General features: G+C 41.1%; 2 protein-coding genes across 3 annotated transcripts; one reads left to right on the top strand and one right to left on the bottom strand.

The window, feature by feature from the left end:
- The first annotated feature begins 13,048 nt into the window (after nt 1-13,048).
- On the top strand, nt 13,049-113,844 carry EIF2AK4 (eukaryotic translation initiation factor 2 alpha kinase 4). The gene is made up of 39 exons (XM_059705048.1): nt 13,049-13,307; nt 24,017-24,129; nt 27,619-27,721; nt 34,395-34,547; nt 36,177-36,257; nt 37,584-37,732; nt 42,762-42,877; nt 48,106-48,263; nt 49,216-49,751; nt 53,339-53,445; nt 54,061-54,218; nt 57,966-58,378; nt 59,322-59,391; nt 63,081-63,164; nt 65,936-66,058; nt 68,148-68,252; nt 70,744-70,801; nt 71,005-71,084; nt 73,625-73,726; nt 75,041-75,094; nt 75,879-76,115; nt 77,475-77,550; nt 78,419-78,540; nt 81,003-81,052; nt 82,172-82,340; nt 84,265-84,381; nt 86,272-86,337; nt 89,066-89,236; nt 89,615-89,749; nt 92,776-92,883; nt 93,482-93,610; nt 95,410-95,496; nt 102,591-102,703; nt 107,659-107,717; nt 108,667-108,764; nt 110,509-110,577; nt 111,077-111,121; nt 112,511-112,629; nt 113,606-113,844. The coding sequence occupies exons 1-39, from the start codon at nt 13,164-13,166 to the stop codon at nt 113,661-113,663; spliced, it is 4,935 nt and encodes a 1,644-aa protein (XP_059561031.1). The 5' UTR covers nt 13,049-13,163; the 3' UTR covers nt 113,664-113,844.
- A 680-nt stretch (nt 113,845-114,524) lies between these two features.
- On the bottom strand, nt 114,525-118,393 carry SRP14 (signal recognition particle 14). 2 transcript variants are annotated; one of them, XM_059705062.1, is made up of 5 exons: nt 118,260-118,393; nt 118,052-118,124; nt 117,459-117,571; nt 115,357-115,452; nt 114,525-114,916 (listed from the first exon to the last, which is right to left on the bottom strand). In XM_059705062.1, exons 1-5 carry the CDS (start codon nt 118,281-118,283, stop codon nt 114,827-114,829), a joined length of 396 nt encoding a protein of 131 aa, XP_059561045.1. In that variant the 5' UTR covers nt 118,284-118,393; the 3' UTR covers nt 114,525-114,826. The 2 variants fall into 2 exon arrangements, with proteins under 2 accessions (XP_059561045.1, XP_059561055.1); XM_059705072.1 differs by having other exon boundaries at nt 115,420-115,452; nt 118,260-118,346.
- Between the last annotated feature and the right edge of the window lie 760 nt (nt 118,394-119,153).

The raw sequence follows: 119,153 nt of genomic DNA, 5'->3' as shown, positions 1-119,153 counted from the left end.
TATCCATTGAGGCAAACCAGTTAGGGCAATAAAATATATTTTTTTAAAAAGAAGCTAAGTGGGGAAAGGAACGTGTATAGTATCTCCAGGAAGGATCTGGGGAAAGAAAAGGAGAAATGAGACAGGAAAAAACGACTAAAGCTTTGCTTATCTGGGCTTTATGGAAGTCCCCGCTATGGGTTTCTTTTCTAATAAGTGAAAGGACGTGGTTGAGGGCTTTGTCATATTGACTGATAGGCCTAGGTCCCAGAATAATAATTAGTAAGAATTAAGATTATAGAGTTATTTCTTGGTTGCCTCGAGGCTGATCGTGCTACAACATGTCTTGAAAGGACAAAAATCCATCTTGTACGTCTTCGGATTCTCACAATACCTGCATATCATCCCCCTCCATGTAAACGGTTATTTTAAATATTTTGAAGACCAAGAAAGAGAAAGAGAGGGAAAATTACTGATTAATTGTGTTTTCAACAACAAAAAAAGTTAAAATTTGTTCTGGGAGTCCAGACATTTTAAAATCCCTGATGAAACCCCTTACACGATAACATTACAAAACAAAAAGGATAACAATAACTCCCCATCATCCGGCACATTCCTTTAGGAAGGCATGTGTGAGTGAGTTGTCTAGAACAGTTGCAAAAATACCTTTTACCCACCTTCACCTGCCACCCCTCTCCCTCCATTCAAAACTCTAAAAAGTATTTGGATAAAGGTGTAGGAAAGAGTATTTAATAAAGCAAGAAACCTCATTTTTTTTTAATTCTGAAAAGACCAGTAAATTCTCTACAGCCCCTAAATTAGTACTAGGGCAGTGATGGCGAACCTTTTGAGCTTGGCGTGTCAGCATTTTGAAAAACCCTAACTTAACTCTGGTGCCGTGTCACATACAGAAATTTTTTGATATTTGCAACCATAGTAAAACAAAGACATATTTTTGATATTTATTTTATATATTTAAATGCCATTTAACAAAGAAAAATCAACCAAAAAAAATGAGTTTGCGTGTCACCTGTGACACGCGTGTCATAGGTTCGCCATCACTGTATGGGTCTAGTTCAGCGGTTCTCAACCTGTGGGTCGCGACCCCTTTGGCAGTTGAATGACCCTTTCACGGGGGTCACCTAAGACCATCCTGCATATCAGATATTTACATTACAGTTCATAACAGTAGCAACATTACAGTTATGAAGAAGCAACGAAAATAATTTTATGGTTGGGTCACAACATGAGGAACTGTATTTAAAGGGCCAGAAGGTTGAGAACCACTGGTCTAGTTGAATCAAGAAATAACCTGATCAGCAGAGGTCACCATGAGTCTCAGACTTCCAGAAGGATCGCTTTGTGAAAATGTAGGACCAAGAACAGAATTTCTATGGCTGTGTGCTATATTTTTCTCTGGCTACAAGAAAATTTAAGCTTGATCTAAGAGATTGGACATGATCTAAATGTATGCTAAGTGCCTATAGTAGTGTTATTTATACTTGCCAGGTCATCATAAACTTAGGGGCCTAAAAAGTAGCAATCCTTTGCTTACCTCACAAATACGCATTTTGGAGAAGGCTCGATGGGACAGCTTATCTTTGCACCGCATGACATCAGCTGGGGCAGCTCAAAGTTGAGGCCAAGGTCTGGAACCTGAAAGCTTGTTCACTCACATGTCTGGAAATTGATGCTGGCGTGTTGTTGGGACTCGAGCTGGGACTGGCCTCTCTAGGTAGCTGCCTATCTTCCTCACAGCCTGGCAGCTACACTCCAAAAGTGAGTATTCCAAGAGAGACTCACAAGAGGACACGACAGAAGCTGCATTGACTTTTATGACTTAACCTCAGAACTCATATGACATCACTTCCACTAGATTGTATCTGTTGAAACAGTAAAAATCACACTTAAGGGGAGAGGACATAGATCATACCTCCCAAGGGAAGGATTGTCAGTCATATTGTAAAACGACCATGTGGGATGAGACACGTTGCAGTCATTTAAAGAAAATGTGTCAAAAGAAATCCTTCAAAAGGTCCCATTTCCGGTATATTTCTTCGGGAATTAAACCTGAAGAGATAAAAAACCACAAAAATGAATGACAGTTCATCTCAATTACTTATCATGTACAGGTGCTCCATGGATATGAGCTGGCCAATAGTAACACCTGACAGCAATCTGATATACAGCCATGGCTGAAGGCAGGTGATTAGGACCACCCGCCAACACGTTTATGTGCTCGCTAATTTTTATACAAACTTTCTGGAGATACACTTAAAGCCGATAATGGGAAATGGAGTAAAAAAATAATTAACCTCTATCTCAGATAATGTTATCAGTAACGTTCCTCTCCCATAATGAACAGTATAAGAAGGCATTCTCCCAATTTAAAAACACACTGTGTTCCCAGTTTTTAAGTTAGTTGTTCAGCACTCAGGATCCATTTCCCTGTAGAAATAATAAACATGGTAATAGCGTTCCCAGGCAAGATAGGGGCAAAAAGAGGGAATGAGAGGCTCTACAGATTAAGGACTCCCAGGGAAGTCCTACTTAGTCTGTACCTCTCCCTGGAGGCCTGCCCCCTTCAGTCTTTTTAAAGAGTTACTTCTCTTTTCCTCATAACAGTAGTTTACTCATTTAACACATGTCAATACCCTTGTACTGGGAAGGCAGGAATACAGTAGTGTGGACTAGAATAGATTCTCATAGCTTTCAACCACCACCTGCTCCTTAATAATATACCTACTGGGGTTTGCTTAGGAAGTTTCCTTCTCATAACCATGGGAAAATAGGTATAAGGTTAATTTTATGTGGCAACTTGACTGATCTATGGATTGCCCAAATATTGGGATAAAGGTGTAGGTATAGGTCTAACGTTATCCTGGGTTTGTCTATGAGAGTATTTCTGGATGAGATTAACATTTGAGTCTGTACACTGAGCAAAAAAGATTGCCCTTCTTAAAACCCTTAAGACAGGTGGTCGTCCAACATATGGAAGAAACCATAGTGCCCATCAATAGAAAAGTAGATAAAAAACTGGTACATTTATACAGTGGAATATTACTTGATTACAAAAAAAAACCAAAATCTTACCATTGTGGATGGACCTAGAGGTTATTATGCTAAGTGAATTTCACTTATATGTGGAATCTAAAGAACTAAACAAACAAATAAAATTGAAACACCCTAGCCAGTTTAGCTCAGTAGATAGAGTGTCAGCCTGCAGACTGAAGAGTCCTGGGTTCGATTCCAGTCTAGGGCACATGCCTGTGCTTTTGGCTCGATCCCCAGTAGGGGGCATTCAGGAGTCAGCCAATTAATGATTCTCTCTCATCATTGATGTTTCTCTCCCTCTACCTTCCTCTCTGAAATCAATAATAAAAAATATATATATATATTTTTTTAAAATTGAAACAGACATATAGATACAGAGAACAGACTGATGGTTGACAGAGGGGAGGGGAGGTGGGGCTGAGCGAAAAGGTTGAAGGGATTAAGAAGTACAAATTGGTCCCCAGTAGGGGGTATGCAGGAGGCAGCTGATAGATGTTTCTCTCTCATTGATGTTTCTAACTCTCTATCCCTCTCCCTTCCTCTCTGTAAAAAATCAATAAAATATATTTTTAAAAAAAGAAGTACAAATTGGTAGTTAGAAAAGAGTTATGGAGATGTACAGTACAGCATAGGGAATAGTCAATAATATTGCAATAACTGGTGCGAGGTGGGTATTTGAAATACTGGGGGGAAATCACTTTTGAAAGTATATGATTGTCTAACCCAGCCGTGGGCAAACTACGGCCCGCGGGCTGGATCCGGCCCGTTTGAAATGAATAAAACTGAAAAAAAAAAAAGACCGTACCCTTTTATGTAATGATGTTTACTTTGAATTTATATTAGTTCACACAAACACTCCATCCATGCTTTTGTTCCAGCCCTCCGGTCCAGTTTAAGAACCCATTGTGGCCCTCGAGTCAAAAAGTTTGCCCACCCCTGGCTCTAACCACTATACTAAAACTAAAAATATTGAAACTGTAATTGAAAAATAAAATTTAAAAATTAATAAACAATGGGTGGGCTTCATCTAATCAGTTGAAGATCTGATTAGAGCAAATGGACAATAGGAAATTTTTAAAAGCCTACTTCCTTCTCTATTTTTTTCTCTTTTGTACTCCAATGGTGTAGTGATAGGTCAGTGATGGCGAACCTTTTGAGCTTGGCGTGTCAGCATTTTGGAAAAAGCCTAACTTAACTCTGATGCCACATATAGAAATTTTTTTTATTTTTGCAACCATAGTAAAACAAAGATTTATATTTTTGATATTTTATTTTATATATTTAAATGCCATTTAACAAAGAAAAATCAACCAAAAAAATGAGTTCGTGTGTCACCTCTGACACGCATGTCATAGGTTCGCCATCACTGTGATAGATAAAATTTGTATATAGGTGCTAATTACAAGTCTTTACATACCTACGGAATGTAATAGGATCTGTGGAGAACCGATACAGGGTTAAGCCTCAGACTGACCTGTTGGCAAAGTCACAAACAAGTCCCAGCTTAGAGGGTACAGTCCTCTTAGCATAATTAGGTTTGACCTTATAACACTCCCTAGATCTTATCTGGGAAGCTAATGGGCTGAGGGAAGTGCAGGAAGTGTAACTATGGTCAAAATAAGTGAAACTCACAAGAACAGTGTAACTCTGGAAACCACTACCTTGTTTACCTCTGACTATAAAATAAAGGCTCAGCTTGCCTCCGGATCTTTCTCTGTGGCCTCAGCCAGGCACAGGAAGATCCACGGAGACTAAAGAGAGCTCGAGAGTTCTGAACGCTGTCTCGTGTAAAACATTCTTCGCCGACTCCGTCCACACCTATGGGAACCCCTGGACCGCTGGGGCTGGACCCCGGCAAGGATCCATTTCTGTTCAAAAGAATTCCCAGATGTCCACTTTCTTGGGCATTTATTGAAGAGCAGGAAGGGGGCTAGGTAGGGGGAAGAAGAGATGAAATAGGATTTAGGATAATTGCAAAGACCAAGCTGGTGGTGGGAAGTAAGGAGGAGCTTCTGGGTTTTATTCCCCTTCCTTCTTCCCTTTCTTCATTGAAGGTCTCCTCCCCCTCCCTCCTGTACCCCACACCACACTCTCATATGCCCCTGCATGGCCTCTCACTAAAGGTGGGGAAAAGAAAAATGTTGGAGAAATGGTAATGTTTTGAGTTGTTAAGCCCAAGCAGCAGCATGCTGATAAAAGAGGGGTCGTTATGGCCCCTGACTACCCATCTGGAATAAGTGATTCTATTTCCAAATGGCTGTTTCTAAGCCCATATAAAAGGCATAGATGGTGCTGATTATTATGTAGGCATTCCTAGTGTTCAACAATATCTCATTCTCCTTAAGGGCACACAGAAGATGATTTTTTTTAGCTGCCCTCACAAGTGGGCAGGGTCGTGCGACTATTAATGACTAATGATAGGTGAGTAGAACTGACAGATGATTTCTGGGCTATGTCAGTGATTCTCTAGTCTCTGCTGCCCTACCATTGCAATGATGGAAGGGGTCTTCTGTTGAACTAGCAGATCTGAAATACTGAAGCAGCGTATGTTTCTGAGCCACCATATTCAGGGTGAAGAGGGGGTCAGCACAGGCAGATGCTCTAGAGAGCCACCCTGACCCACAACAATTTTTTCTTATTGTATTGATTTAGAGAGAGAGAGGGAGGAAGGGAGGGAGAGAGAAAAGACAAACAAACATCGTTTTATTGTTCCACTTATATGTGGATTCATTAGTTGTTTTTTGTATGTGCCTTGACCGGAGATTGAACCTGCAACCTCGGCATATTGGAACAATGCTCTACCCAACTGAGCTACCTACAACAAATTTTGTATGAGCAAGAAATAAACCTTTATTGTACTTAAACAACCAAGATTTGTGGAGCCGCTCATTACCAGAATAACACAGCCTATCCTGGCAGATATAGCTCAGAAAGAAAGTGCAGACTTTATTTCTGAGGAATAGAAGCTGAGTCAGTACTTCAAAAAAAGCTCTCTGTACACTGATAATGGTAATAAGGATATCCTAGATCCTTGTAAGATAAAAATGATAGGTGATAATAGAGCCTCCGGGGAATCTTTGAATTAAGCTATTTGGGTTTTGTCATGTCCAAAAACATACTGGTTACTGGTAAGTTCATGGAGAGTATTCATGCTTAGTATAGGTGACAACCCATTTCTTTTTTCCTGGAAACCCAGATTGTCTCTTTACACAGGCAAACCTATCAGCTCCCTCAAGAAAACAATCTCGTATAGCAGGGCAAGGGGAACAGCGCAAGTGTTGGTGTCAGCTGGCCCTGGGTTTGAATGCCTGCTCTCCTATTTCCATTTGTTCCCCTGGGCAGTTATATGACCTGTCTAAGCTCAATTTCCTCTACCGAATAGGGGTTAAAATGCCTATTTTGTAAGGCTGTTTTAAAGACAATAAAATACCTAATTAATGAAAATCTCTAAAAGTTCTGGCACATTGTAGGAACTCAATTCCTATTTATTGATGCTTAAAACAAATATCAAAGGGGGTTAAAGTATCACGTTTCAGCATCTTATATAATTCTCTTTGTAGATTTAAATAAAATACTGCCTAACAAGCCTTATATTTTAAAAAATGGAAGAACCATTTTATTTGCAATTAGCAAAGGACAGAATGACTTTTGGGAAATTTTGCTTGAAGAGTTAGAAGTCCAGAATTTAGTATTTACATTATTGGGCTAAATATGTTCACTTTAGGGTTTTAAGTTTTTTGGTATATTAAATTACTATCAAAGCAATTATCTGTTCAAAAGTTACTAATACAGACCATCCCATATTACAAATTATCTGAATGTGTGGACTGTGAAATGATTTCCTACTGATATGAATCTATGAATATATCTCCTAATCCAGTTTCCCAATTTGTAATAGTCCTCACACCTATAGATTGCTATTAAATTCATCAAAATATCAGGGAGGTGGAAGGTTGAATAACCACATGGCCTCAATAGTTTCACACACACAGACACATACACATGCACATATACTAGTACACATAGTGATCATAAAGCAACCTGACTAGCTTTTTTAATAGTAAATATGCCAAAACTAGAACACCCATGAGTATTCACCTTTAAAGGAGTCACCTTAGGAAGCTGTTTAGCTGTTGAAAAATATCATGCTTTCACAACACACTTTTTGGAGCTCCTTTTTTATAGTTAACTTCAGAAACTGGCTCATCCTTTTCTATATCCCTGATCAAAACAAACATGTCCTTTAAGAGTAAATTTGATTATTTTTGAGAGAGCCAAAAGTTATCTGGGACCAATTCTTGTGAATTAAGTGACCAAGATAGTATCTTCTTTGATAAAAGATGAGATATGACTATAAAATAATGTGACTCATAGTTTGACTTGGAATAAAAGTATATACTTAACATTTCAGAATTTAAAGGGCAAGATTCATTTGGGTATTTAAATGTGTGAATTCATCCAAACATAAGGTGATGCAAAAGTCACTAGGTACTTTTTATTTCATACTTTCTTGAACATGAAGAGCTGTTCACTCCTACTTCTGGCTACCAGGCAATAGAAAACTGTAAGAACAAGTAACTTTACCTCCTAGAAGGAGAGGAGAAAGAGGGCAGGGCAGAAAATAGTATTCATAAAAGTGATGGCTAAGAAACTCTCATATTTGGCAAAAATCATAAGCCTATTCAAGAAGCTGAGCAAATCCTAGTAGGATAGAGTATAGAACTAAAGAAATCCACACCAAGACACATCATAGAGTTCTGGACACTAAGACAAAAAAAAATTTTTTTTTTAATTTTGAAATCAGCCAAAGAGAAATGCCACACCACAATGTGAATGACTGCAGATTTCTCACTGAAACCCTGTAGGCCAAAAGTGGCACAACATTTTTCAAGCACTGAAAGAAAGGACCTGCTTACCTATGCCCTGGCCTGTATGGCTCAGTAGGTCCTGTGCACTGAAAGATTGCTGGTTCAATTCCCAGGCAGGGCACAGGCCAGGGATTTGGATGTGCAGGAGGCAGCCAATCAATGCTCCATTCTCACACTGATGTTTCTCTCTCCCTCTTTCTTCCTTTCTAGAAATCAATTAAAAATATATTTTTTAAAAAAGACCTGCTGACCTAGAATTCTACATCAAATGAAAATATCCTTCAGGAATGAAGGAGGAAAGGATTGTGGTTTTGAAATTTAGTATCCAATAACCAAACAATGTGGGAGTTTTCTCTCAGGAAGTTGAGGGTAAAGAGCAAGACCAGGAGATATATTTTGGGAGAGCAGGGATGTCATGGAGAGGTAGAGACTCTTAGTTGGAGAACTACACTAATGGTTTAGAATAGACTTTGTAAAATAAGGAAATCTTGGGGTATCCTGACAAATTGTGAACCCCACTTATGCAATGACACTATAATCAGGCCAGATGCTCCAAGGGGTTAGAGTTTATCTCCCAGGAGCTGGTTAAGAACCAGTCTTTTGTTTGAAATGAACAGTTTGTATGTCCCAAGCCTGCTGACTTAACCTTTTATTTCACATAGGGCAACCAAATGCAATTATGGACCTTGTTTGGATCCTGATTTAAATAAACCATTGTAAAACAACAATCCATTTTCTTTTAATAGCTAATTAAGTTATAATTGACATTAATAAATTGCATATATTCATATTGTATAATTTGGTAAATCATCACCACCATCACGATAATGAACATATCCATCAAACTGAAGAGTTTCTTCTTGTCCCTCTGGAATCCCTCCCTCCAGCTCACCCCTATCCACCCTACCACAGGCAATCACTTATCTTCTGTTACTAAATTCATATTTTTTAGAATTTTATATAAATGAAGTATGTACTCTGCCTGGCTTATTTCACTCAGCAAAAATATTCTGAGATTCATCTATATTATTATTACACTAGAGGCCTGGTGCACAAAATTCGTGCACTTGGGGGGGTCCCTCAGCCCGGCCTGCGCCCACTTGCAGTTTAGGAGCCCCCAGGGGATGTTCGACTGACAGCTTAGGCCTGTTCCCCCCAGAGAGCCGGCCTAAGCCAACAGTTGGACACCCTTAGCACTGCTGCAGAGGCGGTAGAGACTCCTGCCACCAGCACTGCACTTGCTAGCCTTGAGCCCCACTTCTGGCTGAGCAACGCTCCTACTGTGGGAGCGCACTGACCACCTGGGGCAGCTCCTGCATTGAGCATCTGCCCCCTGGTGGTCAATGTGCATCATAGTGTCCAATGGTTCTGCCATTCAGTCAACTTGCATATTACCCTTTTATTATATAGGATAGGTAGTGTATTTCTTTTTATTGGTGAATAGTATCCCATTGTTTTGATATATGTCAACTTATTTTTACCTTAATTTGTCCATTACCTGTTGGTGAACATTTGTACTGTTTCCAGTTTTGGGATTAAACTTCTATGAACACTTATATACAAGTCTTTGTATGAATATATGATTTCATTTCTCTTGGTGATATCTAAGGATGGAATAGTTGTGTCATATGGTAGGCATATGTTTAACTTTTAAATTAAAATTGGCCCTAGCTGATTTGGCTCAGTGGATAGAGCGTCAGCCTGCGGACTGAAGGGTCCTGGGTTCAATTCTGGTCAAGGGCATGTACCTTGGTTGCGGGCACATCCCCAGTGGGGGATGTGCAGGAGGCAGCTGATCAATGTCTCTCTCCCACTGATGTTTCTAACTCTAACTCTCTATCCCTCTCCCTTCCTCTCTGTAAAAAATCAATAAAATATATTTTAAAAAATTACATGATAGACCTACATGAAAAACCTAAAACTATAAAACATCTAAAAGAAAACAAGGAAAAATCTTTGTGACCGTGGGTTAGGCAAAAATTCCTTGCCTAACAGAAAACATGACTCATAAAAGAAAAAATGATGAACTTTCTCAAAAGTAAGAACTATGCTCTTTGTAAAACACTGTTAAAAGAATGAAAAAACAAGCCTCAGACTCCTATATAATAAAAGCCTAATATGCTAATATGCTAAGTGTCTGTGGTCTGGTTGTCCGTTCAACCAATCAAAGTGTAATATGCTAATGATATGCTAAGGTTGCTCAACCGCTTGCTATGACGTGCACTGACCACCAGGGCGCAGACTCTCTGACTGGTAGGTTAGCTTGCTCCTGGGGTGCGGCTGATCAGGACTGAGCCAGATGGGCCGGCACGCCCTGGAGCCCTCCTGCGGTCCTTCCCCAGCTGGCCAACCTCCCGCATCCTTCCCCAGCCCCGATCATGCACTGGTGGGGCCTCTCAGCCTGGCCTATGCCCTCTTGCAATCTGGGACCCCTTGGTGGATGTTGGAGAGATGGTTTTGGCCCAATCCACAGGCCAGGCCAAGGGACCCCACCAGTGCACGAATTCGTACACCGGGCCTCTAGTATATAAATAATTATCCAAAGTCAATAAGAAAACAAGTTAATTTTTTAAATGGCAAAAGATTTGGACAGAAGATGTATGAATGGCAAATAAGCACATGAAAAAGATTCTTAGCATCATTATTATGGAAACATAAATTAAGACAATGAGATACTACTCCACATTTATTACAATGTTTAAACTTTAAAAGGCTGACAATACCAATTACTGGCAAGGATGTAGAGTAGCTAGAACTCTCATAAACTGGTGGGAATACAAAATGGTTCAACCACTTTGGAAAAACAGTTTATCAGTTTCTTTTGTTGTGCAATTTTGACTTTGAAATAATATCAAAGTTACAACAATCATCCAAAGAATTCTCATATATCCTTCACCTAAATTCTCCAATAGTTGATATTCTACATTTGACTTATAATCATCTCTATTTTCTGACTCATTTGGGAGCTAATTGCATATGTAATATGTATTACCTCTTAAGGCTGTAGTGGAAATCCTATCTAATAAAGAGGTAATATGCAAATTGACCATCACTCCAACACAAGATGGCCACCCCCATGTGGTCAAAGATGGCCACCACAAGATGGCCAGCAGGGGAGGGGAATTGTAGGCCATCAGGCCAGCAAGGGAGGACAGTTGGGGGGGACCAGGCCAGCAGGGGAAGGCAGTTAGGGGGAATCGGGCTGGCAGGGGAGCAGTTAGGCATCGATCAGGCTGGCAGGGGAGTGGTAGGGAGGTGATCAGGCTGGCAGGCAGAAGCGGTTAGGGGCAATCAGGCAGACAGGCAGGCAAGCGGTAGGGTGCCAACAGTCCTGGATTGTGAGAGGGATGTCCCAGATTGGAGTGGGTGCAGGCTGGGCTGAGGGACACACACACACACACACACACACACACACACACACACCCTGTGCATGAATTTCATGCATCAGGCCTCTATTTTTCTAATAAGAAAGACATTTTTCTAAAGGACCACGGTATAACCATTAAAGTTAGGAAATTAAAACTAATACATTACTGCCACCTAAGCCACAGATTTGTCCCTTCCTCTAATTTTGATGATTATTTGTATTATGCCCAGCATCCAGTATAGATTCTAATTTTAGACAATTGAAAATTTTTTACACAGATTGGGTATTAAATATTAAGTAATTGTTACATTTTTAAGCTTAAGGGTGGTATTATGTTTGTAAAAACTCTTTGCCTGTTAGAGATACATAATTAAGTATTTATAGAAAAAAATGATATAATGTTTGAGATTTTCTTTGAGATTCACTCCCAGGGAAGTGCAAGTGGGGAAAAGAAATGAAATAAGAGTAAAAAGATACCTAATTGTTAAAGCTGGGTAATGAATAGAGGGTTTATTATATTTCCTCTACTTTTATGTATTTTTAAATTTTTCCATAATTAGAGTTTTAATAAAAAGACCAATGAAGAAGTTGAAAGATTTAAAGGATTTAATATGATCATATGTGTGAGTTAGAAACATTACTCTGGCTGCAATAGGAAGAATGCTTAGAGTGGGGCAAGAAAGAAGACTGTTTTTCGAGCCGTTGAAGTCTACTAGGGAAGAGATGATGGAGGCCTGAACTAAGTTCGTGGCCGTGGGTGGAGTGAAGTGATGGTTTGAAGAAATGGTGACTATCTGAAAGCGAGAGTTGAGGAAAAGGGAATCCAGTATTACACTTAGTTGGCTTGAACTGATGTTTAGCAGGGGGTGCCATTTATCTACACACCATCACTGGGAAAAGAATAGGTCCACAGAGAGAAGAAGATGGTTTGAGGAGGCCTGGGGCCCAATTAGTTCATTTGTGTTATGCAGCCAAAACTGAGTGGGTAAATAACAGCAAGATACCCAAATAATCATTAATTAGCAAACAGAAAAGGGGTAAGCAAAGTAGACAGAGGAAATGTCGCTTAAACCTAACTTGAGGTAATGTTATTCTAAATCGACATGCAGCCTTATTAAGTGACTAAAGCTGAAGTACAACAGCAGTGTCTGGGTAGATAATTTTATAAACTCGAAAAAATATTATTGGAAGCAGAATATTACAGAAAGATCCCTAAGTTCACATTACTGGGCATGGAACATCATTCTTTTCATGGGACTGTAGTTCATGAAGATGCCTGAGTGGAAAGGCATTTTCAGTTGAAACCGCAACTGGGAGATCCTTAAAGGTGGAAATACAGGGACAGAGGACATACACAGGATGTTGTATCTATAGTTCAAAGTTTAGGGGGCACAAAACTGGGGAAGAGGGAGTAGTGGCCATGACTTTTACTCCCGGTAGACTTCTGGGAAAGTTCTAGGTGAGCCGGTGACATGAAAACCCATCGAAGACTTTCTTGCCACTACCCGAACCAGGGTAAATTCCAGCAGGCATTTCTGTTAAAGAAACTTATTTCGTGAAAGCCATACCACTTGGCTTTATCATTCCATTCTGATTGATGTGATCTGCCACGTTCCTGCAGACTCCTTTGCTCTGGTTCTCTCGCATTTTGTGGGCAGAGACTTCCGCGCGCTCCGTAGCCCAGCTCCTCAAGCGGAGGAACCTGCTCCGGGGGCGGCCCCGCCCCCGACACGGTGCCCCGCCCCCGACACGGTGCCCCGCCCATTGGCCGCACCGCCCGCCCACAACGTGGGGCCCTGCCCACAGGCCGCTCCACACAGCGGTTCCCCTGCCAGAAGCCCGCCCCTGCCCACCGCAGCCGCTGCGGGGCCGCCCTCTGTGGCCCCGGCGTTGCAATGGCTGGGGGTCGCGGGGCTCCCGGGCGCGGCCGGGAGGAGGCTCCGGACAGCTACCCGCAGCGACAGGACCACGAGCTGCAGGCCCTGGAGGCCATCTACGGCGCCGACTTCCAGGACCTGCGGCCGGATGCGTGCGGACCGGTAGGAACGTGGCTCGTCGATCCGGGCCGGCTTGCTGTGGCCCAGCCTCCATCCGTTCGGCCTCCCCGGGCCAGGCCGGGCCGGGAACTGCCGGAGCCGAGCCGCCCACCCGCTTCAGGATTGTGCAGTCCTTTCTTCCCTCCCAGATCCACTCACGCTCACTTTTCAGCGGCCCCGCGGGTCTTCCGAACCCCCACCTGGGCCGACTCTCCCACAGCCTTCTCTTCTCGTAGGCGCCTCTCTCTCCCCTAGGACTGCCTCTCATTCCCATCGACGCCCCGTAACATCCCTGCTTCCTTCCAATCTTGCCCCCTTCCCCCCCTGAAAGTCCTTGAGTTTGATAGAATCGTGCATTCCAAGGGGCCACTGCAACTTTGTTCTGGGACCGCGTTGGGGGCGCTTGCACAGACGGCACTGATGCCCTCCATCTAAATTCTCTTCACGCTTCCTTGTGTTCACGGCGGTGAAGAACTCGCCACCTGACTGCCCAGGCATGCTCACAGTGCTTTCCCGTATGGAGGAATTTTTCTGTGCCTTCCTCCAGGGCACTTACTAGTAGCTGTCGTGGAGGGGACGTGTGCTGAGTCTAAACCTTTTTAAATGACATTTAGTTTAAAAAATTATTTTCCTTTTTGTCTGGGAGTAAGTTAAGGCACATTATAAGCTGCTGATATACTGACCGTTTTCCGCCCCCATCCTTGAAGAGTTACTTACCCAACTATTAGGTCTCTGCATATTATCATTTAAAAGCTAGTTCTTGCTTCATCTGCTTTTAATATGTTTTTTTAAAAATTGATTTTAGAGAGAGAGGAAGGGAAAGAGAGAGAAACATCTGTGAGAAACATTGATTGCCTGCCTCCTACGGGCCCCCTACTGGGGATCCAGCTGCAAACCCAGGCCTGTGCCCTGACAGGGAGTCAACTAATGACCTTTCTGTACACTGGAGGATGCTCAACCAGCTGAGCCACAGGCCAGGGTCCTTCATCTGCCTTTAATTCTGACAGTTCACAGCATCTTTTCAACACAACCTTATCTACACATCCAGTATTTCCTCAACAAATAGGACCTTGATTCTGGGCATTGGGAATAGCCCTACACAAAAGACAAAAACCACTGCCCCAGGAAAGGGAACTTACTTCTGTAGAGCTTGATTACAAGTTACTTTTAACCTGAAATGTAAATAGTCCTCTTATACATGCATATAACAAAATAATAACATAACTTTCTGGTGATTTGGTAATTTCTCTGTTCCTAAACATTAAGGACCAGGAAGTAGGCCCAGTAAGCAGCCAAAAATAGGTGTCACACCCGGACTCACTCAAAGGCCCCAAGATTTCATTCAAAGTCAGTTTGTTTACTTTATAGAGTGGGCCCTTGACTTACAAGTGTCCCAACTAACGAGTTTTTCGAGATACAAGCCATCTCTCGGCTGATTTTTTGCTTTGAGTTGCGAGCTAAAATTCGGGTTAGGAGCCAGCTTCAGATACCCCACCGCTAGGTGGCGCAGCGAACGTCACAGTGAACGCCACAACATCAGCCCAGCATCACGTGTCTCACTCGTTCACTTTAAGATTTGACATACGTTACGAGCTCTGTCACGGAATGAATTAAACTCCTAAATCAAGGCCCCACTGTATATGCTTAATTATCTAGTCTTGTGGCTGCGGACGGGTGAATGGAGCTGATGTAAGTAGGGATACCAATCCCAGAAATTATAGCTTGCGTCCTATATAACAAGACAGAAGTCTAAACAAAACCAAACTATGAAAGTCAGAAGAATTCAAATGACGGTGTGTGACCCATAGTGCACAGGGCAAAGAGCCTCAACACTTTTATAGGCCCTACAGGCAAGTAATTGATGGTCATAAGGATGAACCAGAGTGTGTTATTCAGCAAGTGCTTACCACCTGCTGTTTGAAGTCTTCAGGGAAAGGTTATACGTCCACAATCTTTTATCCAAAACTCTTGAGGCCTGGCAGGTTTCACAGTCCAGAAGTGGTTGCATTTACGTGCATTTATACACATGCCATACCTTACCTAATACCTCCCTTGATGTGTGTTTGGAAGTTGGGGAGCGTCATCCAAAATCAAACAACTAAATGTGTAACCTGGATAAACAAAGACTATTAATAGCCTTGTGTCAGTTCAGCCCAAATTTGCTGCCAATAAATCCAGGTCAGAATTTATTGGCCTGAATAAACTTCAGGTTTTTAAAACTTATGAAGTTTTTAAAGCTTCCTTTTGGAGGATGTGTTATAATGTAGATTTCAGTTTAGTGGAATATGTATATCATTTATAAATAGCTAAACATTTTGGGAGTGAATGCTAAAAATTATTTTACATACTAAAAAAGTTTGGGCAGCCCTAGTTTAAAATATAATTTTCTCTAGAGTTATACACTTACTATTAATCTAGCAAGTTTGGCTAATTTTCCATGTCAGCAAAGGGTCTGCTCATTTTTAATTTGATAGCTCTTGCAAACATCCCTCTTCCAAAGTTTGCTTCTGTTTCAAGGCCTACCAGTAGTGTGTGAGAGTAGTTTTCCTACATTTTAATTTCTTAGTTATTAATTATCTAGGCTACCTTTGTTTGTGAGCAATGGATTTTTCTTTTTCTGTGAGCTGTTTGTTCATGTTCATTGGTTCATTTTTTTCCACTGTAGTGTATATTTTTTTATCCATGTGTCAGAGCTATTTATATGTTAATAAAATTAGCATTTTGGGTTATATATTACAATTTTTTTTTCAGAGAGGAAGGGAGAGGGAGGGAGAGATAGAAACATCAATGATGAGAGAATCAGCGATTGGCTGCCTCTTACACGCCCTATACTGGGGATCAAGCCTACAACCCAGGCATGTGCCCTGACTGGGAATCAAACTGGGACCTCTTGGTTCATAGGTTGTCGCTCAACCACTAAGCCACACAGGCCAGGCAATATATTGCAAATATTTTCCCTTAATTGACCGTGTGCATTTTGATATTTATGTAATTAATGCAATTTTAATAAAACCTTAATATTGTCCAAATGGACTGTTGGGGTTTTTTTTGTTTTATGGTCCCTGTAGATTGTTTCATTTCTAGAAAATATTTTTCTCTCCACTGTTACCAAAAGAATGAATTCTTTCAGGTTTTCTTTTTATGACTTTATTTTTAAACTTTTATCAAATAAATACAGAAATAGCTTTTAAAAAAAAGTTCTTAGCTCCATCTAAGTATGAATGTAGGCCACCTCCAACTAGCCAGTTATACTAATACCAGTTTTTTGTTTTTGTTTCTGTTTTTCAAATTTTTCTACTACTGTAGTTCCCCCTTATCTGAGGGGAATCCAAAATCCCCAGTGAATGCCTGAAACTGCGATACTACAAAACCCTGTATATACTATAATTTTCCCTCTAATAACTATGATAAAGTTTATTTTATAAATTAGGCACAGTAAGAGATTAACAGCAATAACTAATAATAAAATAGAACAGTTGTAACAGTATTCTGTAATAAAAGTTATGTGAATGTGGTCTTTCTCTGTGGAAATATCCATTGTACTGTACTCACCCTTCTTGTGATGATGTGAGATGATAAAATGCCTACCTGATGAAATGAAGTGTGATAAGATGAAGTGAGTGAGGTGAATGACATAGACATTGTGAGATAGTTTTAAGCTACATCTTATCAGAAGGAGAATCATCTGCTTGGGGAGATGCTGGGTCATCAAGCTCTGAAGATGTTATTAATTATTGAAGATCATTTTTCTTCTCAATTATTGGTTTGAGAGAGAGGAAGGATGAGAAACATCAATTTGTTGTCCCACTTATTTATGCACTCATTGATTGTTTCTTGTATGTGCCCTGATCAGGGACTGAAACCACAACCTTGGCGTATTCGGACACTGCTCTAACTAACTGAGCTACTTAGCCAGGGCAGTGAGAATCCTATTGATAGCAGAATTGGATCACTGTTGACCTCAACTAACTGAAATTGTGAAAATGTAACTACAGATAAGGGGGTATTGCCTGCTAATTTGAAATGCTACCTTCACATTATCTCGGACTGGTAGTTTCATAAGGACAGGATCTGTGTGTTTGTTCACACCTACATGCCAAGTGCCTGGTAAAAATGTCAGAATTCTTTATTGAATGAAATAATTTCCAAATGTATTTGCGTCTATTATTGACTCTCACTTCTATCCCATTAATCGATTTAAGCACTGCTAACATATTGCTTTAATTATTATAGATTTATAATAAGCCTTAGTATTTGGTGTGGTCACCATTTACTTTACAAAATTTTCCTAACTAGTTTCACTTTAGTTTTTCCATATAAACTTTGAAATCAACTTGCCTAGTTCAAAAAATTATTTTTACTGGAATGGTATTTAATTTGGGGAGGATTCAGATCCTGAATATTTTTGTCTTTTAATTTTTTTAAAATTTTAATTATGTTGGCAAACAATATTACATTAATTTTAGATGATTAGACATTTACATAACTTATGAAGTGATTACTCTGGTAAGTCTAATACCCATCTGACACTGCACATAGTTATTACAATATTATTGACCTATATTTGCTGTGATGTACTTTACATCCCCATGACTATTTTTATAACTGGCAATTTGTAAATCTTAACCCTGTACCCTTTTTCTAGATTCTGAGTATTTTAATGTTTGTAAATAAAATAGAGCTGTAGGTTATTAAACTTTTAAAAGGAATCTAACATTGTTTACCAGCTTCACAAATAGGTAGATGAGTGAACAGAAGGAGAATAAACTTGATGATTTTTACAAGATCAGTTACAGAAATTATTCATTTTCAGAAAAGGAGGAGAAAAATCAGTGAGTAAGGCATTTAACACAAAATCAGAGAAAGACAAATACCATATAATCTCTTTTATATATGAAATCTAAAACAAAGCTCATAGATTGAATGATTGGTGGTTGGAGGGTAGGTAAACTGTTGGGTTAAATAATTTGAATTTTAAAAAAACCATAAAATCTAGAAGAATGTTACCTAATTTCTATTTCCTAAGCTTTCACTGTCATTATTTTTGTGTGTTTTTTTGTTTGTTTTTAATATATTTTTATTGACTTTAGCCAGTGGTTCTCAACCTTCCTAATGCCTCGACCCTTTAATACAGTTCCGCATGTTGTGGTGACCCCCAATTTCATTGTTACAAATTGAACATAATTAAAGCATAGTGATTAATCACAAAACAATATGTAATTATATATGTGTTTTCCTATGGTCTTAGGCTACCCCTGTGAAAGGGTCGTTCGACCCCCAAAGGGGTCGCGACCCACAGGTGGAGAACCGCTGCTTTAGAGAGAGAGAGAGGAAAAGAGTTAGAAACTGCCTCCTGTATACCTCCTACTGGGGATTGAGCCCGAAACCCTGCTCAATGTAACCAGTGACCTCTTGGTGCATGGGTCGGTGCTCAACCACTGAGCCACCCCGGCTGGACCTTTTTTTTTTTTTTAACTAGGTGGTTTCACTTGCCTATTTTGGCATTACACTCATCATGTATAAACTGAACTTAACATCTTTGACAAGCACTTTACAAACTTTTATTTGACACAGTTGATTATTTTCTTATAAAATACTGTGTTTCTTGGAATAATGGAGCACCACACAGTCCTGATTTTTCCTCTTTATGTCTTTGGCTATCTCCTTTCGTCTCCTTTTTGATTATCCCCTTTAAAATGGTCATCTAATATTGGAACTCCTCAAAGCCTGCTCATTGAATAGGCTGCATGAAGAGCAAAGTGGGAATTCCACTTGTAATGATAGATTTAGAATAAACTTTGGAGGGCCTTGAATAGCAAGATAAGGATGTGGGGGCACCCAAGGCAATTCTTTTTTTTTTTTTAAGTAATCACTTTATTATTTATTTTTATTATTTTTTAATAATATACAAAGTAAATCTACTACCAGATTGTAGATACAAAATAATTAGCCATTTACATTCAATAAACATTAATATTTCAACAAGAATGATTTAAATATAATAATGTTACATGCAATATGCATTAATATTTCAACAAAAACTATTTTAAATACAATAATATTACCAAAACTGTACTAACATAGTATAATGTCACAAAGGTTGTAGGAAATATTAAAAGTCTGCAAATAACGGGATTACTTCTATTATATTCTAAAATATTTTTTTCCTCTGGCTCTATTTTTGTTCATCAGTTTATGTTCTTTATATTACACAAATGAGCGAGATCATGTGACATTTATCTTTCTCCAACTGGTTTACTTCGCTTAGCATAAATAGTCTCCAGTCTGGCTGGACCATTTTTGATTTTGATATCTTCACAAACTTAAAACCAAACTTGCACATGTTACTTTATTTCTAGATTTGTTATATTTTCACATAGACTAGTTTTTCCCGCACAGAAATGACAGAATGTGAGATCTGAAGCAGCTGAGAAACAACAGGCCATGTTGAGCCAAATCTTGCCCTAAAATTTAAGGAAGATATGATTAGCAGAATCCTAGGTAACAGTTTTAGGCCAAACATCTGAAAGTGGTTTGAATTGTGTAACTTTTAAAATATATATAATTGTGGTTTAAAGAAAACAACAAAACAAAAAACAAAAACCACAGATATAACATAAAATTTACCATCTTAACCATTTTTTTTAACACAACATTATTTAAAACATTTTTAAAATTTATTGATTTTTAGATTGAGAAAGATTTGTTGTTGTTCTACTTATTTATGTATTCATTGGTTGATTTTTTTCCCCTCACCTGAAGATATTTTAGAGAGAGGGAGAGAAACATTAATGTGAGAGAAACATTGATTGGTCGCCTCCCATATGCATCCCGACAGGGATGGAACTTTCAACCCTTTAGTGCACTGGATGACGCTCCAACCAACTGAGCCACATGGGTCAGGGCTCATTGATTGATTCTTGTATATTCTTTTACCAGGGATCAATCCCATAACCTTGGCATATCAGGATGATGCTGTAACCAATCAGCTGCCTCCTGTACACACGCTACTAGGGATCAAGCCCCCAATCCATGCATGTGCCCTTGACCGGAATCGAACCCGGGACCATTCAGTCCACAGGCTGACACTCTACTGAGCCAAACCAGCTAGGGCTCTTAACCTTTTTAAGAGTACATTTTAGTAGTGTTAAGTATACTTACATTGTGTGCAATGAAAAATTATGTTTGTATTTTTAATTGATTTCCCTTACTCTGCTGCTTATCTTGTAAACAAGTAAAGTTTAACCACGGGCTGTCATCAACCCTTATGCTTTAATCTTGAAACCAAAAAAATTGCTGCTGTGTGGAATGGCTGATAAAATTCTCAATTTTTCCTAGTCTTACCCTTTACTTCAGTACTTTTAACAGAAATAGGCACATTATTAATTAGCGAGTTGATTTTGTTGGGCTTGTGTTATAAAGTGCCTGAAGAAAGCACATTCATACTGAGCAGCAGGGATTATAACTGCGTTGGCTCCTCCAGGAGGTGTGCTAGTGTTTCTAATCCTTTGGGGGTAATTTAAGATCCTTGGGGTTTGTTTCTTGAATAGCTGTGGGTATTTTTTATGAATTCCAAATGAGCATTACCTCTCTTGTGTTTGAGGACTGAATTTACATTACTCTCTCACTTTTTATATGCTTGAGGATTTGTTGGGCTTTTTAATAACAGTTCTGGGGAGTACCAGCTTCATGATGCCATTAGGAAGTGAATTTACTCATATCTTATTGTAACATTATATGGCCTTCTCTCCATTACTACTTTTTATGCGGCTTGCATGTCACTTTCATTTTCAGTCTTCAAATTAATTTTTTTCCTCATGTAGGGTTTTGTATATTTTGGAGCTGATTCATCTACATTGTGTTTTCCTCTCCTTTAGTGATCTCAAAAAATTTTCGATTACCCCTTATTTTGTGTTTATTTGCTTGCTAATATTTCTGGATTATTTTCTTGTGCAGGTTAAGTCAAAGATTTTACCTGTACTGAATTTTGATGACTAGTTATCTTCTAAACCCATGAAGGAGGCCTTACCTCATCCTGCTCCCCAATACATCTTGGTTGTTAAACCATTTTTAATCAAGTTCTGTTCAGTCCCAGGAGTCCAGCTAATGCTTGGTATTCTAAACATGTTTCACATAAAAGCTTCTTCACACATTGGGGAGCCTCTCAGTTTGCTTAAGAAAAACCTGACAAATATTCTGTTACATCTAAAATCACTGTTCCCTCACTATTCCTCCACATCCCCTCCCGGAACCTATATTGGTTAGGATTAAGTTGAGTAACATATGACAGAAAACTACAAAGTTTGCTTTTCGCATGTAAAAGTCTGGAGTGTAGGGCTTTTTCTAAATTGATGTTTCACCATCCTTAATGTGCCCTTCATGGTCCAAAATGGCTATCGGAACTCCAACCATCACATATGCATGCCAGCCACCTGGAAAGAAAAAGGAATGAAGAAGTTGCTTGTGTTAGTTCTTTCATCTTATTGGCCAGAAATTAGCTCAGCAGCTACACTTAGCTGCAAAGAGGTCTGATAAAGTGTCCAGTAAAAAAAAATCTGGGCCCTAGCTGGTTTGGCTTGGTGGATAGAGCGTCGGCCTGTGGACTGAAGGGTCCCAGGTTCGATTCCAGTCAAGGGCATGTACCTTGGTTGCAGGCACATCCTCAGTAGGGGATGTGCAGGAGGCAGCTGATCAATGTTTCTCTCTCATAGATGTTTCTATCTCTCTCCCTTCCTCTCTGTAAAAAAATCAATAAAATATATTTTTAAAAATCTGGAGTTCTATTGCCAATGGATGATCACTGGTGTCCATTCAGTGCTATTACGAATCCCCACTTTGGGGTGCAGTGAAGAAGGAAACTTTATCACAGGACAGCTCAATTGTGATACAGCATGACTGAAAACAGCATGGCTGTGAGCAGCCCTGGGGCTAGGCGCTGCTCCAGCTAGACAGCTCTGCTGTGTTCCTTGATGAAGAGGTCTTCCCTGCTCTGTGCCGGTCTGCTCCACTGTGCTCGGGCAAGACATCTTCAGTGCTTTAGTTTTCAGTGGAAAAGGAAAGTGCACTCTCAGAGCCATAGGGGAGCTGGTTTATATAGTCAGAAGTCCCCACCCTGGCCTCTGATTGTCTGTCCTCATGCAAATGAGGACTCCAGATACTCACAGTTTGATTGGTCTGAAAGGCACTTTCCTGATTGGTCAGATTGGAGATGCTCTAATTGGTTGGTGAAGATGTTGCTGGGGTTATAGCTGTGCCGCCCAGGCGGCATGGGGCAAGCCTCAGTCCTATGGGTTAAAATAGAATTCCTGCAACTCCGTTATAAGGGCTGGCTCAGATGGCAGAAACAGTAGAGTCAGGCAGTTCAGTGCAGAGGCTGGAGGGTCAGTGCAGACTTCTCTGTGAAGTACTGTTTGTGTGAGAGGCCCTTGTGTAGAAATGGCTGCTAGCCTCTGTTTTTAAAAATTTGAGTTGTTACCCACCAGGTATCCTTCTGAATAGGGATCTTCTTTCTCAGGGTCCACAGAAATAAGGGGAGAATGAATGTTGGGGAACAATTAATAGTCTCTGCTTAGAAGTACCATAAAGCATTCCTGTTATTAAAAGAATTATCTTCAAAATGTGTAGGCAGGCCCCCAATAGGCCTCTGTTTGCTGAAGCCTTCTTGTTCAAGAGACTCTGGGCATTAAGCATAGGCCGCCCTGTACCATTTCCTAAGAAGGTTAGTTACATTCAGATGTACTGTTCACTTCTGACATTAAGATGAAAGAGGCTGTTAAACCAGACTTGTTGTCTTACATATGCAGATTCCCAGTCAGGGCACATGCCTGGGTTGTGGGCTCAATCCCTAGTAGGGGGCATGTAGGAAGTAGCTGATGGATGATTCGCTCTCACATTGATGTTTCTCTCTCACTTCCACTCCCTTCTACCACACTCTAAAAAAAAAAAGTCAATAAGAATCAATAAAAAGTCTTTAAAAAAGGATACAGAACCTACCTTGCAGAGTTGGCATAGTACCTGGACCACATGAATAGATGTTTCTTCTCTCAGCATCCCTTTTCTCATGATATAAAGATAATATAAACCATCTCAAATCTTTTTTTTTGAAAAAGTGTAATTAATACATAAAAGAACAATAGAGTATTTAGTTATTTGGTGAAAAGCAGTTGGATGGAAGCATAAACAATTTTTGAAGCGCTCTCAGATTTCCATGTCAAGGTTTTCACTTATTATTCTCAGTATTCAACTTGCAAGTGAAATATCCTCTGATCCCCACCTGTCTGAATATCTTCTTCTCCCCACTGTGTTCCATTTCTCTGTGGTATTTTCTTTATAGCACTCACCACTATTGGAAAGTATTCACTTGTCTTCTAGTTTGTATAAGGTAATTGTCTGCCTAAAGTTAATCCTGTACTCCCAGCCTTTAGGACAGCACCCAGACATACGCGCACTCAGTAACATCTGAATGAATGGAAGCTACATGGAACGTTTTGGTTCACTCTTTCGGTAACTTTGAAAAGGAAAATGCATTGTCTCTGGCACAGTTTTATTTTTAAACTATGCTTTAGGAAACTTTGACCAAACACTGTATCAGATATAATTACATGTAATATTTTAAAAGTAGACCTTTTAAACTAAGATGATCATTATCTTAATCATTGATTGGCTCTCTAGATTAAAAAATATATGTATATTTTTTTCTTTTTCTCTTTTAGGTCAAAGAGCCCCCTGAAATCAATTTAGTTCTGTACCCCCAGGGTCTGGCTGGTGAAGAAGCATATGTAAAAGTGGATTTGAGGGTTAAATGCCCACCGACCTACCCAGATGTGTGAGTACATTATAAATAGCTGTGATGTAATTTCAGTTCTCTGTTTTGACCACATAAAAACAGGTTGAAATAAACAGAATTTTCTCCTTCCTGCCACCGTTCCATCTAAAATTTCATTTTCTATCACTTGCATGTCATTAAAACTATATCAGCAATAGACATTTTCATAAGACCTATCTTGTGTTAAGTTTGCTTCTAGCTGTACAATAGCCACTATAGATATCAGTATTTGCTCCATGACCAATTGTTTGCTTCTTCTGATGTGTTAACTTTTGTTTGTCTAATTCTTCATAAACTGAGAAGAGGAACAATCTAGAAGAAAAGGATAAAGGCATGGTAGCTTGTGTACTTGGTTTTAAAGTATGGTCAGCATTGAGACTTGGAGTAGCCTTCTGGGCTGAATGGAACTTTATTCATAAAGGAAGATTTAGAATCTCCCTGCAAGGCATGTAGCCAGTGAGATAACCACAGAACTCCACATATTTCCAAATCACCTTGAGAACCACTGATACAGCAAATGTATTAGCAATCAGGACTCAAGTGTTCTTTTTCTCAAGTATCTTGTATATTTCATGTAATTTCCCCCAGACATTCCATATGGAAAGACAGATTGGCCTGGATGATGTTTTGTGGCTTGGTCTTACCGTGCAGGGACCACTGAAGAAAAGTGACAAAAGGAAGCACTGCCTTACACAGAGGGTGGTAAATCTATGGAATTTGTTATACTAAGAGATGATGGAGGATATGAAACTATAGATAGGTCAAGATGAACTCTTTGAAGTTAGTGACCCTCTTTTGCTCCCAACACTGCGCCCAGAGTAGATCAGTAGGTATGTAGAAAGTTAAATAATGAATTGATTAAAGAACAACTAAATTTATGAAAGCAAAATAAGACAGTGCCTCTCTAGGTTTTATTTTTCTGACACCAACTGCATGTCCAACAATTCAATTCAGTTCTGTTACAAACTATTCTTAGTTATAACAGACCCCAAGGGTTAAGGCTTAGTCGCACAAGACTTCAAAGGCCAGTTGCAAATACTAGTACTTCTGATCAGCTGGCTGTAAATTTGCAGGTTCCCACAACCCCCTCCTTGGGTTTAGTAATTTGCTAGAACAAGCTCACAGAACTCAGATAGACAGTTCACTTACTACTGAGTTTATTATAAAGGTTACAACTTAGGAACAGCCACATGGAAGAGATGCATAGGCAAGGAATGTAGGAGGGCATGGAGCTTCTCCATTCTCCTGACATTGACAGGTATCCCTGGGTGACCACAAGGTTACTCCTGGTTGAGAACTGCTGCCCTAGAGAACTATTCAGGTAATCTTGATGTGTACACTTGGTAAAAATATTACGCGATGATTTTTTAAACAACAACATGGAAATGCTTGTAAAAATTCTAATATCAGTTACATAAATTTATGTGGCTAAGGCATAAAGAGAACATTGGAAAGTTCTATTAAAATATAATTAGTATTGCTGCCCTGGCTGGTTTGGCTCAGTGGATAGAGCGTCAGCCTGCAGACTGAAGGGTCCCGGGTTCAATTCCAGTCAAGGGCACATGCCTGGGTTGTGGGCTCGATCCCCAGTGGGGGGCGTGCAGGAGGCAGCTGATCAATGATTCTCTCTCATCATAGATGTTTCTCTCTCTCACTCTCTCTCTCTCTCCCCCTTCCTCTCTGAAATCAATAAAAAAATATATAAAAATAATAAAAATAAATAAAATATAATTAGTATTGTAGATGAAGTTTTTATTATTCTTTTACTACTGCTATATAATGATTGCTTTATTTTTAAAAAAATAATTATGTAAGACTTGACTTGGGGGAACATTCATATCTTTTGAGATGATATGGGGCAGGAACTTCCCTTTTCTGCAAAATACCTTGATGCTATCTTTTGAGATGATATGGGGCAGGAACTTTCCTTTTTTGCGAAATACCTTGATGCCACTGTGAGAGAATCCCAAGTTAGACATGCACAGACTCAGGGCTATGTGGTACTTCTATTCTTTTTCTCATATATATAACTACTTTCAGATTCCCATCTATCCAAATAGGTAATGATTGTAGAATCTATTATAACTGAAGCATTGTGAGAACATCATAGATAATGAATAATAAAGGGTGTGCTAAGGTAAAACACCATGAATTACTCAGAAATGCTTGGTAGGAAGTACAGTCACCTTTTGTTCAGTAAAATCAAAGAAATCTTATTTAATTTCAATGAATTGTTATTGGATGTTTATTTGTTGGGAGGGCTGGCTGTGTACTTTCCTTGAGTAGACGGTGTTGAGTCTGAGTTGTGCTCTATATGGATGAAGAGGGGAGTGAAGTTGGCATCTTTGGAAGAGTGTGTAGGACTAGATTTATACTTGAGTGAGTGAGCATTTTCCCACCTTGTTTACAATTAGAGTGAGTGACTGGACCCGGCATGTTGTGGGATTACTAGATGGATCATTGTGGCTCCATGTAGTCTAGTTATTCTCATCCTGCTTTATGTGGAGCACAAAGACCAGAGCAAAGCACTTGGTGTCTGACAGGTGAGCTCTCAGAGCTGGAGTCATTGATGTTGGGGGCAAGCCAGGGTCAAGCATTATCAAACAGGGAGTGTGTAGTTCAGCTACTAGACTGGAATCACACACAGAGTGATTTTTTAAATATTTTTTTTATTGATTTCAGAGAGGAAGGGAAAGGGAGAGAGAGGTGGAAACATCAATGATGAGAGAGCATCATTGATCAGCTGTCTCCTGCAAGCCCCTTACTGGGGATCGCCTGCAACCCAGGCATGGGCCCTGACTGGGAATCAAACCATGACCTTCTGGTTCATAGGCCCATGCTCAACCACTGAACCATTCCGGTCGGGTGAGTGATTTTTTAAAAATATGTATTTTTATTGATTTCAGAGAGGAAGGGAGAGGAAGAGAGAGATGGAAACATTAATGATGAAAGAGAATCATTGATCAGCTGCCTCCTGTATGTCCCCTACTGGGGATTGAGCCTGCAACCTGGGCATGTACCCTTGACTGGAATCAAAACCAGGACCCTTCAGTCCGCAGGCTGATGCTCTATCTACTGAGCCAAACCAGCTAGGGCTAGAGTGATATATATATATTTAGAGTGATATTTTTAAAGGTGGTAAAAGAATAGTTGATGTGGAAAATTCTAATCAGATTGTAAAGCTGAAATCAGAGACAGAGGAGTTGGGGAGATACTGGGATCAAGCCCCAGTAAGTCTGATCATCTCACAGCTCACACTGACAGCTGGCCAGCACACTCGCTCCACATTACCTGCAGGTGAATTCATGATGAGCACTGTGTCAGCCGTGCTGCTGGGGTATAGTTGGAATCCTTTTGAGATGCAGAGAAATGTTGCTGGGAGTATAGAGAGAGGTTCACAAGTGAGCCCTGTATGAAATCCCCAAATATTAATGCAGACAGGCTGCACTTTTGAGTAACTCCTTTTTGTTTTGTTTTTTTCTTTCCCAGAGTCCCTGAAATAGAGTTAAAAAATGCCAAAGGTCTGTCCAATGAGAGTGTTAATTTATTAAAATCTCGCCTGGATGAAGTGGCCAAGAAGCATTGTGGAGAGGTAAGATTTGTTTAACTGGACTTATAAGAGGACAGTAAAAATCTCATCATGTTCACCAGTGTTTGCCTTTCTGCCTCTTCTGGGACTGAAAGATATTTCCATTGCACCTTAAATCCAATTTTGACTAGAATGTTTTGTTTCTTATTGATATCTACAAAGGAGAACATTGCTATTTGTATTTCTTTAATTTATAGTACTTATGAATTACAAATTGTAGAGTGTATATAGATGATATTATTGATATCTTTAAGAATCTTTCCAAAAGATGAACCTGGCCATATGAACCTGGCCATATTTTTTGCATCCTTTGGATCTGGTACCATGACTTGATCTTGATTTGAACCTTTATATTGGACAATATTTACAGGTAAGTGATTTCTGACTAAACTTTGCCACTTTTCCTTTTTCCATATCAGAATATCTAATTGTTCTCCTTGACAACAATTAGGGCCATGCTTTCATCCTTCATTGTCTCTTCTCTACCCGAGCATGGGGGTACACTTAGTTCAGTGCTAATTCTTTCTTAATCCTCTGCACATCAGGGTCTACCTGAGCTCATCCTTGGGCGATGCCACTCTCTCTGGAGGGCTAGACTAGGTGACTTCTTCCTTTTTTTAAAACATATTTTTATTGATTTCAGAGAGGAAAGGAGAGGGAGAGAGAGACAGAAACATCAATGATGATAGCTAATCATTGATTTGCTGCCTCCTGCATGCCCCACACTGGGGATCGAGTCTGCAACCCAGGCATATGCCCTGACCAGGAATCGAACCTCAACCTCCTGGTTCACTGGTTGATGCTCAACCACCAAGCCATGCTGGCCAGGCTAGGTGACTTCTTAATGTAGAGTATTACTGTGTGCTTCTTAGGTCAGACCAATTCCCTTTATGTATAATCCTCACGTACCCGTACAATCACAAGGCAGCTCCTATTTAACTATTCCATCCTGTGGAAACTGAGAAGCGGTAAGTTAGAACCAGCCCTACGGCTCTGTCTCTGTTTCTGTTTCAGAACTCTCAGAATATTCTAGACAGTCATTCTGCAACACAGTGAGTCACAGTGTGACCTGGGAGGTGCTTTTTGGCCATGAAATTGGTGCCCACTTGAGTTTCTGTTTCCACAAACTTAAGTCATCATTGAGATACAGACAGTGATTATAGAACAGCCCCGACAAAAAACTAGGCCTTGGGAATTACTCCAAAGTTCTTTCTATTGTAAGGGGACTCTAATGTCTAATTGAGAAATAATATGGAGTTCTGTTAAATTTAGCTACAGAATCCTCTGGTTTCTTGAATTCATGATTTAGGATTCTTTTGAAAAAATATTTGCTCTATTTTTTATAGCACAGTATTATCCTATATAATAAAAGGCTAATATGCAAATTGACCGAACAGCGAAATGACTGGTCGCTGTGACGTGCACTGACCACGCAGGTGGTCAGTGCGCTCCCACAGGGGAAGCACTGCTAGCCAGAAGCCGGGCTCACAGCTGGTGAGGGCAGTGGCAATGGCGAGAGCCTCTCCAGCTTCCACGGTAGTGCTAAGGATGTCCGACTGATGGCTTAGGCCCGCTCCCCATGGGACATCCCTCGAGGGCTCCCGGACTGTGAGAGGGCACAGGCTGGTCTGAGGGACCCCCACTGAGTGCACGAATTTCATGCACCGAGCCTCTAGTCTATATAATAAAAGCCTAAGCAATCATTATGGTGGAACAGCCAGAACAACCGGTCACTATGATGTGCACTGACTACCAGGGGGCAGATGCTCAATGCAGGAGCTGCCCCCTGGTAGTCAGTGTGCTCCCACAGGGGGAGCACCACTCAGCCAGAAGCCAGGCTCACGGCTGGTGAGCGCAGCGGCGGTGGTGGGAGCCTCTCCCGTCTCCGTGGCAACACTAAGGAGCAGTGAGCCGAGTGGTAAGAAGCAGCGAGCAGACGGGCAGTAATGAGCGAGGGGTTCCAGACTGCAAGAGGGCTCAGGCCAGGCTGAGAGACCTCCCCCGCTCAGTGCACGAATTTTGTGCACTGGGCCTCTAGTTAACAATAATCACTATGTTGTACATTAGATCCCCAGAAGTTATTCATCTTATAACTAGAACTTTGTACTCTTTGACCAATATCTCTCCTATTCCCGCACCCCCTGGTAACCACTATTCTAGTCTCTGTTTCTATGAATTTGGTGTTTTTATTTATTATTATTATTATTTGTTATTTGACTTTTTTTAGATTGCACATATAAACGCTATCCTACAATAGTTGTCTTTCATTGTCTGACTTATTTCACTTAGCATAATGCCCTCAAGGTCCAGCAAGATGTCCTTTCTCATGGCTGAATATTATATATTTATATTCCACATCTTTATTCATTCATCTGTTGACCGACACTTAGCTTGTTTTCATTTCATGGCTGTTATAAATAATGCACCAATAACATGGGAGTACCGATATCTCTTCAATATCCTGTTTACATTTCATTTGGATATATATCGTGAAGTGTGATTGCTGCATGATATGATAGTTCTAGTCCTAATTTTTTGAGGAACCTCCATACTGTTTTCCATAGTGGATGTACCAGTTTATTAGTACATTTTCCCATCAACAGTGCACAAGTGTTCCCTTTCTCCTCATCCTCAATAACACTTATTATCTGTCTTTTTTGATAATAGCCATTCTAATAGGTGAGGTGATATCTCATTGAGGTTTTGATTTGCATTTCCCTGGTAATTAGTGATGTTGAGCATCTTTCCATGTACCTGTTGGCCATTTGTGTGTCATCTTTGGAAAAATATCTGTTGAGTTCCTCTGCCCATTTTTAAATAAGATTGTTTGTGTTTTTGCTTTTGAGTTGTGTGGATTCATTATATTTTGGGGGGTTATTAACCCTTATCAGATCTGTGATTTGCAAATATTTTCTCCCATCTGTAGGTTGCCTTTTCATTTTATTGATGGTTTCTTTTGCTATGAAGAAACTTTTTAATTTAATATAGTCCCACATGTTTATTTTTGCTGCCCCTTTTTTTTTTTGCTTTATTTTAAATTACACTTTTTATTTTGAGATAATTATAGAGTCACATGCAGTTGTAAGAAATAATATTGAGCCGAAACCGGTTTGGCTCAGTGGATAGAGCGTCGGCCTGCGGACTGAAAGGTCCCAGGTTCGATTCTGGTCAAGGGCATGTACCTGGGTTGCGGGCACATCCCCAGTGGGAGATGTGCAGGAGGCAGCTGATCGATGTTTCTCTCTCATCGATGTTTCTATCTCTCTATCTCTCTCCCTTCCTCTCTATAAAAAAAATCAATAAAATATATTTTTTTTTAAAAAAAGAAATAATATTGACAGATCAGATAAACCCTTTCCTTAGTTTGTCCCTATGGTAATTTTTCGCAAAACTATGCATAGTATCATAGTCAGGATATTGGCATTGGTAGTCAGATAGTTTCATCACCACATGTTGCCCTTTTATAGCCACCCCCTTATCCCCACCTCCACCTTCTCCTGACACCTGACAACCACTAATCTGTTCTCCAGTTATATAATTTTTCTCACTTAAGGAAATTATATAAGTACAGTCATATAGTGTGTAACCTTGGGATTAGCTTTGTTTTAACTCAACACAATTCTCTGTAAATTCAACCAGATTGTTGCATGAATCAGTAATTCTTAATTTTTACTCCTGAGTAGTATTCTATGTATTTCATGGTACCACAATTTGTTTACCATCTACCAGGTGGAAGACATCTGGATTGTTTCCAGTTTTGAGCTACTAAAAAGTAACATGTTTTAAACATTCATGTACAGGGTTTTGTTTGTGTTTTTTGTTAATCCTCACCCAAGGATATTTTTTCCATTGGTTTTTAGAGAGAGTGGAAGGGAGGGAGGTAGGAGGGAGAGAGAGAGAGAGAGAGGTGAGAGAGACACATCGATTGGTTGTCTCCCGCACACACCCCAACTAGGGCTAGGGATCGAACCTGCAACCCAGGTACATGCCTTTGACCGGAAATCAAATCCAGGACCTTTCAGTGCTCAGGCTGACACTCAACCAACTGAGCCACACTAGCCAGGGCTCATGTACAGCCTTTGATGTGAACAGACGTTTTCATTTATCTGGAACAAATGCCTCAGAATGCATTTGTGGGTATATGGTAGATGTGTGTTCATTTTTTAAGAACCCGCCATACTTTTCCAGGTTGGCAGTACCACTTTACATTCCCCCCCAGCAATATGTGAGTGGTCCACATCCTTGTCAGCACTTGATGTCACTTTTTTATTTTAGCTGTTCTAATAGATGTTGTGATAATTAATGTTATATGTGAACTTGGCTAGGCCACAGTACCCAGATGTTTGACCATATGTTATTCTGTATGTTTCTATGTAGGTAATTTTTGGATGAGATAAACATTTAAATCTGTGGGACTTTGAGTTAAGCAGATTACCCTCCATAACGTGGGTGGGTCTCATCCAATCTTTAATAGAGGCTTTAATAGAAAAAGACTGGCCTTCCTAGAAGAGGAAATTTCCAGAAGATGGATGGCCTTTGGACTTGGCTGCAACATTAACTTTTTAGCCACTCTGCAGATTTTGGACTCACTAGGCTCTATAACTCTAGAATCACATGAACCAATACCTTAAAATAAATGTATCTCTCTCTCTCTCTCTCTCTCTCTCTCTCTCCCTCCCTCCCTCCCTCTTTCTCTACACACATACACACACACACACACATACACACACACACACCCTGTTGGTTCTGTTTCTCTGGAGAGCTCTGACTGATACGGATGTGTATTATGAGAATGAGAGTGGCTGTTGTAAATAAGGTCAGGAGAGGCCTCTGATAAGGTGACATTTGAGCAGAAGCTTGAGGGAAGCCAAACAATGAACCCTGTAAATATGGGGGAGGGACAATTGCCAGTTTTGAAAGTAGTTCTTGTTTTCATCTAGTATTATATATTTATCAGATTTGTTTGTATAGAAAATGCTTTTAAATTAAACAGATTGGCAGAAGAAAAACTCTCCACCACCTAGCTCCTGGCTCCTTTCTGGTACAGTAGTTTCTCTTTGATATAATAGAAACTACCGTCTTTTCCTAGCTTTTTGTTGTTGTTGTTTATTAAATATATTTTTTTATTGATTTCAGAGACAAAGGGAGGGAGATTGAAACATCAATGATGAGAGAGAATCATTGATTGGCTGCCTCCTGCACGCCCCCTACTGGGGATTGATCCCGTAACCCAGGCATGTGCCCTTGACTGGAATCAAACCCAGGACCCTTCGGTCCACAGGCCGATGCTCTATCCACTGAGCCAAACTGGCTAGGGCCCCAGCTTTTCTTAAAAGAGCTTTTTATTTTTTTACTTATTGATTTTAAAGAAAGAGCGTAATGGGGGGAGAGAGAGAAAGAGAGAGAGACAGAGAGACAGAGAGAGAGAGAGAAACATCTATTTGTTGTTCCTCTTATTTATGCATTAATTGGTTGATTCTTATATGTGCCCTAACTAAAGATTGAACCCACAACCTTGGCGTACCAGGACATGCTTTACCCAACTGAGCTATCCAGCCAGGGCAAAAAAGAGCTTTTCTGTAAAGAACTTGCCTCCTAAACTCTAGGCTAGTGTTTCTCAATTGTAAATCGAAGTATATCTAGTGAATGCCACAGCTTCTGGTATAATAAAAAATACACGAATTTCCCCTGCAACAGCTGTGGTTTCTTTGCATTTCATCCCTAAGTCAATAAACTTTATATCCTTGTGTACCATGACTTCTATTACTATTTACCACCATGTTAAGTCCCTTCAGAAAATGTTTGTTTGTTTTTAAGTCCCTTCAGAAAATGTTTTAAACATATAATTGAAATAAGAGTTATGAAGCTGCCTCATTGTATAATTGAAGGAAAAACATCTCAGTGTGTTGGTTGTCAGGTGCAGAAGGAGCTTGGCATCTTGACCTCTTTGGGGTTGGGGCAGTCAGTCAGCGTGGGGTCCCAGCCACCCTGTTCTATTGATTTACCAATCCCAGTATGATTTATGACTCCCAGGTGCAGGGGAAAGTGGCTTCCTGTGGTCACATGACTGTCTGAGAGGGAGGTCGCTTTTCTTCTGGCACTGTCTGAATGCTTCCCTAAGTGTAAATGAAGTGCTGTCTAGGTATTGATCAGCCTCCTACTGGCCCATTACCAGCAGGGAGATAATGAGGGCTTTAAATATCTGCTTCTAGACCCCCAATAGAATTATTTTCAGTATGCGGTGTGGGTAGATGAAAGCTGATGTTAGCAATGATTATTGTCTGTTTAGCTATCATATGTAGACAGGTTTTCTAGTTAGGAAGGTAGTTTTTTATTTTTATTCAGTCTTAAACATTTTATCAAATTATTTGTACAGAAAAATATTTTATCAGATTTATTAAACAAAAAATCCAATAAATGAAACAGGACTACAAAAGACAAGTGAAGCTTTTTATTCATCTAGTGATTTGTCTTGATAGCAACATGATGAGTCATGTAAAAGCCTTGTCCTGCTGTGATTGCCTCACGTCCTGAATTCAGAACGTGTCATATCAAAATGAATATCACTACTGTAAGTGGCTATCTGGTTGTCTGCATGTTTTTCTGTAATCTCTCCTTGGCACCCTGTCTTCCCATCATTTGACCATTTGTGATTGACATTCATCTCCCTGTTTAGGTGATGATATTTGAACTGGCTTACCATGTGCAATCATTTCTCAACGAACATAACAAGCCCCCTCCCAAGTCTTTTCATGAAGAAATGCTGGAAAGGCGGGCTCAGGAGGAGCAGCAGAGGCTGTTAGAGGCCAAGCGGAAAGAGGAGCAGGAGGTGAGATCTTTGTCATCACAGGTGGCCAGCCCCGACGACTGTGAGCTTCTATAGGTTGTGACTGTCTTCACCTACACACCTACATGTTAACACTGTCTCTTAGTGGGTCCCATTAATTTTGTTATTGCTTATCTTCTATTTAATTGTATATCCTCGTTACCATTTAGAATTTAAAGCTCCTTATTGTCATTGTTTTTAGGAAGGCACATTTTATTTATTTATTTTTATTATTTGTTAATGCTCATCTGAGGATATTTTTCCATTGATTTTTAGAAAGAGTGGAAGGGAGAGGGAGAGACAGAGAGAAACATTGATGTAAGAGAGACACATCAATTGGTTGCCTCCCGCATGCGCCCCAACCTACAAAGGGCCAGAGATGGAGCCTGCTACCAATGTATGTACCGTTGGCCAGGAATAGAACCTGCAACCCTTCAGTCTGAGGGCCAACACTCTAACCACTAACCAAAACCAGCCAGTGCTGGAAGGGAAGTTTTTATTAGAAGACTAGAAGCTTGGTGCATGAAATTTGTGCACGGGGCAGGGGGGGTGTCCCTCAGCCCGGCCTGCACCCTCTCTAATCCAGGATTCCTCTCGTAATTCAGAACCATTGGCTCCTAACCGCTCACCTGCCTGCCTGATGCCCCTAACTGCTCCCCTGCCACCCTGATGGCCCTAACTGCTCTCCCCTGCCAGCCTGATCCCCCTAACTGGTCTCCCCTCCTGGCCTGATCCCCCTAACTGCTTATCTGCTCTCCCTTCCTCACCACGCCCTTCGGACCCCCGGCGCAGGCGTGCTGAGAACTCTCCGCCATGGCCCTGCCCCCATCCTGATTGGTTGTTAGGTGATGGCGTCCCAGACTATTTGCATATTCTATTATTAGTATAGACAGTGAATATTTAGCTAACAATCTTGTTTTGGTGTACTGCTAAAACTGCTTGTTAGCTTGGGACATGTTTTCTCATTTTGTGTAATTGCTGTTACACTTTTCGTTGAGTGTCTTAATGGTTTTGATATTACAATCTTGAATTTTAGGGGACTGATAAAAACACATTATTTTTCCCTACCTAAATTTAGACCCAGTGGAGCAATAGATACATGAATTGATTGGATGGGAATCAACATATCGCTTTTAATACTGAGAAAGCTGATTGAAGAATGCAGCTGATAGTGTGTGGCTGTGGTGGTGGTGCCCGTGCCACCCTGGTCCCCGGCACTGAGAACAGCTCACCTCCTCCAAATCTGCCCTGGACCCCATGGCAGAGAGCAGCACACGTGCATGTTCTCCGCAGACAGGCAGACATCTCAGAAGAGGGGCTGAGTCACATGTGGGAGGACAGGAGAGTCCAACAGAGGTGCTGTAGCGAAAGTCTCTCTACATGGAACTTGAAGAATGGGGGCAGCTATCCCTCCCCCACAGTCTTCATACCTAGTTAAGTGGGAATACCTATTGCATAAGACTCTGATAAAACTGATGCAACTACAGTTTGAACTAGTTTCCATGTATTCAGGTCTCTTAGGAAGAAAGGGCTTGTGAATTTTATAAATTACAAGAGTTTTTATAATTTCAGAACTTTTATGTTGTAGAGGTTTCAAAGATTGGCCTTTGATGGCACTATGATCTCTTTCAGCAACGTGAAATCCTTCATGAGATTCAGAGAAGGAAAGAAGAGATCAAAGAAGAGAAAAAAAGGAAAGAAATGGCCAAGCAGGTACATTATCCAGTCTGCCATACTAAAATGGTTTACATTTTGCTAAACATAAAATCTTCTTATTGCTATTGATGATATTTCCCCCTCCTGCGTCATTTCAGTAGTAAAGCTCAAAATGAAGCACTAAAAGAATCACCAAACAGGAAGCAAAATTTAGAATTGTATATTATCTGTAAGTGACTTAGGCTTATGCACCTCTGGTAGTTTATTAGATGAGTCGAGGGAGAGATGATATTGAAGTTTTGATAATTAACTCAGACTGGAATTCTTCGTACTTGGAAAATAAAACAATTTGTTCTTACTGAGGAGTGCCTGGAAACCATAAGGCTCTACTTGAGATTTCGTTCAGTGATGGAAAAGAAGGATTTACAGAGCAGGTTTCAAAGCAGTGTGAAAAAGGATAAAGTCCTTTTTTCTATATTTTTCCTGTGTCCAGCTGAATAAAAATGCGTTACTCATTCCATTTCTAAAATGATGGCAGTTAACTAAAAGGAAGCTATGAGGCGTAGTGGGAGGAGGCACTGATGTATGAGAAGCAGCACCTGGCTTAAAGCTTTGGCTTTTTTACTGCCAAGTTCTGGGACCTTTAGGTGACACGTTCTGTGACTTACTATCCTTGTCCCTTAAAATGGGACTTATGATGTCCCCTTTCTGTCTCATGTAACTATTCCCACAGATACTAGTAAATATACTACCCTCTGAAAGTGCAAAGTTGTGTACAAATTGTAAGATGTTTCCACCAGGTCTCCTGCTTTATGTCTGATCTGCCTTCCCTTCTTCCACCTTGCTCTCTCTTTGAATGCTTTCCGTTCCTTTCCTCTTGTTCTTCTTTCTAACTTTTTATGCATATTCCAAGATTCTAACATTTCCATTTAAAACTGTAATCTGACCTTCAGTTCCTGAACCAGTACATATTTGGATATTAAATTGTTATCATTTTTATTTATTTTCCTTTTTATTTAACTTATTGGGGTAACACTGGATAACAAAATTATACAGGTCTCAGGTGCACAATTCCACAACACATCATCTGTACACTGTATTGTGTGTTCACCACCCCCAAGTCAAGTCTTAGTCCATCACCATTTATCCCCCCTGTACCCTCCTCCAGAACCACCCCACCCCAGCAATCACCACACTGTTGTCCCTATCCATGAGTGTTTTCTTGGACATTAAACTTTTAAAAGTTGAGTTCAACTTTATTATACTTGAAAGCATTTCGTTTAAATAAAATATGCGCTTTCTCCTGAATTCATAATTATACACCATGATTGTCTTCCATTTATGACCTATGTCTAAAGTAGGTTTACTTTTCTTTTTTTCTAGGAACGTTTGGAAATTGCTAGTTTTTCAAACCAAGATCATATCTCTAGGAAGGACCCAGGAGGACACAGAACAGCTGCTGTTCCACATGGAGGCTCTCCCGACTTTGTAGGAAACGGTAAACATCGGACCAACTCCTCTGGAAGATCTAGGTAAGTCCTTGAGATTTCTGATCGGAAGAATGAAAGATGTAGAAGGAATAAAACAACTTGTTGTGAAAGTTGATGAATTTTCAGATAGTTGTTTTAATAACTTTTTCAAAGCCTGTATGTCTTAATAGACTATTTGTTAGCCATATGAAACAAAATTTTCATTTGTTTTAACACTTCGTAAGTATTTTTAATTAAACTAGTTTTATTGCTCACTCACCTTCATAACTATCACACTTCACAATCTTGCCTCCAATGCAGTTTGATCTGACTTCCAATGATCTAACTAGTCAATAAATGACTTAAAATTTGTTCTTCCATCAGAATCATCATCCAGTCAAATTTCCCACTGTATTTGTTTTTGGTCTGTAACTGCTTAGGCCCCACCACGTATGTGGGAAATGCTCCAAATGGGCATGGTGTATGTAGAAGATTCTTTACCTGAGAATGGAGCCCCAGTTTGTTGCCAGGGCTCCCCTTCCTGTAGCTGCTGAGGACCCTGTCGTTGCAGGTGGGCTCCTGGGTTGTTCCCTGTCACCAGGGGTCATAGGAAAGATCTACCTCTTCCTCCACATCCTTTCCACTAAAAAATTGAGACTTCCCTAAATATTTGTTGTGACCCTCTGTGGATCAGAAAGAAATTTTAGTACAGAATCCATTTATGAGTGGGTAGGTGATCAAGTAGTGTAGGTATTATAATTCAGCTTCCTTATGTGTTTAAACTGTCTTTTGAGAATCTAAGCAGCACTGACAACCAACGTTTTTCTTCTATGGAAAGAAACATTTTATTTTATTTTTATTTTTTTAAAATATATTTTATTGATTTTTTTACAGAGAGGAAGGGAGAGGGATAGAGAGTTAGAAACACCGATGAGAGAGAAACATCAGTCAGCTGCCTCCTGCACACTCCCCAATGGGGATGTGCCCGCAACCAAGGTACATGCCCTTGACCAGAATCGAACCTGGGACCCTTCAGTCCGCAGGCTGACGCTCTATCCACTGAGCCAAACCAGTTAGGGCGAAAGAAACATTTTAGATACCAAATTAAAGACATATAAACTTCCAGGTTATAGTTTCTTTATAAGAAGGAAACGTTTCAGTTCTTTCCTTAATTACTGATTTAAAAAAAAAAAAAATCAGCTTAGAAATCATTTGGATATTAATGTTTAGTCACCTACTGTTAAGGTGAGCTGAATTTTCTCTTGAATACTGTTTCTGGTAACAATTTAATTTTAAGTTATAACTCCTTACACTAAATTAGATTATTTTTGCAACTGGGCTTTCAGTAGGCAACATAGTTTGAAGTTGACAGCATTTCACTAAGAAATACTCAACAAATTTCTGTTGTGTTAGAATCAGCAGTGAGTCGCACTCAGCATGGCTAGGGGTGAACCTGAGGGGAGGCAGTGAAGGATTAAAGAAGACAGACAAGAGAATATAGCTGGGTCTAGGTGGGACGCTGCTCTCGGATCGAGAGACCGTGCCACAGCCTGCAAGCCGAGTCTTTATGTTATAGCCAGATTCCACGAGGCAAAGTAAGGGCGTGGTCAAGATGTTTACAATATTCTCTGGGTTTCGAATCTACTCAATTACATGCACCTGAACTCTATCAAGCTTTGTTTTGGCAGCACTTGCTGCACCTCCCGCAACCTATATCACTTAGCCACCTGGGACCACAGGTTCGGACTATACCAGTGGTTCTCAACCTTGGCTGCACATTAGAATCACCTGGGAATCTTTTTAAAATCCTGATTTCTGGGTCTCATCCTCCGGAAATTCTGTTTCTTTGTTACTAATGTTGTGGCCCTACCTCATAACAAAGAAACAGAATTTCCAGAGGATGAGGCCCAGAAATCAGGATTTTAAAAAGATTCCCAGGTGATTCTAATGTGCAGCCAAGGTTGAGAACCACTGGACTATACAGTCAAGCTTACAACCATAGCCTTTGCTATAATTGTGCTTTGCCCTCCAAGCTGGGACTGGCACGTGGCCACGAGAGGACCGTGCCCTCTCATTAGTCCGAGGCTTGAACCTGTCCAAACGCTGTAGCTGCTCTCCGCACAGCAGAAAGAAATCAATGCTATGAATAAGTCTTTTTGGATATATAAAAACAGTTTTTTAAGTTTAAACATTTCCATTTTTGTGACTAACTATAAACAATGGGTCTAAGTTTAGATTTGCTTTTAAGATCAAAGATCATTTGCAAGTTTACTCAAGTGGGATGGGGAATTCTCCCTTTGACATAGGTAGGAAAACTTTTTTTGTTATGCTTGTAAGAGTGATATTTGTATGTCTTGGGTAGAAAAACATCCCATGAGCATCCAAGAAGGAACATGAAATAGTTTTCATCTAATGTTTGCCAAAATATTGCACATCCCTGCATGAAACTCTGTCACTGTGTTGACTACTGACTAGGAAAGAATGAGTCTTCAAGTGTAGTTCATGTGCTTCCTTGATAAAGAAATAAAAAGTCCTCGATATACCAAAGTACTTCATGATTTACTCTTGATGTTGTTCCTTCCTTGCTATTCATTGGTCTTTATGGATTAGAAAGTCAAAGGAAATAAGCATAGTGTTCCATTTTATTCTTTTATTTTTCTTCTCCTAAAAACCAAATACATACATATTTTTAGGTGAACACCAGAGACATCAGTGACATTGGTTTTCACCTCTTCATTCCTACTTTTTTTAACTCAGTGGGATTTACTTCTTATCCTTCAGAACTGTTCCAGCTGCCAGCCTGTCTTAGGTAGCATGTACCACATTTGCCTTTTTCTTGGCACTTTTACTTTTATTTTAATCATAATGATACATCTTTTCTTATTAGCACTCTTAGCCATCTCATTGTGTTGGTATTTAACTGTCATGATGGGGTGATTAGTATTCTAAAACACTCTAAAAAATAAAACCAAACATTTACACACTGTAAACTAAAGAACGTAAAGATGACCTAGACTAAAATGACTATTAGCACCATCGTTGGAGGAGGCAGAGCTGATGCAGAGGTGCTTCTAAATAATTTATGTTAATAAGTCTAATATATCATTTTAAATCTTTGCTTTTATTATTTTCTCCATAAACCAGTGTGCCCCTGGTTGCATGAGTAACTTTAGAAGTACAATGTATTAGTCATTCCCTGGTGTTAGAATATGTGGGCACATGAGACTCATGTCAAAATGGGTCTTATCAGCAGTGGGGTGGGGAAAGGGAAGATGTAGGATTGGAGGTGGAGAGACCAGTTAGTAATGGAGCATTACATGTGCCCAGGGGAACATTGGAGATGATCTCAACAGGGCAGGGGGAATGGAGAGTATGATACTTGGGGATCAGTTAGATGTAGGAGGTCTGGGAGCCCAAGGGGACTCATGCTTTTGACTCGAGACAGAATGGATGACTATGCCACAAACCAAAATAAAAGAACCCAGGGGAAAAGCCAGATTGAGAGTGGGTAAGAGGGAGGTGGCAGTTTTATTGACATTGCAGTAGCATCAAGAGTAAGTAGAGGGGCAGAAGTGGAGACAGCAAGTGTAGAAGTTTGAAAACAAAGAACAAGAGGACGTGGAGTTGGGAGAGATGTATAGCTGAGGGGAAGGAGCGAATCTAGAGGGGAGATTGAACATACAGGAGAGAGGGACAACCAATGGACCAAGATCCCAGAGAGGCTGTAGGAAATGGAACCGAGGACAGCATAGCTGGCCTTCCTCAGAGACTGGGAAAAAGAAAGAATGTACAGATTCCAACTAACTTTTTAGGTGGAACAATAGAAAGTGTGGGCTTTATTCCCCATTGCCTCGTGTTCTGTGTGAAAGTAGAAGTCAAGATCGTGCTTAGAGTGAGAGGGCTGCTTTATAGAGATTTGTCCAGATGCCTCATCAAAGCATTTCTTAAAAGTATCCAATCCTAACCATCAAGAGTGCTCTCCCTGGCCTCTTCCCTACTTCCCTCTCCCCAATTTATTTATTACTTTTGCATTATAATCTACCTTCCCCGCTGTTGCTTCCCACTCAGGAAAAAAAAAGTAGAATGGAGAAAGAGAGGAGGAGGATTTGGCTTTAAGTGTTTTAGAGACTTTATTAAAAGGAAATGGCAGAATATCTATCATTCAGTGGTTGGGAGCCCATTTGGAGAATGGGAATTTGAAGTGCTCCAAACCCCCCCCCCCCTTTTTTAGCTTTCCCCAGATGTTCATATGCATCTGGAATGAAGATATTGTGGGGTCAATGTGGTTGAGCTAAATCTCTGTAGAACTGCTGTGATGATGAAAATGTTTTATACCAGTGGTTCTCAACCTTCTGGCCCTTTCAATACAGTTCCTCATGTTGTGACCCAACCATAAAATTATTTTCCTTGCTACTTCATAACTGTAATGTTGCTACTGTTATGAATCGTAATGTAAATATCTGATATGCAGAATGGTCTTAGGCGACCCCTGTGAAAGGGTTGTTTGACCGCCAAAGGGGTCGCGACCCACAGGTTGAGAACCGCTGTTTTATACTAATGTTGGCCACTTTTGGCTACTAAGTACCTAAATGTGACTACTACAGTCGAAGAACTGAATTTTTTTAAAAAAGTTTTTATTGACTTTAGAGAGAGAGGGAGGGACAAGGAGAAAGAAACATCGGTTGACTGCCTCCTGCAGGCCCCCACTTGGTATCAAGCCTGCATCTGAGGCATGTGCCCTGACTAGGACTCAAACCAGCGACCTTTCAGTGCATGGGACAATGCTCAACCAACTGAGCCACACCAGCCAGGGCGAAGAACTGAATTTTTAATTTAATTTTAATTAGTTTAGATATCCACATGTGGCTAATGACTACCACATTGGACAGTGGAGATCTAGAGTTGGGGGTTTGTAGAGTTCATGAGGGAAAGACCTCAATGGGAAATGGGGGAGTTGAACAACTTTCCCATTAGCCCCTTAAGCTCAATTCCCAGTAGAAACAGATGTGAGACTATGAATAGTCTAGTAAACAGAAGAAAATGGAGGGGCAAGAAGTTGGAAAAAATAATCATGTCCAAATTTATTTTTAAGGCGAGAGCGGCAGTATTCTGTATGTAATAGTGAAGATTCTCCTGGCTCTTGTGAAATCCTGTATTTCTCTATGGGTAATACTGATCAGCTCATGGTGCACAAAGGAAAATGTATTGGTGAGTAAACTAGCTAAATTCATTTAACCTTTCTAACAACAAAAGTTAATCATGAAGAAATGAGGTAGAGTAGACACCACGGCCTCTAGACCGTACAGTCCAAGGAAGACTGGTGAGCTGATAGTCGGTCACTCTAGCTCCCATTCCTAATGACCACAATGAGAGGTCACTCAGGTTTCCCCTTCTGTAAGATAGCAATTAAAACCTAGGCTTTTGGAAATATTGTTAGCAGGGAGATAATTTAAATTTCATCATCATTATAACCACTTGAGCTTTAGAAACCAAAATGGTTGAAATATTATGAATTAATAGAATTTTGCATCATGTGCATTTGTTACTGATGAAATATATGTAACAAAATGAGTTCTGATGCCTGTAATCTTTTCTTTAAATAGTTTTTATTTTCAATTACAGTTGACGTACAATAGTATATTAGTTTCACTAATGCCTGTGATTTTTAATGACCAAATCCTATTTTCTTAAGTTGATATCCATCTACTTAGTTAGCATTTTCCCAGTACGCATGTTGTGCCTGACTAGGATAACCATTTTCTTTTTTTCCATTTTATTCTCTATGTATCTTATTTAGCAGTTTTGTCTATTGATGGCTATTTGGAGTGAAGTGGTTCAGCAATTTGTGATTTGAATTGTTTATGTTAAAATCAAGTTTTCATTATCTACTCCTTTGCCCTAAATGCCATCATCTTTTATCAGCCATCTATATATATAAAACCCTAAGCAACCAGTCGACTGTTTGACCAGTCACTATGATGTGCACTGACCACCAGGGGGCAGATGCTCAATGCAGGAGCTACCCAGGTTCAGGACTGGCCAGTGCAGCTCCTGCAGTGCTACCAAGCTGCAGCAGCAGGCTCAGCGGGCCAGGATGAGTGGGAGTGGTGCAGTGCCCAGCCGCCTGCCGCTTTGGTGCTGGGATCAGCCAAACTGGCAGTCCGACATCCCCTGAGGGGTCCCGGATTGCAAGGGGGCACAGGCCAGGCAAGGGACCCCACCGGTGTACGAATCTATACACCGGCCTCTAGTACTGATATAACCACTAAGTGGCGTAGGAATCACTTGTATAGAATTAATTTGACAATTTTTTTTCCAAATTATAAGATAAAGTTTATTTAGAAAGTTACAGAGGTAGTAGAAGTGAGCCAGCTATGCTGCATAAGTGCAGGAAACAAGTTACAGAGGCAGAAGAAGGGCCCTAAGAGCTTAGCAGAAAGGCAAATGTAAGGTGCCTGGGAGGAAGAAGTGGGTGTGGGTGTGCCCTCCCACCCTACCCCACCCCACCCCAGCCCCAGGGAGAACATGCCTAAGTTTAATGTTTAATTCCATGAATATGGTAGCCAAATTACCTAAATTGAGTTTGCTTTTTTCGGTGTCTTTTCCCTTCCTCTTTAAGGAGCTACAAATAAGCAGGGGAGCTGCCAGGAAGCAGGCAGCAGGTGGGAGGAGAAGAGACCAAGTATCTGAATGGTCTGTGAAATGGACACTTGACCTTGGCTGGGCTGGACAGAATTCTTTTCACACACAGAGCCTGCCCTGTTCAAAGTGGCCATTGGACAGGTTCAGGACCTTGGCAGAGATGATTGACTTTGGTCTTGAGACTGTCCTTGACTTCGGGCATTTCAGACTCATGAATTGGCAACATAAAACTCACTACTTTTAATCTGGGAGATCGGGAAGAGAAATCAATCTAACTACTTATTACCTTTACTTGGTTTCCTATTCTCGTGGATAGTTATTACACATATTCACCTTAGTTTATACCTTCATCAGAAGACATTTGCAATCTGAAAGTTTTTTATAAAACAATTGCATAAATTATTTTGTTTTCTCACAATGGGTCTAGTTTTTAAAGTATGTTTTAATTTTCTGTGAAATATTTTTATAAAAGATCAACTAATTAATATTTTGTTTTTGTTTAAAGCCATTAGAACTTCCTTATGGATAAAGCACAATAGAAACTGTCTGCATAAATGATGATCACTGTTAGCATATAATAGACTCAGTTTGAGTTCTTTCTGTGACATATTTTCCTTCAGCCTCATTACAGTGTGTTCTTTTGTCCTTTATGATCCCCATCATGCAAAAGTGACAGGGAGAGGCAACAATAAAAGTAGTAAAACAAAAAAGACCCAGCAATTGTGAAATACCTTATCCCAGTTAGGAAGAGGAATATTTAAGGCATCGTACTGCGTAATGCACACATGTAGTTAAGCTTTATGTAAATAACATCATAGTTTATCCCATCAATATATGATATCTGTGTCTCTAGTGTGTGTGTACTACTTAGATCCCACCTTGCACAGGTTGCTTCCTTTGGTTGACATCAGGGTTTTTTCTGCTTAGCCTAAGAATGTCAGGATTTGTTTATGACTAGCATAACAGATCATTTTAATTAAACCTTTTTAAATTGTCAGCATTTCTGTGAAGTGAAAACTGCTTCTCAGATTAAAAGTTTAGGTGAGCTAGTTCAGCCATATTTCTCAAAGTATTTTTGCTAAGGCCTCTATGTCCTACATATGCAGGTTTCTTCACTTTTCAGTTTTTAAATGGAAAAAAAAACACATTACAGTGGGGCCTTGACTTACGAGTTTAATTCGTTCTGTGACGGAGCTCGTAACTCAAATTGCTCGTATGTCAAATCAAAAAGTGAACGAGTGAGACATGTAATGCTGGGCTGATGTTGTGGCGTTCACTGTGACGTTCGCTGCGCCAACTAGCGGTGGGGTATCTGAAGCTGGCTCGTAACCCGAATTTTAGCTCGCAACTCAAAGCAAAATATCGGCTGAGAGATGGCTCGTATCTCGAAAAACTCGTTAGTCGGGACACTCGTAAGTCAAGGGCCCACTGTATTTCTTTGAAAAAAGTTTTTCATTTTGAAAACAGTGCAACATCACAGGAAAGTATCTATATGTATAAAAGCCCAAGCAACCGTTATGACTGGTTGCTATGATGCTCACTGAAAACCAGGGGCCAGATGCTCAACCCAGGAGCTGCCCCATGGTGGTCAGTGCACTTCCACAGCCAACCTCCCGCGGCTAGCCAACCTCCCCGGTCCCTCCCCTCAGACTGGGTGAGACGGCCCCAATTGGCCCCGATCACTGGCCAGGCCAACGGACCCCACCTGTGCACGAATTTGTGCACCGGGCCTCTAGTTATTTATATAATAAGAGAAACAGGCAGAATACTATATATCAGTGGTTCTCAATTGGGATTGACATTGTCCCCTGGGGAGCATTTGGTGATGTCTGGAGACATTTTGAGAGCTTGTTTGGAGGTTCTAGCAGGGGAGCGTAGCTACTCGTATACCCTTGACCGAAGACCGGTCCTCTCCTCGGGGGGGAAGGTCGTCCTCTTCGACCGAGCGCGCAGCTTCGGGAGGGACGCACATGGATCGGTGAGGGAGGAGGGGGACACCCGCCTAGCCAGCCAGATCAGCCGAATCAACCCTGGCGATCAATGGGGTGACAGATGTCACAGCCAGATCGCCCTCACATCCATGTCTGGAGACATTTTGGATGGTTAACACATTTCGTACCGCTCAGGAGTTTTCTTGTGTTTCGCGTGCCATCTGTTAAGGACCGCTCACAAGTGTTCTCGTTTTTCACGCCCATGGAAAAAGGAGCGAATCTAGATACTTATGTAAATTTTGTTTGGTCCCTCTTCATAGAGGAAAATGTTTTACGCAGTACCATACATTAAAAAAGTACTAGGAACTTTAATTGTTTAATTGTTTTTTGTAAATAAAAATGTTATAATTATTGAAAAACAACACCTAAAGTGCATTATGATGATTTAAATAACGTGCAGTTTGCCCAAAAACGTGCGGTCCCTAGCATATGTCTTAGAGATTTCTATGCGGTATGCAATGTGTTAAGACTAGGGTGGAGGTGCTATTGGCATCTGGTGGGTAGAGGTCAGGGATGCTGCTAACCAACATCTTCCAGTGCACAAGATAATCCTTCAACAGGGATTACCTGCTCCAAAATGTCAAGGGTAAAAAACCCTGCTATATATGCTATGATTTCATAAATTAGGGAGCGGGGAATGATAGAGGGAACTAGAAGAGAAATAAAACAGAATGGTGCCAGGCTAGCGTGGCTCAGTGGTTGAGCATCAACCTATGAACAGGAGGTCACAGTTCAATTACTGGTCAGGGCACATGCCTGGGTTACAAGCTCAATCCTCAGTCGGGAGCATGAAGGAGGCAGCCGATCAATTATCATTGATGTTTCTATCTCTCTCCCTCCCCCTTCCTCTCTGAAGTCAATAAAAATATATTTAAAACAAAAAATGATGGTATTGTGGGTGATGTTTTTTGTCATTTTTAATTTTTTTGCAATTTTCAATAATAATCTTTAATGAAAACATAGATTTTTATATACAGCAAAGGGAATAGAGCCATTGATATTATAATGCCTTTGCACAGTGGCAGATGGTTACTAGATGTGTCATGGTTATCACATCACAAAGTATACAAATATCAAGATCACCATGCTGTATACCTGAAATGAATACAATGTCACATGCCAACATACTTTAATTACAAAATTTAATGAAAATATACGTTTTTATAAGAAAAATGTTGGTGTTACAGAAATTGAGCACTCCAGGTACAAGTGAAAACCATATGCCTATCACTAAATAAATGTATATCTTTCTAGCTTCAAATTTAAACTGTCATTTTTGGTTCCTTCCCTCAAAACTTTTAGCTAGTGTGTATTTACTGAATGCATTCAGATTTTGTGTTTAGAAAAATCATTGTTTTTAGATTTCCAGATTACTAAAACTTGTTTACACTGTGCACACTGATGTACATTGATGAAGTAATCTGGTGGAGTGTTTCTATTTCCAAATTCCTTCTGTCACATTAGTTGGTATGTAGCTTTGTTCACTATCGCGCTGAGAGGTGTCATCAGAGGTGAACTGGTTATGAAAGTAACATTGTGAATCCTGGTTACTAGGAGAACACTCATCAGATACTAAGATCTCACTGTTGATTTTTGTCCCTTTATAGTAATTAGTATTTTGGGGCTCAAAGTACATTGATAAATATTAAAACTTAATTACAAAAGAGCATGCATTATATGAAATCATATTTTTTCTTAAGTAGCACATGGCATCCACTGGCAAATGAATGCCATGTATATTTTTTTTATCCCCACAGAAAGTGTACCAGTGAGTGTTAATTACATTTTTCTCTTAATGTGCAGCCTGTGATGAACAGCTGGGAAAACTAGTCTACAATGCTTTGGAAACAGCCACGGGCAGCTTCGCCATGTTGTATGAGTGGGTCCTTCAGTGGCAGAAAAAAATCGGTCCTTTCCTTACCAATCACGAAAAAGAGAAGATTGATAAGTGCAAAAAACAGGTAGGCCATCCAAGAGGGCTCACTGAGCAAAGGACCTAATTTCGAGCTTTAGGAGATGACAAAATAGCTGTGCATTTGATTGGCTCGTAAAGGTGATCAGAAGGATGTGAGATCAGTTTAACCAGAGGGATGGAGGGGGACCAGCACCTTCTTTACCAGTTTTCTCAGCTTCTTGCTTCCTCTTTCCGAACTTTCACAGCGTGACCCAAACTTTTGCAGCTGCTTTCTTAACCTCCTTTCTCAGCCTCTATTGTGGCATTAATAGCCATCTCTCAATAGTGCTACAAAGACATGCTTTTTGCAATCTTTTGAAATATTGCTTAAAAACTGAGTTCTAGGGGACTTGAGAAGTTTAGAGTAATTTATAACACTGAGTTTAAGAACATTTAATATTACATATTGCAGTGTTACATAATAAAAAGGTAACAAAACTGTAGGTTAAAGTCTTGTGTTTAGAAGGCATGTGTATTTCTGATAGAAGAAATTCTGGAAATAAATACCAAAATCATAACAGTTGTCTTTCAGTGGTAATCACATAGAGATAATTTGTTGTTGTTGTTGTTGTTATTTATGGGGCTTTTATTTTGTATTAGTACTTATTAAAATGTTGACAGTTAATCTTTATAATCAGAAAGGGTTTTTTCTGAAATTAATTATCTTGAAATTAATGTTTCCTTTTTCTGGTATCCTATTGCAAAAGAAATTTTAAAAGCTGCTCACTATTTCTATAGTATTTATATACTAGGTTTTGAGATCAAAGAAGTTGAGAATTAACTAAATTTTTTCCACTTTATGAACTAATAGGTTGACCATATGGTTTAGGGGAGGGTCAGTTTAGGGCATATTCCTTCTCTTATCCTTTCAAAGTTGTTTTCTATTAAATATTTCACTTTTGAAGTAAAACACCAGATACTGCAGATCAACCCAATATTACTCTTTTTTTCCTTATCAGATCCAAGGGGCAGAAACAGAATTCAACTCACTGGTAAAATTGAGCCATCCCAATGTAGTACGCTACTTCGCAATGAATATCCGAGAGCAAGACGACTCCATCGTGGTGCACATTTTGGTGGAGCACTTCAATGGGGTCTCCCTTGCTGCACACCTGAGCCACACAGGCCCCATCCCTGTGCCTCTGCTTCGCAAGTACGCAGCTCAGCTCTTGTCGGGCCTCGATTATTTGCACAGCAATTCCGTGGTGCACAAGGTTCTGGGTACCTCGAGTGTCTTGGTGGACGCAGAGGGCACTATCAAGATTACAGACTACAGCATTTCTAAGCGCCTCGCAGACATTTGCAAGGAGGATGTGTTTGAGCAAACTCGGGTTCGTTTTAGTGACAGTGCTCTGCCTTATAAAATGGGGAAGAAAGGGGATGTTTGGCACCTTGGCCTTTTGCTGCTCTCTCTCAGCCAAGGACAAGAATGTGGAGAGTACCCTGTGACCATCCCTCGTGACTTACCTGCTGACTTTCAGGATTTTCTAAAGAAGTGAGTATCATTGAGATTCTCTCTAATTGCACTTCACTGCTGTACTTTTATTGTGCTTAAATGCTAAACATCTAAGTGACGTGTATAAGCTGAAAAGTGAGCAGCAGAATTAGAGCTTATTCTTTGTTTTCTCAATTCTTTTCCAGCCACGTATGTTCTGCTTTCTTATGTTTATGATTCCCTTAACTCCCACATTTTCCTAAATTCACTTAGGCTTAATAATTGATTTTTAAACTGCTTTTTGGGGACTGCCTGCTCTAGGAAGTCTGGAAGGACGGCTACGGTGGATATGCCCCAGGTAATACAAATGGAAGCGCCTCTCTGTCTACCTTTGCTTCTGGTTCCTAAGGGATCAAAGGCAGGGCCTCCTATTTAGAAAACATCTTTAGGGGAGTAGTAATTCTGCCCCTTGTTCTTTTTTTTTTCTAAGAATTTTAAAAAGAAGAGAGAAGGGGAGAGAGAGAGAAATATCAGTGTCAGAGGGAAATCAGCTGCCTCCTGCACGCCCCCTACTGGGGATTGAGCCCATAATGTGAGCATGTGCCCTAACCGGAATCGAACTGGCAGTCTTTGTGTGCACAGGACAATGCCCAACCAACTGAGCACATCTTATTCTTCTTAACCATTCTTCTTCATTAGCAATGTCTCATTCAGCCAAGCCCTAGAGTGCAAATGACTTCCTTGTTCTAGCCAGAAGATTTTCGACATCTGTGACTTACAGGTGCACATTTAATTGCAGAGCCAAGTTTCATCTGCTTTAAGAGAATCCTTACTGAGAGGTTTTCCTCTGGCCTAGTCTTTGTGCAGGTCTTTTCACTCAGTGCTTTCTAGGTTAGCCCTGCCTCTGCTCTCAGTCCAAGCCAGACCTACGTTCTCTGTTGCTCTATTAAGTGAGAAATAAGGTCTCTTAAGTTTGGGTTTTTCTAGATACTCCTCTAGTCCCCCTTTCCAGCAAGTTGATCTGGACTGGGTTTCTTCTCTAACAATCTGTCTTATTTCTCACCTTATTTCTTTTTCCCAGCCATTCATTTTAATTCATTTCATTCAGTCCCTACATTTCATTTCTTTTCTTTTACCCTTAACATTTCTTCTTCTATTTCCATCTATCCCAACTGCCATCTGTCTGACCTAATCCATGTTGTTATTTCCTGTCACTAATGGAATACCTATTACAAAGTAAAGTAGCTACACTTATCTTTATTTTTTAAAATATATTTTTATTGATTTCAGAGAGGAAGGGAGAGGGAGAGAGAGAGAGAAGCATCAATGAAGAGAGAGAATCATTGATCGGCTGCCTCCTGCACACCCCCTATTGGGGATCAAGCCCACAACCCAGGCATGTGCCCTGACCAGTAATCGAACTGTAATCTCCTGGTTCATAGGTTGATGCTGAACCACTAAGCCACACCGGCTGGGCAACTGCACTTATCTTTAAATAAGATAGCTCCTATGTCCCATGAAATAGAAGTAGACATGATATACATACAGTTGTGAAAATGGGCCAACTTTGATTCTTATGCTGTGTTCTCTCCTTAAAGTATATTTTATGTGGTCAAAAGATAAGAGCAAATTGAAGAATAATATGTGCAGGATGATACCATTTTAGAAAATCAATATCCACAAAACATAACTATATGTTTTGTTTGGATGGTTGTCAAAGACTTTTTTCATTATCAGTAATGTTTTCATAGTATCTGCAAGGAGAAGGTATTCATGTTTTGCTAACAGAATTAAAAATTAATCCTAAATTTAGGGAGAAATATAGTATCATATCCAAATGCTTTTATTACCATCTTTTTTTTCCCCTTTCAATGTATTAAATTAAGGGTGCTTTACTTTTTAGTCCTGTGATATAAAAAATAAAATATTACCATTTATGATAGTTGCTGTCACCACAGGGATCGGGCCTAAACCGGCAGTTAGACATCCCCGAGGGGTCCCAGATTGGAGAGGATGTAGGCTGGGCTGAGGGACGCCCCCTTCCCAGTGCACGAATTTTGTGCACTGGGCCTCTAGTACTGTAATAAATGTTATGTGAATGTGGTCTCTCTCAAAATATCTTATTGTACTGTATGTACTTCTTGTGATGATGTGAGATGATACAATGCGTACATGATGAGATGGAGTGAGGTGGATAATGTAGGCATCGTGACATAGCTTAGGCTACTCTTGTGCTTGGGGCTTATTATAAAGTAAAATAAGTGTTACTTGAACATAAGCACAGTCAATCTGATAACCAAGATAAATACTAAGTGACAACAGGCAGGTAATGTATATGCTGGCTGAAGGGATGATCCACAGAGCAGAACAGTGAAAGATTTCATCGTGCTGCTCAGAATGGTATGCAATTTAAAATGGAAGAATTGTTCATTTCTGGAGTTTTCCATTTAATATTTTTCAGACCACAGTTAACTGTAGGTAACTGAAACCATGGCTAAGGAAGGACTACTGTACACTTTTTAAAAATTAAATTATTGGGGTGACATTGGTCAACATGAACATGTAGATTTCAGGTGTGGGTTTCTATGTTACAAGATTGCACCGTGTGCCCACCACCCAAAGTCAGATCTTCTCCTGTCACCTTATATTAGGACCCCCTTCCCCTCCACTCCCTTCCCTCTGGCAACCACCACATGCTGTTTGTGTTCATGAGTTTCAGTTTTATATCCCACATATAAGTGAAATCACATGGTTCTTAGCCTTTCCTGACTGACTTATTTCACTTAGCATCATGTTCTCAAGGTCCATCCATGTTGTTGCAAATGGTGCTATTCCCTCCTTTCTCGGGGCTGAGTAATATTCCATTGTGTATATGTACCATATCGTCTTTATTCAGTCCTCTACCGCAGGACACTTTGGTTGTTTCCATGTCTTGTGCACCATGAATAATGCTGCAGTGAACATAGGGGTGCATATATCTTTGTGAATGCATGATTTCCAGGTTTTCAGGTATATACCCAGGAGTGGGGCTGCTGGGTTGTATGGTAGCTCTATTCTTAATTTTTTGAGGAATCACCAGACTGCTTTCCATCGTGGTTCTACCAGTCTACATTCCTATCAGCAGTAAATGAGAGTTCCTTTTTCCCCCACAACCTCTCCAATACTTATTATTGCTTGTCTTGTTGATAATGACCATCTCACTGTAGTTTTGATTTGCATTTCCCTAATTTCCAGTGAGGTTGAACATCTTTTCATATATCTATTGGCTGTTCCTGTGTCTTCTTGGGAGAGGTGTATTTTCAGGTTCTCTGCCCGCCTTTTGATTGGATTGTTTGTTTGTTGTTGAGTTCTATGAGTTCTTTATATATTTTCGAAATTAAACCTTTGTCAGAGCTACTGTTTGCAAATATCATTTCCCATCTGGTTGGCTGTTGTATACTTTTTTTGATTCCCCATTTGTACCCAGCCTGGTGCTTAGCATGTAAATCCTGCAGGAATGTTTATTAATTTAAATTCCTCTGAGTTCATAAATAACATGAATTCTCTAATGTGTATCTTTAAAAGATAAACCCATAGATAAATGCCTTAGATTAACTAGTTTAGCATTTATTTTGTGTTGCTGAGATTCTTTCTCCTCTCCCACTGAGATGTGTTTGCCTGGATGACAAGGAAAGATGGAGTCCTCAGCAGCTGTTGAAACACAGCTTTATAAATCCTCAGCCAAAAAAGTCTTTACTGGAACAAAGTCCTGAAGGTGAGTCTTTTACCATTCTTTTTTTATACCCTGCTTGATATAAATTAGTTTGAAAGTATATATAAACCTAAAACTGGAAGGGACTACTACATGGATGATTTATTTTATCTGTTTTATGCTGAGCTATATACATAAATCCATTCATTTAATGTGTCCTGTGTGCCTGGAACTGTTTTTGCCATCCTGGCTTTTCCAGTCTCTACTGATGCAGTGACCATTGGTGTAGCCTCTTTCAGTGTTTGCTATCTCTTCTTGTCATGTTGCCCTTATTACCATGTAACTGGATTTCCCTGCTGCCACTTAAGTAGTATATTAAGGGATCTCAGTAGAGATTGGGATGGATTAGGAGACCTGGGTTTGGGTTCTAGCTCTGTCATCCAGTCATTTCTTTATTCTCTAAGTTACCTACACCTGTAAACTTGGCCTAATTATATATTTCTACCTACTTTAAAGAGGACAAGGTGAGGAAAGTATTAAACAGCCTTCCAAGTAAGAGGTACTTTTTCAAACTACTGGTCGGGGCCCCTTCTGCCAACGCTTGAATCGTTGTTGTATATTGCGCTCTTCCTGTATTTCTCATGCCTCATTTGCCTCTTGCCTTTTGTTTTATGTCAGATTTTGGAAGACAAGATTACATTGAGACTGTTATTCCTAGCAACCAGCTACCTGGTGCTGCATTCTTCAGTGAGACACAGAGGCAGTTTTCCCGCTATTTCAATGAGTTTGAAGAATTACAGCTTCTCGGCAAAGGAGCTTTTGGAGCTGTCATCAAGGTGTGATACAGGGTGGTCCCAGTCCCTTGTAGAGCTCCTGCTCTGTTCCATTTCTGCACTTACGGACTTGACTTCTATTCTGAGAGCGAGGAGGGAGGTGAATTCTACCATTTGAAACTATGATTATCTTCACCTTCATGGAGTTAAAGGCTTTATTTAAAGTTACACTGGACACATTAAGAACGCATCATTCTTCTTCCCTGGGTTGATGCAATGTTATTAATGTGAAAACCACATGATTGTAACTGCCCAAGTGGAGTCAAGACCTTTACACGAAGAACATTATTGTGTGCTTTGGTTTAGAAAGAAAATTATTCTCTTTTTCTCCCATTTGCTTTCAGGGTTGCTGTAGATAAAAGGGCTGCGAGGTTAGAACTAAGATGGAATTCCAACTGGGAAATGGCCCCAGATGGTTTTGATGGCTTTTATTTTCCAGCTCTTACTGAGATGGGAAATTAGTGATACGTTATTAAGGTATGCTATAGTTAGGTCTTCCCTTCTTTGGTCCAGTCTATGTGGGTGACTTTTATTATTATCTGTCCCTTGGGAGAGATTTCAGTTGTTTTTATGTAATGTAAGTATTTTTTTTTAGTTTAGGAGACCCAGATTAATATAGTATTATTAAATCCATATAAGATATATATCATCTTACACATAGAAAGTAGGGCATATGTCTATTTAGGATTCTGCACTGTTATTAGGAAACATTACTAGTATTACGGTGGGTAGTATTACGGTGGAAGGCCTTTTACACCAAAAAAAAATAATAATAATAATTGAATTTGTTTTTTGTGGTTATCAGGAACAGAAAGACCATCTTAAGCCAATTTTCCAAAAGGATGTTATAGTATGGGAAATTTTCAACTTTCTTCTTGAAATTAGGACATTACATTTAGGTGATTAAATAGATATACTGCGGACAGATATGCTGACAAGGTTATCATACTTAGCTTTAAGAAGAGTGAATGATTAAAGTATATATTATCCCTCTAGCACAAGCTGTAGGTTTTTAAGAAGTCCTTTAACTTCTTTATATTTTAGATTTTTGAATGCTAAACACCAGCCCAGCCATAGTGGCTTAGTGGTTGAGCATCGACCTATGAACCAGGAGGTCATGGTTTGATTCCTGGTTAGGGCACATGCCCGGGTTGTGGGCTTGACCCCCAGTGTGGGGTGTGCAGGATGATTCTCTCTCTCTCTCTTCCTCTCTGAAATCAATAAAATATATTTTAAAAAGCAAACATTCCTAATGGGCTTGGCTTGGTGGATACTGTTGAGCCACGGACTGAAGGGTCTCAGGTTCAATTCTGGTCAAAGGCATGTACCTTGGTTGCGGGCTCCATCCCTAGTAGGCGGCATGCAGGAGGCAGCTGATTGATGTTTCTCTCTCATCGATGTTTCTAACTCTTTATCCCTCTCCCTACCTCTCTGTAAAAATCAATAAAAATATTTTTTTAAAAAACAACCAACAAAATACAAAACTTCATCCTATATAATAAAAAGCTAATAGGCAAATCGACCGAATGGTGGAATGACCAGTTGCTATGACATGCACTGACCACCAAGGGGCAGATACTCAATGCAGGAGCTGCCCCCTGGTGGTCAGTGCACTCCCACAGGGGGAGCGCCACTCAGCCAGAAGCAGGGCTCACAGCTGGTGAGTGCAACGGCGGTGGTGGGAGCCTCTCCCACTTCTGTGGCAATGCTAAGGATGTCCCACCACTTAAGCCGTCAGTCAAACATCTCCTGAGGGCTCCCGGACTGAGAGGGTGCAGGCCTGGCTCAGCCTCCCCACCCGCCCCCCGCCAAGTGCACAGATTCCGTGCATCAGGCCTCTAGTTTCCTTATAAGTACTTAAAAATTATTAGTAAGCTTATATAACTAAAACATCATAGTAATTTAAACACCTAAGTTTTTCCTGTAGTTTCTCCCTATGAGAACCGAATAGCCCTTACACCCCCCTCTGTCTCCTGGTTAGGGCAGGACAGTCTGCTCAGTGGTCTGGCATTTCATTGGCAGTTGGACCCATTACTGTTCATGTACCTTTCTATTGAATAAGTGAATTCCTAGGAGTTTCCAGTATGGCAAGCACCACACCCCAGTGACTCACAATATATATGGTATGTACTGAGATAAGAGGTGGAAAGACAATGCTAAGACTTCCCACTGTCCTCAGACCCATATCTGTTTTACTTAAAAGCATCTGTTTACACACACACACACACACACACACACACACACACACACAGGATAATCTGAAACCTATGAACCAAACACGAGAATGATGTGCTGTGTTGTGGTTTTGTTTTTTGTTTTTTTGTAATCAACTGGCTTCTCCCTCAGCATAAGGATACCTGGAGACATGGCTTTGAAACTTTTACTTATATTTTGTTGTGTTGCTAATGATATTGTTCTAGTTTCAGTACCTACCAGTGGTAAATCTGCAGTCTTCCTAACAAAATCAATGGGCATTACTTGTGTTAATACCAACTGCTGTTACCTACTGAGCAGCTTTCTCTGTGCAGCCTTGATACAGGTGCTTTATCCACCTCATTTCATTTAATCTTTTTTTTTTTTTAATCATCACCCAAGGATATGTTTCCATTGATTTCAGAGAGAGAAGAAGGGAGAGAAAGAAAGAGAAAAACATCGATGTGAGAGAGAAATGTCAATAAGGTACCTCCTGAATGCTCCCTGACTGGGGATTGAATCAGAAACCTAGGTATGTGCCCTGACCAGGAATTGAACCTGCAACCTTTTGGTGTATGGGACAGTGCTCTAACTGATCAAGCCACCTGGCCACGGCTCATTTAATCTTATCTTTTCTTTTCTTTTCTTTTCTTTTCTTTTCTTTTCTTTTCTTTTCTTTTCTTTTCTTTTTTCCCTTTCTTTCTTTCTTTCTTTCTTTCTTTCTTTCTTTCTTTCTTTCTTTCTTTCTTTCTTTCTTTCTTTCTTTCTTTCTTTTCTTATTGATTTCTTAGAAAGAGGAAGGGAGAGGGATAAAGAGATAGAAACATCAATGAGAGAGGAACATCATCAATTGGCTGCCTCCCGCACACCCCTACTGGAGATGGGCCTGTGCCCTGACTGGGAGTGGAACCGGTGACCTCTTAGTTGCTGGGTGGACGCTCAACTGCTGAGCCACACAGGCCTGGCTCATTTAATCTTTATAGTCACCCTTTGAGGTAAAGAAAGTGATATAGATGCCATTTTATAGATGAGAAAATTAAGTCTCAAGGAAATTTATTATTTTAAATTCACAGCTTTATAAGTTGAGAGTTAGAATTTTCATTTAGGTCTGTTGAAATTTTTGGAGTTTAGTTTGTGTTTAGTGACTTTAAGAGTTAAAAAAAAAATCAGAGAAACTAAAGTCATCTTCTGAAGCCTTACATTGACTTTAGAAAATAATTATTTTCAAAACACGGTTAAGAAAGCAACAAGGTTCTACTTCGAAATTTAGCTAGCAGATGTGCTATTAGAAAAGTTATCTATACAGTTAATGGTTAAAATGGACATTGTTTTCCCCAAGGGCTCTTAGCAATTTAAATACATCTGGTTTAGGGTGCGATGTTTTCTAAGTCTTGGGCTGTCAAGACTTTTTCCAGCTTCAGAGTCCCAGACTGTAGCTGTTTGTTTTCGCTCAGAACTCCAGGTTCTCCTTTGGAGAGCTTGGGTGACTACAGATGCCAGTCTGCTTACGGTTCTGAGCGACTGATGGTCCCTGGTCCCCTTCGGTCCCCGCTGCAGGTGCAGAACAAGCTGGACGGCTGCTGCTACGCGGTGAAGCGCATCCCCATCAACCCGGCCAGCAGGCACTTCCGCAGGATCAAGGGCGAGGTGACGCTGCTGTCGCGCCTGCACCATGAGAACATCGTGCGCTACTACAACGCCTGGATCGAGAAGCACGAGCGGCTGGTGGGCCCGAGCACTTCGCCCGAGGACACAGACCCCGAGGCCCGGGACAGCCGAGCGGTGTCCAGGCCAGGGCTGGGCGGCAGTGGCGCGGCCGGCCCGGACAGTGTGGAGGCGGCCGCGCCGCCGCCCATCCTCACCAGCGCGGTGGAGTGGAGCACTTCGGCGGAGCGCTCAGCCGCAGGCCAGGGCTCCAGCAGCGACGAGGACGAGGACGAGCATGACGGTGTCTTCTCACAGTCCTTCTTGTAAGAGCGCCTAGTGCTGGCGGAGCACTGCCAGGGGCCGGGCTGCCCGGGGCACATCCAGTTTTATACCCGCAAGCCCATCGCAGGGAGGGGGGATTCCATTAGAAATCCAGCCCAGTTTACCATGCTAAAAAACAAAACAAGCAGGAGGTAGGGGGGTAAGAGATCAACTAAAGGACTTGTATGCATGCATATAAGCATAACCAATGGACATAAGACACTGGGGGATAGGGGAGGCTAGGGGACTGTCTAGGGCAGGGGGATAAAATGGACACATATGTAATACCCTTTGTAATACTTTAAGCAATAAAAAAAATGCAAAAAACAAAACAAAACAAAATATGAAACCCACTTTTACAGAGTAACCAAATGCAATCCAAAGGGCCTCCCCCCCACCCCCCATTATCTTCAAAAGATCTCCAAAACCCAAGCCAGGGAGAAAGGAAAAATAGAAGTTTCTTCCAATACCTCATCTTAATATATTTAATACACTTCTTTAAAAGGTCATTCTTTTAAATAAGGGCTTCCAACCCTGTGGAACATTGAAGAACTAATTTGGAGTCTTGATACAATGCCAACCGCGGCTCCAGGAAAGGTTACCAAACCAATAATTAAGATCCTAAACTCTACTCATCTCAGAAGCCAGTCATTTAATTTCATGACTTTACTTCATTGTGTCAAGTTGGATACAGTTTATCATAACTCTCAGCTATTAAATTTCTTTCAGGGAAATTACTCAGGCCAATTTTTATTTAAATTGAGTTCTGTGTTTCTTCATATATTAGGGGAGTACAAATCAGCATGCTATTGTGGACAGATTTATGCCTACAGGGTCATGGTATGGTATCTCTAGCTGCTGTGCTTGCTAATCATTAAGTTTTGATTTTCAAAATTATAATAGGGATTTTGGTTTCTTTAGTAGTTTTCTATTTTTCTTTTTAAGACCTGCTTCAGATTCTGAAAGTGATATCATCTTTGACAATGAAGATGAGAACAGTAAAAGCCAGAATCAGGTAGATGTATAAATAGAAATTATACCATTTTATTCATCATGGGGTGAGTATGTAAGAAAACTAATGTTTAATGTTACAAATCTCAGGTGAAATAACCTTAATCTGATATGCAAATATAGAAACCTTCAAGTTAAAGTACTATTTAAAATATATGCTACTCACATGTTTATTTATAGGACTTAATTTATCCACCTAATAAAACATGCCTGCTTTTAGAAAAGAGAAGTAAATTGATACCCTGTATTTTTTAAAAATAAAACCTTTTCCTTGAGGATTTTGGGAAACTTTATATAATTGGGGATGAGGATTGAATGTAAATTAATTGAATAACTAAACAGCCTAATTGTGGAGTTAAAGTAGGTCTCTTTCCCACATCAATTAATCTTAATTCTTTATTTTCATTATCCATCCCCTAGAACAGTGTTTTAACACTGAGCCATAACCTGTAGCAGGTTATGAAATCAGTTTCGAGAATCACAACCAGCTTTATTTTATTCTTAATGCTCTACAGAGGAGTATAGAATACCAAAATGTGTCATAATAATAAAGATAAAACTCTGTGGAATTTGTCTCTCATGAGTATGTGCACTTGGTGTGATATAAAATATATTTTTTTCTTTATAGGGATCATGGTCATAAAAATTTGAGAAACACTATGCTAGGCCTTAAACCCCACTCAATTATGTTTTTTTCCTCTGCCCAGGCCAGCAAAGCCCCTTGATGCTGGTACATGGAGTCCAGGATGAAGCTTTTTAACTACTAGGGCCATCAGGTGTTGATATAGAGAAGCGTTCTGCACCTGGGGGTTCAATACAATGATTTTATTACCAGAAATGAAAATATTATCATTAGTAATCACAAGAGGCATCTGTAGTAGGTAAAGCAAAATCTACATATAGATTCTGTTAGATAAGCAGGTAAATTGATTTGAAGGAGGTTTAAATGCATTAACCAGTATTTTTTATAAATACTTTCCTTTCTATTAAAATCACCCTTAAAATCATCCTCTTGATTTAAATTTATGAATTGTAAATTAATCAGAAATAGTAGTATAAATACTCTAAACTGCTAAAGCAAACATTCTTTGGTTTTAGCATTAGTTAATACATTTAATTATCATGATGTCACCAGATTTACACACCTGGCTTTGCTCCGTTAAGGGCACTATCCCACAGGCATTCTAATTAATGGGGAGAAGCCTCCAGGAGATTAACAATCTTCTATAGATAATCCCCTGAGTATATAAATGATTCAAGAGGAGGATGTGATTGTTTCCAGATCAGAATTATTTTTTCTTTGATAAAGGAAAAATGTTGAAAAGTGCTTCCACAAAGAAAGTGTAAGTCAGAAATTGTCAAGGCCTCAGTCCCAAATGGCAGATTTTTTTTTTAAATTAACTGAGGCCATTTTGAACTGGCATATCCTATCTAATAATAGACAAACATGGTAATTAACCATACCTCCACTACGCTTCCCATTGGCTAATTAGCAGGATATGCAAATTAACTGCCAACAAAGATGGCGGCCGGCAGCCACGCAGCTGAAGCGAACATGAGGCTTGCTTGCTCCAGTGATGGAGGAAGCCAAGCTTCCCCTCCTGCCGCAGCCCAGCTCTGAGCTCCGGATGTAACAATGTTGCAATTATAGAAGTTAAACAAACCCCAGATACCTGCTTTCAGCCGGCAGTGGTCTCAGAGCTTAGAGCGCCAGTGATGGCAGCAGAGTTTCAATTATAGAAGCTAAACAAACCCAGCTACCTGCTTTTAGCCAGCCGCGGCCTCAGAGGTGGAGCCGGGCCTCAGAGCTGGAGCTGGCTCTCAGCTCCAGTGACAGCTATAGAAGGTAAATAAATCCCAGAATAAAAAAAAAAAGAGGCTGGGAGCTTCAGTCGCCTGCCAGCCTGAAAATGGCCCTCAGCCCCTCACCCAGACTGGCGGCACCCCAGTGGGGACCCCCACCTTGAAGGGGGTGTGACCAGCTGCAAACAGCCATCAGCCCCTCATCCAGACTGGCCAGGCACCCCAGTGGGGACCCCCACCCTGAAGGGGGTGTGACCAGCTGCAAACAGCCATCAGCCCCTCACCCAGGCTGGCCAGGCACCCAAGTGGGACCTCCACCCTGATCCGGGACACCCTTCAGAGCAAACCAGCTGGCCCCCTCCCGTGCACCAGGCCTCTATCCTATATAGTAAAAGGGTAATATGCAAACTGACCCTAACAGCAGAACGACTGGGAATGACTGGTCATTATGACACACACTGACCACCAGGGGGCAGATGCTCAATGCAGGAGCTGCCCTCTGGTGGTCAGTGCACTCTCACAGGGGGCAGCTCTGCTCAGCCACAAGCCAGGCTGATGACTGTCAGTACAGCAGTGGTGGTGGGAGTCTCTCCTGCCTCCTCAGCAGCGCTAAGGATGTCTGACTGCAGCTTAGGTCTGCTCCCCACTGGCAAGTGGACATCCCCCGAGGGCTGCCGAGCTGCCAGAGGGATGTCTGATTGCCATCTTAGGCCCAATCCCCCGGGGAGCAGGCCTAAGCCAGCAAGTGGTCACCCCCGAGGGGTCCCAGACTGCGAAAGGGCACAGGCCGGGCTGAGGGACCCCCTACCCCCGAGTGCACAAAATTTTGTGCACCGGGCCTCTAGTCCTATATAATAAAAGGCTAATATGCAAATTGTCCCCTCGACCCAGGAGTTCGACCAGGGGATAGGGCACCCCACCCCAATCAGGGGTGGTGCTGTCCAGCCAACCACCCTGTGGTCCCACCCCACCAGCTGGTTCCACCCCCAGTTGGCCCTCCCACCCCAATCTGGGGCAGGGCTAGCTGGCCAACCTCCCGCATCCACTCCCCACCAGCTGTCCTGGCCCAGTTGGCCCCGATCAGGGCGGGCTGGCCGGACTCCACCCATGCATGCATTTGTGCACCGGGCCTCTAGTTTGGTTAATAAATGCAAGCAATTTGGAGCAGAGTAAAGACACACATGACAAAAGAAAAAGGTCAAATGCTGCCAAATGCTTTTTTCTATACCTGGTGGGGGAGTATTTAATTACATCTATTAGAAGAGAAAATAATTTTTTAAAAACAGGGACATGTGTTAGAAAGTTAGCTGAAGGAGACAAACAGACTAGCCATGTGGAAAGTAGTAGAGAGGATCAGTGTCTGTAAGTGGTACTGGAGGACCTGCTCTGCAGCAGTGTAGCCCAAAGGACAGTGTGTTTTGGGTCATATGATCCATTTAATTTGTTTTAGCTAAAGACAAATTTCTAATCTTCTGTTTCCAAAGGAAGGCATTCAGTCAAACAGAAGCCCTAAAATATTAGTCTGTACACATTCTGCTTTCCTTATCCAGAGAAAGATATAATGGTAAGAAAGAACTGACTTGACATGGAGTCTTTCTGTAGATCGCACACCTTTAATACCTACCTTTTTTTAATTTTCCCTATCAATTATTCTGTACAGTGACAGACCTGGAAACTATACAGCGGATTCAGATAATAGCAAAATTGTCTTTAGAATTCTGTAAGCAGCTAAAGGACAGTGATTGTGCTCTGCCCGATGACCTTCCCTCTAACTAAGGCAACGGGATGGCCAAGTATTTGGTGTGGGCAGGCACAAATGAGTTGATGATGATGATGACCTTGTTTAATTTTAGCCCCACTTTGAGTTCTCCTGTGCTCCTCTGGGTTTAGGATGAAGACTGCAATGGGAAGAACAGTTGCCATGAGAGTGAGTTATCAGTGACCACAGAAGCTGTGCACTACCTCTATATCCAGGTGAGGCTCTGGCGTGCAGCGTGGTGACCAGGAATTGCTGGTGGGTATGTTTCAGGAGACTAGAGCAAGACAATGGGCAGAGCAGGACCCACTGGCACTACCAGAGGTTAATTGGCCAGCGAGGACTGCAGCATGGAGGCCCTTTCCCTCAGCCTCGCACCCATGCTCTCCTGTACCATAGCAGGAGGTGGCATAGGGTGCTGCTTATGGGCTCCGGACTCAGGCTGTGTAAGTTCACAACTTGGATCTACCAGCCACAGCTGTGTGAGCTCAGGCAAGGTTCTTCAGCAGTCTGTGCCTCAGGTTCCTTATCTGTGAATTAAATAACAGCAATCTCCATGACTCGTGAAACATAAATGAAATAATGTATGTGAAGTAATTAGAACCATATCCAAGTTTCATAAATGCTAGAATGCATGTAAGAAACTCTGCTTTTTCTAACAAATTGAATCTGGCCAGTTAAGGTCTGGTGCACAAACATCCTTGCATGTGCAGAAGAAACGCCAGCTTGGCTTTAGGCAAACTGGCTTGTCCTGGAACCTCTGGGGGACAGGAGCCACAGGCTAACCCGTTGCAATGAGGCATGACTAAAGGGAAGCCTGTGGCTTTGGCCTGCCCCCATGCCTGAGGGGCGGTGTTCTGGACAGCGGTGAGTTCTGCCAGCAGAGAGACAGCCACAAACCGAAAAGGAAAACTTGCCTCTACTCCAAGTGAACAGGACCATGGGCCATTATTAGTATATTCAGTCATATTTGCAAGTAGGCAGGTCTCCAAACATGAAGATAAGTTTGACAGTTTTCAGACAAGTGTAGTGTTTCAAAAGAGGCTAATTAGGTAGTTGCTTCCCTGGCATTGGAACTAGTTTTTGGTATTCCCTAACTGAAACATCTTTTTATCTTATCTATTTATTTTTAAAGTTTTATTTATTGATTTGGGAGAGAGAAAGAAGGGAGAGAGAGAAAAAAAACATTGACTTGTTGTTCTACTTATTTATGTATTCATTGGTTGCTTCTTTTATGCACCCTGACCAGGAATCGAACCTGAAACCTTGGTGTATCAGGACGATGCTCTAACCAACTGAGCTACCCAGCCAGTAACATCTTTGAGATACTACTCACACACACTATAAAGCATTTGTCTCCCAAACAGCTACCTATTGAGTATCTACTACATGCCATTACTCTCTGACAGAAGTATGTAGAAGAGATGCATCTGAGGTGTGGTAGGATTGTGGGTGGGAATCAGAGGCCTGGAGAGTGAGTCAGAATTTGTAGATGGTTATTTGGATCATGAGAGGATATTCCTCTCTTTTAAAAGGAGACGTTCCTTTCTTTAACACCAATCAGAAAGGATATATGCACCCCTATGTTCATAGCAGCACAATTCACCATAGCTAAGATCTGGAAACAGCCTAAGTGCCCATCAGTAGATGAATGGATTAGAAAACTGTGGTACATCTACACAATGGAATACTATGCTGCTCTAAAAAGGAAGGAACTCTTACCATTTGCAACGTCATGGATGGAACTGGAGAGCATTATGCTAAGTGAAATAAGCCAGTCAATGAAGGAAAAATACCACATGATCTCACTCATTCATGGATAATAGAGACCATTATAAACTTTTGAACAATAATAGATACAGAGGCAGAGCTGCCTCAAACAGATTGTCAAACTGCAGCGGGAAGGCCGGGGAGGGTTGGGGGGCAGGAGGTAGGGGGGTAAGAGATCAACTAAAGGACTTGTATGCATGCATATAAGCATAACCAATGGACATAAGACACTGGGGGATAGGGGAGGCTAGGGGACTGTCTAGGGCGGGGGGAAAAAATGGACACATATGTAATACCCTTTGTAATACTTTAAGCAATAAAAAAAAAAGTTATTTTAGTACAAATGAAATATTTATACTGTAAAAAAATAAATAAAATAAAATAAAATAAATAAAAACAGTAACATCCTCCTTTATGAGAAATCTCACCTCTGGCACTGGTTTGAAACATATAGTCTAGAAGATTCATAAATCAAATGCTACATGTTGATATATCATTGTTTTCTGATACTTCAATACATTTAAGGAGTGAAATAGAGCCTTTTCTGGATTGTTTTTATATTTATAATGTTTTATTTTAGATTTGAAGGTCACTGTCATTAATGTAATGTACAAATGAGAAAGGCTAATGACATCATTAGGTTAATTAGCCCTTCTTGAAAATTTGGGTTTAGAAATAACCTTGTAAAACAATAAATAAAAGTATACTTCTCAGATTTTTATATTATTTTTGACAGGGATTTTAAACAAGTAAGATAATTTTTAAATGGACAGTAATATGAAAAATTGGTTCTGTTAGGATGCTAAGATTATGCATATTTTATCCCCAATTTTTTAATACTCTTGTGGTGTTTTTTTTTCAATTAAAAAAAAAAAATCAGTGCCCTAACCAGTTTGGCTCAGTGAATAGAGCGTCAGTCTGTGAACTGAAAGGTCCCAGGTTCGATTCCAGTCAAGGGCATGTACCCTGGTTGCGGGCACATCCCCAGTGGGGGGCGTGCAGGAGGCAGCTGATCGATGTTTCTCTCTCATGGATGTTTCTAACTCTCTATCCCTCTCCCTTCCTCTCTGTAAAAAATCAATAAAATATATTTTTTTAAAAAATCAAGCCTTTTGAAACCTGTGCTACATGTTTTAAAATGTAGGATTACATTTATTGCAATTGTCCTCAATTGAAACTCTGTACAGTCAAATCCCTCCTGGTTTGTTCTTGTCCATAGATGGAGTACTGTGAAAAGAGCACCTTACGTGACACCATCGACCAGGGACTGTATCAAGACACCAACAGACTCTGGAGGCTTTTCCGAGAGATTCTGGATGGACTGGCTTATATCCATGAGAAAGTAAACTACAGCATTTCATATCTGAAAACTTATCTTTATATAAAATTTAAGATCGAATAAGAAAATCAAATAATGTAAGATTGGAGAAAAACATAAATAGAAAATTATGGGTATATTGAAAATAATCTATTTTTATAGGTACTAGAACTATGTGTCAAAAGATAAGAAAATAGTACAAAGTATCAAACTTAAAAGAAAATATTGAAGGTTAGACCAAGGATTAGCAAACTGTGGCCCACTGGTCAAATCCAACCACATTATGTATGGCCTGGCCTATAAGAATGGCTTTTACATTTTTAAGTGATTATTTAAAAACAATCAAAAGGCCCTAGCTGGTTTGGCTCACTGGATAGAGCGTCGGCCTGGGGACTGAAGGGTCCCAGGTTCGATTCCGGTCAAGGGCATGTACCTTGGTTGCAGGCACATCCCCAGTAGGGGGTGTGAAGGAGGCAGCTGATTGATGCTTCTCTCTCATCAATGTTTCTAACTCTCTATCCCTCTCCCTTCCTCTCTGTAAAAAATCAATAAAATTATTAAAAAAAACACAAAAGAATATTTCATGACACATGAAAATTCTATGAAATTCAAATTTCAATGTCCATAAAGTGTTATTGGAACAGGGCCATGCTCATTGCTTACATAATGCCTATGGCTGCTTTTATGCTACAACTGTAGAATTGAATAGTTATGACAGATTCTGTGGCCCATAAAGTCTAAAATACTTTCTGGCCCTTCACAGAAAAGCTTTGCCAACCTCTGGGTTAGGAAATACATGAACATGCCTAGAATATGAGGATGACTCCTAGGGTGGTTTAGAATACAGTGAGAATGTGATTGATGCAGGCCAAGTTATCTGATTCTGACTTGGTGCCACCCTTCCTAGGAACATGGAGGAACCAGAAAGTCATCTAGCAAGGACAGAGATGGGACTTGTTGAGTAACATGGTTTGCCACATGTACAAAATCCTATATAATAAAACCCTAATATGCAAATCGACCGAACAGCATAATGACTGGTTGCTATGATGCACACTAACCACCAGGGGGCAGGTACTCAATGCAGGAGCTGCTCCCTGGTGGTCATTGCATTCCCACAGGGGGAGTGCCACTCAGCCAGAAGCCCTGAGCTGGCTCACGGCTGGTGAGTGCAGCGGCGGTGGCAGCATGGCTAAGAACCTCTCGGGGGATGTCCACCTGCCGGCTTAGGCCCACTCCTTCAGAGGGCACAGGCTGGGCTGAGGGTACCCCCCCCCCCAAGTGCACAAATGTTGTGTACTGGGCCTCTAGTGTCATTATAAAGCTAGAAATTGCCATTACAATGTAAATACTAATGGGGCTAGCTTCAAGATGAAGCACTCTTACTTTTTAAAAAATGGAATTGTCTAATGCATTAGCCAGTGTAAATATGTTTTCTCCTTTGCCTCAGTTTCTTTAACCTTGAAATATTTATACTGTACCATTTTTCTACTAAAAAGCCAGAACTGTAATTTACACATGTCTAGTTTATAAATGATTTGGTGGAAACAGAATTTGCAAGGCTGGAAATAAAAATGCGTTCTAGTGAGGTCACTAGAACTCTATTGCTGTGATATCACCCTGGCGTCTTACAACCATGCCCCTGTGCTCTCTTGTCTCGATCTAATTTGCTCCGTATCTGCTCATCATTTGTTGGGTAGATAACATGGTGCCACACCTAGAAATACAGGCAAACAAACCCCATGCTTGAGAAGGACTTGTTTTTTTTGAGGGAGCTAAAATGTACCTTCACGTAAGGTAAAAGGGATCACACAATGTGTTTTTATTACATTTAGTTATCTCCTATATTATAGTACCTGGAACAATACGCATTATGAGAATGCCGTTAGGAAGGGGAGAAAGCATAGTCATGTAACAAGTATTCATTGAGCACCTTCCGTGTATGTTAGGGATTCAAAGTTGAAGTGTTAGAATTACTGTGGAAGACCTCATGAAAATGAGTTGGCGCTTGTAAATGTTGGTACAATTCAAATGAGTGGAGAAAAGCAAGAGTTTCCTAGGCAAGGGAATTTGGAAACAGGTTAAACTTGGTTTCTTTGCTCTCTTCCATTAGGGAATGATCCACCGGGATTTGAAGCCTGTCAACATTTTTTTGGATTCTGATGACCACGTAAAAATAGGTGATTTTGGTTTGGCGACAGACCATCTACCCTTTGCTGTGAGTATTTTTTAAATTAGACTGTGCCTGAAAAGGGCCCTGCATGCTTTGATAATAATGAAAGTGTCAGAAGACAGGATAGTAATGAGATCAGTGAACTCTGCTGTGTAAGCCCTAGGAAGCAATACGAGTCTGAAGGGGTGAGCTGCAAGTGACCTTTTATATTTTGAAATTGTGAGTGCATTTTAGTGAGTGCATTCCACTTGAGGGACATAATTTAGGATGTAAGTATGTCGATATTTAAGCATACAATACTTTATGAAATAATTTGTATTTTGGTCTACCACACCAGGCACTGGGCTAGGTGCTTTTCACTTGAGGTGCTTTTAGTTATTTTAAGGAAATAAGGCTCAAAAAGCATAAAACATCACTCCTAGACAATATAAAATCCACAGGTGTTTGTTCTTCACAGCATTATAGAGTAGTTGTTTAACATACAAAGCTAAAATAATGTGAAGTGAGCGAAATCCTATATAATAAAAGGCCAGCAATCATAATGGCATAACGACCAGAATGATCGATTGACCAGTCGCTATGAGATGCATTGACCACCTCTTGATCCCTTCCCCCAGCCCACAGGCTCCGTTCGCTGGATGGCAAATGGGGAACCATGGGGAACCAGGGTGGGTGTCGGCAGTGAGGTGGACTGGGAATTGGTGAGCGGGCTGAACGGCCAACCTCTTGGTCCCTCCCACTGGCCTGCAGGCTCTGATAGATTACCAGATGGCGAACTGGGAACCAGGGTGGGTGGCGGTGGCAGGGCGGGACTAGGGACTGGGGACTGGCAAGTGGACAGAAGGCAGACCTCTTGGTCCCTATCCCCCGCCGCAGGCTCCGATCGCTGGATGGTGAACAGGGAACCACGGGGAATTGGGGTGGGTGTCGGTGTCAGCGGTGGAGCAGGACTGGGGACTGGCGACTGGCAAGTGGGCAGAATAGCCGACCTCTTAATCTCTCCCCCTGGCCCACAGGCTCCAATAGATCTCCAGATGGCGAACGGGGAACCAGGGTGGGTGGCGGCGATGGGGCGGGGCTGGGGACTGGTGAGTGGGCAGGAGATGGCCCTGATCGCAGGCTAGGCCTAGGGACCCTACCTGTGCACGATGTCGTGCGCTGGGCCTCTAGCAAAGATATAAAAGGAGAAAATGTACATATGGTTATGAGGATCAAGAAAAGCTACGTAAAGAAAACAGCATTTCAGATGTGCCTTAAAGGATGGATGTGAGTCCAGCAGGCCAAGCTTGAGGACAGGGGATAGTGACACCAGGATGGGGATTCCAGCAAAAATAAGTATAAGCAAAGGCCCTGAGGTGAGCAGACATGATTGTTTGAAGGCCAGCATGTTGTTGGGTGAGAGAGGATGCTGTAAGGTTGAAACCCCTGTAGGTGGCAGACCTTGAGTGCCAGAGGAAGAGTTTACTTGACATTGGAAGCCCAAGTGATTAAGTTCCAAAAGAGTACGCCGTTAGTAAATGCCGTTAATTCTAAGGGCAGTCAGAGAAAATAAAATAGGATTTGGATTAATGGTAATTAATCCATTTGGATAAATGGTAAATAGAGGCTGAATTAAAAGGAGAGGTTAGAAGGAACAGAGAGGGAGGAAATGGAAAGGAGTCGGTAAGAACGTGGTCCTGACCAGCACAGGGTATTTAGAGGAATGCTAAGACCAAGGAAGGGCTAAATGATGGGGATCTTGGTCCCCAAACTAAAGAATTTAACTTGCTTTCTGGAAAGCTTATATAGTGAGGTAGATAAGAGCACAGCTGGACTAGAATCCTATCTCTGCCAGTTCTTTGTGTTGTGACGTTGGCAAGTTGGTTAACCTCTCAAACACATTTACAAAAGGTGTCTGATACTAGTCCCTACTTCAGAGAGTTGTCGGCAGGATAAAATAACACTACAGGAAAGCTGTGGCCAGTGCCCGGCACTGAAAATTTTAACAGCTCCTAGTATTGATGATGGTGCTGGTAATAGCGACCCATGAAGTAATGTCAGCAAAGTAGTGATTTAGGGTAGTATGTGAATCAGCGCTGTCACAGATACAGTGGAGGAAGGTGAGGCTACTTAAGAGGTGTTAGCAGTGATAGTGGGAATTTGGTGGCCAGCCTCTAGGAAAAAAGAATAAAAATTGACCCAAATGAATGGGAAAGTTAGAAAGTGAGGTGGTGGTGGTGGTTGTTAATATATTCTTCCTCTTCCTAGTAAATAGATTCTGTTTGGCATTTGCTTCTATAAGCTTCAGGAGTTTCTGTCACAAAGAAAGAGTTCTGTAGTGAATTGCCCTTCTTGATTTTATTGGGTTTCTGGCAAGCTCTGCATTAGTGGGCCAAGTAAACAAAAAATTTTACAGCTAAAAAAAAAAAAGCTTTATTACAATTATTCTGGTTTCTGTGTGATATGTTTCGTTCAATCTTTATTTAGAAATGGATAAGCCATTCATATGGCATAATAGAACATTTTAATCTGATATTTGGTTTATTTATACTTTTAGGCTGACGGCAAACAAGATGATGCAGCTGGAGATCACTTAATTAAATCAGACCCTTCAGGTAAATCTAGTATATTTTATTCATGTATTAAAAAACACACCACAGCCTAGCCAGTGTGGCTCAGTGGTTGAGTGTCGACCTATGAACCAGGAGGTCATGACTTGCTTCCCAGTCAGGGCACAAGAAACTTTTTTTTAAAATGAAAATTTGCCTTTTCTTAAGTCCTGTTATTGGAAACCCTTCTCTCGCCTTCTTCCATGCAGGCCATTTGACTGGGATGGTTGGCACTGCACTGTATGTAAGCCCAGAAGTCCAAGGAAGCACCAAATCTGCATACAACCAGGTAAAGGGAAAGCTTCTGGGAGAGAAGGAAAGGTCTCAAGAGTGAGACAATAGTAAGAACATCAAGGTCATGGCATTTGGGGTTTAGTTACCAGCTGAAATGGGAACATTTTATATGTATCCACATGTATACTGAGTGACTATACTATACAGGACAGTGACTGATGCTGACACAGTTGCTGCCGAGATACTTTACAGTCTCTCCATCCATTCAAAGAAGATTTGAACTAACCCAGTTCCAGGCCAGGCCCCAGGAGCATAAGGAATAAGGCAGTCGAGTACTAGGACAAATACCTTATTCCAGCCCTCAAGGAGCTTATCCAATAAAAGCTAAGAAGAAAAGGGATCCAGTGACCAGAGAACACTAGGGACATCGTCTTTAGATTAAACCAGAGAAAGCTTTCCCAAGAAGATGGCTGTTAGGATAAAGGAAAAGAAGGGAAAAGCCATGCAGAGTTGGAGGTTGGAGCATGCCTGGAAGGAAAAAGGGGGTGAAGCGGCAGTAGCATGCCTAAAGAGAAGACGGGGTGAGAGCTAGTTTGGCACATTTAAGGCATCAAAGAGAAGGTCTGTGTAGCTACCGTGCGGTGAGCAATGGGGAGAGAGGCATGAAGTGAAGCTGGAGAGGAAGGCAGGGGTCCGATTGTGCAGGGCCAGCTTAGCCATGATAAGGACCAGGCACAGGGAGCCGCTGAAGGATCTCAAGCAAGAGGTCACTCCAGCTGCTGCTGGAGGCTTTGCAGAAGTCCAGGTGGAACAGGTGGTAGCTGGAACCAGAGTGGTACCAAGTGAGGCGGGGAGAAGCATGCTGTTATAGGATAATCTGGGGGGAATTGACAGGTTTTCCTCATGGAGAAGATTTAGGTGAGGAAAAGGAAGGAAAATGGGACACTGCTCAGGTGAAGGGGATGAGAAGACCTGAGGAAAGACATGGAGGAGAAGATGGCAGGAAAATTCCATTTGAGACATGTTAACTTTGAAATACCTCACGAGAAATCCAATTGGAGATGTCCAATAGATTGCGAGAGACTCCAGGTTCAAGGCTGAGAAGAAAGGTCAGAGTCAGAAGTATAAATGTGAGAGTCATCCGCACCCAGATGGGATTTAAAGCTATGAGATTGGATGAGATCACTTAAAGCAAGAGTGCAGAGCTAAATTTAAAATATATATTAGGCAGGCAGTTCACATCAAAACACAAGCCTGGGTTTGGCCCCCGACAGGGTGCACTTGGCAGTGACAGAAAGTTGAGGCAGACCTCCGAAGACCCATCAAGAGCGAGGGTGGGGGGAGATGGACTTGGGTGTGGGAGGGGACTTTGGTGCCATCTTTCCGAATGCAATGTAGAATAGTGTGATTACATCCTTAAAAGCACTCTACTCTTTGGCCCAGAAGTTCTACCTTTTGAAATGTACCAAAAAGAAACAACCATGGACATTCCAAAAAGATTAGTGTAAAGGGAATTCTCCATAGTATTATTTATAACAGGGAAAAATGACAAGCGTGTTTAAAAATAGGGAACTGGTTAAATAAATTATGGGACTTCCATGTAATTGAATACTGTATGTCATTAAGGCCATATTTTAGAAGGTTGTTTTAGAAAAATGATATAGTATTTTAAAAAATCTCACTAAGTTAAGGGAATAAAAGTTACAAGAATAGCATGGCTCTAGTTTTATAGTGTGTAGATGTGTACATTTTAAAAAGCACAAAGTGGGCATGTCTTAGACATTAACAGTAACTGTGGTGACATTGTGAGCGCTTGCTATTTTGATCTTAGTGCTTTTCTGATTATTCCACATTTTCTACAGCCAGCACCTATAGGAAATGCCACAATGAATGTTTTTAAAACTGCAGAGGTCACTGGTGATAATTGGAGAGACTCTCCTACTAATCCTTGACTCCAAATTCATTCAGGAATTTTTTTTAAAGTGGCTTCTGTGCCTGTGCGGTGACTGTGAGAGGCTCCCTCCGCCGGCCAGGCTCTGCTGGCTGCCTGTGGCACATGCCCTCTGGCTCCCCCGGCAGCTCCCTCTCGGGCACTCTGCACTGACTTCACCTTTTTCCTCGTTGCTTGCACTTCTATATTTGTTAGGATTTGTCTATGATCTTTCTGTTGTGCAATTTCTCTGCCTCGTTGGTATGGCTTTGCAATCAATAGCTGATCTTTGTTGTTAACTGCAGATTTTGGCCTGTGTTTCACTTTTGAGATTAGTAAATATGTAAGGCAAATTCTTGAGACAAATCTCAGTTGTCTTTGCATTTTAGTAATTATTCTCAATGGTTGGCCAGTGGTTATCTATGTCTCTGTATATAGCTAAACCAGTCACAATTAAATTTCAAGGGAAATGTTGAAAAGTCGTGCCAAATATTTAATCTCATCTATACCTTATACCTATTCTTTAGAAGAAATTAATTTTTTTCTATTTAATTGGCTTGTTTTTCACTTAGCAAAGTTTAATTCCAATTAACAGTGCTCATAATTCCCTGGTAAATAACACTTCATATCACGACTCTCTAAATATAATTATTTTTTCTCCTCAGAAAGTGGATCTCTTCAGCCTGGGAATCATCTTCTTTGAGATGTCCTATTACCCTATGGTCACGGCCTCAGAAAGGGTCTTTGTTCTCAACCAACTCAGAGATGTATGTATGAGATGTTTCAGTGCATCATTTTCCAGTAACCTGGATCTTAGCATGGACAGCAGAATTCAGTGCAGAGGGTTTTTCTGGTCCTTATAATATAGAAAAAGTGATCCTGCTGTAATAATCTGTATTCCTAATAAGTGGAAATCTATCTCTTGCATACCTCCCATGATGAGAAACTCCCCAGTTTTGTTTATTTTTAGAAATCTTACTTGGAGAAATTGCTAAGCTATAGTTACTTTTTAAAAATGATTCTAAGAGGTTTACTCTTAATTTTAAAACAAAGGAAAAATCCAAGAAGTTTTGCATAATATCAATACAGTTACAGCAGTGAGAATGGGTTATAAGGTTAATGGGAATTAACTTTTAAAAATTAAAGGTCCCAGCTGGTGCCTAAAGAAAACTACTGTGACCAAAATATCAGCCACTTGAATTTTTTTCCTCAATTAAATTTCCATTTGTGTTCATGGGATTAATCCTTGCCTCTGTTATTATCCAAACTGAAAGGGGGCTAATGTTAGCAGTGTGTGAGGTCAAGGACGCGAATTAGAAAAGGCATTAAGATGAAAGTGGAGCTCTAACCGGTTTGGCTCAATGGATAAAGCGTCAGCCTGCAGACTGGAAGATGAAAGTGGAGAGTAAGGTGTGGGTGAGGGTGATTTAGATTTACATATTCATGAGCAAGAGACACTGAGGTTCTTCCCCTTCCTTCCTGAGCTGAGCCAGTGCTTTGGAAAACACTTGAATTATTTTACTGCCAGTACAGCGTGGGCAGCTATGTTCATAAAGTAAAGGAGTAAATAAAGCGATTACCGTGCCCTTCCCGTGACTTGAGAATTGTCTTTGATGAAGTGCCTTTCTTTAGTCAAAATTTACCTCATTTCAAGAATATCTAAACTGTCAAGTTAATGTTATAATTAGGGTCTTATTTATCAGAAAGGTGAGAGCTTTGGGGGAAGTAGAGGTTTCAGTTAATGTTTTTCTCTTACTCTGTGTTAATGGTTTGGTGTTTTTGCCTTTATTCATCTGTGTGTTTAATAAAGCTACTTTCTTGTTTTCTGAAACCATTAGATTTTAAATACCTTGTCCTCACTTAAGGTGCTTCCTATCATCTAGGCTGTCATTCGGTTAACGTTTGTATCAGTATGTATGTACTTGGAAGAATGGCACTGGTTTTCAAGAAGGTGCCACCTCCATCTTCCCTTGTTGGCAGATTTTCATTTCTGTATTTGCTTTTCTTACCTCTGGTGAATGAATGCTTTCACTGTGGCAGTCTGCCAAGCACTTGCTGATTTGAATATGATATTCTTTTAGCCTACTTCGCCCAAGTTTCCAGAAGACTTCGATGATGAAGAGCATACAAAGCAGGTAATTTTCTGATGCTTTAAACACCATCCTCACTCTTGGATTTTAATAACTATTTTTCTTCTTCTTCAATTAGTAATCTTCTGCCACTCATTCTCTTGTGTCCTGGGAACAACGTAGAGGGAAAATCAAACGATAAAGCACTTAAAACGTCACTAATCTTGAAACACACCATAAAAATGCCAAGGATTGGCACAAAAAATTAACAAACTACAGAGTTCTTTTGTGTGGTTCATTGTGCTTTTGAAGTGCTATTTGGAACCTTGCCTTCCCTGTTGGGAAAAAAAAGAGAGAATGCTTTTACAGCTCATTGTTCTAGAGAAAGCTTAGGACTTTAAGAAAAGAAAAATAATTTAAAGCTATCATTTTGTTCTGTTTCGTGGTTCAAGTAGTTCAGATTGTGAAGGGGAAGACCAGTCTGAAGTTACAGTATTTTAGAGCAAAATAATTTCTCCTCCATGCTATAAATATCTGAATGTGTGTGTATGTGGCTTGTCATAGGTTAATATTGGCACCCCGCTAGTTAGTTGTTGAGGATTTTTTGGGTCATTTATGTCAATAAAATATAAAAAGGGCCCCTGTTACATTGTTACACAGCATTGTGAGCCTATTGAAGTGCAGGGAGGAAAATGACAAATTCAGAAACCTTCAGAAATGAAAATGCACCCACTAAGTGCAAGAAGTATAGTGTCTTGTCTTTGACTAGAAGCAACCACTGGCTTGTCAGGAGGATTCCTGAGCATCATCTGTTGCTTCTCCTCCCTGGTATGCCTGGGTTTTGTTATAGAAATCTGTCATCTCCTGGCTGTTGAACCACGATCCAGCAAAGCGGCCCACAGCCACAGAACTGCTCAAGAGTGAGCTGCTGCCCCCACCGCAGATGGAGGAGTCTGAGCTGCACGAGGTGCTGCACCACACCCTGGCCAACGTGGACGGGAAGGCCTATCGCACCATGATGGCCCAGATCTTCTCCCAGCGCATCCCCCCTGCCATTGACTACACCTATGACAGCGACATACTGAAGGTGGGCTTAAGCAGGGCTTCGATAGAGAGCTGTACCTGGCTCACAGAAGGATCAAGTCAGTTTCTGATTTTTCATGGATTTCTTTAAGGCCTCCAACATAAATTCTTAATCTGAAGTTTGTGTATGCAAAATGGGTGGATTTGTATTATTCTGGGAAGAACCACACTTTTAATCACTTACTTGAAGGAATTTCTGACCCACCCCCCAGGACATTAGAAGGAGTGCTTTTGGAGACTGACGGGGCCCAGCTGTCCACAACCAAAGACATCAATCAGCTCCGCTACAGATCAGGTAGTCCAGTGGTCGGCAAAAGGCGGCTCGTGAGCCACATGCGGCTCTTTGGCCTCTTGAGTGTGGCTCTTCCTAAGCCTTAGGAGTACCCTAGTTAAGTTAATAACAATGTACCTACCTGTATAGTTTAAGTTTAAAAAATTTGGCTCTCAAAAGAAATTTCAATCATTGTACTATTGATATTTGGCTCTGTTGACTAATGAGTTTGCCGACCACTGAGGTAGGCAGTAACTCCCAGTGCTGGCTGCACGTCAGAATCTCCTGGGAGACCCTTTGACAATACAGATGCCCATTCTCGTGACCGGATCTCCAGGTGTGAGGTACTTGAAGCATCTGTTTAAAAGCTCCCAGCTGGTTTCTAAAGGATAGCCAGGTTTGAGAGCTGTCAGTGTTTTCTTTAAAAAAACAGGGTAAAAAAATGTATCTGCCCCCCACCCCTCTCTGTCTTCTCTGCACTGGGAGCAGCTCCCCTCATCCCCTGAAAATGTATGCCTGCACCAAGTTTGTCTTCACCCCTCCTCGGTCAGGAGCACCTCTCAGCTGAGCCGGTCACTGTCTGCAGTGGTGCTGAAACAACCAGAGACACTGCAGATGAGAGCCTCACAGCTTGGCAGCCCACATACCCTGACCTCGCTTATTTCTTATCGCAGCTTCCAAACCCATGTCATTTCAAGGGACATCAACACAGCAGCCAAGTTCATTGGGGCTGGGGCTGCCACAGTAGGGTGGCAGGCTCTGGGGCTGGAATTGGGACTGTGTTAGAGGTTTGCTTGCTCCACGGTGGCGCCGAGAGTCCTTAGGGGGAATGTATATATTTGACTAGCTCTCTCTCTGAAGGGCAAATACCAACCTGGTTAAGAGTTTGGACTCTGAACCTAGCTGGCCCTCCGCAAGCAGGACCTGCTGTAAGACTTGTGCTTTCTCTAACCTGAATATGTTCAGAAAGGGACTAACTTGAAATCTCTTCAGTGATCTTCAGAACAAGCAATGTAATGAAAGCCACAGATTAATATTTTAGGTGATCCTTTTTATTAAGCTTTGATAACATTTTAATTGGTCCTATTTTAGGGCAACTTTTCAATCCGTATAGCCAAGATGCAGCAGCATGTGTGTGAGACTATCATCCGCATCTTTAAAAGACACGGTATGTACTTTTGAAAAAATCATATGCCTTCTTAAAAGATGTTGTTTTCATCATTAAAAAGCACTATTGCCCTAGCTGGTTTGGCTCAGTGGATAGAGCATCAGTCTGCGGACTGAAAGGTCCCAGGTTCAATTCCTGTCAAGGGCATGTACCTTGGTTGCAGACACCTCCCCAGTAGGGAGTGTGCAGGAGGCAGCTGATCGATGTTTCTCTCTCATTGATGTTTCTAACTCTCTATCCCTCTCTCTTCCTCTCTGTAAAAAATCAATAAAATATAATTAATTAAAAAAAAAAAGTACTATTGCCCTAGCTAGTTTGGCTAAGTGGGTAGAGCATTGGCCTGTGGACTGAAGGGTCCCAGGTTCAATTCCAGTCAAGGGCACATGCCTGGGTTGTCGGCTCCATCCCCAGTGGGGGGTGTGCAGGAGGCAGCCGATCAGTGATTCTCTATCATTGATGTTTCTATTTCTCTCTCCCTCTCCCTTCTTCTCTAAATTCAACAAAAATATATTTAAAAGAAAAAAAGTATTGTTAATGGATTTGGGTGCAATTATATTTTACTTTTAAATTAAATTACAAGCAACTGACATCATGTGAAATTAAAGCTTATTTTTACAATCCAGCTTGTTAAGGAGAAACGGATTTTAATATTACAATCTTGCTACTAAAGTACAGCTGGTTTACGGAGTCATAAGTATGACTAGATTGGCAAAGTTGACCTTAGGTGAGCTCTCTATTGAGAATTGACCACAGACTGATGATGATTTCCACAGTCCCCATAGCAGGAGACCCCACTGTCAGGTTTGTGTTCATTTTAACTTGCTCCCTCGGAAAAATGATTAGTTATTTTTTTTCTAATTTGGTTTAGGAGCTGTCCAGTTGTGTACCCCACTACTGCTTCCCCGAAACAGGCAAATATATGAGCACAACGAAGCCGCCTTATTCATGGACCACAGCGGGATGCTGGTGATGCTTCCTTTCGACCTGCGGGTGAGGCTGGGCATACTCTGCTGGCAGTTCGGATGCCATGTCTGGTCGCAGGGGTGGCATGTCTGTTAAAGGATTATACCCACTAATCTTTTTGTTTTGGGGTGTTTTGTTTTTGGGTTTTTTTTTTTTTTTTTTTGCTGAACTTAAAATCTAAATGTCACCCTTAGGAGACATATGTTTAAGGAAGTCGTTGGAGTGAGGGCATTACTGGAATTCAGTAATCTTTTGACCCTGTGTACATCCACTTTGTTAATCGCACAAGTGCTTTTGGCCCTAGAAACTGAACCCTGCATTGCAGGTGCCATGTCTGAGCCTCGCGGTTGAGCTCTGCTGAATGACCATAGCACATTAACCAGGTCTGCTGAGACAAATACGTGGATTTTCTTCTCTATTCCTGGCAGATCTTTGCTAACCTTCTAACATGTTAATGTCTAGAACAACTAAATTCTTATAACAGCAGTGTCTGCTAATGCGGTGTGCTGCAATCTGCTCATGCTGGCTTTCCTTCAGGTCCCCCGGGTTCCCTCTGACAGCAACACTCTTACCAGTTGTTCACTCATAGGGTTGTCTGCTGACAAGCCCATCTGTAGCACTGTCCGTGCATAAGACAGACACGAGTTTAATACTCATAATGTACAGAAAGCACTTATAAGTAGAGGAATGAGCAAAAGATATAACCAGGAAATTCTCACAAGAAATGCACAGGGCTGATAAACTTCTGAGTGTACCACCTCACTAATAATGAGGAAATATCAAGCAAAATATCAAGCAAAGTCTCCACTTCACCCATCAGACTGGCAAAAATATTTCAATGAATACCCAGAGATGACAAGGGTGTAGGAAAATAAGTATTTTCATATGTTGCTGATAGGAATATAAATCGCTAAACCTCTAGAAAAGTAATCTGAAAGTATTTATTAAAATAAATGTTTTTGCTACACAAACTATACCCTGTGAACCAGAAACTCCACTTTGAGGAGTTGATTTAAAGAAAATACAAATACGTTGGTGTATGAATATTAAAAGGATGTTTTATTGCTATGTTATTATGGTGGTCAAAATCTGAAAACTGCACGATTATCTATAGGAAATGGTTGAATAATTTACTATGGAATATTAAAGAGGTATAAGATCAAAATACATACATATGTATCTGGGTATACCCATGTCTATGTTTGATCTGTAGAAATGTCCATAGGATAGTGTTAGGTAGGGGGGAAAGTATTTTTCAAAGGAACTCTAATATGACCCCATTTTTTATTATAAAGAAAGAGAGAAAGTTGTGGGGGGCGAGGTGTCAATTGAGGAAAAAGGAGTCATATGTAAAACTTTAGACAATAAAAAAAAAATACATTTCATTTTTAAAACTGAAAAAAAAAAGAAATTTAAAAAACAACAAGTGAGTGTATGCACTATATGTTTGCATCATCTGGTATGTGTGTGGTATAAACATGCCTTCACACGCATGTGAATGACCACAAACACCAGCTTGTTTGTATCACCATAGAGTGAAGAGTCAAAGAATACACTGAACCTTTGATTGTATATTTCTGGAGAGGGTGTAGAATCAAGGCATTTCCTTTTTCATACCTTTGTTGTGCAGCTTATTGCAATAAAATGTTTTGCTTTTCTGGTTTAAGAAAAAATTCTTCCATATCTTGTCTTGTTTTTCTTATACAGTAAGTAAAGTGATTTAGGATTTTTTTGAGTGAGAAGTGAATCAATAGCATATCAGACATTTGGGCTCTGTTAAAGGGTGGAAGTACAAACATTTACACAATGGTACTTAAAACTGGCTGCTGCTGCTCTAGATGTTAGGAGACTAAAGTATAATTTTTTAAACATAGTTCCTTTTCTGTGAGCTGATAGTCAACTACAAAAGAAAAAAGTAAATACCCTTTAGAATTTAACCCATTGGTTAACGATGCTCTCAGATCTCTTGGGACAATCTGAAAATGGTTTTACAAGTTATGATGATTATTAGTGGGTAGTTATTAAGCATTTCTCCTAGAAGATCGGTAGGAAAATCAAGGAATTCATCACAAGAGATAATGCCCATGTTGATTGCATTATCATAAATGACACTCAGAAATCTTCACAATTAACTTGCACTGGTTTTAACTTGGCATAATAAAATTTGGCAGAGTATATTTAACTAAAAGTTAATTTTTCCTCAAATTTAACAACCTAAAAAATACCACAACGAATAAGGCTCGCCAACCTTATTATGTGCAGCAGTGGGGTCTGCTGCTGACTGACACAGTCAGGAACATTTCAAGGCACATGAATGACAAGCAGTGCACAACTTTGTGAATGTACTATCAACCACAGAATTGTCCACTTTACAAGGGTTGAACTCTATGGTATACGAGCTATATCTCAATAAAGCTGTTACTTAAAAACTAAAAGGAGTGTGCTAGTTGACACTTCTTGACATTGACCTTTGAAACTTTATTTCTCAGGTTCCTTTTGCAAGATATGTGGCAAGAAATAATATATTGAATTTAAAACGGTAAGAAACTATGAGGATTTCATTTGGTGGATGTGGGGGAAAACCCAGGAAGAATGTTTTATTTCCTGTGATCCTTATACAGTAAAGAATTTGGGGTGTAAAGTATTGAGTTTGGAATGTGGTCCAACACCCAGGCACAGTAGCCCTTTCTATAAAGGGGGAAGGTGGCACTTGGGTGGGTACTGAAGCTCCTGCAGTCTGTTCTGTGACTTCCGAATATCCCCAAGCAACATAACTAATTATTGTCATGAATAGTTGCTTGGAAAAATAACATCTGACTGTTCTTGATGGTCCCTTTTAAAACTTAATTGGAGGGACAAATGGCCAGTGATCCCTGCGTGAAAACTGCCTACATAGCTGAAACCGGTTTGGCTCAGTGGATAGAGCGTCAGCCTGCGGACTGAAAGGTCCCAGGTTCGATTCCGGTCAAGGGCACGTACCTGGGTTGCGGGCACGTCCCCAGTGGGAGATGTGCAGGAGGCAACTGATCGATGTTTCTCTCTCATCGATGTTTCTAACTCTCTCTCTCTCTCTTCCTCTCTGTGAAAAATCAATAAAATGTATTTTAAAAAAACACACAAAAAAACTGCCTACATAGGTAACGGAACAAAAGCTGTGAGTAGGGAAGTGGAGTGAACCAGCAGGAGTGCTGAATGCCAGGAGCTCCGGGCACTTAGCACCGGGGAGAGTTTCTGTACATTCAATACCACAGGGTCTGACACCAGGTCTTCATCAGTTGGAGCAGAATTGTTGTCAACGAGGCACCCTACTTTAAGGCTCCTTTCCCCAAAAGAAATCACAGCCCTTTACATGCTTTTATTCTCAGCTGCAAGTGAGCAGTTAATAGTCATAGCCCTAAGGTGTGGGTATCACTGTGTAGAAAGCAAGCACTTAAGATAAAGTTATTTGTGTGTAATGTCATCTCTATTTCAGACATGTAATGAAAACTGGGAGTTGGAACCTAGGCCACAAGGCAAGACTGTTCTGGGAAAACCTTCTTTAGGCTTTCTTTGTCATACCACTGATTAATTTCTTCATAGCTGTTACCTGTTCAAAAATGTCTTATGCATATTTGATTCCAGTAAGCAAGGACCTTAGAAATCAGGTTTCTCTCTCCAGATACTGCATAGAACGTGTGTTCAGACCTCGCAAATTAGACCGATTTCATCCCAAAGAACTTCTGGAATGTGCGTTTGATATCGTCACCTCCACCACCAACAGCTCTCTGCCCGCTGCTGAAGTCATCTACACTATCTATGAAATCATCCAAGAGTTCCCAGCCCTTCAGGTTCCTTTCCGCATTCTCACATTCTGAGGTTCCCCCACCAGAGTCCTTCATCAGGCGTGGGGTGGGGCAACGCCTGCAGAGCTGCACCCCAGCTGTGCTGACAGTGAATCACTGTCACTAAAGTGACAGAAGAGTTTGATGATGTTGCTTTTGAGTTTTACCTCAGGCTTTTACCTCGGCCTTGAAAGGAACAGCCTTTGTTTTTATCTGTTTGTTTTGTTTTGAGGGAAGGATGTTGTTTTTCTGCCTATTCTTCCAAAATGGAAGAAATTAGGCTGATTCCTAGGATGGTTTTTTTAGCACGTTCATAGCCTCTTCAGAGCCCTTGGTGGGTCCCTCCTATACCTGAGCTCTCAACTCCCCAACTTCTCTTTTCCTCATGTTTGCATGCTCCCTAGCCACTGCTCTTAGCCCGAGGTTTGGCTCTCAGGCCCTCCCTCCCCATTCCGTGGGCCTGTGCTGTTCACTCCAGCGCAGTTCCTTCTCTTGAAAGACTTTTCTCTACCCAGCCCTGGTGTCGGCCCTTTCTCCCCAGGAAGCCTGACTGCTCCCCACTGGTGGACTGGCCCCCTTTCCTTTTCAACTCTCACTGACACAGACATCACCTGCTTCCTTGAGTTGTGTTGGTTGGTAGTTGTTCAGTCAGAGTGTGTGCTCATTTTTGTTTTTTCCAAATGATAAGAGGAAGTTTATTTAGAAAGTGACAGAGGTGGTAGAAGTGAGCCAGTTTAGCAGGAAGACAAAGGTGGCATGCGGAGGGGGGAATTTGAGGGGAGGGTAAAGCACGCTCACCCTCGTGCTCCCACAGGCAGAATCGCCCAGGGTGTGTGCTCCTTTGGGCAGAACCTGTGTGTCCACTTTTCTGCATGCCCTGCTGCACCGAGCTCAGGACTAGCTCAGGACTAGCTCACAACTCGGAACGCTCATTAACCCTTTGCGGTCGTATTAAATTTGGACATGGGTGTCGTACTGGTCGGAATTAATTTCCATTGAAAGAGCAGTGATACATAACATGCAAGATTATGAAGGATAAACAAGATTTATTAATTCTTTTTTGGAACTACGTCACTACTAGTAGAATCACTACAAAGGTTATCACTTTCTATGTCAGAGTCAGTATTCAAGGTGCCAAAATAAAACTCTTCATCGTTACTTTCAGATTCGCAGTACACTTCTTTCGGTAACTTTCTTTTTGCCATTTTGGAGTATTATTTTGAAATATCTTAACAAGCGTAAGATTACGTTTAACAGTTAAACGTAATTTGTAAAGCTTTATTTGAAATTCTGCGAAGTATCTCCGAAGCTTGTCGATTTCTTCACTCTCAAAAGGCGACTGACTCGCCACGGTGTTTTGCATGGCGAGTGTGGAATGACCACATTTGTTTATATTGAGTTTCGATATCTCCGATGTGTCGGGGCAGTGTTTTGGTTCGTGACAAGGTCGCTTAGACACTTAAGAGCTTTCAGAGAAATTATGAGCTGATACAGGAATGAATAGAGTTAAGATTCGTAGGGTTCCTTGCTGTGGTGGCTGAGAGCAGACAAACGACCGCAAAGGGTTAATTGACAAATGTAAGGATAGCTGTTTTCCTAGCCTGTGCTTATAAAGTCAGTTACAGCTGAACCAGATCCTTTCCCTCTTGAAGTCTGTGCGAATTTGCTCAGGCTTTTTAACATAACTGAAGGCCAAAGTACTTTGATGTGTGTAATAAAGTCTTAAATGGTATTACACTGTTTGACTACAACAAATGAAAAAAACGTATATGAAAAAATAAGCTAGAAAGTAATATACTAAAATTTAGTCTTTCACGCTCAGTCTTTTCGTGTGTTAGGATCGTAAATTGATAGTGAGATCTTAGGTCTGGTCATGTAACTACCTTGCTTTTATAACTAAAATAGTCTCTTTTTTTCGGGGGTATCCTAGGAAAGAAATTACAGTATTTACTTGAACCATACCATGTTATTGAAAGCAATACTCTTACACTGTGGGATCCCAGAAGATAAACTCAGTCAAGTCTACATTATTCTGTATGATGCCGTGGTAAGCATTTAATTACTTTCACTTGATATTGAAGGATACAAATAGTTCGTGAGCATTTTCTTAGTGATGTAGCTGTAACATTGAATTTGGAGTTGTATCTCCTTCCCTCATTGCTATAAGGTAAAAGAACCAATTCTCTGATTATATCAACAATTAATGAGCTTTTATTCTGGACTAGTGACTTCCAGGGTGTTTTTTGTTGTTTTTTCTTAAGGGTAACTTCTGATTTTATAAAGATCAAATTGTCTTATTTCACTTGTAAGATAATAAAGTTCTTCACTAACCTACTTCTGGAGGCAAAAAATCAGTCCTGATACTTGCTAATAACGATCTTTACTGAGCACCCACCCATGTGGCAAGCATTAGTCTAATCTCCTTACGTGGGTTAACGCACTCCATCCTCACACGTGCTGTAATTATACTTAATTTACAGAGACCAAGAGAAGGGAGTATTAACATTGAGGATAAAGACTTATCCCTGCCCTTAGTCCTTCCAGCCAACCTATGCTTACCAGCAACGCCACTTATAGGCTTGGGTTGCTGGAATTGGGGAAGAGTGGTTTAAATCTCTGTTGGAGCCTCATTTGCCACCTCTTTCCTGTGAGACCAGGGCAGTGGCACCTCCAGTTCCTCTTCATAATTAGCCACATCATAGTAGAGCCTGGAGGGAAAGCGCTGAAAATTTTATTTTCTTTAAATATATTTTTATTGATTTTAGAGAGAGAGGAAGGGAGAGGGATAGAGAGGTAAAAACATCAATTGACTGCCTCCTGCACACCCCTACCAGGGATCGAGCCCGCAACCCAGGCATGTGCCCTGACCGGGAATCAAACCAGTGACCTCTTGGTTCATGGGTCAACGCTCAACCACTGGGCCACACCAGCCAGGCTGAAAAATTTAAATTGTGTGATATTATGAGGCTGGGATGAAGGTGAATGCTTGCTTATCTTTTATAATTTTTTTCTTGTTAAATATTGTTTTTTATAACAAGTAAGAAGCATCTAGGAGGTTCAGTAACTAACAGTACCAGGCAGTCTCTGGTTAAGGCAGAACAAATAGTGAAAGTACATAATGGCTTATTGCAGTGGTTCTCAACCTTCTGGCCCTTTAAATACAGTTCCTCATGTTGTGACCCAACCATAAAATTATTTTCGTTGCTACTTCATCACTGTAATGTTGCTACTGTTATGAATCGTAATGTAAATATCTGATATGCAGGGGTCTTAGGCGACCCCTGTGAAAGGGTCGTTCAACCGCCAAAGGGGTCGCGACCCACAGGTTGAGAACCACTGGCTTATTGTTTTTTTATACACCAAAAGGCTTAACTAACTTTTCTTTCATCTGGCAGGTATATCTCGAGGCCTCTGACATTACTGTCGGTTTCTAGTGGTTCTTTCCTCCCCCAGAATGCTACTGCTGTGTAGCAGTGACAGATACAGTATGTCAGTCAGACACTGGCCCCAGGGGTCTTGCAGAGGCTCAGGTCAGCCTTGTTCACGTCCCACAGCCACAGCCTGGCTGCCAGCGTGGGCTGAAATGCGGAACCTGTCAATCCGTGGTTTTTATCAGGGGGACGGAGACCCGTTGACTCCCTCCCCCACAAACAGAAACGCCCTGGTCAGGCCTGTCCACCTCAGAGTTGCCTCACCATTCAGCAGCTTTCCCCTATTAAATTCTTTCATGGAAGGGTTTTTTCACAATTTAAAATAATGTGAAGTTTTATATGAATTGGAAAAAAAAAATTTTTGTAAATTACAGAATTAACACATCTTTCATGATTAGGAGTAGTTTATCTAAAATGAAGACTGTGCTTAACAGAATTAGCCTGGAAATTGTACATTATTCAGGGTCATTTGGTCCCTCTCATTTTACCTTTTTCTTCTACATTAGACAGAAAAGCTGACGAGGAGAGAAGTGGAAGCTAAATTTTGTAATCTGTCTTTGTCTCCTAATAGTGTAAGTACCTTCTCATGGTGTTATTACAGCTCTCTGTGAATTGTGAGACCAGAAAATGTCACCAAATTCTTGTTGCAGTAAGCCGGCAGCAGTGCCTGCTGCCTCACAGACGGCTTTCCCCGAGTGTTAATAGGTACCATGGCAACACAGGACTAAGGGAAGAGAGAAACCAGTGCTGTGATCAAAAAAAGCCTCTCCATGCTGCGGCTTAATGTGCTGTAATCATCCTGTTCTTTCTCCATCATCAGAACCCTCTTCACACCCTGGTAAAGGCTGCCTGGTGGGCCCTCCTGCTGAGCAGACCTAGTACTAGCTATCCTCTTCTGAAATAGATTCTGTGGGACTAGAATGAGGCACAGAGCTCTGCAGATTAATGGGTATCCACCCATCCTGCAACCCCTCCCCACCAGGGTCTTCTAACGCCTGAGAACTAAATTAAGGCTCTTGCTTTACTGGTACATTTCCTGCTCCTACATTCTTGTGTTTGATCCATTAGCTGTGAGGAACATCTCCCGGGGTAACCAGGTTTATTATATTCTCCCTACCGGCATTAGATTGGGCCCAGATCTTTGGCATAGTCACCCACACTTAACTGAGCTGCTGCGATGCAGAAGACAACAGGAATTTCTTACATTTTTCTGAATATTTACATAGGAAGAGAGATTTTAAAAACCTTTCCAGAACCCTGTAGCCCTTGGGTAGACATGATCCTGTGATCAGCAAAACTCACACATGGGAGAGGTTACAATGTGACTGTACTCGGGTCAGGCAGAGCTAGAGAGAGAATGAGCGAGTCGAGGAGTCTACAGACTGCTTTCAGTTCTTAATTAGGATTGGCCTTTAAAAAGACATGAGGGGGGAGAAAAGGAGAGACATGAGGGGACATCTGCAGCATGTATTCACCCTCAGCTCTTTAAAACAGGTTCACAGGGCACACATAGACCACAGTTTAAAGAAATCACCCCTATAGTTTGCAGGTAGGGAAAGTAGACCAGATCAATAGCACTGAGAGTTCTAGAAATTCAGCTAGGTTAGTTTTTAAATGTTAAATATTGGAGGAGATGATGATGATATGCAAAGTGACCTAATGGCATAGCATTCTAATACAAAAAAACGGTATTTACATAAAACCCTAGACATGTACACAGCACATACTTGTGTTCACAAATAGTGGAGTGTATAAATAGCACAAAGAATCTGTTCAGCAAACTGCCCGATTCAGTAATTCCCTACCCGAAGGTTTAAGCCCAAAAGGTTCTTTGAACTAATGTCCCATTTCAAAGCTATTTCACACTTGCACGTGAAAGCTGCATTGGTTGCTAAAGTGTCAGCTTCTTTTCGCTAAATTTCTATTCACTGGTCATTTGTGATGATAAGCATTGATTCAAAGTTATGTGTTCAGTTGGTTTAAAATGGAACAATTAGTATCTAATAAAGGCAGTTGGTACTCTCATTATTTAAAAATAGAACTCTAAGCATATTAAAAACAGGAGTAGAAATGCTGCAAAAACAGTTTCAAATATCTGGCCTCGTCTTATTTTACAAATGAGGCACTGAGGCCCAAAGAGATACTGTGAGTTGTCCAAAGTGACATGAGTTAGATGGTGATAGGGTGAGGACCCGACCCGGGGGGTGCTGACTCAGTGCTTCTGGTATTTTATTAATGGGGAAATTTAATGTTACAATTATTGAGAAGAAGTTATTAAGAGAAAAAAATTAAATGAGACCATTTTAAAATTAAAATATTTTATCTTTAACAAAGAGATTTTAACATTTTTATTTTTAAAAAATAATTTATGATTATTGTGTGAAACTATATTAAGCTGACTGTTCATTCAACTCTCAGTTTCCAGGTGCCAATTTAGAGTTGAACCAGGTTCTGCTTGCCTACAGCCTTAAAATAGCTACAATTTTGCTTCTTAATAATTTCCACTTTAGCTCCGGGAAGTTTTCTCTGGTCTTACGATCCCAATTATTGCCTCCTCACTTGCTCTGTGCCAGTGACTGTGCCGGCTACTGAGAGGTCATCGGTAGCCCCCGCCCTCTCCTGGGAAGGACCATGTATACAGGTGGCAAGAGCTAGGAGGTGGGATCAGGGTCTGAAAGACCAGGAGGCTGCCTGCAGGAGATGACATCTAGCTGCCCCCGCCCCCCTCGCAGATACAAATAGGAATCGGTCAGGCAGAGGGAGGAGAGGGGATTTCTGACTGCTTTGGTGTGGTATTAGACAGAACAAGTCAGACTTTGCCTTCCTGTCCCCAGCCCCCCGTTTGTATGGCTGTAGTAATCAAAATTCATGAGAATGAGGATGGAAAGGAAAACAATATTGGCTTAAAAATATAATGGGGGGGGGGAGCATCTGGGGAGAGGTCAGTGGGGGGAAAGGGGGACTTACATAATACTTTAAACAATAAAAATTTAAATTTAAAAAAAAGAAAGAAAATATAATGGAAGCTCTGCTAAAACCAAACTCTGTTCTGCTGGGGTCAGCATTAACTATGAGTAACTGCGTGGCTTAAAAATGAACTTGTGAGGAGGTAGGTGCCTGGAGCACTTCTGTGAGGTGCCTTAGAGTTGTTGGAAAAGGATAATAATCCTCATTTGGGATTGTGGTAAGGGCTAAAATGACCTTCAACTACCAAATCCTCTTCTTGGAGGTATGTGTACGAAACCCAGTGCAAAGTCCCTGCTGTGGATTGCAAGCTAACTGTGCCTCTTTGCTTTCTAGCTGTGTCGACTCTACAGATTTATTGAGCAGAAGGGAGATTTGCAAGATCTAACACCAACAATAAATTCATTAATAAAACAGAAAACAGGCGTTGCCCAACTGGTGAAGTATGGCTTAAAAGATCTAGAGGAGGTTGTTGGGCTGTTGAAGAAACTTGGCATAAAGTTACAGGTTTGGCAATTGTTTGATTCTGGCGGTACAGATTTGTAGCGTTAATAACAGCACAAGAGGGAAATGGGTTTTATTGTATTAATGCTAATAAGTGTTTTATTGTCCCAGAAGATCTGTGCTTTCTACATTTTGCAACATTTGATACCTAGTAATAATTTTGGCTTCAGTCAGAATTTCTGTGCAAGCATCACGATTCCTGTTGTGCAGCAGTTCTTACTGTCTTTTAGCCTCAGAGAAGACAGCAGTTTCTCTTACTTGGCGGGCTGTAGTGAAACAGACTTTGTACCAGATCGTACTGAATATTTGCTTTATGCTAAATAGATTGTTCTGATGGAAAACAGTGCCTTTGATACGGTTGTGTGGCATTTCGCTTGGCAGGTCTTGATCAATTTGGGCTTGGTTTACAAGGTGCAGCAGCACAGCGGGATCATCTTCCAGTTTGTGGCGTTCATCAAACGGAGGCAAAGGGCTATCCCTGAAATCCTTGCAGCTGGTGGCAGATACGACCTGCTGGTGAGGGCTGTCCCCGGATTTGTTGATCTGTTCTGGCTTAATTTCATTTATTCCTCAACTTGTTATTTTGAACATTTTCAAACCTACAGAAAAATAGAACCAGTAGTATAGTTGAACACCTGTATATCTTTGTTGATTTACCTCTGAGTACAGGTTTTGTGTGTGTGTGTGTTTTATTTTTTTATTTTAGAGAGGGAGGAAGGGGGAGAGAGAAACATCAATGTGAGAGAGATACATCCATCAGTTGCCTCCCATACACACCCGGACCAGGGATCAAACCCAAAACCTTCCAGTGCACTGGATGACACTCAAACCAACGGAGCAACACCAAGCTAAACATATCTTTCATCTAGGATAGAAATGTCTTGTGAACCACTCTTGTAATGTTTTTAAACTTTTATTTTGAAATAATTATAGATTTACAGGAAGTTGCAAAGATAGTACAGAGAAGTCTATGTAACTTTTACCCAATTTCTTCCAGTGGTTAAACCTGGCATAATCTAATAAAATGTCAACACCAGGAAATGGACATTGATTTACTGTATGTGTATAGTTCTGTGCCATTTATTCACGTGTAGATTCCCACAACCACCAAGTGCAGAAACCTTCTCTGCCTTTATGTCCCTTTACTTCATCCCCCATGTATCATGTGATTGTCTTAAATACTTTCTCTACCTACATTGAGATCCATATGAGAAAGTGTTATGCTTATTACTTTGTCACACTGAGAGACTCAAGAGAAGAAGGAAGTCTGTTGTATTTCTCCAACATTTCTGGTTTCTCATGAGAAATCAGCTGTTATTTGAATTATTTTTTTTCACTGTAGGAAAGGTGATTCTCAATGGTTTTAAAGAGTTGGGTTTTTTTGTCTTTAGTTTGAGGTTTATTTATGACTAGGGGCCCGGTGCACGAAATTAGTGCACTGGGTGTGTGGGGGGGGGGAGTGTCCCTCAGCCCAGCCTGCCCCCTCTCACATACTGGGAGCCCTCAGGCGTTGACCCCCATCACCCTCCAATCGCAGGATCGGCCCCTTGCCCAGGCCTGACGCCTCTGGCTGAGGCATCCGGCCCGGGCAGCGGGGACCCGCAGCTGCAGCGGCCCCGCGATCGTGGGCTTCGCTTTAGGCCCAGGCAAGGGACCCCTAGCTCCCGGGACTGCCAGCTTCGACCGTGCCCAGCTCCCATCGCTGGCTCCACCCCTACTTCCTGCTATCACTGGCCAGGGCGGAAAAGGCGCCTGATTCTCCGATCATGGCGGGGGGGCAGGGCAAAGGCGGCTCTTAGCTCCCCCCTGGGTTTCCGATCACTGTCAGTGGCAGGGGGCTTCTTCCTGCTTTCCCTTTCGCCTCCCTGCATTGTGCCTACATATGCAAATTAACCGCCATCTTGTTGGCAGTTAACTGCCAATCTTAGTTGGCAGTTAATTTGCATATAGCCCTGATTAGCCAATGAAAAGGCTATCGTTGTATGCCAATTACCATTTTTCTCTTTTATTAGTGTTGATGTGTCTTGGCTGTAATAGGGCAGGTATTGTCTAAAAGTTTTCTGTCCTGCTGGGTTGCCTCTTGTGTGGTCTTTTAGCCAGAAAAAGCAGGTTTTCATCAGGGCTTTTCTGTTGTTTTTCCTTGGCATGTCTGGGTTGCCAGTTTCTCTGGCCCCCAATTCAGGACATATGAGGCAAAGACCAAACCCAGGGAACTAGCCATGTGTCATGTGGTTTCTGGCCAGTCTGCTGCCTTCTCTTCACTTCAGAATCTTCTTATATTTGTTTTACGTAATGTCCAGGATTTTTAGCTGTACTTACCAGGAAGAATAGGGAGAAGTGTACTTATCCATTTTGGGTACAGAACTTACATGTTGCCCTAGATCCGTGGTTGGCAAACTGCAGCTCGCGAGCCACATGCGGCTCTTTGGCCCCTTGAGTGTGGCGCTTTCTAAGCCTTAGGAGTATCCTAATTAAGTTAATAACAATGTACCTACCTATATAGTTTAAGTTTAAAAAATTTGGCTCTCAAAAGAAATTTCAATCGTTGTACTGTTGATATTTGGCTCTGTTGACTAATGAGTTTGCCAACCACTGAGGTTCGATTCCGGTCAAGGGCATGTACCTTGGTTGCGGGCACATCCCCAGTGCGAGATGTGTAGGAGGCAGCTGATCGATGTTTCTCTCTCATCGATGTTTCTAACTCTCTATCTCTCTCCCTTCCTCTCTGTAAAAAAATCAATAAAATATATTTTTAAAAAAAAGAAATTTCAATTGTTGTACTGTTGATATTTGGCTCTGTTGACTCATGAGTTTGCCAACCACTGCCCTGGATGGTTTGGCTCAGTGGATAGAGCATAAGCTTGCAGACTACAGGGTCCCAGATTCGATTCCGGCCAAGGGCACATGCCTGGGTTGGGGGCTTGATCCCCGCTCAGTAGGGAACATGCAGGAGGCAGCCAATCAATGATTCTCTCTCATCATTGATGTTTCTCTCTCTCTAGTTCTCTCCCTTCCTCTCTGAAGTCAATAAAAATATTTTTTAAAAAAGAACCTATATATTACATTTTAAATTATATAGTAATATAAAATAAGTAAAAAGAAACAGGTAGAATTAATTTTAATAATGTAATTCATTTGATACAATATATCCAAAGTATTATTTCACCATGTAATCAAAATTTTTTAAATTCTTAATGAGCCATTTTACTTTTTTTGTATTCTGAATCTTTGCAGCCAGTGTGTATTTTACATATAGCACATGTCAGTTCAGATTAGCCTTATTTCAAGTGCTCAAGCCACATATGACTAGTGACTGCCCTATTGAACAGTACAGTTATAGATGTAACATTTACTTAAATTTGCATGTGGGCTTGCTTCTGTCTCTTACACACACACACACACACACACACACACACACGTGCCTTTTTGTTGAACGCTTTGATGATAAGTTTCTGGGAGTGCATGCACTCTAATCATTGCTTTGCCCATAATTGCAATTTCTTCACTCTTTCGTAACCAGAACTGTGTGTCTTTCTCTGCAGATTCCCCAGTTTAGAGGACCACAGGCTCTGGGGCCAGTTCCCACTGCCATTGGGGTCAGCATAGCAATAGACAAGATATCTGCTGCTGTCCTCAACATGGAAGAACCTGTAAGTACCGACTTTGCCTTCCAGTGTGCCTTGAGTCATCTTTCATTCCGTAGTCATTTACATGGAGCTCAGATGTGGCAGTGATAGATTTGGGTTTGGTAGATTACCTTTGCCATGATAGACAAGTCAAAAACTTGGTGTTGAGTCCTTGCCTTTCAGTCCTTAGCCTCTCACCGGGGAACCTCAACAATCCATCCTTCCTTTCCTAGCCTCACTCTTCATCTGTAATGAGCTCTGTGGGTATGAGGTGTTATTGTTGTTAACAGACTCATATCAAAACCCCTTGTTCAGAAATCCTGCTGTACTCTGCAGAGCTAAAAATGGTTCTTTTTCCTTTGTGTTTCAAGCAAGATTAATTTTCCTAGAGGGTAGTTTTGAAATAATATCTATCCTAAAAGACAAGCATTAAAGTTTTTTTTACTGTGCTGTTTACTTATATTACTATGTAATTTTGAAGTAAAGGCTTCTGCACATATGTTGCTGTACAATATTTCAAAATGCCTGCCTTCATATGAGTGCTGCTTCCCTCCTGGTGCTGGTCCGCCTACCTGCCTGCGGTCTGCCTCTTCTAAATGTCATCACTCTGTTTCTGATCCAGGTTTCAATAAGCTCTTGTGACCTCCTGGTCGTAAGTGTTGGCCAGATGTCCATGTCCAGGGCCATCAACATAACCCAGAAACTCTGGACGGCGGGAATCACAGCAGAAATCATGTATGACTGGTCACAGGTAATGAGGCACGGTGAATGGAATGCAAGCAGTCATGGCTTCCATGGGAAATCATCCTCTACCACTTTGGGTTCTCAAACTCTATCTCTGAGGTTACAGTTGCTTCCTGTATTAGTTTCTGGTTGCAGCAGTAATAAATCACCACAAACTTGGTGGCTAAACACAACACAAGTTTATTAGCTTACATTTCTGGAATTCAGAAGTCTGCACAGTATTAACTGGACTCAACACCAGGTGTCGATAGGGTTATTACTTCTGAAGGCTTTGCGGGGAGAGTCCTTTTCCAGCTCTTAGAGGATGCCTGCATTCTCTGGCTCATGGCCCGATCCTCCATCTTCAAACATGGCAGAGTAGCATCTCCTTTCCTCTCTGACCTATGCTTCTGTCCTTACGTTCTCTAACTCTGACCTCCCTGTCTCCTTCTTATAAGGACCCTTGTGATTACTTTGGGCCCACCTAGATAATCTAGGATAATCTAGGATAGTCTCCCTATCTCAAGATCCTTAACGTTAGCACATCTGCAAAGTCCCTTGTGCTATATAAGGTAATATGTTCACAGGTCCTGGGGGTTAAGATGTGGATGGACACCTTTACAATCCATTATCCACCGTACCACACTTCCCAAGGGCATTCTGTGTTTAGTGTGTTTGTAGCTTTGTATCCTCAGACCTCCCATACTGACTGAATACTTGCCTACCCTTTAGAACGTGGGGCCTTTAGACAACTAACTTCTTACTGCCATGAGCAGATCACAGAAGGGGTTGTACCCCTAGGTGGTCATCCAAGTTGTACACGTTTACCCACACTCAAGGTGCCCCAGAGCCTGAAGAGACGCCTGGGGAAACAGAGCCCCCACCCGCCCTCCTGCTCCTTTCACATCACCTGCCCAGTCATTTATGAAGCTGCTGTTGTCCATTTTTGTGTTATATAAAAATTCATGTCAGAAGTAGGCTGAGCAATAATTTTTTTATTGATTTCAGAGAAGAAGGGAGAGGGAGAGAGATAGAATCATCAGTGATGAGAGAGAATCATTGATCAGCTGCCTCTTGCACGCCCCACACTGGGGATTGAGCCCGTAACCCAGGCATGTGCCCTGCCAGGAATTGAACCATGACCTCCTGGTTCATAGGTCAACACTCAACCACTGAGCCATGCCGGCCAGGTGCAATAATTTTTTTTTAATTGCTTAAAGTAATACAAAGGGTATTACATATGTGTCCATTTTTCCCCCCGCCCTAGAGAGGTGCAATAATTTTGTTGTTGTTCAGGTGCGATAATTTTTAGTCATTTTCCAGAGCAGTATTTCTTTCATTTGTTAACTTGTTTTATAAATTGTTAGAGAAGTGCTCTGTCTTACAGTAAAATATAAGCCCAGTAATGTGACTTCAATCCTGCAATGTGACATCCCCCTGCAGGCTTCTCTCCTCTGATGTTCTTTGTTTTATGATTCAATTCTGCTTTAAGCTCTCCACTATTTCTTTTGTTGTCTTCGCTTTCCTCAAAGGCCTTTTCTGTGTGTGTGTGTTATAATTTCTGGCACCTTCCCTCAAGATTTGAAGCGTCTGAAAACCTCTCACTGTGTCCTGACCACACTGATTGCCCATAGACCCTTAGAACAATAGTGAAAGTAATGAAAAGAGGTCTTATTCCTCCCTTGAATTCTGCTTAATATTTATAACCCCTGAAGTCAGCATGTTCACTTTGAGAATACAATTGAACACAGTGTTTTCATTCTTTTTAATTCCTTGAAGCGGCTCCCGGTGCTCTCTGTTATTTCATACACTGTTTATTTGTTTCAGTCCCAAGAGGAACTACAGGAGTACTGCCGACATCATGAAATCACCTATGTGGCCCTTGTGTCAGATAAAGAAGGAAGCCATGTCAAGGTAAAGACCAGAGAAAATCTTTCACGATTCAGTAGATTTCCAAAAGTCTGTTAACTGTGGAACACCCAACTTCCCACCTGCCTGTGGGTGGAAATCCATTATTTTGTTCTCCCTCTGAATTGCTGGACTCATTATTGGAGAGAATCATCATAACAAAAGGCTAGAGGCATCACGACTGAAACGACCAAACGACTGGTCACCATGAGGTGCATGGAGCACCTCTCGGGACCCCCCCCTACCCCCATCCCCTACCCCATCCCCAGGGACGCTGGCAGCATCGGCAGAGCATCGTGGGGTGCTGGCAGCATCCACGGAGCGTGCGAGGCATCGTGGGGTGGCGGACATGGCCCTGATTGCAGGCTAGGCTTAGGGGACCCTACACGCGCACGATTTAATCGTGCACGGGGCCTGTCGTATAAAATAAGAGAGACTCTGAACACTTCCTTAGAGCTTAAAAAAAATGGTGGCTGTAGTTTTTTCCTAATTTTCTTCCCTTGTTTTCTTTTTCCATCCAAGAAAATAATAATAATTAGAGGTGATACTGCTGACTGGCATATTCTCTGGCTACTTACTAACCAGTTTTACTGTATTGCATGTAACTAAAAATGCTCAAACTGAAACAACCTCATAACCTTTATTTCTGTTTTTAAAGGAAAAAAACCGAAATCGACATTTTTCTCCTTGTTTTTCTCTTATAATGTCTTTGTCTAGTTTGTTTTTTTTTAATATATTTTATTGTTTTTTTTTACAGAGAGGAAGGGAGAGGGATAGAGAGTTAGAAACATCGATGAGAGAGAAACATCGATCAGCTGCCTCTTGCACGCCCCCTACTGGGGATGTGACCGCAACCCAGGTACATGCCCTTGACCGGAATCAAACTTGGAACCCTTGAGTCCGCAGGCCGACGCTCTATCCACTGAGCCAAACCAGCTAGGGCTGTCTAGTTTTAATATGACAGTAATATTGGCTTCATAAAATGAACTGGACAGTGTTCTCTCCCTTTGTGTTTTCTGGAAGATTTGTTTAGAATTAGTATTATTTAATCCTCATTTATTTGGTGAAGTTCACCAATAAAGCCACACAGGCTTAGATAAAGAGCTATTCAGGTTGCCTCTTTCTTCATGAGTTTTGGTAATTTGTATCTTTCCTAGAATGTTTCCATTTCATCTAAGTTTCCAAATATTCCCTATTCATTTTCACTATCTGTAGGATCTGTAGTGATATCCTCTTTCATTCCTGACATTGGTAATTTATGTCTCCTATCTTTTTTTTTTTTTGATCAGCCTGACCAGAGGTTTATCAATTTTGTCTTTTCAGAGAACCAGCTTTTGATGTCTGCGTTTTCTCTATTTTTTATCTGTTTTCTATTTTATTGATTTCTATTCTTTTTTTTTTAACCTGCTAATTTTAGATTTAGTTTATTTTTCTAGTTTCTTCCACAGAACTTTACATCAGGGTTTGACAGACTACAACCTACATACAGGCCAAATCCAGCCCACAGCCTATTTTTGCATGGCCTGTGGGCCACAAACCCTTTTCATGTTCTTTGTTTAAAAAGAAAAAGTGTGTGACAAAGAGTGTGTGACCTGCAAAGTTTAAATGTTTACTATCTAGCCCTTTACAGGAAAAAAAAAAAAATGCTGGCCACCTGGTATAAATTTCACTCTACATATTGCATTAGTTGCATACCATTTATTTAGTACTTTTTTAAAAAATATATTTTATTGATTTTTTACAGAGAGGAAGGAAGAGAGACAGAGAGTTAGAAACATCGATGAGAGAGAAACATCGATCAGCTGCCTCCTGCACATCTCCTATTGGGGATGTGCCCGCAACCCAGGTACATGCCCTTGACCGGAATCGAACCCGGAACCCTCCAGTCCGCAGGCTGACGCTCTATCCACTGAGCCAAACCGGTTTCGGCAGTACTTTTTATTTTCACTTAGTTCAGAATATTTCTAATTTCCTTGATGATTTCTTCTTTTATCCATAGGTTGTTTAGAAGTGTGTGTTTCAACTTCCAAATATTTGGGTATTTTTCAGATATATTCCTATAACCACTTTTAGTTTAATTCCTTTGTGACCAGAAATCATACTCTGTGTGAGTTCAGTCCTTTAAATAATGGTCTGTTATTGTAAATGTTTCATGTACACTTGAAAAGAAGGTATATTCTACATTGTTAGGAGGAGTGTTTCGTAAACATCAATTTGTGCATATTAGTTGATACCATTGCTTAAATCTTCTATATCTTTCCTAACTTACCTGTGTGTTTATTCTATCAGTTACTGAGGAGCATTGATCTCCAGCTATAATTGTAGGTTTATCTATTTCTCCTTTTAGTTCTATCATTTTTGCTTCGTGTATTTTGAAACTCTGTTATTTGGTGAATACACATTTAGGATTTTATATCTTCTTGATGAATTGACCTCTTTATAATTATGAAATGTTCTTTATCCCTGGTAATATTTCTTATTCTAAAGTCTTTTGGTTAGTATTTGAATGGCTTATCATTCTTCTTCTATTTGTGTCTTTATATTTAAAGTAGGTTCTTTACTAGTAGAAACAGTCACTAGTTGAGTTTTGCTTTTTTATCCAGCCTTTTAGAAATTGGTGTGGTTAGACCACTTATATGTCATGCAATTATTAAAATGATTGAATTTAAAACTACCATTTTACCATCTCTTCTTTTTCCATTTTTTTCTGTTTTCATATCCTCTTTTAAATTATTTTTTATTCCATTTTATCTCTACTATTGGTTTACTGACTATAATTCTTTGTTTTTTATGGGATTTTTTAGTGACTTCTCTTGAGTTTATAGTACACATCTCTAATTTATCACATTGTACTTTTAAAAAATATCATGCACCTTCACATATATTACAACAGAATAATATTACAACAGAATATCTCCATTTCCTCTCCCATTTTATGTGCTATTGTTACCTAATGCTTTTTTCTACTTATGTTATAAATCCCATTGTTAATATTTTGATTTTAATTAGTTATCTTTTAAAGTGCTTTTTAAATAAGGGGGAAATATCCTTTATATTTACTCACATATTTACCATTTCTGGAACTGTTTATTCCTTTGTATTAAGCCAGATATCATTCTGATTTAATTTTCCTTCTGCCTGAAGAACTTCCTTTAATATTTCTGGTTAGTGAAGGTCTGCTGGCAATGAATTCTCTCAGCTGTTATTGGCCTGAAAAAGTCCTCATTTCACTTTCATTTCTTTTTCTTGTTTTAAGTCATCACCAGAGGACGCATTTTTGAGAGAGAGAGAGAGAGAGAGAGAGAGAGAGAGAGAAACATTGATCGGTTGTCTCCTGTTTGCTCTGCCACTGAGTTTGTGCCCTGACTAGAATCAAACCCGCAACCTTTTGTTATGTGGGCATATGCTCCAGCCAGCTGAGTCACCTGGCCAGGGCTCACTTTCATTTCTTAAAGTTATTTTTGCTGGTATAGAATTCAAGATTCATAATTTTTCTTTTTCCATTTTGAAGATGTGTTTTATTGTCTCCTAACCTGGTTTAAAATGTTTGCTTTGATCCTCTGAATATAATGTGTCCTTTTTCTCCTGTCAGCTTTTAAGATTCTTTTTGTCATTGGCTTTCTGCGATTTGAATATGATGTGCTGCCGTGGGTATTCTTTGTTTCACAGGGCTTCTTTGACCTGTAGATGTATAGTGCTTATCAAATTTGGAAATATTTTAGACATTATTTCTTCAAATTTTTTGTCCCTTTCCCTCCTTCACTTCTGGGACTCTGATTATAGTATATTAATTATTGATATTGCCCCACAGCTCAGACTCTTTTTTGTTTTATTGTGTACCCCCCTCCCCCCACTTTATTTTGAATGAGTCCCTGATCTTTTCTGCAATCTTGAATCTGCTTTTAATCCCATACAGTGCATTTCTTATTTCAGATATTATATTTTTTTCATCTGTACAAGTTACATTGTGTTTTTTTTAATGTCTTCCATTTCTCCCATTGTGGTTCTTATTTGGTTTATATTCTTTATAAGATTTTAAATGGGTGTTTTACGGTACTTGTATATAATTCCATCATCTCTGTCATTTCTGGGGCTCTTTCTATGTATTAATGTTTCACCTGGTTATGAGTCATATTTTTTAGCACTTTGCATTCCTAATAATTTTTATTGGTTGTTGGACATTATGAATTTTACATTTTTGGGTGCTGGATTTTCTTATGCTCCCATAAGCTCTGTTGACCTTTGTTCTGGAATGTAGTTAGGATCTTTGGATTCTATTTGATCCTCTCCAGGCTTGATTTTAAGCTTTGTTAGGGCAGATTCAGGGCAACTTTTAGTCTTGGCCTAATTTAGTCCCTAGCAGTGCCCTTCAGAGGATTCTGTCTCATGCCCTATATATTATGAGATCTCTCTACTCTGGTAAGGACAAGAACTATTCCCAGTCCTGTGATTCCAGAAATTATTATGCCTACTTATTTCTGGTGGTTGTTTCTTCAGCTGTGGATGGCTTCCTGTCACCCATGCCAGGTCAGTACCTCTGCCAAAGATGTGAGCTTCTGCAGAGCTTCAGAAATATTCCTCTGTGAGTGTGTGGCTCTCTCCTCTTTGGTCGTCTGCCCCACAATTTGTAGCCAAGTTGGCCTGCCTAAACTTCAACTCAACAAGAATCCTAGTCTCTGTTTAGGTACCCCTCCCCGGCACTGCAGTCTGCAAACTTCTTCAACACAATAACCTGGGCCCCTTGTAGGATAATAGTCCTCCACTGCTTATTGTCCAATGTCTGAAAACCATTGTTTATGTTTCATCTGGTTTTCTAGTTTAAGGGAGGAGGGCAATTCTTGTAGTAGTTAATCCTTCATGGACAGATTTGGAAGTTCCCACTGGCAGTCTGGTTGTTAGTCACAAAACCATCAGTTACCCTACATTCCACTGATCAGGCCTCATCTAGAGCAGTGACTGCTCCTGCAGTATTACCAGGAGATGACTGTCCTCTGCTGATAATTCCAGTGTCATAACACACTGCTGTTATGGTTAGCACATTTTAGAAACTTGACTCAGAATCTGCTTCCCAATAGGTACAATCACTGGTCCTAGTTCTACCCTCTGGAGTAGTTAAGGTAACAAATCTCATCTTTCCTGCTTCTCTCAGCGACCTTCAAATAAATTTTAGGAGTCAGCTGCTATGCCACTTTAACTGTCCTCTGTTCTGGTGTAAACATTCCAGTTACTGAAGCCATTCCTCATCACATGGTTTCCAGATCCTTGACCCTCTTAACCTCCTCTAGACATACTTCACTGTGTCACTGTCTGTCTTTAAATGTGATACTAAAATTTTACAGAGTGCTCCAAGCATGTTCTGATTAAAAGGAAAGGGTCTGTGACCTCCCTCCATCCAGATACCATATTTCTCCTAATACAGCCTACAAGTGAATTCTTAGCAACCATATGGTTCCTTTGGCTCATACTGAATTTATCATCAACTAAGCCCATTAGGCTTTTCACAGTTATTACCAGGTCTGGCTGTCCTTCCACAATGAGGCTTTAATATCAGGACTTCATATTTATCTCCATTAAATATGATTTTGTTCATTTCAACATTGTTCCAGCATCTCCAGCTCTTTTCAGTCTTGATTCTGCCTCTATTAATGATGGATCGATAGCATCACCTTCATATATGAAGGGCAAGCCATCACTTCATTCAGCAAATGCATTTTAAGCATTCATTGTGGGAGGGGTTACATTGAGGCCCATGAAGAGTACAGGGACATTAAGCCACAAGCCCTACTGTCAAGGATCCTGTAATCTAATAGGAAACATAAGACATTTGTGCATGATTATGACCTAGAAAATGCTCAACGCCATGAAGGTCTTACAGAGAAAGTTCTCTGAGGGTTCATCACCTAGTAGATTATTTCAGAGGTAGCAAGGACGTCTACAGGGTGGAGGTGGCATTTATACTGGAACCTCTAGGATGGGCAGGATATAGGTATGTGCTGAAAGGGACTTTTAAGCAGAAGGAATAGCAAAGGTAATGGTAGTTCTTTCCGTAGATTGTCCGAAAGATAGAGTCAGGCCAGCAGAGAACTATTCTGGTATTACCCTCAATAGTCTGTTTTGGATTATAAAGAAGGGGACTTCAGCCCTAGCTGGTTTGGCTCAGTGATAGAGCATCAGCCTGTGGACTGGAGGGTCCCAGGTATGATTCCAGTCAAGGGCACATGCTCGGGTTGTAGGCTCAATCCCCAGTAGGGGGCGTGCAGAAGGCAGCCGATAAATGATATCTCTCATCATTGATGTTTCTATCTCTATCTCCGTCTCCCTTCCTCTCTGAAATCAATAAAAATATATTTTAAAAGAAGAAGAAGAAGGCGACTTCAGCAGAAGAGAATGGTTCTAGCTAGATCATGGAAAGCCAAAAAAATTTGGACTGTATTTAGCTACTAATTGGGGGCCAGTGTATGTTTTTAACAGAAGGGGACAACAGAATTGTATATGAAAAAAATTAACCTGCAGGGATGTGTAGTATGGAAAGGAGCAAGGGAAAGTTGAAGACAGGGATAGCAATGGGAAGAATATCGGGCTATCCCCAAGCCAAGGCTGAGTGCTGTCCATACAAGTGGAGATGAAAGGGCAGGCGCCATAAAAGTAGGATGACAGGACTTGGGTTTGAAAAGGAGAGGGAGGAGTTGTAGAAACCTTGGTGACTGACCAGAGGATGTTTAAGAAGAAGAATATGTGAAAGAAAGAAATTAAGTAGGAGCAGGTTTGTCTTGGCCTTTTTAAAAAAAAAAAAAAATTCTATCATCTATGATAAACTATTCTAGTCTAGACTTGGGTTTCTCAACAGCCACGCTTTGACTTCTTGGGCCTGATAATTCCTTGTGAGGCTGCTGTCTTGTGCATTGTAGGCTGTTTAGCAGCATGCCTAGCCTCTACTTGCTCAATGCCCCCACAGTTGTCACAACCAGAAGTGTCTCTGAACATGACCAAATGTCCTGTGGGGAGCAAAATTGCCCCTAAACTCTCGCCTTGTCTTACTATAGAATTCTGATTTAGCCTTTTGGCTTCTGAAATGATGGATCTGTTTCACTCTTTTTAAGGTTAAGTCTTTTGAGAAGGAAAGGCAAACAGAGAAGCGTGTGCTGGAGTCTGATCTTGTGGACCATGTTATGCAGAAACTGAGGACTAAAGTGAATGATGAAAGGACTATCAGGTAACTGTAATAAACAAAAGCCCAGAAAATCGGCTGGGACTATCTATATAGAACATAGGCAAATTTACTTTAAAAATCAATTTGATCCTTTTTGGAAATAAAGATAGGTCTGGATAACTTTCAGTGAATCTTTCTATTGTTCTGAATAGCTCAGCAGTTTAATTATATGACCCCCTGTGTAAGACTAGTTGTTTCTTACTTGCAACATTTTTCTCTGGAACATGTCCAAGAATATTTTATCATTTTGAAAGGGCTAAGCTGCCAAACTCTGTCTGCCATTATCTTACTTGGTCTGTTAATCAGTGAATTTTGATAGTGTTTTGTCTAATATGTTCTGTGAAGAGATCTCATATACTCATGATGGGAATCTAAATTGGTGCAACTGTCTGGATAGGAATTTAATGAAGTAAGTTTTAAAAGCCTTAAGACTGGCTAGTGACGTCAGAGGAATGGCAGCATAAGGGTGCTTCTTTTCCTCTCCCCCTGACATTTCAACAAGTTAACCATCTTTTCAACAAATAAGTCCCTGCTCAACACAGATGCACACCTGAGAGACCTGCACACTGAAACACCTAGAGGTGGGCATCCGGGGATAAACAGGGCAGCGAGAAGGCAGGAAAGCGCAGATGGCCCGCACATGCAGCCCTGCAGCTCAGCTGGGAGCTCACAGCCTGGCCTGGAGGGGGGAGAAAGCCAGTGTCGTAGGCACTTCCTTGGGCCTGGAGGAACAGGGGGGGGGGGGCGCGGCAGGGGGAGCAGCAAGCAGCCTTTGAGTCACAAGCATGAGCAACGAGAAAGAACAGTGACTGAGTCAGCAGACGCCCAAAGAGAACATGGGGCTCTGCCATGCGGCTCCCCACTGCTGGGCCGGGCGGTGGTGTTCAAACAAAGAAAGGAAACCACAGAGCCTTGGTGCTGCTTCCACTCCCAAAACTCGCCTCCTGCTGCCCTTGAAATTGACTCCAGGAGCATATTATCTGTAAACCAAGAGCTGTTGCAATAGGTTTGCTGTTTCCCTCTGTGACTGAACCCCAGGAAGGGTGCTTGGGGTGGGACCCTGCAGAGGTCAGGGGTCACCATTACTGTGAGGCATAACCAACCCCACCCCCAAGCAGCATGGAGGTACTGACCTATGGAAGCCAAGGAGGCTCAAATCTGGTAAAAATCTTTCGATTCAGCGCCATCTACCTTAACATAGTAGAAAGACCTCTTCAGAGATAAATGTGAAAATAAAGAACAGCAAATACCATGAAGAACCACAATAATGACGATGACCAGAAAAAAAAAATTCCCAGAAAGCAGGGTGGAACACATGGAATTAGGTGATATAAATGACAGAGACTTCAAGACTACAGTTCTGAAAATACTCAACAAGATGCGAGAAAGTACTGACAAGCAATTCAGTGCACTCAGAAAACAAATCAATGAACAAAAGGAGTATTTCTCCAAGGAAATTGAAACTTTAAAGAAGAATATATCAGAAATACTGGAAATGAAGCAGGCAGTTTAGGGAGATTAAGAGTGAACTATTGAGCATAGAAAACAGAACCAACCAGTTAAAGAAAAGAACTAGTGATATCAAAGATAGGAATCAAGAGGGAAGAAGAGAGAGGCCTGAGAATAAAGAAAAATGAAAGAGCGCAATGAGACTCCCTGACTCAATCAGAAAAAGTAATATCAGAATCATAGGCATAGTGGAGGAGGAAGAGAGGGAACATGGAATGGAGAGTCGATTAAAACAAATAGTGAATGAGAACTTCCCAAGTCTATGGAAAGAACTAGATCCTTGAGTCCAAGAAGCAAACAGAACACCTAGTTGCTCCAATCCAAGAGGCCCTCTCCAAGGCACTTGGTGATAAAGCTGTCAAAAATTAATGACAAAGAAAAAATTCTCAAAGCATCCAGGGAAAAAAAGGAAGTGACCTACAGAGGAAAACCCATTAGAATTTCATCTGACTTCTCAGCAGAAACTCTACAAGCCAGAAGAGAGTGGAGCTAAATATTCAAACATCTGAAAGAGAAATTACCACCCACGAATAATACATCCAGCAAAATTATCCTTTAGATATGAAGGGAAAATAAAGACATTTCCATACATATAGAAGCTGAAGTATTTTATCACACAAAAAAACCTCCATTGCAGGAAATACTCAAGGTAGTTATTCTACCTGAAACAAAGAACATGTCACAACACTACGAGTAAGATCCCCCAAAACTTACAGCATAAACAGGGATATCTTGTGACAACAAAAACATACAAGAGGAAGGGGGAAAGGACTGAACTGGCAAAGGAAGATGAAGATCAGATATATTAAAAATATCCCGTATTAGTCTACGGCCATACCACCCTGAACACGCCCGATCTCGTCTAAAAATATCCCGTATTAATGGATTGGAAGAATCAACATAGTTAAAATGACCATATTACCCAAAGCAATATACAAATTTAATGCAATCCCCATCAAAATCCCAGTGCCAATTTTTAAAGAAATAAGACAAATCATCAGATTTGTATAAAACCACAAAAGACCCTGAATAGCCAAAGCAAGTAAAGATAGTCTCTTCAATAAATGGTGCTGGGAAAAATGGCAAGCCACATGCAAACGAATAAAACTGGATTACAGTTTGTCCCCATGTGCAAAAATTAATTCAAAATGGATCAAAGACCTAAACATCAGACCTGAAACAATAAGTTACATAGAAAAAATATAGGTACCAAACTTATGGACCTGGGTCATAGAGAACATTTTATGAACTTGACTCCAAAGGTAAGGGAAGTAAAGACAAAAATAAATGAATGGGACTATATCAAACTAAAAAGCTTCTGCACTGCAAAAGAAACTGGCAACAAAACAAACAGGCAGCCAACCAGATGGGAGATGATATTTGCAAACTGTAGCTCCAATAGAGGTTTAATTTAAAAATATATATAAAGAACTCAGCACCAAAAAAACAAACAATCCAATCAAAAAGTGGGCAGAGAACCTGAAAATACACCTCTCTCAAGAAGACATACAAACAGCCAATGTGAAAAGATGTTCAACCTCACTGGAAATTAGGGAAATGCAAATCAAAACTACAGTGAGATACCACCCTGTTAGAGTGGCCATTATCAACAAGACAAGCAATAACAAGTGTTGGAGAGGTTTTGGAAAAAAAGGGAGCCCTCATTCACTGCTGGTGGGAATGCAGATTGGTACAACCACTATGGAAAGCAGTCTGGCAATTCCTCAAAAAATTAAAAATAGAGCTACCATATGACCCACCAATTTCACTCCTGGGTATATGCCTGAAAAACTCAAAATCATGTATTCAGAAAAATATATGCACCCTTATGTTCACTGCGGCATTATTCATGGTGCACAAGACATGGAAACAACTCAAGTGTCCTGCAGGAGAGGACTGGATAAAGAGGATGTGGTACATAGACACAATGGAATATTACTCAGTCCCGAGAAAGGAGGGAATAGCACCATTTGCAACAACATGGATGGACCTTGAGAACATGATGCTAAGTGAAATAAGTCAGATAGAAAAAGTTAAGAACCATATGATTTCATTCATATGTGGGATATAAAACTGAAACTCATGAACACAAACAGCATGTGGTGGTTGCCAGAGGGGAAGAGAGTCGGGGGAGCGGGGGTCCTAATATAAGGTGACTTTGGGTGGTGGGCACATGGTGCAATATAGAGATCTTGTAACACAGAAACCCACACCTGAGTGGTGGGTAGTGGGTGACAGTGATGGGTGACAGTTTATGTTGACCAATGTCACCCCAATAAATTTAATTTAAAAATTAAATGCTACTGGTGTCTAGTAGAGACCAGGGATGCCACTGAACATTCTACAGTGCACAGGACCTACCACCCACCCCCAACAAAGAATTATGTGGCTCAAAATGTTAATAGTGTCAAGACTGAGAAATCCTGGGTAATATAAAATAAATGTTTTTGTCCTGGCCAGTTTGGCTCAGTGATAGAGTGTCGGCCTGCGGACTGAAGGGTCCCAGGTTCAATTCTGGTCAAGGGCATATCACATGCCTGTGTTGCAGGCTCAGTCCCCAATAGGGGGCTTGCAGGAGGCAGCCGATCAATCTCTCATCATTGATGTTTTTCTCTCTCCCTCTCCCTTCCTCTCTGAAATCAATAAAAATATATAAAAATAAATGTTTTGCTCTCTTCTCCCTCCCTGGCTCTGCCCCCTCCCATCTGCACCTAGCTTCCATAAATTCATCATCAGGATTTTTCCGAGGGAATATGTTTTTGAAGTCACCAGGTATTAAGGGCTGCAGATCCAAATCAAAGATAGAGATTTAGAAGAGAAAACAAAAAGTCAACTAATTAATAGTGAGTACATGAATACTATTAAGACACTTAATCAGCCAGATGGGATTTAGCTTTAGCAGGAAAGGTTTAAAATCTTTCCTCCCAAATGATTATTTCCCAAGATAGAATGCTATTGTCTCTCAAAGGCTAGAAAGTCTTTGAAAGAACATCCATTCACAGCTTTTGAAAGAATCTCCTTATTTACTAAATGTTCTGTGGGTGACAGCCAAGGTTGCTGCCATAATGAAGGAGGGACCTGCCTGTGCTAATGTTTCCTTGTATTGTGAGGGGAACGGAAAGAACACCCATTACATTTCATTGAAATTAGCTTCTTATATTGAGCCAGGATTTCAAACAGCTGAATAGATCAGAATGTTGTCTTTAGGCATTTGTTAATTTGAAATGACATCCTTTATCATTTTTACCTGCTCTTGACTAAAAGCATAATTAAGTGCAAATTAGTTGTTTTTGTTTTTCCTTCACTAATAACCAATACTTATGAAATATTTTTATATTGAATTTAAAAAATGATTCACTCTAAGTATAGCTCACTGTAAGTAATCTGTGTTGCCTTTGGCTTATTGACTGTTTTCTTTTTTTTTTTTTTTTTTTTTTGGTTGTTTTTAGAGAAGCTTCCGATAATCTCGCAGTACAAAATCTGAAGGGGTCATTTTCTAATGCTTCAGGTATAATTACTAATTACAATCTAAACATAATAATGCTTTTATGTGTGTGTGTGTTTTCTGTAAGCACTATGTGGCTAACTCCTTGTTGCATCAAATATATATATTTTTAAGTAAGTTATATATATATAATTAATTGTACCAAATAGAATTTATCCCTATGCTTTGAAACTCACATCTTAGAAAATAACAAGATAATTACTGGTGATTAATGGGCATTTGGTGACTTCTGATCCTGGTATTCTTTGTCTTAGTATCTTATTTTTACAAGTGGTTTAATCTTTCTTAAACTTAGTTTATAGTATAGATTTATTAAATGTGGATACTTTTCCTGGAAATTTTCCCCATACACAGGATTAAAGAAAAGTATTTTGAAATCCCTTGGGGAAAGATGATATATATATATAATCTTTTTTTTTTTTTTCCTTCATGAAAGCCAAGCAGGAACAGTGGTGATAGTTATGCCTTTAGTTTCATCACATCTATCTTACTGAAAAATAAGTGTCCTAATTAAGTCCACAAGAAGACATATTTGGCTTTTAACAGAATTGGATCTTTTTGGTTCATTTCTGTTAGCATTGACTCTCTGTCACCATCAGATTTCAAATACTTTGAGAGATTTAAGGACTGTTAGTCTCAGAGATAATGTTTTGTTTTTTTCATGGGTACATGAGGTTTGGGTGACTCATATCGCCTCCCTTTGTTTTTGTCACTCCCACGCCCACCTGAGAGAAGGCTGTTGGTTTTGACGGAAGCATCCAGACTGCTGGGTGTTGAGGTCTGGGTTCTCCCTGGGCAATTGCGGGCAGTTGCAGAAACAGAAAACAAGGCCCAGACATCATCTAGCCCCATTGAGTCACCCCAGAGGGATTCTATTAATATTCTCCGTCCTCTCGGTGTTAGAGAACATAGGACCAGAGAAGGCCTGAGTCTGAAGCTCTCTCTGTTTCAGGTCTGTTTGAAATCCATGGAGCAGCCGCTGTTCCCACTGTGACTGTGATAGCCCCGGAGAAGCTGTCAGCCAGCACTAAGCGGCGATATGAGACTCAGGTGCGTTAGTGTCCAAGGCTGTCTAAGGTGAGCTACAAGGGAAGGAAACAGGAAAGGAGAATAAGAGAGTGTTCTGGAAATATTTTCCTTCCCACTTCCCTAACTTGGTGGCCTCTGAAAGTTGCATCAACACAGTCATCTCTCTGGCACCAAGATTTTGCCACATCCGTCCTCCAAAGAGGCGTCAGTGTGGACTGTGGGCCCCTAGAAGCAGCTGTCAGAATTATTGGATCTACACAAAAGCTTTCTCATCTGGCTCTAATGGCAGATGGAGTTTGGGGGGGGGGGGGGGGAAGGGTTGTTGTTTTTTTAAATATATATTTTTTTTTATTTCAGAGAGGAAAGGAGATAGATAGAAACATCAATGATGAGAGATAATCATTGATTGGCTGCCTAAATGGAGTTTGTTTTTGCTTTAAATAACAAAGCAGAAGAGATCTATCCCAAGACTTGAGGCAAAAATATCTTTACATATATTTTGGTATCATCTGCCTGATTCTGTGCTAAGTGCCATGTAAAATAAAAGACATAGGACATGGCCCCACTCCTCAAAGAGTTTGTAACCTTAGAAGCATATGCATTTTATGCTTGGAGAACAATACATGTGAATAAGTAACAGAATGCTGAATTAAATATCTATAATAATAAAAGCGTAATATGCTAATTAGACAATTAGACCGGACGTCCTTCCGGAGGAAGTCAGGGCTGCAGCCTGTGATCAAGGCAGCCACCAGGGCTACGAGGGAGGGATCCAGGCAGCCACCACGGCTGCAAAGGCCTACTCCTGCACGAATTTTGTGCATTGGGCCTCTAGTATTTAATACGAGCGTTAGAGTGTATTACAGACACACGGGAAAGACAGAGGTCAGTGTTTGCTTCAGAGATGGTCCCTGAGGGATTGAAAGGGGCAGGGAGAACAGGTTAGGGTTTCCAATTGGGAGGGACGGAAGGAAAGGCGGCATGGACAGTGCCAATGAGCACGGTCAGGACGCCGGCCTCAATTGGGAAGAAGTGAGTGTTGGAGAGCAGCCATTTTTTAGAAATGTAATTAGATTGAAATACAGAAGATCAGGTTACCTCATTTTTGTAAGCTCTCCTGGCTATTTCTCAGGATGTTGGGTGGAAACTAAATTTTCACATCTTTCTACCGTATTTCAGTTTCATGTTCTCGTTGCTACCACCTTCCCCCTTTTCCAAATTTAGCTTAATACTGAAATCTCCCTGCTTCCACATGAGTTTCACCACACTGAGCTTTTTACTAGGTGTCATCTCAAAATTACAAAGAAGTAAGCAGCCGAAACCGGTTTGGCTCAGTGGATAGAGCGTCGGCCTGCGGACTGAAAGGTCCCGGGTTCGATCCCGGTCAAGGGCATGTACCTGGGTTGCGGGCATATCCCCAGTAGGAGATGTGCAGGAGGCAGCTGATCGATGTTTCTCTCTCATCGATGTTTCTAACTCTCTATCTCTCTCTTCCTCTCTGTAAAAAATCAATAAAATATATTAAAAAAAAAAAGATTGAAGAAGTAAGCAACTTAGGTGGGTTTATTAAACAAATTATAGATCGGCTACAAAATCTCATTTCCCGATATCATAATGGGATACACATACATCTTTCTGCGGCGGATTAAGTGCAAATTCTAGGCCTAGGTTTGTCACCTGTGATTGTTTCCTGGAATAGGACATAGAATGGCAAGAAAGATGGCTTGGTTTGACAGGTTCTGAATTCTGACATGTTTTCTTTTAGGTACAAACCCGACTTCAGACCTCCCTTGCCAACTTACATCAGAAAAGCAGTGAAATTGAAATTTTGGCTGTAAGTTGCTTTCCTTAACCTTTTGAGGATGGCGTCTGTCCACAGTCGAAGTAGTTTCCTCAGAGGTCAGGCGTTTTTGCTCGGTGTCAGCAGTATTGGGGTACAAGCCTGTTATCACTGATGTGAATCTCGTGTAATCTAAACAACTGGGGAGAACAATTGAAGGTTTTGTGTTTGTTTCTCCTACTTCCTTCCTCTGAAGTGAAAATGGAAATCATTTTTCTAAATGTTTCAGGCCTTTGCCTCACTAAGCCTACACTGAGTGAGGGTAGCAGTGTCAAACCTCTGGAGTGAGTGCAGTGTGTGGGACTAGGAGTATCCTTTCACCAGGGCTGAGGCTTGCCGTGCGTGGTGCATTAAGTCTGCTCTGTAGCACAGTAGCATCCCGGACTCTGCCAGCCACTTCATGTTGCTCCGTCCACAGTGGCACCGTCATCACACGTCAGTTGTGCTGCCAGGGGTTCTCTGACAGATGATGTACATTTTTGTGTATTGACAGGTGGATCTACCCAAAGAAACAATCTTACAGTGTTTATCATTAGAGGTAAGCAACACGAACTCTTCTGCATTGTGGTTTTTAAAATCCCAACGCTTTGCCAAAAACAAAAACAAAACCACTGAAAATGGTATTTTCTTAGTGATGTTAGGTATTTTTTGTCAGTTCCAGGAATTTGGAAACTTGTTCCTTTATGTGACATATATATTACTAAATCAGATTTTAAAAGAATCAGGCTTTTCTGGTGACTTTCTTTTAAATTTCAGAGATTATTTAACAAATAACTAGTGCTTTTATTGAGTGTCAGGCTCTGGCAGGCCTTGTCCTAAGCATTTTACAAATCTTAAACTCATTTAATCATAACAAACCCGAGAGAGGTACTATTGTTATCACCATTTTATAGGGAACAGAAGTAGAGAGGTTAAATATCTTACTCAAGGTCACCCAACTAGTAAGTAGTAGAGCCAGTATTTGAACCTCGGTGGAGTCAATGTTCTTAACCACTGCTAGTATACATGTCATACCTTCATTCCAACCAGGGAAGCTCATTTATAGAACTAGAAGTGTATGGAAGATCTTTTTGTAAAAATTTAATTCAGGTACTTTTTTTATGTGTCTCCCCCCCACACACAAGTATGTACCCTAATTATCAAATAACCAAATAACTTGTTAAATTTTGAATAGTTAAACCTTTGCTATTAAGAATGCTTAACTATAATCATAGCTATAGGTGATTTTTGCAACATCGTATCAAAGAATACTTGGTCTAGCCCTAACCGGTTTGGCTCAGTAGATAGAGCGTTGGCCTGTGGACTCAAGGGTCCCGGGTTCGATTCCAGCCAAGGGCATGTACCTTGGTTGCGGGCACATACCCAGTAGGGAGTGTGCAGGAGGCAACTGATCGATGTTTTCAACTCTCTATCCCTCTTCCTTCCTCTCTGTAAAAAAATCAATAAAATATATTTTTTTTAAAAAAAAGAATACTTTGTCTATCCAGATTAAATCAGATGAAAAATGAACTTTGCCCCCAAACTAATTCTTCCTACTGTATTTCCTGTTCTTGTAGTCTAAGTAAGCATATACCACTACACTGGCAGTGTATTATCTTATGGTCCATTCAGATGGATGCACATCAGAGGTGGTATGTCCATATTACAAAAAATAGACAGTAGGCAGAAATATCTGGTCTAAAGTCAGATCAGCACACACGGTGCTGCTGTATTGTTAACCAGATCTAATAAGGTGATCTGCTGTAAAGAAAAGTGATGCTTCAAGGAGGAACCCCAGCAGTTTGCCCAGCAGTTCTAGTATTGCCCTATAATGATTTCTTCAGTATAACTAAAGGGGGGAATGGCATTGGACTTTCATTAGTGACCCAGAAAAATGCCACTTAATAAACCCTGGTACCTGTTGTTAAGTCTCACTTATGTTTTCTAGTGGGATGCTGATGAACAGGCATTTAACACAACTGTGAAGCAGCTGCTGTCACGCCTGCCAAAGCAAAGATACCTGAAAGTAGTCTGTGATGAAATTTATAACATCAAAGTAGGAAAAAAGTAAGTTATCACTTAGGCACCGCAGATTTCAAAATGGGTTAAAACTCGAGGAGGGGTTTTTAAGTGACATAGTTTATTGTCTAGAGGTTTGATGGCTGATAAGCTGTTATTGTTAGAACTGCAACTCAGGACTGAACCACAGTCATGATCTTGTCAACCACAAAACCGAGGTCTCAGAAGTAACTATCCCAATTATAAATTTTAATCACCCAGGTAACTCCTAGAACTATCTATATATATAAAAGCCTAAACAACCTTTACAACAAAATGGCCAGAATGACTGGTTGATGGGTTGCTATGATGCGCACTGACCACTTGCAGATGCTCAACGCAGGAACTGCTCCCTGGTGGTCAGTGCACTCCCACAGCGGGAACACTGCTCAGCCAGAAACCAGGCTCACAGCTGGCGAGCGCAGCTGCAGCAGTGGTAGCCTCTCCTGCTCCACGGCGGCAATACCGAGCCGCAGCAGCAGCAGCAGCAATGGTGGCAGTAGGTGCCGCAGGGCCTAGGTGAGCTGCGCCCGATCCCGGCTGGGGCTTCTCCCCAGCCGCCTGCTGCTTCAACATTGCTACATCCCCCGAGGGGTCCCAGATTTTGAGAGGGTGCAGGCCAGGCTGAGGGACCCCACCCATGCACAAATCTGTGCACAGGGCCTCTAGTGTTTAAATAATAGAAAAACAGCTGTGACTACTTTGCTTTATGTCCTCATGTCAGAAGCCAGCTGTTCACATTCTCTTCCGTTTAAAAGGCAATGACAAAGCCTGTGAAGCGAATGGTGGTCTCCTTGTGTAGGACCTTATACTGCAGACCCTTACCAGTCACAGCTTTTGTAAAACTTGTGCAATGTTTTAGTGCCTAGCCTTCCATCTTGTTTTTAATTGAACAAAACTCCTAGTTAGGTGCTCTAAAAATAAATTTTTACTAACCCTGTTCTCTATCCATTATACTGATTCTACTTTTTCCCTTCTTTTGCAGGGTGTCCGTGCTATTCCTGTATAGCTACAGAGATGACTACTACAGAATCTTATTTTAATCCTAGAGAACAGTCATTACATTGTTCAGACAGGAACTGTAAAATGTTGTACATTCATTGTAATTTTAAATTAACTTTACATTCTAAGAAGCTGTCACGCAAAGTGGAGCTTTATAAGTTTTTCATTTGTAATATATATATATAAATTTATCTTTTGCAATATAATAAATGCTTTCATATATTTCCTTTTTAATTGCAAATCTACTGACATGAAAGGTTTTGTGGAGCTAGAAGACAGGAAAACAGCCTTGTTCTTCCCTTAGCTCTAATGACTAACTCATGAAAATGTCCAAACTGAAGGGCATAAAGAAGTCAAATATTATTAACTTGCAATCTTTAGTCTTAATTTTGTAATATGCTTATCCTAAGGTGATTAAGCAAACTCTAATTTGACTATGAGAATTCATTCAAATTTGCTAAAGGAACTATGATAAAATTATATAGCCTGGCTGTGGCTGGTGTTGCATAATGGTTAGCATCCACCTACACACCAAAGGATCTTGGGTTTCATACCCAGTCAAGAGCATATGCCCAGGTTGTGAGCTCCATCCCTGGTAGGGGGCATGCAGGAGGCAGTCAATCCATGTTGCACTCTCTTCGATGGTTCTCTCCCTTTCCCTTCCTCTCCCTGAAAAATCAAACTATTCTTAAAAAAAAAAAAAAAAAAAAATTTATATAGCCAGTTGGGAAGAATACCCATGAGCTAACACAACTTTTAATAAAATTTTCAGGATTCAATACCAATAACCTAGAAAATAGGGCTAAAGGCTATTCATAATCACATCATCCCAGAATCAGTCCTTACTGCCAGGAATTATTAATATGGGGAGAGAAAAAGAATAAATAAGAGATAGTCAGTGCTGATAAATAGACAGGTTTAATGATGCATTGTTCTTCGCACAGATGCCTACAGATTCTATAACTAAAATCCAGGAATACACAAGTAGGCAACATAGACCAACTAGCCAGATCTAAAATAAACTGGCTTCTTATAACTACCCTGTAAACATCACAGCTCTCCTTCCGTCCAAAACGAACATAATCTCACATGAAAACAGTTAATGTAGGGGAACCAGAAACCTAGTTTTGTGGCCAAAAGTAAAAACCGAAGGAAAAATAGCAATTTGGTGGTTAGTTGGTGAAAGCAGGGAATCTGGGGCCCGTCACTGTGCTGCTTTGCTCTTCTTACTCTTGCTCTTTTTGTCCCTCTTCTTCAGCCCGTCCATGTTTGCTCTCAGTAGGTTTGAATAAGCCTAAAAGACACGGAGCACGACCTTAGCAGGAAGAGTTACAAATTGGTGGGGCAGCTGCCCTGTTTCCATAATGGCTTTAGTGTGGCCAAATCAGAAAGTCTACCTGGTAAAGCAAATAATACCATGCGACACTTGTACCTGAAGGAAAGTGGTGTAAGAGGAAAACACTCACATTTTAGCAGCTTCTGCAATGCTCATCCACTGTGAGTTGCACTTCTTTTTTTTTTAAAGCAAAAACAGATAAATATAGGCAACTTCTTGTTCAACTTTACTATAGGCAGAGCATATCTGAAGCCTAAGATGGCAAAATCTAGCTTATAAAAACTTAAAAGGAAGACAGTATCAGTGTTGAAAGTAAAATTCATAGCCTGGCAGCTCTTAATCATAAACTACTGGTAACATATCATAGGAGAGCGGTGAACCTAAATATCAGTGCTCACCCAGTGTTCAATGTTATGCTGACTTGCCCTGAGAAAGGGACATAGATAACAGCAGAAACTCACCATCTGAAACTTATTCACTTCTTTGGAGCTCACCTGGAAAAGAGGAGGGGAAAATGGTCACCCCTGGTATCCGTACAGTAATTCCTCTGCCTCACCCTAGATAAGAACTCAAAAGCCTCATGAAGACAGCATCCTAATCGCTAAAATATTCCTTCTCAATCTCAGAGGACATGATATACTAAAGGCTATTTTCCTAATTCACTCTCCTCTGCCTGGGAAGCAGCAAAGTTTGTGCTTTTTTCCACATGAGACTTGTGCCAAGATGGGAAAGAGGCAGAATTATGTTCCTAAAGAAGCTGTGCTTCTCACCTCTATTGAAATCTCTTACACACATGGCATCGACTTTTCTCCCTGGGTGCTGAGATGTCAAAGGACTAAGTACTACTCTTTTCTGCAGGATACATTTAAACTACTCCCCATCTTATTTTAAACCTATCTTCCTTTAATTCAGCCTTTAATTAAGCAAAACGCAAGCTACCACAAGAAATCCTACCTCTAAAAATTCTTTGGGTTTTCTTATTTCGTGATACCCAACTTTATTTTTTAAAGCCCCATAGCTTTACTGTAAATGTCCTCGAGATAACTGGTAAAGGGAGGCAACAACTAATTATGATCTTCATGCTCACGAATATCCTGTACTGATGTGACTGGAAAGGGAGGCCAGCCTGGTTCTGCACCAGCAGAATAAAGAAGTACAGGCATATCTCAAACATTGCGAGTTTGGTTCCAGACCACCACAGCAAAGCGATTATCACAACAAAGCAAGTCACAGCCTTTTTGCTGGTGGAGGGCCTTGCCTTAATTTGTAATAAAACGCAACAACTGGCAGCATAATAAAGCAATGCGTAATAAAAGCGGTGTGTCTGTATTCATTCAGAACCCAGGGAGTCTCTTGGTACTTGAGGATATAAATTTAGTCCAGAGTGCTACTCTTCCCTTTCAAGCCATATTCAACCTCCACCTTGAAAGGGAACACTAGTGCCCTGGACTAAATTTATACTCTATCAAGTACCAAGTCTACATATAGCTACATGCTTACTATGTGAACCACAAAGAAAAGGAATAATTAGCTTAAAAGCATCATCTGGTGAGAAGAAGTTGGTCATGGAAAGCCCAGCACAGTAAGCTAAGGGCATAAGTAATCATATATTCACTGCTCCTTACAATGCTACTATGAGTAAGGACCAATATGCTAATTTTATTTCTACAAAACTTTCAGCAGAACAAGTGTTTGACTCCACCTTCATTTTAATTTTGCTCTTGAGTTTTCTATTACAAAGGTGATAAAAGAAAGCCCTGATTTCACCCTGGCCAGGTGGCTCAGTTGGTTGGAGTGTCGTCCTATACACCAAAAGGTTATGGGTTTGATTCCCAGTCAGGGCACATACCTAGGCTGCAGGTTTGATCCCCAGTCGGGACACGAATGGGAGGTAACTGATGGATGTTTCTCTCTCCCTCTCTCAAATCAATAAAAACATATCGTCGGGTGAGGATTTTTATAAAGAGAAAAAAAAATGCAGATCCCAAAACAGCTGGGGAGCTACACAATAATTACCCTTCATTTAAAACAAAAACAAGCCCTGGACGGTGTAGCTCGGTTGGGCAAAGTCTAGTGCGCAGGCTCATCCCGAGTAGGGGTTGTGCAGAAGGCAGCCTTTCCATGTTGCGTTCTCCCTCCAATGTTTCTCTCTTCTCCCTTCCTCTGTAAAAATCAATAGACTATTCTTTAAAAAATAAAATAGCCCCAGCTGGTTTGGCTCAGTGGATACAGCGTCGGCCTGCGGACTGAAGGGGTCTGGGTTCGATTCCGGTCAAGGGCACATGTCCCGATCCCCAGAAGGGTGCGTACAGGACCCAGACGATCAATGAGGCTCTCTCATCATTGATGTTTCTCCCTCTCCCTTCCTCTCTGAAATCAATGAAAAATAAATGTTTCCTTTAAAAATAAACAAAAACAAAACCTGGTTCAGATATGCCACTTGCTCAGTTAAGTTTAAGTCTTTAAACTCCAAAACTGCAGTGTTAGGCACCCGACTCACCACTGTGCTAATCTTCTTTTTCCCATCAGTGGCTCTTAACAGGCACTTGTTGTCTGAGGGCTCGAAGCCCTCCACTGAGCCCTTCCTCGGAATGGGTTTAGTTCGGCCATCGTCTGCAAGGAAAACGCACCTGGTGACCACAGCCACAGGGTTAAGAGGCCGGCAGACAGCTAACAGGCGGGAGGAACAGAGAGGGCCCCTCCTCCACCCGCACTGCTCCAGCTCTGCTCACCACCCGATCCGCCACCAGCTCAGGTTTGGCCCAAACCTGGCCAACGACTTGCTATCTCCACTCTCCGCGGTGGGGTTTGGGACCCCGACAAGGAGAAGCGCCATGGCGGCGGCCCCGCTGTAACCGGGACCGGCTTAAGCTGCTAAGCGCTGCGGGCGCGCCCGCCACAGCCCGACAGTCGTCGGTCCCCGCCACAGCCCGACAGTCGTTGGTCCCTCGGCCCTGAAGGTGCCCAGTACGCGGAGGAGGGGAGGAAGGGAAGGCGGGAATGCGTCGGGGCTGACTCCGGTTCCCCGACACCGGGCACCCGGGCTGGGCACGCGGCCTCCCCGCCCCCTCCCGGCCCGGCCCGGCTGCTTACACTTCTTGAGGGTGATGAACACGCTGCCCGACAGCCGGCACTTCTGGAAGAGCCTGGTCAGCTCCGTCAGGAACTGCAACACAACACACCAGGCCCGTCGGGCAGCCGCAGGTCCCGCCGCGTCACGCCCCACTCCCACCCGCCCAAGGCCACGGCGGCCCGAGCTAAGCCCCACGGCACCCTCCCCGGCGCGCCGGCCCCCACTCACCTGCTCACTCTCCAGCAGAACCATCCCGCCTCCGCCGCCCCACTCAGGCCACAGAAGACCCAAGCAATCGGGGCCGGAAGTTCCTGCCAGGCTGGGTGGGGACTTCCGCTTTTCGATGGCAACTCTATCCCACCAATCCCTGCCTCTGCCCTCTCCCGCCCTGCTGCCCGCGCCTGCGCTCTGGGACGCCCGCTCCAGCCCCCTCCAGCCCCCGCCTTTGGGCCGCCGGGAGTCTCTGGCAAGAAGTCCGCTCTCCCCAGTTAGAGCCGAGGGAGGACCTACGGTTTCTACCTAACAGGGCAGTGCCTCGGTTTCCCCATCCTTACCATAAAGCAGTGGTTCTCAACCTCCCTAATGCCGCGACCCTTTACTACAGTTCCTCATGTTGTGGTGACCCCAACCATAACATTATTTTCATTGCTACTTCATAACTGTAATTTTGCTACTGTTATGAATCATAATGTAAATATCTGATATGCAGGATGTAATTTCATTGTTACAAATTGAACATAATTAAAGCATAGTGATTAATCACAAAAACAATATGTAATTATATATGTGTTTTCTGATGGTCTTAGGCGACCCCTCTGAAAGGGTCGTTCCGCGGCCCACAGGTTGAGAACCGCTGCCATCAGGCTAATAATAGTGTCCACTTCACTGGTTGTGAAGAATAAGTGAATTTCTATTAAACACCTAGAATAGTGCCTGGCACAGATAAAGTTCTGGATAAATGTTGGCTGTTATTGTTATTTTCATTATCATTATTATTCTAAATTGCCATGGCAGGTCTCTGAACACCCCCTCTTCTCCGACCAGGCCGGGTGGCCCTAAAGGACCTCTAGCAAGAAGGACTGGAGCCCGGCCTTGGTTTTACCTCTGGGTTTAATCCAGAGA

This window comes from Myotis daubentonii, chromosome 1 (assembly GCF_963259705.1).
Source record: "Myotis daubentonii chromosome 1, mMyoDau2.1, whole genome shotgun sequence".
Lineage (NCBI taxonomy): Eukaryota > Metazoa > Chordata > Mammalia > Chiroptera > Vespertilionidae > Myotis > Myotis daubentonii.
This window is presented reverse-complemented; position numbering and strand designations above follow the sequence as displayed.

Coding starts and splice junctions, on each gene's coding strand:
- EIF2AK4 (XM_059705048.1), top strand. CDS start 13,164: ATGGCTGGGGGTCGCGGGGCTCCCGGGCGCGGCCGGGAGGAGGCTCCG. Junction 66,059..68,147: donor TGGCTTATATCCATGAGAAA/GTAAACTACAGC, acceptor CTCTTCCATTAG/GGAATGATCCACCGGGATTT. Junction 77,551..78,418: donor CCGCATCTTTAAAAGACACG/GTATGTACTTTT, acceptor AATTTGGTTTAG/GAGCTGTCCAGTTGTGTACC.
- SRP14 (XM_059705062.1), bottom strand. CDS start 118,283: ATGGTTCTGCTGGAGAGTGAGCAG. Junction 115,453..117,458: donor AAAAGAAGATTAGCACAGTG/GTGAGTCGGGTG, acceptor CCTCTTTTCCAG/GTGAGCTCCAAAGAAGTGAA. Junction 114,917..115,356: donor AGCATAACATTGAACACTGG/GTGAGCACTGAT, acceptor CGTGTCTTTTAG/GCTTATTCAAACCTACTGAG.